We start from the raw sequence: 144,179 nt of genomic DNA on the forward strand, positions 1-144,179 counted from the left end.
GCTTGTTCAAGCAGCAATTACGACTCATCTTTACGTTGGTGGATGGGTCAAACCAGACTTTCACGCAGGAGACCGGAGTTCGTTTCCCGTTTGAAAATAAAAACGGTAAAACTTTACCGAACAAATGGAACAAACGGAACCATCCAGCATCATGTGCGTGACCGGAAGTTAAGTAAAGTCTGATTTAAACCCAAACCACCTTCTTTTTTTTCATTTAAGTAGTTTTGGTGCCTAAACCCAAACAAACTGCAACTGTTTCACAATGTTAACGACGTGTTTAAAACTTTGCCCGTTCTCTGGTTTAGATATGAGCACGGAAAATGCTCCTGTGGGTCATATTAGAGGGGAGGAACAAATGACTCATATCGCTGTATGGTTTTGGAGGACTGGTTGTCTAATTTCAAGAGACTCGTTTGAAAGATGGGTCACATTCAGCATCACGTGTGTAAGCGGAAGTGGAGTAACGACCCAAACCACCATCTTTTAAAGGTGCAGTAGGTAAGTCTTATAAAACTCCCTTTCTGTCATATCTGCTGAAACTGACCCTATGTTCCAGTAGAACTACATGAAGCAGGTCATTAAAATAAATCCAGCTCCTCTGGCTCCACCTACAGCCTGGAGTGTGATTTGCAAAAATCCACCACTCCCTGTTCAGATGCACCAATCAGGGCCGGGGGGGGGTATCTAACTGCGTGTCAATCACTGCTCATGCACACGCATTCATTCTCCCTTGTGGGGGGAGGGGCTTAGGAGACCGTTTTGGGCTTAAGCAGAAAGGGGGGGAGGGACTGAGAAGTTGTTGATGTTCAAATTATTTGGCTAAGTCTTGGATCTTCGCAATCCTACCTAAAGCACCTTTAATATTTAGTAGATGTGGTGCCTGAACATAACCAAACTGTGACCGTTTTACAACGGTAACCACATGTTTAAAAAGTTGACCGTTACGTTCTCTGGTTTAGATCCGAGGACAGTAAACAGTGTCCTGTAGGTCGTATGGGAGGGGAGGAACAAATGACCTTTGCATGGTTTAGAACTTTTCGATTTTAAAATGGTCACGACAGGGTGGCCTGCTGCTTACGCAAACCAAACTGCAACCTTATCTCGTACAACAGATGTGAGCTCAGGTTTGCTATGTTAAACGCAACCCCCATCTTGTCCCTAAGACACTTTAAAGTTTCTGCTTCAAGAACAATTACCGTATTTGTGTTTCAACAATCAGCTTTTGTAGTTACTATGTAAAATGCATTCTGTTTGCAACACTCGCTAAGTGTCAATGTGGGTACTTTTTTCTTTAGTAAATCTCAGAGGGCCATTGTTTGTACCAAATAGTTCTTTTTTTCAGTCTTCATTTTGGTGAAAGCGGCACCTACTTTCTTCTGTTCCTCGGCGGTCTGCACGTCGGGCAGAAACACGCACACCGCAACGCCAGCCACCACGTCACTTCTGTTTCATCTCAGGCTAATTGATTAGCAAGTATGTGGAGATTTTTGACAGGACTTAGCCAGTCTTGTGTGTGGCCCAAATCAGATTTTTTTTTTGGGGTCAAGTGACTAGGTCAGACTTCTTCAGAAGTAGTGTGAACACTCAAATCTTGCCCACATCTGATTTTTTCAAATCAGATTTAGACCACTTCCATATCTGGTCCTGAATCAGACCCAGGTCTGATTTTTTTTCAATGCAGCCACAGTGTGAACAACCAAGGCGGATTTGACTTTTACGTCAATCTACATTGACATTTGTCACAATTATGCGCCGGTGGAAGTTAGCCCTAGACACAGATGTAAAATTTTAAACTTGACTAGGTCTGCGTCTCTGTGAAGCTATTCACAACGCAGTCCCACCACTCCTGGCTTCGTCTCTGCATCCACTCAGACCTTTGTAGTGAATTTGCAGCCATAATCCCGCCAATTTGGCTCTCTTTCTCTTCATTCTTCTCCTCCTCAGCACCTGCGCATTAATGTTACGGCTGCCATTACACAAACATTTTGAAATAAAAGCGAGAATGCTCAATTCCTCCATAACCTCCCCAACTAGTGCGACAGCGTGCTGCGTCTGATGTCATTGGTATTGTTTTTTGTGCATGCGGGTCAGTTTGAAACCGCAAAACAGTTCACACTGATATCTGATATAGGCCACATTTTAAAATGTAATGTGAACAGCCAAAAAAAAAAATCTGATCTGAGCAAAAAATCCGAATTAATCATTAAGACTTGCGGTGTGAACGTAGCCAAAAAATTCATTTCGGACACTGTGTATGAACATGAACAAGAATCTTGAGAGTTTACCCTACTAGCATGTTTTTCCTCCTCCCTTGCTTCATTTATTTTCTTATCTATGTCTGCTCAGCCCCAACTGGATGCGAGTGCCCGTTTAGCACATCAAACACCGTGGCTCGCAGATAAAAGTTACTCCATCAAGGCATGTTCTCAGACCGCAATATATTGACATTTACAGTGCACAATCTCAGGTGGGCCGCAATCACACGGTCAGCCCTGAGCTCCCCGAATGGAGCCGGGCAGATAAGCTGGCGCAGACGCAGCGGCTGAGCGGCTCTTTATCCCCGGTCAAGAGCTGTGAAGGACTGGGCTGCGGCCATTGAGGAGCCATGCTGAATCACCCATGAGATAGCTGAACCTCAAACAGCTGAGGAAATTGCTCTCTGAAGCTGTTGAATGAAAAAGAAAAGAGAGAGCTCGATTTTTTTTTTTTTAGAGAGTGATGGTTGGAAAAAAAGCCAATATACAATTGATTTTTTTCTCTCTCTCTGCGTCCTCCATGCGATGGCAGAAATGGAGTTTCAGGGTGCATGTGTGAGGCTGAAACAGTGACAATCACGGACGTGTGTGGAGTCACACAAAATGTTCTGCCGCCTATCTGCAGCAAATGTTCTTCTCATCTCAAACAGCGCTGAGTAAACACTGTCGGTAAATATTACGGCGAGCTGCACACAGTATGTTGGCCAAACACTAATCAAATGTCGAGATCAGATGTGGAGGGTTGTGTGAATGTTACTTCAGGCGGTTTAAACCGACTGTGAGCCACGTTTGAGTGTTTTATCCCGTAGAGAAATCTGATTTAGGGATGCAGTCATATACCACCTTATATGTATCATTCTTTATCTTATAAAAAAAAAATATTTTTTAATTAAAAAGTATTTAAAAAAAAAAAAAGAAAAAAATAGGTGGGGGTTTTTTATTAATGAAAAATAAAAAAAAAGAAAAAAAAAGAAAAAAAAAACAAAAACAAAAACAGAAACAAACCCACAAAATCAAAAAAAAAAAAAAATAAAAAGCCATAAAAATTTTTTTTTTATTTTTTTTTTTTTTTTTTGTTGTGTTTTTTTTTTTTTTATTTTTTTTTTTTTAATATTATAAAATTTAAAAAAAACACAAAAAAAAAAAAAAAAGAAAATATGGGTATAGTTTTTTTTTTTTTTTTTTTTTTTTTTTTTTTTTAAAAAAAAAAAAAAAACTATAAATTAATAAAAAAAAAAAAAACAGCGGGGGGGGTTATTTATGTTTTTTTTTTAAAAATATTTTTTAAAAAAAAAAAAAAAAAAAAAAAAAAAAAAAAAAAAAAAAAAAAAAAAAAAAAAAAAAAAAAAAAAAAAAAAAAAAAAAAAAAAAAAAAAAAAAAAAAAAAAAAAAAAAAAAAAAAAAAAAAAAAAAAAAAAAAAAAAAAAAAAAAAAAAAAAAAAAAAAAAAAAAAAAAAAAAAAAAAAAAAAACAAAAAAAAAAAAAAAAAAAAAAAAAAAAAAAAAAAACAATTAAATTTTTTAAAAAAAAAATATTTTTTTTTTTTTTTTTTTTTTTTTTTTTTTTTTTTTTTTTTTTTTTGGGGGGGTGAAAAAAAAATTCAGATCCTTTACTTAAGTAAAAGTACTGATACTACACTGTAAACATACTCTGTTACAAATTAAAGTCCTGCATTGAAAATGTAACTAAAGTAAAAGTCTGTAAGTATCATCAGGAAAATGTAGTTAACGTATTAAAAGTAAAGTAAAATCCTCCCATTGTAGAAAGAGTAAAGGATCTAACCAGTTGTGTGTTTAATGGTCTCATCATCTCAGCTGGACTTGTAGCTGTTATACTGTCGGCTAGTTTCCTTTATAATAAAACATCAGATTTTATAAACTACATGTGTTCTGTGTGCAGGAATCTTCATGTGTAAAGTAACTAGTAACTAAAGCTGTAACAGATGAATGTAGCGGAGTAACTAAAGTAACTAGTAACTAAAGCTGTAACAGATGAATGTAGCGGAGTAACTAAAGTAACTAGTAACTAAAGCTGGAACAGATGAATGTAGCGGAGTAACTAAAGTAACTAGTAACTAAAGCTGTAACAGATGAATGTAGAGGAGTAACTAAAGTAACTAGTAACTAAAGCTGGAACAGATGAATGTAGTGGAGTAACTAAAGTAACTAGTAACTAAAGCTGGAACAGATGAATGTAGTGGAGTAACTAAAGTAACTAGTAACTAAAGCTGGAACAGATGAATGTAGCGGAGTAACTAAAGTAACTAGTAACTAAAGCTGTAACAGATGAATGTAGCGGAGTAACTAAAGTAACTAGTAACTAAAGCTGTAACAGATGAATGTAGAGGAGTAACTAAAGTAACTAGTAACTAAAGCTGGAACAGATGAATGTAGTGGAGTAACTAAAGTAACTAGTAACTAAAGCTGGAACAGATGAATGTAGTGGAGTAACTAAAGTAACTAGTAACTAAAGCTGGAACAGATGAATGTAGCGGAGTAACTAAAGTAACTAGTAACTAAAGCTGTAACAGATGAATGTAGCGGAGTAACTAAAGTAACTAGTAACTAAAGCTGGAACAGATGAATGTAGTGGAGTAACTAAAGTAACTAGTAACTAAAGCTGGAACAGATGAATGTAGTGGAGTAACTAAAGTAACTAGTAACTAAAGCTGTAACAGATGAATGTAGAGGAGTAACTAAAGTAACTAGTAACTAAAGCTGGAACAGATGAATGTAGTGGAGTAACTAAAGTAACTAGTAACTAAAGCTGGAACAGATGAATGTAGTGGAGTAACTAAAGTAACTAGTAACTAAAGCTGGAACAGATGAATGTAGCGGAGTAACTAAAGTAACTAGTAACTAAAGCTGGAAAAGATGAATGTAGTGGAGTAACTAAAGTAACTAGTAACTAAAGCTGGAACAGATGAATGTAGTGGAGTAACTAAAGTAACTAGTAACTAAAGCTGTAACAGATGAATGTAGAGGAGTAACTAAAGTAACTAGTAACTAAAGCTGGAACAGATGAATGTAGTGGAGTAACTAAAGTAACTAGTAACTAAAGCTGGAACAGATGAATGTAGTGGAGTAACTAAAGTAACTAGTAACTAAAGCTGGAACAGATGAATGTAGCGGAGTAACTAAAGTAACTAGTAACTAAAGCTGGAACAGATGAATGTAGCGGAGTAACTAAAGTAACTAGTAACTAAAGCTGGAACAGATGAATGTAGTGGAGTAAAAAGTACAATATTTCTCTCTGAGATGTAGCGGAGTAGAAGTAGAAAGTGGCATGAAAAGAAAAAACTCAAGTAAAGTACAAGTACCTCAACATTTGGACTTAAGTGCAGTACTGGAGTAAATGTACTTAGCTACATTTCACCGCTGCAATTCTGCACAGACAAACCGACTTGATTAAACCTTTATGCACATGAGAGAGTCTCTTTGATGCTCCACAGCAGACCCTTCCATCAATACTGTGCTGTAAAACCCTGTGAGAAACAAAGTGTGATTGGACCAGAGAGGGTCGGCTGGGGGACTGAAAACTGATCCATGAGACCTGAAAAAGGGTTAAGAAAGATGCTTCTGTATCCAGGGAGAGGCTGACAAGCCAGATACTCAGCGATATTTCCACATATTCTCGATACTGCTGTTCACAAAGCTGCATATATAAATACATAATACAGAAGCTGCCTGTGAGACTTGTTTAAAGGCAGTGACTAACAGCCGGGTGGAGATTGTGCCAGGGATGGAGTGATGTTAAAAAAACCTCTCCAGGGGCGGCCTCTAGCTCAACCCAGTAAGAGCGTGCGCCCCATGTAGGCTGAGTCCTTTGCAGCGGCCCGGGTTGGAATCCGACCTGCGGCCCTTTGCTGCGTGTCATCCCCCCTGGTCTCCCGGGTGAAAGTCCTGTGTTTGTTTGACCCAACACCAATGAGGAACTTGGCGCTCTGCTTTCCTCCCATCATAAATACTACCGCCACTAGAGGGCGCCACCACTATAAACGTAAAGATAAGTCATAATTGCTGCTTGAACAAATGACCTGAGCGTTTTTCAGGGGAGGACAGTCTCCTCGAATCATATATTCTGTATGTATATATGAAAACTATAACTGAACCTTTCTGAAAAACTGAAACTGAAACAGAAAGATGAGTCGTAATTGCTGCTTGATCAAACGACCCACGGTTGCGTTTTTGAGGGGAGGACAGTCTCATTTATTTAATGTTATTACGCTGCTTATGAATGCTTTATAGGGGAGCTGACGGTAAAGTGTGACCAAAAAACATTTCTCAAGACGTGTTGTCGAATGTATCTTGTTTTCAGAGGCCTTACAGTGTGGACTCACCGCAACGGCAAACACAAACATGAGTAATCCGTGATCTGCGATCCAAACCAGCACGAGTTCAGGTGTCCTTAATCGACTTCAGCCCGTTCCTCGCTCGCTTTCCGTGCCCAGATCTTTCCCAGCTGGTCCTAAATCTGATCTGGCAACATTTCAGCTCTCTCCTCTCGGAGCTCCAGGCTGCCGCTGACAACAACTTGAGCTCTGCTTTGCCAGGAGGGCTGACATGTTTTTTTCCTGAGATGAGGGTATCATTACACCCACTCGCCGCCAGGCCAGCGGTCTGTCTTTCACATCGCCTCCTCTCACTCATCAGCATAACGGCTCCTCTTCTCCCATCCAGCCGCGCTCTCGCTGCCACGAAGCAATACAGCAGAGACTGTTATGCAAACAGGTTCAGTGCTTGTTTGCCTCTGAATCATCTGCGGCTGAAGGCCCCGATTGTCCCTACTTTCCAAAACAAACATGACATTACATATCGCTGCTGTGCCTCCAAAACTAGAAAAAGTAAAAGAACGATTTGCTTCACCTTCTCAGAGCAACAAAGCCCCTCAATTCTACACCTTTAAAGCCTGTTTATGTGTTAAGATGTAATTAATATGTGCATGAAGAGAGGGACTTTAAGGGGTAAAGAAACTGAATTTGACCTAAAAAATTAAAGGCATAGTTTGACTTTTTTTATTAAATTCCTTCCTTCATTTTCTTGCTGAGAGTTAGATGAGTATAGATCAACACCACTCTCAAAGCGGCCTGTTAAATATGAAGCTGCTTAGCTTAGCATAAAGACTGGAAACAGGGGAACACAACTAGGGTAACAAAATCTACCTACCCGCCTATTTAAAGCTCTCTGGTTAACACGTTATGTCTTGTGTGTTTAATCAGGAAAAAGAAACTTAAGTGTAAAAACGAGTTTTGAACTAACCCTTTAAAACACCAAAGTCGCACAATACAACAATCAAACTAATATAACTGATGGAGGCAGCCCCAGAGCAGCAACTCTAAACTGATAAGGTTTTTTTTTTTATAGGACTATATTTATAAGGCTACATTTACATTACTACGTTTTGGTTTAAAAATGAATATCTTTTGCTACGTTTCCACATCACATTGCCCCTGCTCTGGCGTTTCCCCCTCTCATTCCCCCTGCTCTGGCGTTTCCCCCTCTCATTCCCTCTGGCGTTTCCCCCCTCTCATACCCCCTGCTCTGGCGTTCCCCTTCCTCATTCCCTCTGGCGTTTCCCCCTCTCATTCCCTCTGGCGTTTCCCCCTCTCATTCCCCCTGCTCTGGCGTTTCCCCCTGTCATTCCCCTTGCTCTGGCGTTTCCGAGCCCCTAAAGCGGACACATTTGGAAACACTTCTGACCCATTTTGGTTTGGAATCTGCGGGGTTGTGTTGTATGGGATTATTTTTGTGCCTTTAATTCCAAGCAGAACGTCTCAAGTATCAAACTAAAATCACTCACTCAAGCAAAAGAATTTCACCTCAAAGGTAAAACTTTAAAAAAAACTAACATTTGTGTTGTAAACTATTGGTCTTTTATTCTTTTGATATGTCCTTTTGTTTACAGTTCCCTCTGCTTCTTTCTCAATGGTCAGTCTTTTGCTCTCTCCATCACATTTGCAGTTGCGCTCCCAGCTTTCTCGTTTGCGCTTCCAAACTCTTTGTTTGCAATTTTGGCACAAACCTCCCGCGTGGGCGGGTCTTACAGGGGTGCGTCCCCATTGGTAAATTACTTTTTGGAGTACGTTTGAGTGACAGCTGAGTGCCTGCCTGCCCTGACGTTTCAGTGCAGCTAACGTTAGAGAGGAGGACACACAAACAACTCTACACAGCGGATTCCTACAAGATTAATAAAGTGTAAGTATTGATCATATATATTGTCTGTGATCTAAGTTGCAAGCATGGTTACTAGACTTTTTTTGTTTCGTTGTGTTAAGTTACTAGCTAGCTAGTAAAGCTGTGTAAGTTAGCATTTAATGTTAGCTAACTGCTAACATTATCTAAAACAAATGCTAGCCAAGCCAATTAACGTTGGCTTACTGTAGCTACGTTACTGAGCTAATTTGCCATGGGAATCATGAAGGCTTAGTGAGACTTTACTCAATGGAGCTGTATTAAAGGGATGGTTCGGAGTAATTTCACCCTAGGGTCCTTTGCACCATGACCTTGAGCCAAACACCCCCCCAGAAGCTTTTTTCCCTTGGTCTAACATTGGTCGAGTTAGCACTATCAGCCCGAATAGCTTAGTGCAGGTGCTAATGGATCCAAATATATATCTTGTAAATTACCCCACTAATAATGCCCGGAATGGTACCAAACTTCTACACTAGTACAAATAGGTTATGTACTCATAAAACGAGGCATTGGAAAGTCTGTAAGTACACCAGGAGTTTATTTAAATAACACTTGCCCAGCCAGCGGTGAGACGGCAGTAAGATGCGTGCTTAGGGACTGTCTACAAACTACAACATCGAAAAGAGATACAAAAAAAATGTATTAATTTAATGATTAATTAAGGTCTCCAAACGTACCTCAATTATAACTTGTCTCCTGCTAGTTGTACTACAGCTAGGGCTGGGTGATACGGAGAAAATCAAATATCACGATATTTTTGACCCAATACCTCGATATCGATATTGCGGCGATATTGTGGGGTTGACATTTGGTGCTTTCACAAAATTCACACAACATTCTGATTTTTGATATATAATCATCAGTAACGTGGATATAATGACTACTTTGGTAAAGGGAAATAATAGAACAGCTAGAACAGTCTGGTAAGTTCAAAAAATAACATAATTTTACTGTAATGCAGATTGTAAAACAAGGAAAGACAACACTTATGTCGTATCACGATATTACAATATCCAAAATCTAAGACGATATCTAGTTTCATATCACGATATCGATATAATATCGATATATTGCCCACCCCTAACTACAGCACTTAAAAAAAAAAGTTAAATTAATAAATATTTTTGTTGTATCTGTATAATGTATAATGCTGTGAATATAATGTAGGACATTGCTTTCCGTGTTGGTACTCCTGCCTGCTTCTCTGCTGGGGGTGTGCCGACCGCCATCTACTGTCTGACTATGGAGAAGATGCTCACACAAACATACTGAATAAACATCTCAACTATCCCTTTAAACGCCTTCAATTCTGCAAAAAACTGGGGAGCTCCGTCCTGATTGGTCACCGCTGTGTGTGAGTCCGGCTGCAGGAGCAGCAGGTGAAGAGATGTAAAGAATTGATCACACAGTAATTTATCATGTTCCCTCCGTGCTGTTCACGGCCCAAAGACAAAACTCATATTAAATGTAAATGTACAGTACCACCCTGTTTTTATCCCTGTGAATTATTTCCGCCCTTATTTCTGATACAAATAAATGTATACCTCAGTTTTTCTTCAATTTAACGTCAATAAAACGACAGCAGAGACAGACCTTGTAGATCCGATTGTGATCTGATTTCCTGTAACGTGCGATTTGATTTGAGTTCAACCTTCTACTCATCTCAATAAAGTCTCACCTCCAGACTTCCTAATAATTCAGATCATACACGACATGATCTGAATTATTATTTTAATCATGGCTGCACTCTGCCTTTACAACGTGTCTGCTGTAGTCGTAAGTAATGACCTACATTGGAAGGTGCTATTAAAGCTTTTTTTTTTTTAATCAGACCATTTGCATCTCTTTGTACCTTAAACGTTTCTAAAACTGCCGGATAAATATTCCCAGCCGGAGGAGGAGCGACAGTTCGGGGACATTGTGACACAGCAGTCTTACAAAGGGACATTGCTATAGGATGTTTTTGTGTGTGTGTGTGTGTGTGTGTGTGTGTGTGTGTGTGTGTGTGTGTGTGTGTGTGGGTGTGTGCGCTTTTTTTGGAAAAGCTGTCAACATTTTTCAGGCAGGGGCGCATTTTTCAGTTGGTAAAGCAGGCGCCCATATATAGAGGTTTACTCCCTAATGCAGCGGGCCCGGGTTCGACTCCGATCTGCGGCCTTTTGCTGCATGTCATTCCCTGTCTCTCTCCCCTTTCATGTCTTCAGCTGTCCTGTCAAAAATAAAAGGTCTAAAATGCCCCCCAAAAAATAATCTTTAAAAAAACATTTTTCAGGCAGTTCTCGATGGAAACTGTGTTTTATTGTTGGAGGTAGAAATGCATCATCCCCAAATCCGTGCAGTCAAGCTAACGAGAGGAGAACAAACATAGACGCCTGCAGTAAAGTGGTCATTTGTCTGCCAGGGAAGGATAAAGGCATGTAGACATTTGAAACTCTACTTTTCTTTCTATACAGTGCTGGAAGAATTACTCAGATCTCACATTCTCACTCCCAACACATCACAAAGCAACGCTTGGTCCGATGCCTTTGACGTAAAAAGTCTCCTTGGCATCACTATTTGACACTCTCTGGAGTCTGGTCTAGCCCTTTGGCGTCATATTTAGACGCTCTGGGTCGGGACAGGAAAAGATGGTGGGTGGGGTTACAAAATGAACGTTTCAGTGACACGCGGGACAAGAACGAGACATGAACCTTGATGTCCTGGGTGAAAGTCCTGTGTTGTTTGACATATCCACCACCCTAACCAAGCTTCCTACGTGGACTTTCGGTCCTACATACTACTCTCTACCGTTGTCTCTTAATACTACATCATCTTACAGCGCCGCGACCAAGCTGCTGCTCTGCCTGGTGAGTTCCGTACAGACGCTAAATGGAGCGATGAATCACAGAGAGCTCAGCTGATCCCCGAGACTCTTTAACACCTGGATGTAAAACCTTAAAAAAAAAAAATTCTGAGAAGTTAAAATACAGGACTAACTATGATCTTACTCTAAATCTAACCAAGAAGTTATTGGTCCTAAACAAACCAAAACTCGAAAGAATACCCATAAAATAAGTTGTTTGTCCATGCCCTCCAGAACGACACAGAGAAGCTGTTTCCGATCGGACGCCTCTATCAGCAGAACATCATTTTTCAGTTCCTCCTTAAAACGTTTTAAAAATAAAAATTCTAAAAAGTATTCAAAGATAACCCTAATGTTTGTTTCTCCGGTCAGTGACAGTTCCTCAACTTCGCCAGCAGACACTCCCCTCTCTTGTAACTCTTTATTACAACTTCCCCATAAACCACTGAACTGATCATGTCCGCCTGCTTTTCTCTGCATTTGGCTCCTTGTTGCCTGTTATCACCGGTTGTGACAGATATGTTTCAATGGAAATACATCAAAATCACTTCCTCTGTACACTGAGGGACAAAAGTGATGCAAAACGGCTACAGCTTCAAAAAGAACCAGTGAACCTTAAACTCACAATTGAGGAAAATTTAGATTGAAGAATAGATTTAGCTTTATTGATACTGCGTACAAGTACATGGACAACAACATGCAGTTTAAGTGCAAAAAACAGTAACCTGCAGAGTAAGTTACATTACATAATATATAGAATAAACAGTAGGGGGGACATATACGCTAAGATATATACAGTATGACTAAGTGTAAAATATATAGTGCAGGTGTAAGTACAAGTAATGCTAATATAAGACATGATATACAGAATAAACAGCTGGAGGAATTATATGAATACTGTCTATAGACTGTAGATCAGATATATGGAAGAAGTATAAATGTGTATGAGTATGTGAGAGCATTATTTAAGGAAGCTAAATAAGAAATAAATGAATATACCAAGTGATCTGTTTTGGATGAAGTTAAGGTTCAGGACTGACTCAGGGGCTTCTTAATATGAGATCAGATCAAGACTTGAGTATCTTTGTCCAGCTCAGACTAAAATAGAAACAGCTCGGCACAGAAAACACATTCAGTTATCCATCAACATTTCATTTTGGTAGCTACTCATGTAATATATGATGAGATGATGTTTAATAGCAGAAGACTCTGTGGTGAGTTGATGTTGTTGATCAGTGGAGTCAGACAAAGGCAAAATGCTCTGCATTGTTTTCATAGTTCTCCGTACATTCATCTTCATCTTCATCATCATGCTCCTGTGAAAATGGAGCACATAATTGTCTGATTCAACACTGATTTTGCGGTTATGTTATCAATGTATAAAAATGTAATCTATCTCTGTTTAAACTCACAATGTTTCCTTCCGTCCGTGTTTTGTTCCCTGAAAATACAAAAGAGAGTCAACTTCAGCTTTCACAATAAAAATCCAGGTTTATCCAACTTCTTCAAAGTAAAAGTTTAATCTGTGAATGTTTTCACCTTTAACTCTCCATATAATGACCGCAGCAACACTTATGAGTGTTGCTAAACCCAAAAACACGACGATGATCTTCCACCAGCCTGAAACAGGAAGTTAGAAGTGTTAATTACAGTCAAGTTTTATGATGACAAGCTACTTGTTGAAACAAGAAGTTAGAAGTGCTAAATATAGTCATATTTATTTTTATATTTAAATATTTATTTTTATATTTAAATATAGTAACTAGCATCTTTCTGTAGAAGAGATACACCTGTATTGTTGGGAGAGAGTGAGGTCTTTTTCGCTTGCGGATGCCTAAGTCACCTCTCTCTGTCACTTCTGACTGAGGAGCAGCAGTGAGCCAACAGGCCATGAAACCAAAACGTTTGTTTTCGCATGTTTGTGAGAATTTACACAATCCAAACCAAGCAATTGGCCAAACTGCACTCATTTAATGTAATTATCCACAAAGTGATTTCAAACAGTTCATCATATTCTCACCTGGTCCATTGGTATTGTTTTCAGATGTCGGGTTGTTTGTCTCTTCTGATGTCCGATTATTTCCTGTTGTCGTTGGTGATTTATTTGTAGTTGTTGCATCATCACCTTAACAAACACAATAACAAACTGTTCAGTTAGAAGAAACAAATTCTGCACAAAACAAATGACATTAATGGAAAAACTTCAGATCTAAACAAATATTTAGTGTAATTATACACAAAGTGATTATAAACAGCTCATCATATTCTCACCTGGGGACTGAGGAGGGCTGAAGGTGAACAGGTGCACAAATTTGGAATGTTTCACTTCACATTTCAATAACTCATAATACTCTGACTTCTGATTAAGGTGAGATGTAAATGTCGCAGTGGCTGAACAGTCAACCTGTTCTGTCTTCAAGTCACTCTTATGACCCTCATACAGCCACTTCACTGTGTGGAAACACCAATCACTTGTAGACACAGAGCAGTTCAAGGTGACCGTATCATCGTTCTTCTCTTCAGTTACTGGTGAAGATGGAGATATTAAAAGATAAAGACAATAGAGTAAATATAAAATGAACATCATCACTGTAATCATAAATATTGTAATGTTTCAGTACATGTTTCTAATAAAACAGTTTGAAAACATTATGTAAATACTCACTGGTAACAATATTCAGAAAAACCACTGTGGTTTCACCTTGTTCTAGTCCTGATCTGAACTGGATGCAGATGTAGCCACCAGCATCCTCAAGTGAGACGTTCTTTATAACCAAAGAAAAGTTCTCTGTAACACTCAGTCTGTCTGATTTAGCTTTGGCTTCCTCCTGAATCTGCCCGTGTTCAAACAGCATTGCTGTGTTTCCTGAACGAGTCAAGAACCAATCAATACTGTCATCCTGATCCTGATCATCTGTCACATTTCCACAAGACAAAGTGACTTCATCTCCAACTCTGACATTGGAGAAGGAATACGTCCCAGCTGCTGCTGTTGATAAAAAGAGAGAAATATGATAAACTGCAACATTAATATGTTTATAGTTAGTGTAACGATTATTTTAGATGCAAGTCTGCAAATGTTTCTCGTGTTTGTTTTCCAAGAGTTCAATAAACTCACCATGTTACAACAAAACTTGTATTTTCTTACCTTTAAACTGAACCAGCAGCATCAGAAATGAAGACATTATAATCCACCTGAATCGATCCATCGTGCTTCTCTCTCGGTCTCACCCTTGCAAATGTCAAAGTCTCTGATGCGCTGCATCTTAAACATGAATTTAGCATCTACTTCCTGTGATAATGATGGAGTTACTTCCTAACATTGACTTCCTCTCCTATGTCAGCTGATGAAGTGATGTGTAATATCTCTCTGTGGCAATCCACTAACTTTCATTATTATTCTTATAAACACTTCTTCTGAACGCAGCTTGAGTGATTATTTTAGATGCATTTATATGTTATATAGACAAATGTTAGAGCCCAGTGCAAACAGAGGTGTTCAACCCAACAGAGGGAAGGTTTACTACGAGAGCTGAGAGAACAAGAAGAGGTCAGCTGATTAGAGGCAATACGGAGACAGCAACTCTAAACACCTGAGGAGCCGCAAATCTGTGACTGTGATGGGGAGTGGCTTAAGTCTTTCCCATTTTTGCGGAGGATTTTGATGACCAATTTAAATACCCCATTACTTGATTTAGATGTGGCGCTATTAGAGATGTAACGTTATGAAAATTTAACCTCACGGTTATAGTGACCAAAATTATCATGGTTTTCGGTATCATCGCGTTTTTTTAAAAAGTGTGTTCAATATGTTCAGAAAGCACTGATAGGCCTACACAAGCTGAACTAGCTTCAAAAAGTGTAACAGTGTTTATTATGATACAAAAATATAGGCAATAGGCTGGGGCAGCCTTTAGCTCACCCAGTGTTCGCCCCATGTTGGCTGAGTCCTACAGCGGTGCAGGGTGCGAATCCAACCTGCTGCCCTTTGCTGTGTGTCATCCCCCATCTCTCTCCCCCTTTCACATCTATCCACTTTAAAATAAAGGGAAAAGCCCCAAAAAATATATTTTTTATTTTTATATATATATATATATATATATATATATATATATATATATATATATGCTATGCATGGCTACGGTGTGTTATACTTAGCAATAGTCTGTTATCAAGAAAATAATAGGCCGCAGAATGCCTTAGAATTCAACCAAGTTAAGTAATAATTTACTTTATTACATGTAATTTACTTTATTATTTACTTTATTACATATATTACTTGAATCAGGCTGATTCAAGACCTGATCACCCTGTATAACTATTCGTGATAACAACCGCCTCACTCTACATTATCCCTTACTTGGCGAAACCTGTTAGTTCCTCATTGAATCTTTGCACTTTTTTTTTATCTTTCTGAAAACTGAAGTGTGTTTTGCTGACATGTGGTTACCAAAAGCAGCAACAGAGCTCTGCCACTTTTAACCCATTTAAGCCTAATTTGGACATGCAAATATGCAACCCTTTTTTAATTTATTTTTAAATGTAAAAAAGTAGATGAAAAAGTGTGTTTTATTACCGGTCACAATTGTGGGATAATATGCGTATTCTCAATTAAAGGTTGCTCAAATTGTTTAGTTTTTTGTTAAAATAAGGGTATTCTGACAGCAATCACTGAAATTGAATACTTCATCAGGAACTTGGGACTTTCCACACTGATATGAACACTGAGACCAGTGGCAAAAATAAAGATCAAAATATGTTAACATTTATTTGAATACAACTTTCAACAGCATTACTTTAGCGTAACATGTATTGAAACATTTATATGTAACTAAAATAAAACATTTTAAATTGTACTTTAGTGCGATATTGTAATGTTGCCATAACATTTTAGTGCAACATTTACTAGAAAATGTACATTACAGTCATGTACTTCATTCACATTGAACATAAAAACTTCAGGAATGATGTACCCTCTCGAGTATACCACCAAGAAGAGGCCTCATTTAACAAAAATGAAATGTATTTAGATTAGTGGCAGGTATACTGTAAAGAGTAAGGCGCCAGATGTCCGAATATTTCCTGTTGTCATTGGTGATTTATTCATAGTAGTTGTTGCATCATCACATTAACAAACAACAAACTGTTCAGTTAGAAGAAAACAATTCTGCACAAAACAAATGACAGATTAATGGAAAAATGTCGATCTAAACAAATATTTAGTGTAATTATGCACAAAGTGATTATAAACAGCTCATCATATTCTCACCTGGGGACTGAGGAGGGCTGAAGGTGAACAGGTGCACACGTTTGGCATAATGTGTCACTTAACATTTCAATGACTTGTAATACTTTGACTTCTGATTAAGGTGAGATGTTGTAAATGTCACAGTGGCTGAACAGTTAAGCTCCGTTGTCTTCACGTTATTCTTATCACCCTCATACAGCCACTTCACTGTGTGTTTACAATTACTCCATCCTGACACAGAGCAGTTCAAGGTGACCGAATCATTGTTATTCTCTTCAGTCACTGGTGAAGATGAAATATTGAGAGAAGACAACAAGAGTAAAATGAACGTCATCACTGTAATCATAAATATTGTAATGTTTCAGTATATTTTTCTAACAAAACAGTTTGAAAACATTATGATGTAAATACTCACTGGTAACAACATTCAGAACAACCCCATCACCATGTTGTTGTCCTGATCTGAACAGTTTGCAGTCATAACAACCAGCATCCTCACGTGTGACCTTCTTTATAACCAGAGAACAGTTCTCTGTAACACTCAGTCTGTCTGATTTAGCTTCGGCTTCTTCCTAAATCTGCCCGTGTTTAAACAGCGTAACTGGGTTTCCTGAACCTCTGAAGATCCAGTCAGTACTGTTACACTTATCCTGATCATCCATCACATTTCTACAAGACAAAGTGACTTCATCTCCAACTCTGATAGAGGAGTAGGAAAGATACAATTTCTCACAAGCTGCTTCTGTTGATAAAAAGAGAGAAATATGATAAACTGAAACATGAACGTTATGTTTATGTGTGACAATTATTTGAGATAAGTCTGTGTCTCATGTTTGTTTTCCAAAAGTTCATTAAACTCACCATGTTACAACAAAACTTGTATTATCTTACCTGTAAACTGAACCAGCAGCATCAGAAATGAAGACATTATAATCCATCTGAACTGATCCATCGTGCTTCTCACGTCTCACACTCTCAAATGTCAAAGTCTCTGATGCGCTGCGTCTTAAACATGAATATAGCATCCACAATGACTTCATCTCCTCTGTTAGCTGTTGAAGTGATGTGTAATATTAGCTTTTATTCTCTCTGTGAAAAAATGACTTCTCGTCATTATTCCATGAACACTTCTTTTGAATGCAGCCTGAGCGATCATTTTCGATGCATTTATATGTTACACAGACAAATGTTAGAGCCCAGCGCAAACAGAGGTGTTCAACCCAACAGACGGAAGGTTTACTAAGAGAGCTGAGAGAACAAGAAGAGGTCAGCTGATTAGAGGCAATATGCAGTGTAGTCTGTGTGCTGAAAAGAGAGAGAGAACTACAAAACAAGTGTTAAAATTGAATATAAATAAACTTAGCACAAAAAGTAAGGAAATTTGTGTTTGGTAGATTATTTCTCTGTGGTAACAATGCTTTTTGGCAATAAAACTTATACCGTTGGAAAGCCTGTTTAGTTCCCTTTCAACACTGCCTCCACCAAAAGGTGTTACTATCAGTGCAGCAATCGGCATATTGTTTTTGCATCTTCTCCACACTTTGACCCTACGATCCAGCTGCCATAGGCAGAATCTTGACTCATCACTAAACATAATGCAGCTGATTGGCAGAACCTGTTGGTACCAGAAACTCAAAACAAGTGTCAATAGCAACAGCAAAATAATGGCAATGGCAGAGAAGATTTGGCAAATTCTTCATGGGCGCAACCCACATACTCAGTGCTGCTGCTCATCCCACAAATGCATGTTCCTTACAAATGGGGCACCATTTGAAAGGGAACTAAACAGGCTTTCCAACTGTATAAGATTTATTACCATAAATCATTGTTACCACTGAGAAATAATCTACCAAACACAAATGTCCTTACTTTTTTAATTTACTTTGCAAATATTTATTATTGTAATGTGAGGGTTTGGTATGTGGTGGTTGGTTCACTAAATCAGAAGTAAGCAGCGATATACTGTTCTCCACACATCATCAGCTCCACCACAACCACACTTCCTTGTTTCTCACTCACACAGAGCTCAGCCAACCATTCAGATGCATTAATACAATTACAAAGTCATTCTACTATCACCTTAAGAATACAGTATATCAAGGGTTAAAGTAGTCCTGTCTCTGAAGTTAGTGTCATAAGTAGTACTCCCGGGACACAAACCCCCGTTTCAGCCACATTTACACTTTCTCACAGCCCTTTAGCATCATTCTTTACATTTACCAACATCCTCCAACTGCCATCTGCCCTGCAATCACCTTAATTGTACTCACCTGAGCTTCCCCGTCCATCTCCCAACCTGTACCTCATTTCATCATCACAGCAGCAATGTGTGTGTATATGTGTCTTGTTCTTGCTACATAGTGGGGACCAAAACAAGTTTTTAACCAGAGTGAGGACATTTTTGTTGGTCCTCATTTCTTCAAAGGCCTGTGTGAGAGTTCAGACTTAGTTTTGAGGTTAAGGTCTGGGTTTGGGGTTAGGTGTTTAGTTGTGATGATTATGTTTAAGGTAAGGGGCATGCATGTTAGTGAGTGTTCTCACAAACACAGAAGTAGTGTGTATGAGTGTAATAAAACCCTTTTAATATTCCACCTAACTAATGTTTAATGATAGCAGTTGTGAAGCATTCTGTTTATACAAATAATAATCTTGCATTGCCAGTGAGAGCTGTGGAGTAAGGTCTGGCTAAACAACAGAACAATTCTGAAATAAGAGAAAAAAAGCTCTGGGTTGTTTGCATTGCTTTAAACCAATCACAATCGTCATGGGCGATGCTAAGCTCTGACACGGGGAGATATGAATACACTGATATATATACAGTAACAATATGTGCAGAAGTTACAGTTGGCAGCGCAGGTATAAGTATAAAATATACATTGCAGGTGTAAGTACAACTAATGCTAATATAAGACACGATATACAGAATAGACAGCTGGAGGAATAATATAAATAATATTAAATAAAAAAAAAAAAAAAAAAAAAAAAAAAAAATAAATGTGTTTGTTTTTATAAGAATATTAAAAAAAAAAAAAAAAAAAAAAAAAAAAAAAAAATAAATATTTTATTTAGAGTAAGAGATAGAAAGAAAAAAAAAAAAAAAAAAAAAAAAAAAAAAAAAAAAAAAAAAAAAAAAAAAAAAAAAAAAAAAAAAAAAAAAAAATAATTATTTTTTTTTTTATTAAAAAAAAATAAAAAGATATTTTTTAAAAGAAGAGGAGGGGGGGGGGGGTTGTTTTTGTTGATCAGTTGAGTCAGACGGAGGTAGAAGGCTGTGCAACGTCTTCGTAGATCACCGTACCTTCATCATCATAATCATCATCATGCTCCTGTGAACATGGAGCAAATAAATGTCTGATTCAACACTGATTCTGCTCTGTTATAATTGTATAAAAATTTCAATGTTCACTGTTTAAACTCACAATGTTTCCTTCCGCCTGTGTTTTGTTCCCTGAAAAGACCAAATAGAGTCAAATTCAGTTTTCACAATAAAAATCCAGGTTTATCCAACTTTTTAAAATAGAAGTTTAATCTGTAAATGTTCTCACCTTTAGCTCTTGTCCATATGTTGACCACCACAACACTTGTTATGAGTGTTGCTAATCCCAGAGGCACGACGATGATCCTCCACCAGCCTGAAACAGGAAGTTACAAGCGGTAAATATAGTCAGGTGTTATGATAACGAGCTACTTGTTGAAACAGGAAGTTAGAAGTGTTAAATATAGTTAAAAAAAAAGTAACTAGCATCTTTCTGTAGAAGAGAGACGCCTGTATTGTTGGGAGAGACTGAGGTCTTTCTCTCTTGCGGCCGCCTAAGTCACCTCTCTCTGTCACTTCTGACTGAGGAGCAGCAGTGAGCCAACAGGCCATGAAACCAAACGTTTTTTCGCATGTTTGTGAGAATTTACACAATCCAAACCAAGCAATTGGCCAAACTGCACTCATTTAATGTAATTATCCACAAAGTGATGTCAAACAGATCATCATCTTCTCACATGGTCCATCGTTGTTGTTTTCAGATGTCGGGTTGTTTGTCTCTTCTGATGTCCGATTATTTCCTGTTGTCATTGGTGATTTATTCGTAGTTGTTGCATCATCACCTTAACAAACACAATAACAAACTGTTCAGTTAGAAGAAAAAAATTCTGCACAAAACAAATGACAAATTAATGGAAAAACTTTAGATCTAAACAAATATTTAGTGTAATTATACAAGAAGTGATTATGAACAGCTCATCATATTCTCACCTGGGGACTGAGGAGGGCTGAAGGGAAACAGGTACACACGTTTGGTATAATGCGTCACTGCACATTTCAATAATTCGTAATACTCTGACTTCTGATTAAGGTGAGATGTAAATGTCACAGTGGCTGAAGAGTTAAGCTCTGTTGTCTTCACGTCATTCTTATCACCCTCATACAGCCACTTCACTGTACGGAAACACTTAAAACTTCCACCACACAACACAGAGCAGTTCAAGGTGACTGAATCATCGTTCTTCTGTTCAGTCACTGGTGAAGATCGAGATATTGAGAGAAGAAGATAACGAGTAAAATGAACGTCATAAATATAAAATTTAAAAATTTTGTAATGTTTCAGTATGTTTTTCTAACAACAAAACAGTTTGAAAACATTATGATGTAAATACTCACTGGTAACAACATTCAGAAAAACCACATGTTGTCCTGATCTGAACTGCAGGCAGACGTAACTACCAGCATCCTCAAGTGTGACCTTCTTTATAACCAGAGAACAGTTCTCTGTAACACTCAGACTGTCTGATTTAGCTTTTGCTCCTTCGTGAATCTGCCCGTGTTCAAACAGAATTATTGCGTTTTCTGAACGAGTGAAGACCCAGGTAGTACTGTTACACTTCTCCTGATCATCTGTCACATTTCCAAAAGACAAAGTGACTTCATCTCCAACTCTGACAGTGGAAGAGGAATGCGTCACAGCTGCTTCTTTTGATAAAGGGAGGAATATGATAAACTGCAACATTTATGTTTATAGTTAGTGTGACGATTATTTTAGATAAGTCTGCAAATGTGTCTCATGTTTGGATTCCAAGAGTTCATTAAACTCACCACGTTACAAAAAAACTTGAATTCTCTTACCCGTAAATTGAACCAGCAGCATCAGAAATGAAGACATTATAATCCATCTGATCTGATCCATCGTGCTTCTCTCTCGATCTCACACTCTCAAATGTCAAAGTCTCTGATGGGCTGCGTCTAAACATGAATATAGCATCTACTTCCTGTGGTCACTTCCTCACACTAACTTCATCTCTGCTCTGTTAGAAGTGTTAAATTCATGTGTGATATTAGCTTTTATTGTCTCTTGAGGATATCAAAAGAGTGAAAAACCTTTTAGCATTTAAATTTTTAAGTTTGATGCATTTTACTTTTTATTATCTACAATGATTTACAGTAAGGGTGATGGTATACAAGGTCTTCATCAGCAACAGAAAAGAGGAAGTTGACTGTTGAAGACAACTTTTCTTTTTGTATGTATATATTTTATTAGGAAACAGACAGGATTCATTGTACAGCACACATGAACACACCGGTGAATAGTCAAACTCCACGTACACAATCATTTCACTCTTTATGACCGTGTTGCAATATGGTGTTACTGTAGCAGTTGAAAGAACATAGATCGGATGATATTTTACTATGGCAAGACCTGGTAGTTCCTCATTGAATCTTTGCAGGATTTTTTGTATCTTTCTGAGAGCTGAAGAAGTGTTTTGCTTAATGGGGTTAAAAACAGCAGCAGAAGAGTTCTGCCACTTTTAACTTCTGATGAGGACCAGATAAACACCTGAAACATTAATGTTGAACACACTAATGAGTGTCTGTCTGAACTGTCTTTAATTACCTGAAGGCAGAGCATCAGTTATCTAAATCCCACTTCTAAGCACATGCAGCAGCAGGTCTGTTCATGTTGTTTTGTTTGTACGACTAAAGAATTGTTTTGTCCGATTGCGTGTGACGACACCACTCAACACATTTTCATGAATGGGTTCGTAAAATATTGTACGCAAACGTATGCACAACAATTTGTATGGTCTCCTACGAAATTACAGCACTCAACTCAGTTAAAATTTGTGTGTTTATCTCCCCTCCGTTGGTTCGATGATTCTTCAGCCTAGACACCTGACCAGCCATCTCCATGCTTAGGCACTTGTCGGTGCTTTGTTTACAGTTCATTTGTAGGCATTCAAGACACGGACATAACATTAACATTAACAACATTAACATTTCTCTACTGACCCTGTCTGCTTTACTCCTGCTTTGTAAGCTCTGTGATGCAGGTAAGGCACACCCACCTCTTTTAGCAAAGCTACCTGGACCACACACGTTACTAGAGTGCAAGATGAGAAACTTCAGTGGACATAAAAACCAGGCTCTTTATATGCCATTGTCTACATTTTAAATGGATGTCTGCCAAACATCACATATATGATTATTGTGACAGAGACTGGGACTCCAGCTTAATAAGATTCTGACTAAGTAGCAAGATATGAATTCAATTGTGATTCTGTGAGAATTCACAGATCCAGTTTCTCTTTTTTAATCGTCCCCTTAACATTTAAAGGAATCTACATGTATGTGTGTGTGCTCAAATATAGAAAGAAAATAAAGGATACAATATGAATTACTAAACATAGATTAATTAAGAAGTTCCCCATACTTTTAGAGTTACACAGCACATTGGCCAGGAGTCATACTTGATGCCTCCTAGCCTATCTCAAACATCTCTCTCAGATAAGGCCAGGGATGATTGGGAATGTCTTGCTGCTTGTCTGCCTAATCTCTGGGATCTCTGTTTTCTTCATTTTCAATCATGTCGCCGTCCATACTACTAGTGCTAACGTTACCACCATCAAGCTGCAATTATTTGCCGCAAATGAATGCAGAATATCTGTCAAACGTTTGTATGTAGTGCGTTACATGCAACGTAGCCTACAGTATATTCTCATCCAATTAGATTGAATTCGGTATTGATCACGTGAAAAATAATAACGGTAACTCCAGTGAAATTATTTGAAACTTGCTAGTGAGGACTAGATTAGGACCGTATTTAAAGCTGATGCTGGTTTCAAACCCCCTTCCCTCCCCAGGTGTGTCTGTAAAACACGGACAGAGACACTTTTTTGATGCATTACAAAAGCAACGTGAAACCTAGCTAACAGGTGAAGAACACAAACAACTAAATCACTAGCTAACCTACTTTAACTGTACATGAACTATAGACCAATACAACAACAGGCTTAAATGAACTGACAACATAAAGTATACTACTTACAGTTCTCAAAGGCCGTTACACACCATCTCAACTGATTATCCTCCGGACAGCGGTCTCTCTTTCTTTTTCTCACTTTTTTCTGTGTGGCGCCGCAGCGCGCGGCGCCGGGTGTGGTCGCGTGTCGCTATTCTCCGACATTACGACCTCTTGTACAAAACTAAAGTAACGAGCCAATTTTAAAAATGTAAGGAGTAGAAAGTACCGATATTCGTGTTAAAATGTAAGGAGTAAAAGTAAAAAGTCGCCACAAAAAAAAATAGTAAAGTAAAGTAGAAATATCCGAAAAATCTACTTAAGTACAGTAACGAAGTATTTGTACTTCGTTACTTCCCATCTCTGGTAGTAGTTCATGGGGTCGCAGGGCATAGCATGGTGCTGCAGGGCAAAGCAGGGCGCCGAGCAGGACCACGGTGGCGGCTGCAACCATGATTTAGGTGCCACCACCCTAATCTAAGGAAAACTGCAAGGCAAGAAAACATAAGGACTCCGGGGAATAAGCTCCCTGGAGTTAAGTTAGAAACAAGCATTTCTGGGACATGAATGCACACAGATTGATAGACAGAGGAGAGAGGTGCTCAGTGTGTCAAAGGAAGTCCCCCGGCAGTCTAAAACTATAACAGCATAACTAAGAGCTGGTCCAAGGCAAACCTGAGGCATCTCCATAAGGGTTGGTAGATGAATTTGACGACCATGAAGAGAAGCAGAGAAGAGAAGGGTTGCCATTTCTGTGGCTATACACCCTCCCCCGTCGGTCTAGGTCAGTTAATGAGTCCAACTGTCGTTATATTAGGCTTTTAACTGAGTGTTGTTGGAAATGATTACCTAATGTCGTGGTGAGTCTACCTTCCCCGATGTTGTAGAGGTGTTGTTTAAGTTGGGTAAGTATGGTGTGTTTAATTTCTCCTATGTAATGTTTATTGCAAATGGTGCATGTGATGCTGAGGGGTTAAGAAATTAATTCTCTATTTTTGTAGTGGCTGTTGTGTGGGTGTTAGTGTCAGGTCTATGGTTTGTCAACTTGGAACGGATTTTGTGCAGGTTCCTGTTTTTTTGTGGGCAGAGATGCTCTTGTGGTTGCTAAAAGCTGGGTGTAGTGACCGCATGTGGGTTTAGTTTTGTTTAATAAGGTGGTGTAATCTGGTTGTTTTGTGAAAGTAGGTGGATACGAATGGTAAAATCTGACTGGTGTACTGTTTGTGTGTGTGAGCCGTGAATTATTCACTCCTCCACTCAAAGATACGGCTTTCTCTCTATAATTAAACCTAACAATGATTAAAAATCGCCATATAAATGCATTTAATGTAAAGGTTAAAATTGTAATGTGATACAGGTAACAGTTAAACTAGCAATCCATTGTTTGTGATATTTTTGAACGTTTTCTGTTGTGCAGCTTTCTGCTGCTATGGAATATACTGTATTAGTGGTGTTTGTTATTGACGCAAAAAGTGTACTTTAGTGTCATATTTAAACACGCTTGGTCAGGACTCTCTGCGTCATTTTTTGCCGCTCTGGGTCGGGACGTACATTTAACTGTAATGCTACACAAGAACAGGACAGTTAGGTTTCGGAAAAGATGGTGGGTGGGGTTACAGAAGGTATGTTTCAGTGTCACACACACACAAGAACGGGACACTGGTCTTTTATAATACTTGTTACCATTGTCGCTCCTAATACTACTTCATTTAACTGCACCACGGTCGAGCTGCTGCTCTCCGCGGTGCGTTCCATACAGACGCTAAAGGGGGATTCTTGCATCGGTATCCAAGGCTGAGAGACACTGACCAAGCGTCAGTATTTTACGAGCTGGGAGTGAGAACGGGTTGAAAAAGTAGAAAAACAACAATGTAAAAATGCTCCTAAATCCTGAATTTAAACAAACACAGGACTTTCACCAAGGAGACCGGGGTTCATGCCCCCTTGAAAATAAAAGGAAACAAACTGAGCTACGTCATGTTCTGCATCACGTGAGTAACCTTCAGGAAGTGAAGTCACGTCTGATTTCAACCCAAACCTTCTTTTTGTAAACTTAATCAAGTAGTTCTTGTGAAAACACCTAACCAAACTGTGACTGTTTCACAACGTTAAGGACGTGTTTAAAACCACGACCATTACCTTCTCTGGTTTAGATATGGGGACGGAAAACGTTCCTGTGGGTCGTATTACAGGGGAGGAACAAACAACCGATATCATCGTATTGGTTTGGACGACTTGCTGTTAGACAGCCCTTTACCACGGGGAACTGAAGCCGTTATCTCTGCTCTTTTCAATGCCACCAGACTCATTTTACCCAGACAGCACTCACAAGTACAGTACTTTTCTCTGAATTGTAGTGGGGTGTAAGTATAAAGTTACATGCAACGCGAATCAAAAATTCAAGTAAAGTACAAGTTTCTCAAAATGTCATCTAAGGAAAGTACTTGAGTAAATGTTACTTTCCACCTCTGACACTTGAGTACATTTTTAATACTTTAACTGCAGTTAAACTGTGAATGCAGGACTTTATTCTGAATTCAGTGAATAATTTGAACACTTCTGTCCATGTTTGTCGCTGACACCTTTGAGTCTTTCAGCCGTGCAAAAATGATTTCACACTTCTCAAACGTCATCCGGAGGCTTCTGTAAACAGGCCTGATGTTCCGCTCGCTGTGGATGGCAGATACTGTAAGTTTCCTTTTTCAATTATTCATCACACAGTGATAGTGTTTTCACCCCGAATTTCATCGCATAACAAAACTCATGCAAAATTCAAGGAGGAGGACATATGCTGGTGGCGGCGAGGGAATGCTGATGGATGCACGGGAGGTTTGGAGGAGCTGAAGTGTGTTTCTGAATGAATACACACTCCACACCGTCTGTGTTTGGATTTATGTTAATGTCTTTATTGTTTCTTGTGTAGAAGAGATGCTTTTTTGTGTGTTTGGGAGTGGGATGTGTTTCTCTGAGCTTCATCTCGCCTACACATCTCATCACATGTTGGTGCTTTTATCCATCCATCAGAATCAGAAAAGGATTTATTGCCAACAAAGTAACACTTACAAGGAATTTGCCTTGGTGGGTACCACAGACATCTTCCCATTCAGTCTCTTCAATCTTTGAACAGATATTTTAGGGGACATAAGCATAAGAAAACATTTTTGAGTGGAAGAGGACTGAATATGATTTTTAATGCAGGACTTTACTTTTAATGGGGTATTCTGACATTCTGGTATTGGCTGGAGTACTTCTTCCGCCACTGCTGCTCTCTAATGTCTAATTCATAAAACAAATCATACAACGATATAGGTAGTTTTTTCTTCCCCTTTAATACGACCCACAGGAGTCTTTTCCGTCCTCATATCTAAACCAAAGAACGTTTAATGGTCAAGGTTTCAAACACGCCATTAATGTTGTTAAATGATCCCTGTTTGGTTAGGTTTAGACACCACAACTACTGAGTTAAGTTTAGAAAAAGATGACGTTTGGGTTCAAATCAGACGTTACTTCACTTCCTGAAGGTTACCCACGTGACACAGAATGTGGCGTAGCTCCGTTTGTTCTGTGAAGTTAATAAAAAATGCTGTTTCCTTTTCTTTTAAAACAGGACATGAACCCCGGTCTCCTGGGTGAAAGTCCTGTGTTTGTTTGACCCATCCACCCCTCAACCTTCCCATCTTACCAGGACATTTGGCGCTCTTATACTTCCTCACCTTACTTCCTGCTTTGCTCCCGTCAGAACTACTACGGCCACTAGAGAGCACAGCCACTTTAAACGTAAATATAGGTCGTAATTAATGCACTAACAAACAATTTATATGGGCGTTTTTTAGGGGAGAACAGAACATTTATGCTCAACTTGTAAACCAACTCAGAGGATTAAGTCCTAAAACCTCACATTCACACTCCCATCGCGTAAAATACGGATGCTTGGTCAGGTGCCTTTGGCGTTGTTATTGACAGTAAAAGTCTCCTTTAGCGTCAGATCGAAAGAGCTTTATCTAAACACACTTGGTCGGGACTTTTGGCATCACTTTTGACGCAGTTAGATTAAGGAAAAGATCGTGGGTGTGCTTATAAAAGGTACGTTTCTGTGACACACACGCTGAAGGGTGCTTAATGCGTCGTATCTGACGCTGACAGCCATTGACCAAGCGTCTGTATTTTACGAGTTCAGAGTGAGAACGGGTTGCCCAAAAATATGAAATTAAAATGAAACATCAACAGTTCCTGGACAACTGAGCAAACTCCATCCTCTGAAGTAAATCTAAGGTGCAGAACAAGACTTTCAGAGTAAATAAAAGACAAAAAAGGACTTGTGAGAGAGATGTTTTCCGCAGTTCCTACATTAAAACAACTAGGAAAATGTGAAACGATCCACTTTAACAACCCTTAAATTGAGCTTCATTCAGTGTAGGGCTAGTTGTCGCTGACGCTTTCAAAACCAAAACACCAGAGAGCAAAAACTGGAGAGTGTGATACCCTCGAGAGGTAATAAATCTGCAGGCAATAAGCTGTGAAAGCTGAGAGAGGGAGGCTGTTTTAAAGCATCGGAGGCTGTTTTAAAGCATCACAGGACGTTTTCTAATTCAAGGTTGATTTTTCTACTTTGAAATCTTGTCCTTGTAATCAGCTTCTTCTTCGTCTAAATCATTCATCTGAAGAGCAGACTGGAAAATGAAGATGTCACATTACATTAAGTGTGACGGGCAGATTTGTCTTTGTTGGGTTTTTTTCAAGACAGCAGGAGAGATGTTCACAGATCTGCACAGTCTGCCTGCATTTGCTTTAAAAAAAAATCATTAATTAAACATAATTTAATGTTTTTGAGAAACGGGTCTGTCGATGTAACGTCACCTCTCTGGATTCATCTATATTCCAGTCAATGTGTTTATTTGGCTTCTGCAGCATGACACATTTCCAGCAGAGCTGGCGTTGCCATGGTTTAGCCGGGCATCAAACCATGGAAACGGTAATCAGGGTGCACACAGCGGTCTGATCGATTTTAAAAGGGGGCCAAAAATATTTTTTATTTTGACACAGGGAGAGAAAGACATTGGCTCAGGGTTTGCTGTCAGAGGTTTTCTAACGGGAGGAAGATTTGATGGCCAACCATCAGGAGGAGGAGGACGTCTGAGCCGGACCGTTTAGATCTCCACCATTTGTTTTTAAAGTGTCAGCGGCATAATGTTTTTGGTGAAAGATGTAGCTGAACGACAAAGCACTTAGAGAGCTTTTACCTCTGCTGCACACTCCTCCAAATGTGTTTTTATTTAAAAGGATTGGTAATAGTCTTTGCTTCGTCGACAAACCACACAAAAAAGCCTAAAACCAACAGTGAATTGTGTGTGTATCAAAAGCCTGATATCTCTTCTTCCTCTGAGCCATAAAAACACATCAATGAGCCACACTGTAGCTCATGCTGACATGTTCCTTCATCACCATGAAAACACACACACACTGTGGTTTATTTTGAATACATCCCACCAGGCTGTTCTCATGAACCATTCGTACATATCACAAAAAAATAAATAAAGCACTGTTATTGTGTTCCACGTATTTATTACAGTATGCACCACATTGACTGCTGCTATAAGAGTGCTGTGGACTGGGGGTCAGCCCTATGTTCCCACAGCCCAATGGTCCCACAGCCCTATGTTCCCACAGCCCAATGGTCCCACAGCCCTATGGTCCCACAGCCCAGTGGTCCCACAGCCCAATGGTCCCACAGCCCTATGGTCCCACAGCCCAATGGTCCCACAGCCCTATGTTCCCACAGCCCTATGTTCCCACATTTCTAGGACATTTTCAAAAGGGTTAGGGTTAGGCACTGCAAACTATGGTTTGCGTCCAGTTACTGCGCTTTATTCAACTGATCTGACCAGAAGCTAGTCAATGCGAGGCCTCTGTGCTACTTAGTTTGGTTTGTTTATTTAAAAGGAAAATGTACACTTACATTAAGTGTTTGCAATAATCAAAGAGATGGGCGCACCAGATTTAGCTAAAAGCTACATTCCATCTGTAGTCCATTGCTACTGGATAATAGGTCGGGTGTAATTGGCTACCAAATTGGGAGAAAGCGGGATAAAATCTGATACAAATTTATGAAAAAGTAAATGTGGGAACATAGGGCCTAATTTTGGAGAAAAAAATCTTAGAAATGTGGGAACACAGGGCTGTGGGAACATAGGGCCTAATTCCCCTGAAAGGACCGTCATCTCACGGTGCTCTGTAGCCAGCTCACAGTCACCTTTTGTCGGCTAAACTCAACTAGCAACTGCTGCTGAAACAACCAACTCTGGACACAGTGTCACGTGACCAGCCAGCTGTCGCCTAGTTTCGTAGGACATCATACAAATTGGTGTGCATAAAGTTTCGTACTAAATCGTACGAACCCTGTTCATGAGAAACTCTTGCAAGATCTGGCAACACAGATAAGCTAATGTCAACTAACATTCGCCAACGCCCTAACAAAACTAATTTCCGTAATGCTAAATAAGGCTTTAAGCTGTGTAAATGTCTAATGTTAGCAAAAGAATATATAAAAAAAATTATACAAATATAACTTTTCATCCATCCACACGACTTCCACTACACTTTCAAACGAGGCCACGCCCATTTAGGATACAGGAAGTGTGTATCATTTCATCGTATTGGCGCAGCTTGTAATGTGCTATCTTTAGCTATAGAGAATCTAAAGCTGTATCCCTAATTTATCCACTAATTGTAATAGTATACTGATAGTTTTCGCAGTTAGTATACAAAACACTTCACAATTTTTTACTGCAAGGAAACAATGCATAATTTGCAGATCATTGTGGGGCAACAGCACACTCAACATTAACACAGTACACATTTAAAACCTTTATAGTATTAATGTGTAGTTTTGAATTGGGGGATTACTGTTACTTAAAACAGTGCAAATAAGGTACGCTCATTATACTGTGTGTATGCTGAGCTGTGCGTATTAAAATATAATCCCCCTCATGGAGAAGGATGCACAGATTCAGATATGCAGCAAAAGAATGCTAAGAAGGAAGTGTTTCATTTGGTATTCATAACTGACATTTTGCTTACAGTTAGATTTTTTTTCTCTCCCTGTTGGTTAATTAAGTTACAAACCGTTAATGTTGTCACGCAGCATATCCATCAGCTCCCGTCTGAAATTATTTATCATCGCCAAGCAGACCAAATACCACTGCAGACGACTTTGTCGTACGTTTTTTAAAGGAGACCTATAATATAAATATTCACAAAACACACCCTGAAAAGGCCCAGTCTGCTCTGATTGGTCAGCATTTTTACATATCTGGATCTCTCTCCGCATCTTTGTTCTGCTTCATCCGTCTAGTGTACAGCCGGAGACTGTCTGCAACAAGCTGCACTTTCGTCCGTCAAAAATCACCAATAAAGCTTCTAAACTAAATAGAAAAAAAGATTACAGTTTTCCTGGCATTAGCATGAGCTAACGTTACTTGTAGTATAGTCTGGCTTTGCCAGACCTTCCTCCATCCCGGAGCTGCAGAGGAGGGTCTGGCTAGTCCACACGGCATTCTGAGATGGGAGAAAAACGTGCTCTGGTTTATTGGCATTTCTTTAAACCAATCACAATCGTTTTGGGTTAGGGATGCTAAGTGCCAGAAGGAGCCACGGTGCCTCTGCAAAATAGCCTCGGGAAGGAACTTGTTTTGGTGGAACATGTGTACGTTCAAAAGTAGTTTTAGTCGTGCAACAGAAAACTCAGATTGGACAGATAGTCTAGCTAGCTGTCTGGATTTACCCTGCAGAGATCTGGGGTCTCATTTATAAAACTGTGCGTAGGATCCTTACTATAAGTGTACGTGCGCCCAAAAGCCCAAATTGGCGTACGCCGAGAAAAAGTCAGATTTATAAAACCGTGTGTACGCACACCTGTAAGCAATGTTCCCTTTATAAATCACAGATTACCTACAAGCGTGCGTACGTGGATCAGCCTCTTATCCCGCCCTGTACACGCCCATTTTTAACCATAAATAGTCAATGTAAAGCACCTCGTGAATGCTGATCAGTATGTTAATGACCCTGGCAGTTGTTCTTTCGTTACACCGAATCATGACGAATCATGACGACTGGCGGAGAAAAACAAACAAACAAACAAAAAACCTCTCAGACGCTCGGGAATTGCTGCCAATTGAATTATAATATCGGCCTGTTGTTGCACAGTGTAGGGAAACAGGATCTATAGACTAGCTTTATTAATAAAATCTTCCAAATCAGCAGGCATTACGGCACTCGGGGACAGCTTCGATATACCAGACGTAGGCCTATATAATAAGATTTAACAGAACTATATATTATATCCAAACAAGCCTTAGTGATGAAGTTGAAGATTATATATAATATTTATTTAAAAAAACACTTAGCTGTCTGACATTTCCCTCTGGAAACAGCCGGTTTCACCCAGAGTGGCGAGGACCTGTATTTGGACCGGGATGGCACGGTTCCGGCGCCTTGTCCTCTCCACTGGACCCAATTCAGTACATAGATCCAAGAGCGCAGCTATATTACTATTACAGCTATATTAGGGAATTTAAATCGGCATATAAACCAGTCATCGTCATGGTCCCTGAAGTCTCTTTCTCTCCTGATTCTTCCTCCTGCAGGGCCAGCAGGGCCATCATGCAGCATTACGCACGGCTTCACCACAGTATTTATATGTTTAGCCTACAACAATTTGTGATTGTTAACACCTTGCTAAAATCACAGCAACAACTAGTGGTATCCCCCACCCCGAGATACAATTTAAAATCGAAATGTAATAGGCAAACACACTTTTCTTCATGCAGGTTTTGTTATGAACAGTATTAAAGTTCGGACTGATAACGAGGACATATAGAGCGTAACGATTGCGCGATAGCTTAACGGCTGTATTTCCAGACTTTGACATTTGATGATATATGCACATGTTTTATTTAGTTATTTACACTGTGTTCTGCAGTTATATGCTAGGGTATTTGATGCTATCCTGTATTCCATGCAGTCGGGCCGTCTCATCCTCCTGCGCTCCTTAGCGGACAAAGTGATGGCGAGACAGCGCTGATTAAATATTAAGAACGAGTTTTGATTTAAGATTTGAGTTGGAGGTGTTTATGGAACAGTTATCACTCAGAACAATTATCACTCAATTATCACTCAGTACAATCTTCATGATATGGTGTGAAGAAATGTGCGTGAGGCATTAATACTTAAACATATTAAGAGTAGCCTAATCGTTATTCCCACATGTACTTTCTGCAGTCTGACTTTAGTTCACCACCTCACCATCTGCGTCGCCAATTCCTATTTTGTCTCCAAAATGTGCGTACGCATGGGTCAGAGTTTGCGTGGAGGACCGCACATTCTCCCGTCAAGTTTGTTTTTTATAAATCACAACCTTTGCGTGGGAAGTGGCGTACGCACATTTTCAGCCCTGTTTTGTGCGTACGCCACGTTTATAAATGAGACCCCTGAGGAGCAGTTAACCAGAGTCCTCACAAATCCACCGGAGGTTAGAACGCCAGCACAGAGACAGAGGAAGGGGACGGACATCTGGCCAAGAGTGAAATCCGGCGGAATTTCTGTCAGCAACGGCGCAATCTCAGAAGTGGGATGAAATGCAGATAAAGGCTTCTAAACCAAATACTACACAACCGGACTTGTTCCAGCAGGAAGGTGACCTGAAATTGGGTAGAAAATTAACAACATCTGTACTGACGGTTCCCTGGTCAGCGCGTGGCTACATGTGGCAGTGTATTTAACGTAATCACCGCAGCATGCCTGCCTGGAGCCAAGAGTAGAAAAAACTGTCAGAACAGTGAAAAATCTGAGATTGTAGCTCACAGGGATTTCTTTTAACCCTTGTGTTGTCTTCCCGTCGACCATTAACTTGTTGTCCTTGTGGGTCAAAATTAAAACATTTTTGACGCTTTTTTGCAATGCTTTTGATGCCTTTTTAAAACGTTTTTGTCACTGTTGTTTATCCATGGTCAATAAACCTAATTCAAATGACATTATGCCTAATTTTTTAGTTACTAAAAAACATAAATTATGAATTATTTTGACAAATAGTCAAGATCAGAGGATGTTGAGTGGATCACAGACTGCTGTATGTCAAAGTTTAGTCAGAATACTGTTTTAAAGCCATTTTCTTTTCTTTTTTTCGAATGCAAAAAAATGTAATTAAACACCCAAAATTCAATGAAAATAATCATTAATTTTACCTGAGAAGAACTTTGTTTACGTTCATCCATGCATCCATGTTAATTTGGGGCAATTTGTTTGAGAGAAACCCATATTTCTGATATAATAACTTTGAAAACGGGTCAAATTTTACCTGAGGACAACACAAGGGTTAAATATGTTTACCTCATTATTTGACACTTTGGCCACATTTAGCATAACATGTCTCATTTAAAGGATGTGTGCCTCAGAATCACATTAAAACAAATGTTTCATCAGAAAAATGAGAATGTGGGCAAACTTATCATCAACCTCATGATGCCATAGACCTTTTTTATTGATATTTTTTTCAGTTTTCACAACAGCAGCAGTGCTTTTTTGTGCTCCACGTGGGTTGGTATTTCACCCTCCAGAGCAGAGCAGTTACAATGCATGGCCTATGTGTGCAGAAGCGTTGTACAGCAGAAGCTAACCTGGATGAAATGCGACTTCCATTGGACTGACACAGCCACCAGATGAGTTTCACACCGAGCCGATCAATACTGTACACAAAGAGGCTTTTCATCACAGAGCGGCAGGAGAGCAGGCATGTCCACACCACACTGCAATTTAGCTCAAACATCCAACACGGCTGCGGGAAAAAAGTCACTGCATGACACAATGGAGAGCCATGATTCTTTTGCAGCCATCGTTGATGTTGTGGGTGAAACTACAGTCATTCAGCAGGACTTTCTGTCATGTATAATTCAGTTATTTTCTCTGTTTTATGGACTCTTCTAGCTTCTACTGGTGCAACAAACTCCCTGCAGCTGTTTGGTAGCAGCTTTCTGAATTATCCATGGTTAGTTAGTCACTTTGTGCTCTTTAATTTTTTGCAACAAATGCATGTTTTAATTTTTTTAAATGTATTTTGGTAAATAAGCTATGTAGCTGGCTTGCTAAAACTTAGATGAACTGATTGACACCACTCTCAGGCCTGTATGTTAAGAATAGAGCTAGAGCCAGCAGCTATTTAGCTTAGCTTAGCATAAAGACTGGAAACAGGGGGAAACAGCTAGCCTGGCTCTGTCCAAATTTTAAAACGCACCTATCAACATCTTTAAAGCTCAGTAACTAAAACATATCACATCGGTTTCATTCCTACACAAACTAAGATGCAAAAACAACAATTTGTGGTTTGACAGGGAGTTAGCTGCGTGATAAAACAGATGCCGTTCAACGCATTGATATTGTATGAAAACGTATCCACAACAATTCGTATGATACCATACCAAATTACGGCGAGCGACGGCTGGTCACGTAACGACCGGTCACAAAGTTACAGTTGACAATTAAATTTAGCGGCCTTTACAGTTTAATTTAGCCAACAAAAGGTGACTGTCATGCTGCGACGACAGTAACAGTAACGAAAACTTTCATAGCGATGTGTATGAATGCTTCATGAGAACAGGCTGGTTAGCTACGGAGCTTTAGAGATGTTGGAAGATGTGTTTTAAACTTTGGACAGAGCCAGGCTAGCTGTTTCCCTCTGATTCCAGTCTTTATGCTAAGCTAGGATAACCATCTCCTGGCTCAACCCCGTTCTCACTCCGAACTCGTAAAATACGGACGTTCGGGCAGTGGCTGTCAGCGTCAGATACGAGACAAAAATCACTTTTCCTAAAGCCAACTGTCCCGTTCTTCTTTTCCTAAACCTAACTGTCCCGTTCTTGTCCAGTGTGTCACGGAAACCTACCTTTTATAAGCCCACCCACCATCTTTTCCTCAACATAACTGCGTCAAAAGTGACGCCAATAGAGCGTGTTTATATATAACGCTAAAGGAGACTTTTAGCGTCAATAACAATGACAAAGGCACCTGACCAAGCGTCCATATTTTACGCCATGGGAGTGAGAATGTGTTGTCTGGCTCTAGCTACATATTTAAATTGGAACATCAGTGTGTTTCCAGGTGTTGGGGGGTTCTATTATTATGTCTCCAGAGGGCTCAGTGTGACATCCGATAAATATCCTCAAGTGGTGTGTGTGGTATCAATAGTTGCATCAAACTCTCAGCAAGAAAGCAAATAAACTACTTTCCCAAAACTATTCCTTGAAATGAACAGGACAGGGTTCCTACGGTAAACAATCTGAGATTTTCTGAATTATTGCATGACGTGTTCACAACAGGGCCGTAGCTAGGAGGGCAGTTTCCCTCACGCAACCCGCATACTCCCACCAGTTCTCTGTTTTTAATATTTATTCAACTTTTGAATTTAATGTAACTTTATCTCCTTACAAAAATGGCCAAAATGCTTTCTCAACAATGCCAAGAATCCCTAGTAGAGCACTAAACTACTACTGTTTATTGCTTTCAACAGCTGTGTCTTTTCTAATCTTTTTTCTAATCTTTTTGTGTTTTCTAATCTCTGCTTTGTGCTTTGTTTTGTTGCTAATCTCTTTGCTTCTGTGCTGTGTCTTGTTTTGTGCTAAGATCTGCTCTGCTTTTAATTTTAAAAAGCCTTTTTTTTTTTTTTTACATTGATGCCAGCCGATTACTGATGAAAAATAACCTTTTGGCTAATTCTGGCATTTTTAACTGATGTTTAATCATGCGCTTTATTAATTTGCATTGTACCCTTCTTTAAAAAAATTAATTGAATACTTTTAAACTCTTTAGATGAATTAATCATTCGGCTTAAAAACAATCAGATTTAAGAACTTTGATGCTAAGAAATTGCAGAATGGGTCTTTAGAAACTCACCGTGTGTAATTTGTGTGTCATTTTAGGTTGTTAAAACGCCCACATTTCCAGAACTAATGCCAGGAACATGACCTCAGTGATAGCTACAGCCCTGGACGTGTAGAGCACAACTTCCATCACTAGTTCTTTGTTGCTGTTTTTGCATCTTTTTCTGAAAACCTGCAAGCAAACAGAATTATTTTAGTTAGATTTTCCCCCCCAAACATTTTCCTATGAAGGTTGAGCAGTAGGTAAAGCTTGACATTTAGCATGTGTCAGTTTGTTTTGGGGGGTGGCGGGGGGGCGAAGCACGATTATGATCAGAATACCATGACATTTTCCAGCATTTTTAAAAACTTATCTTTCACACCGTCTTTAGGTGTAGAAGATGTAAATGCCAAATTCCAGGAGGTGACTGTAGGAACCCTGCTTTACCAACGCTGTTCAAATCAATTTGTGTTTGTTTAGCCTGACATGAAATGAAACATCAAAGCTCATATTAACGATTAATTAAGAATGGGTCCTTAACAACTCTTAATTCCCTCAGAGTCGGTCCCTTTGCACTATTTTACAGTATGATACCCATTCGACGGAACATCCAGCTTCTTCAGATAATGAATGTAAAAATCACACCGATGCATACAGAACATTTGTACATTTACACTCAGTTTGGAGTCTTGTTTAAAGTGAACATCAGTCACAGCAAGAACAAAAAAGAAGAAAAGGAAATACGTACACTGGCCACGAGAATAAACCAAAATCTGCATCTTTTTCTCAAACTAACATGCTTTTATCTCCATCTGGGCCAGGCACGTCTGAGGAACCGAACTAAACTTGTTGTAGGCACCAGTATTTCCCCGTATTGAGTCAGGAAAATGAAACACACACGTTATTTTTTGCCCGTGGGGCTCATTGTAGCTTAGTCCTAAGCTGTTTGTGCTTACAAGCCAACTGACGTTGACTGTCAAACTCATATGGCAAAGTGAGTCTGTAGACTGCAGTCCAGAGCAGTGCGTACAAGCGGGCCCATGGCCCCGGAGCCGGGCCATGGGCTTTCTCCAAGTCGTTATAACAAAACTATCATCTGCAAAGAGCTTCCACATCATGCAACACAGTCTAACTCCCAGCGTGTCAAAAACCTACGCTTGGTCAGGGGCCTTAGGCGTTAGTTACTGACACAAAAAATCTTATGTAGTCAGTAGAGTAGTGTAGTCAGTCAGACGCACGTTTTTTTTAAACTAATTGCAATGTCCTATCCATGGCAGTATTTGCCACTTTGGCATTTTTTGACACCCTGCGTCAGGACCGTTTTAGTGTAGTTTTTCAACGTGCAGATCTGGTTTGGCGTCATTTTTCAACTTGCAGAGTAAAACCAATTAGTTAAGGTTAGGGAAAGATATGTAGTCTCCTTAAGACAGGGTTTAAAACAAATCTAATGCAATCCCATACGCAGCAATATTTGATGCTCTGGGTTGCCCTTTAGGGTCATTTTTCAACACGCTTGGTTGGGACACTTTGCGTCACTTTTTAACGCTCTGGGTCCGGATTCCTTGCGACGTTTTTCAATGTGCAGGGTAAAACCTTAGTTAGGGTTAGGTTAGTCTCGCTTTGCCAGTACATCCACACGCTGCGGAGCGGAGGAAGGTCTGACCAGTTCACACAGCATTCCGGGCTCTGGTTTATTGGCATTTCTTTAAACCAATCATAATTGTCTTGGGCGGCGCAAATAGTCATGCAACAGAAAACTCAGATTGGACAGATAGTCTAGCTAGCTGTCTGGATTTACCCTGCAGAGATCCTCATAAATCCACCGGAAGAAAGTGGAATAAAAAGGGACATCGGCGAAAATGCATGCATCCGGTGGAATTTCCTGTGGCATCGGAGCAATCCTGGAAGTTTTTGCTTGATTCCGATTCTTATCGATTTTCGATTTCGAAACGGGTCACATGAAAATTTTTAGTATTACCAGTTGTTTTTTTCAACATAAAATGAAGCCACACTTTAGAGCGCCGCTTTATGTGCTCCGCGGCTGCAACGCAACAAGCGCCTGGATGCTACGGAAATCCAAACTTGGGCGTGTTGAATTTGGAACCGATACGGGTTTGAAACCAAATCTTCCAAACGATTCCAATAAAGAAACGATTCAACTGGAATCGTAATTGTTTTTAAACGATTCCAAGTTGGAACCGGTTCTCGATGCCCAATCCTAGCCATTGTGGGATCCAGTTCCCAGTTAAATAGAATACATCCGGGAGTGCCTCATACAACGCTAAAGTGAGCTTTGTGAGTCGTTCTCTGACGCTGAGAGCCACTGACCGACTGAGAGTCAGTATTTGACGAGTTGGGAGTGAGTATGGGTTGCATCATAACATACACTGACATTTCTCATCTGCGCCAACAGCAGCCGGCTATATATATATATATATTTAAAAAAAATGTAACCCTTGTGTTGTCTTCCATTCGGCCATGCATCGTCCTCCCGGGCCAAAACATTCACTTTTTCTCATTTTTTTCAACATTTGTGGCCCTTTTTTCTATGTTTTTGTCGCTTTTTTTGGACGTTTAACGATTCTTTTCACTTCCGTGTATGACACCACTAACACCAACTTATTACTAGTTTTAGTTTTCGTTGGAATTCATGGTCAATAAATCTAATTTTTAGGAAATTATACCTAATTCTTGAGTTAAAAAAAGCAGAAATTATGAATTGTTTAGACTAATATTGAAGGAAGGATAATCACAGAAGAGTCAACGTTGGTATACTGTTTTTTCAAATGCAAAAAAATTTAATAAAACACCCAAAATTCAATGAAAGTAGAGATCCGATCTTTTGTTGTACTTGCGAAGCGCGTTGTATGGATCCATCCATGTTATTTTTGGGTAATCAAAACTAGGTAGTTAAAAAGGTATAGAAAACGGGTCAAATTTGACCCGATTACAACACAAGGGTTAATTCAGTGGTAGAGAAATGGCAGCCATTCATTACACAGTGAAGCCATCAGATAACACAATGCAGACTGGATGGCAGGTCAATGCATTTTCACAGTCCTCATTCTGCAGCCACATTATCATAAACGATCCTGATGTTGGTGATGTCCTCAGGGGAAACCTGCGGAGTGAAATATGTGTGTGATGGTGATTTGATTCTGGCATTATACAGATGATTAGAGGCAGGATTTAAAGGTGGGGGGGGAGGGAGATGAGCAGGGGCGGAGCCATACGGTGAAAAACATTCGAGGCTCAGCACAAACCTAGAAGGGGGTTGGGGGAGATTTTTCTTTTCCCATTTACAGCAGCTCGGTTACAAACCTTCGTCATTTTTATTTTGGTTCAAAAAAGCAACGCTATTGGTCGCCCTTCACGTCTGTCGGGGTTGTTTTTGTTTCACAAATATTTAAGCAGTGACGAGGCGATTTCATCTGACTTTGTCTGAGGTCAACGGCTCAATGAAATGTTTCCAAATTTACCCTTTTTTTCATTTCCTGAAAAACAACCGTCTGGGACATTTCACCCGACAGCGACGATATGCACTCTTTTTCAACAGTCACTTGAGAACAGAATGCCTACAAATCAATACATCTTTTGGGGAAAAGACATCATAGCTGCCAAGGAAAAGAATCATCTTGGAGAGCCAACATCCTGTTTTATATCGAATTGTTCTCAAGCTGTCTTCATCATTCTGAAACCAGAACCAGACTTATTTTCACTCTTGGCACCTAAAAAGAGGCAAAAATAGTCTGATTTTATTTATTGTTAGGCTACATAGGTAAGGTAGGAATTCATTGTAAACAGCGTTAAAAATCTTGGAACCTATTTTTGTTCAACTCTGCTGGAGTAGAGTTCACGGCGTGAACATTTAGATGACAAATCTGCTACATTTCAATTCATGTCATAATAATCTGAGCTGCTCTGATTGTAAATTAAAGATCTCCAGAAGAACATTTGCTCAATTATATTAGATTTCTTAAGGTAATAGCTAGTAGTAGTATTTAGGGCTGGGTTAAAATAATCAATTCTTTGTTTGAGTGATCTGATATTGATTAATAAAATCCTAGCATATCTGCCTTTTCACCATTGATGTATAAATGAATGCATTATGAAAAACAATATTTGAGGGTCGCTTCTTGCTTGTGTAATTCACAGCAGAACTTCTCTGAGAATCTCTTTTATATCCAAGCTATATCCTAGCTTTATATCCTGAACTAATTGACATTGAATTGAATTGGATAGGTAATCAAACCGGGACCTTGTGAATCGGAATCGTATCGCTTTGGGAAATCATTGGTGATACCCTAGTCTCACTTTGCCAGACCTTCCTTCACAGCGCTGCGGAGGAGGGTCTCGCTACACGAAGCACTCTGGGATGGGAGAGAAACGTGCTCTGGTTTATTGGCATTTCTTTAAACCAATTACAATCGTCGTGGGCGGGGCTAAGCTCCAAACGGAGCCACGGTGCCTATGGTAAATAGTCTCAGGAAGGAACTTGTTTTGGTGGAACATGTGAACGTTCAAAAGTAGTTTTAGTCGTGGAACAGAAAACTCAGATTGGACAGATAGTCTAGCTAGCTGTCTGGATTTACCCTGCAGAGATCTGAGGAGCAGTTAACCATAGTCCTCACAAATCCACCGGAGGTTAGAACGCCAACACAAAGACAGAGGAAGGGGACGGACATCCGGCCGAAAAGAGGGACAACTGGTGGAATTTCCGACGGCAAAGGAGCGCTCCCGGAAATGGAACATCGTTGATATAGACTAGCGATACCCAGACCTAAAAGTTATAGCATAGAACAAACCAATAAGGGTTGCCCGATGGCCCGGGGCAATTAAAACGCCATGTCGGGCAAGTAAATTTCATTTCAACCCACTTCATCATTTGTTGGATGATTTGATTTGAATGTGCCGTTAGCCAATCAAGAAATGAGTTGGTGCTTAACACTTAAAAAAAAATTATTTTTACACTTTTGATGCTTTCAACATTTTTCTTCTCACATTTTTTTTGACGTTTTTGACTCTTTTTTTCGACATGTGACGCTTTTTTTTAAATGCATTTTTCTGTGTTCTTTTTCGATGCTTTTGATGTTTTTTTCTACGTTTTTTTTCTCCAGAAATACAAAAACAAAATTGTATAGGGGCCTGTAAAAATGTATTTTAGGCAAATAGAATTTTTTTTTCACTTGCCAGACCGGACAAGTGAAAAGAAAACCTTAACGTTGAACCCTGCCTAAATCATTCTGGGCTGGCTCTTTTTTCGACCTTTTTTTAACCTTTTTTTTTACATTTTTGCAGCCTTTTGACGTTCTCTGCCCTTTTTTCAACATTTTACATTTTTTCAAATTTTTACTTATTATTATTATTATTACTTTTTTCGGTGTGTTCTTTTTGACGCTTTTGACGTTTTTTGAAACCTTTTTTCCCCCCCAAAACATTATATAGGGTGCCTGTAAAAATTGTCTTCGGGCAAGACACATTTTTAGGCAGGCTAGTGAAAATAAACCTTAACGTTTAACCCTGCCTAAACGATTTGGGGCTTTTGAGAAAACATTGGGGTCTGTAGCCCCAGAAGCCCCCCCCCGGCTCCGCCCCTGTGAGAGGACATAACTATGTCTACTAATTGTCCTTCACGCCCTGCAGCATCTAAACCGTATCAGTTTGTGGAAAGCCTGCTTGAAGTCCTCGTTGGACATGGTGTAAATGATGGGGTTGATTAAAGAGTTGAGGTAACCCAGCCACGTGAAAATGTCAAATAGCTCCGGGTGGAAGCAGGCCTCGCACACAGGCACGAGGAGAGTGTAAATGAAAAACGGCAGCCAGCATATGATGTACGCTCCCAGGATTATTCCCAAAGTTTTGGTCGCCTTCCTCTCCCTGGCGGCGGAGATGCGCTTCTTCTCCAGCAGCGCGTCGGACACGGTCACTTTGACTTGGTTCGCGTGCGCGTGGCACGACGCGGCGTCGCACGAGGAGGAGGCGTCGTTCGTGCCGTAGTTGAGCGAGGTCGTGGACGCCACGGAGCCGGGGGAGTCGGTGATGAGATGCGCGGAGGTGAGCCTCTTCCCCGGCTTCCTGTGCGCCTGCTTCAGGATGCGTTTGCGCGCCTCCACGTAGATCCGCCCGTACAGCGCGATGAGCAGCAGCGTGGGGATGTAGAACGCGCCGAACGTGGAGTAGATGGTGTAGAAAATGTGGTCCGTGTTCACGTTGCAGCTCGTCATCTCCTCCGCCTTCACCTGGCGCCAGAAGAACGGCGGCAGCGAGATGGAGATGGCGATCACCCAGGCGGTGGCGATCATCCCGGCGGCGCGCCCCATCGTGCGCTTCTTGGAGTACTCCACGGCGTCCGTGATGGCCCAGTAGCGGTCCAGCGCGATTACGCACAGGTGCAGGATGGACGCGGTGCAGCAGGTTATATCCGAGGACAGCCAGATGTCGCACATCACCTGCCCCAAAGTCCACGTTTGGCTGACCGTGTACAGCGCGCTGATGGGCATCACCAAAATGGACACCAGGAGGTCCGTGACAGCCAGGGAGGCGATCAGAAAGTTCGCCGGGGTGTGCAGTTTTCGGGATTGGTAAATGGTAGCGATGACGAACGCGTTTGAAAGCGTCGTGGCCAAAGTTATGAGCGCCAAAGTCGCGCCTAGACCCGCCTGGAAAGCCACGTTACTGTCCTCCTCTTCCTCTTTCGACGTGAAATTGTCCCGGGTGTAGTTGGTGGAGATGTTCAACAGCTCTCCGTAACTGACAGGCGTTGGTTTGAGCGCACCGGCATTCTCCATCCCTCCCATACCTCCCCCCCCGTCAGATCCCCCTGTCATTGAGCCCGAAGGGAAGCCTGGAGATCAGCCTCAAGTCCCTCAAATATTCATCCATCACGCGCGCTCCTCGTCCTTTTTTGTAAGCCCCCCCAAAATAAAAGCGGCTCCATCTCCAGCAGCAGTCAGACGACAGGTGTTTCCACAGAGACACATGTCTGCCTCCTCCTCTTCATCTTATTCACTTCGCCCGCAGCATTTTTCAGACTTATTTCATCCACAGAAACATCCAGGAAATGAAAATGAAATGGCTCTCCATCATCCACGGATCTTCTTCTGAGGTATTGAAATAATTTCCCACATCATCCGGTGTTTACAGGGACGCTTTATGAACACTTTATGTCTCTGCTTTTTAATCCGTTCAGTGTCTGCTCACAAGTTCAGAGCTGCTCAAGTCTGACTGCTGATTTTATACTGCCTCTCTCCCCCTCCCTCTCTCTCTCTCTCGCTCTCCATCTGTCTGTCTCTCTCTCTCTCTCTCCATCTGTCTCTCTCTCCCTCTCTCTCTCTCTCCCCTCCCTCTCTCTCTATCTGTCTCTCTCTCCCTCTCTCTCTCTCTTACTCTCTCTCTTTTTCTCACCCTCTCTCTTACTGTCTCTCTTTCTCTCTCCATCTGTCTCTCTCTCCCTCGCTCTCTTTCTCTCTCTCTTTCTCTCTCCCTCTATCTCTCTCTCTCCCTCTCTCACCCAGTCTCTCCCTCTATCCATCTCTCTTTCTCTCTCTCTCTCCCTCTCTCTCTCCATCTCTCTCTCCCTCTCTCTCCCTCCCTCTCTCCATGTCTCACCCTCTTTCTCCTTCTCTCCCCCTCTCTCCATCTGTCTCTCTCTCTCTCTCTCTCTCTCTCTCTCTCTCTCTCTCCTTCAATTCAAATTGCTTTATTGGCATGAATGTCAGAAATAACAATATTGCCAAAGCTTCAAGGATAATAATGTGAGAGGAAATACATGCATACAATTCATTGAGTAAACTAAAATATATACATTTAAAAGAAAAGAAAAACATGACAGCATATCAATATACAGTAAAAGCGCTAGTGTCAAATGTAAGAAAGAAAACCAAGACAAAAGCTGTGTTTTTAACCCAAACCAAAGTCCTTTTGGTGTCTAAACTTAACTGTTGTCACTAGGGTTGGGTATCGTTTGGGTTTTTTCTGATACCGGTGCTAAAGTGATACTTTTAAAACGGTGCCTGTACCGATACTTTTTAAGAAAGTAAAAAAAAAAGAAGTGTAGGGGAGAGCCAGGATGATTGAAATTCCAGTTTTCTCCGAGTGCAATGATGATAGACAGACTTCCTTAGGTCAAAACATAGGGCATGTTAACCTCCTTCTATCGGCCAAATATCGTCCTGTTATTTCCTTTCATCACGGAGTTACAGGCCATAAACGAGTTTTGATTGTTGGAAACTTCATTAGCGGTTACATTTTTTCGATTATTAATGAGGGTTTTTCATTTAAAGGTTCGACTACATGCTTATTCAGTAGACCATTTAGTGTTCTCCACAATCCCAGACATTCATATTGCATGCTTGTTGACATGGAAAGCAAAACAGGTTATAATGGCATATGTCTATGCCGGGACGGTTGAAACAGCTGTTTCAACTGTCCCCGACCTGGCTGTAACTCCATATATTTTAAGTAAATGCACAAATATCTGTGTTTATACAATAATTCATGGAGGGTCCCATGTTATCCTATGGAGACTGACGGGCTGTGGGGTCGTTAAGGGCACTTATTTGGATGTGCAGTGGCCTAACCCACGTAAAAACCTAATGAAACGACATTTTCCACAATAGAAATATGATATATCGCTTTGTAAATTACGTTTGATTAAAAAGTGTTTCAACTGTCCCGGCTCTCCCCTACTAAACGACAGTCGGCAACATTAAAGAACAGCTTGTTTACTGCTAAGGCCATATGGTCAAAATTCAATAATAATAATGCAATAACTATAACTTACAACAATAACTTATTTCACCAGTACGTTGCTGGTAAACGACAAAAAACAACCACCAGATGGGAAAAGGGTATTTTACAATAACTTTGAATGCACCGCGAGGCTACCTGTTTCAAGTGAACGCACCGTCTGTGTTGTTTAATTCTGACAACGGCAGCTGTTACATCCCGGTTGGAATCCTCTCCAGTGAAATACAGTCACACTTTACACTGTTTAACGTTAGCTGTCAGCATTTTAACCATTTAGTTTAATCCCGCTGCTAGCTAAAGGTAGGCTAACGTTATCTGCTGTCGAGTGTAGTGTAAAGTCAGGCACCGAAATGAGGTCTCGTTACTACCGTTTACGTCGGCACCGGTGCCCTATTGGCACCACGTTTTGGTACCCGACCCTAGTTGTCACCCCATGACGGTCCCCTTTTGTCTGCTAAACTCAACTGTAATGTCCACTGAAAGGACCGCCACCTCGGGCAACAGTCTAATTTTTTTTTGAAAAAGGCAACGAAAACTCACAAATAAGCAACAAAAAGGTAATTTTTGTTTTTTTTAAATCAGCATTTAAAATCCCCATTTTGTTTTAAATTGAGAATGTCAAACTGCCCCCAGGTTCCAGCAGGAAAAACAGAGGACGTGACCTCGCCTGTCCTCCATCTTATCTGAGATATAATCAGCTGATCATATCAGCCGAGCCTCTGTATCAATCAGTCTCCACTCAGCGGGGGCTCGTATCTTTTGTAGCTGTGTCCTTCAGATGAGTCTAATAAAGAGCTCTTTAAAATTCCTCTCTGACTCACTCTCTCTCTCTCTCTCTCTCTCTTTTGCTAATGATAAAAGTCCGGGCTGCAACTACTGGTTATTTTGATGATTTCTTACAAAACCAAAAAATATATTAAATTTATCAGCATAAAAGGTGATGTTCCTGTGTGTGCGTGCGAGCAGATGTTTGTTTATGTTTGTATTTTTAATGTTATCTGTTGATTGTTGGAGTAGATGAAAAAATGATATATATATATATATATATATATATATATATATATATATACATACATATCATATACATTTAGAACTTTTTAAAATCAACAATTACAAGGTGCAACGAAAGACAACCTAAATATACTATACACGACAAAAACATCAAATAGAGCACAAATTAGTCCTCCAAACCATTCGACAATAGTGGTTGTTTATTTCCACCCTCTGATACGACCCACAGGAGCGTAGCGGTGGCCACATTTGGCAAAATTTGATCTAAATCTATCTTCATCAACTCTTGCAATTTTAAACACATCGATAACTTAGTGAAACGGTCGCAGTTTGGTTAGGTTTAGGCACATTCAGTTACTTTTAGAAGAAAGTGGTGGTTCGAGTTACAGTCACACGTTACTTCACTTCCGATTACGCACTGATTACGCTGAACGTGTAGTTCGCAAAGTAAAAAAAACAACTCGCTGTTTAATTTTATTTTTAGCCTAACGCTAACCACGTTCTCCTGGGGGAAAGTCCTGTGTTTGTTTGCATCCTTACGTTAAAATTTGTTTTGTCACATTACTTCCTTCTTTGCTCCCGTCATAACTACTATGGCCACTAGAAACATAAAGATGAGTCAGCTTGAACAAACAACCTCTGGGAGAGTTTTTTGGGGGCGAGGATGGTCTCCGTAACTTTGCACACACTGGGTTTGGTGGTTCCTTTAAAGTGCTCATATTATGCTCATTTTCAGGTTCATAATTGTATTTAGAGGTTATATCAGAATAGGTTTACATGGTTACATTTTCAAAAAACACCATATTTGTGTTGTACTGCACATTGCTGCAGCTCCTCTTTTCACCCTGTGTGTTGAGCTCTCTGTTTTAGCTACAGAGTGAGACATCTCACTTCTGTTCCATGTGTGTTGGGAGTCGCACATGCTCAGTAGCTAGATAAGGACTACTAGCCAGTCAGAAGCAGAGTATGAGGGCGTGCCCTGACAGTAGCTAGGTAAGGACTACTAGCCAGTCAGAAGCAGAGTATGAGGGCGTGCCCTGACAGTACCTAGGTAAGGACTACTAGCCAGTCAGAAGCAGAGTATGAGGGCGTGCCACGCTAGCAGCTAGGCGAGCATTATAACATTTGTCTCTGAAGTAAAGGCTGGACTACAATAGAGCTGTTTGGAGCAGTTGGTGAACAGTGTTTTCTGTTGGAGATGGTAAGTCCCTTTGGGGGGGACCTATTACGATACATAAAACAATAAAGGAAAGAGAAAAAGCCAAAAAGCATAATATGAGCACTTCAATTAAAAACTGAAGCATTTTAGCGGTGTATTAATTCTGACGCAAAGCTGATTGAAAAATCTGTTGGAGATGACTTTTCTCTCGGCAAACAATATTCGATACTTGCACAATCGAAGGGAGATTGTATGCATAAATCATTTGTCACACTTCATTTCACCCTCTCAGCGTCCACTCTGTAGATTACATCCATACTGTGCAGCAGATTCATCATGTTGCTGAGTAACAAAGCAAAGCTCCCCATCGTCCCACAGAGCTTCTCCCGACCTTCCCCTCTATGCCTGCAGGCTCTGCACTGACTGAGGGAATCACATTATATGGACACTCTCGGCCTAAAATGAGATTCCTTGGGAAAGTGGCTGGGCTCGAACTCTGAGGTTCAGTGATCCGGCAGGACCTCTGTATCGAGCTGCTGCTTCTCCAAATTAAGAATAGTTGGTCAGGGACGCCTGGAAAGAGATATTTCTCCAGACAGAAGCCTGGCTCCATCTCCTCCTCCACCCAATATGCTAGTTTAGCTATCGACTCTTAAAGTAGCCTCCACAGCAGAGTTGTTTATACTGCAAGTTTATATCCACAACATTCCACTTGTGAGATTGCTCCGGTATCGCCGGAAATTCGGCCGGATGTCCGTCCCCTTCCTCCTTCTTTGTGTTAGCGTTCTAACCTCCGGTGGATTTGTGAGGACTATGGTTAACTGCTCCTCAGATCTCTGCAGGGTAAATCCAGACAGCTAGCTAGACCATCTGTCCAATCTGAGTTTTCTGTTGCATGACTAAAACTACTTTTGATCGTGCTCCGTCCAGCACTTAGCGCCGCCCATGACGATTGTGATTGGTTTAAAGAAATAAACCAGAGCACATTTTTCTCCCATCCCGGAATGCTGTGTGGAGTAGCCAGACCTTTTTCCGCAGCGCTGTGGAGGAAGGTCTGGCAATAAGTAGCCTATCATCAGGAACATGTAGTTAAATTATAAAAAAAAAAAATGAAAGGATCCAACAAGTTGTGTGTTTAATGGTCTAATCATCTCAGCTGGACTTGTAGTCCGTTATATTGTCGGCTAGTTTACTTTAGAATCAAACATCAGATCTTATAAACTACATGTGTTTTGTGTGCAGGAATCTTAATGTGTAAAGTAACTAGTAACTAAAGTAACTAGTAACTAAAGCTGTAACAGATGAATGTAGCGGAGTAACTAAAGTAACTAGTAACTAAAGCTGTAACAGATGAATGTAGCGGAGTAACTAAAGTAACTAGTAACTAAAGCTGTAACAGATGAATGTAGCGGAGTAACTAAAGTAACTAGTAACTAAAGCTGGAACAGATGAATGTAGTGGAGTAACTAAAGTAACTAGTAACTAAAGCTGTAACAGATGAATGTAGCGGAGTAACTAAAGTAACTAGTAACTAAAGCTGGAACAGATGAATGTAGTGGAGTAACTAAAGTAACTAGTAACTAAAGCTGTAACAGATGAATGTAGCGGAGTAACTAAAGTAACTAGTGACTAAAGCTGTAACAGATGAATGTAGTGGAGTAACTAAAGTAACTAGTAACTAAAGCTGGAACAGATGAATGTAGTGGAGTAACTAAAGTAACTAGTAACTAAAGCTGGAACAGATGAATGTAGCGGATTAACTAAAGTAACTAGTAACTAAAGCTGGAACAGATGAATGTAGCGGAGTAACTAAAGTAACTAGTAACTAAAGCTGGAACAGATGAATGTGCAGGAGTAACTAAAGTAACTAGTAACTAAAGCTAGAACAGATGAATGTAGCGAGTTAACTAAAGTAACTAGTAACTAAAGCTGGAACAGATGAATGTGCGGAGTAACTAAAGTAACTAGTAACTAAAGCTGTAACAGATGAATGTAGTGGAGTAACTAAAGTAACTAGTAACTAAAGCTGTAACAGATGAATGTAGTGGAGTAACTAAAGTAACTAGTAACTAAAGCTGTAACAGATGAATGTAGTGGAGTAAAAAGTATAATATTTCTCTCTGAAATGTAGCGGAGTAGAAGTAGAAAGTGGCATGAAAAGAAAAGACTTATGCAAAGTACAAGTACCTCAACATTTGGACTTAAGTACATTACTGGAGTAAATCGGCCACTGCTGAGATCAGATTCATAGGAGGGCTGCCTGTTGCTGCTGATAATGAGTTGTGTTGTAATGTTTCGACAACGCTCTTACATATATATCGAGGATACTTGAAAATATCATTCAGGAAACTTCCTAAAGGTTAACAATTTGCAGTGATTGTAACCCAGGGAGAGAAAAACAAGTGGCTTTTTTAAATTGCCTATCAGCTAAAACCCGCCGGAGAAAAAATCCTAATATTCTTATGATGCTCCAGCCGGAACTCTTCTCTATAGTGAGTTTAGTACGAACTGGTTTTATGTTTATCTTAGGATATATAAATGGCTATGGCAGTGGTTTGTCAGGCTCAAAAAAGTCCTCCTTCTATGGAGACGGCTCATAGTCCAAGCAAAATGTCGCTAAAATGGAAAATGGTGGCTTCACATCACACTTTTAAAGATGGGGAGGAATATATCTGTTATAAAAAGATGCTCTGCTTTTCTAACACCACACTTTGACCAAACAAGTCCTGCAGACTCGAGTTTTATCACAGCTAGACTATTGCCCGATGATATGGTCAGGTGCTGCAAAGAGGGATCTAGGAAAACTGCAGACGTTGGCTCAGAACAGAGCAGCTCTCCTGGTTGAAAGTTGAGGAGAGACTCAAAGCATCACTCCTGGCTTTTATTAGAAACATTAATGAATTGAAAATTCCTAATTGTTTATATTGTCAACTTACATTTAGCTCTAACACACATAAATACCACACCAGACATGCCACCAGAGGACTTTTCACAGTTCCTAGATCCCGAACACAATCAATGCGACGTACAGTATTGTATCGCGGTATGGTTGCATGGAACTCACTTCCGGCTGAGATTGCTAAAGCGCACAATAAATCAAGCTTTAAAAAACAAGTAAAGCAACATCTAAGGGCCCTGTGCCTGTATCCATATTTTGTAACTTTTGTGTGCTTTTGTACTTTTTATGTAAAGGAATATTTATATGTATACAAAGATGTTCTATATTCAGTGCTTATGTATTTAGTGTAATATTTATAAGAGTATATGAAGAGGAATATGTATAGTTATATTTGCAAGAAAGAATAATGCTAGTTATACTGCTATTATTTTTTATATCATGTGATGTGTGTGTTTTGTCTGAAAAGGTCTTATCTGTTGTAATGTTTGGAGGGTGGGGGTGTGGCCTTGACCAACTGCCACTTTGCTCATTTGAAAGCCATGATGTCTCTCTCTCATGGGGGGGCCAAATTCTCTGGGTGGGCAAAGCAGAGAAAGGGGAGGTAACCTTACTCCTTATGACCTCATAAGGAGAAGATTCCTGATTGGCCCATCTGAGCTTTCATTTTCTCAAAGGCAGAGCAGGATACCCAGGGCTCGGTTTACACCTATCACCATTTCTAGCCACTGGGGGACCATAGGCAGGCTGGGGGAACGCTTATTAATGTTAAAAAAAACTCATGAAGTGAAATTTTCATGGCATGGGACCTTTAATTGCTAATGTTAACTAGCATTTTAGTTAGCAATAATTAGCCTGGGCCTATGTTATCTCCTTACATATACCTACGCTCTCCGTCTCTGTAAGATTGGGAATGATTGAGATTTCTCTTGGCACAGCTACCAGAAGACTTCACACTTTCAGACAGGTTGCTCACGTCACATCTACGTCTTCAAGCTCAGCTGGAGGCTGCTCAGTAACGCTCAGCCAGCACCGGGAAAGAGACTTCTGAAATCCTTCACTGGTCTCCGTCCAGAGACACGGGATCTGGTGGTCCACTTTATATACAGTGCCTTGCGAAAGTATTCGGCCCCCTTGAACGTTTCGACCTTTTGCCACATTTCAGGCCTCAAACATAAAGATATAAAACTGTAATTTTTTGTGAAGAATCAACAACAAGTGGGTCCCAATTATGAAGTGGAACGAAATTCATTGGCTATTTCAAACTTTTTTAACAAATAAAAAACTGAAAAAGTGGGCGTGCAAAATTATTCAGCCCCTTTACTTTCAGTGCAGCAAACTCTCTCCAGAAGTTCAGTGAGGATCTCTGAATGATCCAATGTTGACCTAAATGACTAATGATGATAAATAGAATCCAGCTGTGTGTAATCAAGTCTCCGTATAAATGCACCTGCTCTGTGATAGTCTCAGAGGTCTGTGTAAAGCGCAGAGAGCATCATGAAGAACAAGGAACACACCAGGCAGGTCCGAGATACTGTTGTGGAGAAGTTTAAAGCCGGATTTGGATACAAAAGGTTTCCCAAGCTTTAAACATCCCAAGTCGCACTGTGCAAGCGATAATTTGAAATGGAAGGAGTATCAGACCACTACAAATCTACAGGCCGTCCCCTCTAAAAATTTCAGCTCATACAATGAGAAGACTGATCAGAGATGCAGCCAAGAGGCCCATGATCACTCTGGATGAACTGCAGAGATCTACAGCTGAGGTGGGAGACTCTGTCCATAGGACAACAATCAGTCGTATACTGCACAAATCTGGCCTTTATGGAAGAGTGGCAAGAAGAAAGCCATTTCTTAAAGATATCCATAAAAAGTGTCGTTTAAAGTTTGCCAAAAGCCACCTGGGAGACACACCAAACATGTGGAAGAAGGTGCTGTGGTCAGATGAAAACAAAAATCGAACTTTTTGGCAACAATGCAAAACGCTATGTTTGGCGAAAAAGCAACACAGCTCATCACCCTGAACACACCATCCCCACTGTCAAACATGGTGGTGGCAGCATCATGGTTTGGGCCTGCTTTTCTTCAGCAGGGACAGGGAAGATGGTTAAAATTGATGGGAAGATGGATGGAGCCAAATACAGGACCATTCTGGAAGAAAACCTGATGGAGTCTGCAAAAGACCTGAGACTGGGACGGAGATTTGTCTTCCAACAAGACAATGATCCAAAACATAAAGCAAAATCTACAATGGAATGGTTCACAAATAAACATATCCAGGTGTTAGAATGGCCAAGTCAAAGTCCAGACCTGAATCCAATCGAGAATCTGTGGAAAGAACTGAAAACTGCTGTTCACAAACGCTCTCCATCCAACCTCACTGAGCTCGAGCTGTTTTGCAAGGAGGAATGGGCAAAAATGTCAGTCTCCGATGTGCAAAACTGATAGAGACATACCCCAAGCGACTTACAGCTGTAATCGCAGCAAAAGGTGGCGCTACAAAGTATTAACTTAAGGGGGCTGAATAATTTTGCACGCCCAATATTTCAGTTTTTTATTTGTTTAAAAGGTTTGAAATATCCAATTAATTTCGTTCCACTTCATGATTGTGTCCCACTTGTTGTTGATTCTTCACAAAAAATTACAGTTTTATATCTTTATGTTTGAGGCGTGAAATGTGGCAAAAGGTCGAAAAGTTCAAGGGGGCCGAATACTTTCGCAAGGCACTGTATGTCAGTGGTGTGGAGCCCAGGAAAAGTTGCTGATGTTCTGCATCAGCTGATGGGGATCTTAATCAAATGAAATCAAAAACACAACAAAAAAAGAGGATGTTAAGTACTACAAAAAGTAGTAATTGTAATACAATAATTATAAATAATATAAAAATATTTTAATACAATTAAACTGTCAGTGTTTAGGTCAGTTTTTATTCCTGCTGCTAACACTTGTGAGTGGCCGTTTATCCATGTAACTGTTTGAGAGCTGTGACCAGGGGAACATTTGATCAGTAGTGTCATGGCCGCCATGGTGTGACAGAATTCTACGGGTCACAGATTTCGTTATAACACCTGTCCAGCCGGCCAGGTCCGGTGTAGCTGAAGTAGCAACGTTGTTGTAACGATTGCACACTTTTAACAGGGTGTTTAAGGACAAGAGGCGCCACGCAATGGATAGTAAAGAGAATCATTCAAAAGGTAATTAATTAAAAGGGTAACGAAATAGTTTGACAGTTGACGTTAACCGTTTGAAGCGTCAATGTCACGTTAACTCCTTGATGTTGTAGCTAGCTAGTTCATGAGCTAGCTAACGGTTAGCATCGCGGTGAGTTCAGCTAGCGAGCTACAGCCTTATTGCCCTAGTTTAGGGTCATGTAAAGGCGGGTTTGTCATTGTTTTCTGCAGCAATGGTTTCTCTCAACATTGTCTGTTTGTCGACAGATACACAACAAACACAACATTTGTATTTTACCTAACGTTATGGTGCTAGTTTGTGCACGCGTGTTTGGATAACTTAGCACAGAGCAAGCTAAGTCAGTTACGAATTGTATCGTTACAACATTACAGTCACTTTTTTTAAATTTTTTTTTTAATCACTGCGTGTCTTTCGTGATTCGTTCATTACACAAGTTGCATTATTTTGAGGGCTTACTTTTAAAACATAACATTGTTTCATACAACTATGAACGTGGCTGGATTTCGAGTTTCCCTGGCCAGTGGTGGAATGTAACTTTTACTCAAGTACTGTAGGTAAATGTTGAGGTACTTGTATTTTACTTGAGTCTTTTTCTTTTCATGCCACTTTCTACTTTGCTACATTTCAGAGAGAAATATTGGACTTTTTACTCCACTACATTCATCTGTTACAGCTTTAGTTACTAGTTACTTTAGTTACTCCACTACATTCATCTGTTCCAGCTTTAGTTACTAGTTACTTTAGTTACTCCGCTACATTCATCTGTTACATCTTTAGTTACTAGTTACTTTAGTTACTCCGCTACATTCATCTGTTACAGCTTTAGTTACTAGTTACTTTAGTTACTCCACTACATTCATCTGTTTGACAGCTTTAGTTACTTTACACATTAACCCATATGTTGTCTTTCCGTCCACCATAAATGTGGAGAGGGAGTTAGATTTTTAAGTTTACTAACTTTTTAAGTTATATTTTAGATTTTACGGTGAAGAACTAAGTTATATTTTAACATAAGTTATATTTTACATTTAACGGTGAAGAACTAAGTTATATTTTTACATCATAATTTATATTTTACGTCTTACGGTGAAAAACACGCCTACTAACTCCTACTGTGAATATGTTGTCCTTCCGGGTAAAAATTGACATGTTTTTGTCACTTTTCTCAATGCTTTTTAAAATTCATGGTCATTAAACCTAATTTAAATGACATTATACCTAATTTTTGAGTTAAAAAAAAGAAATTATTCTTTTTTTTTTAACTAATAGTTAAGATCAGAGGATGTTGAGGGAATAACAGACTGTTTTATGTCAAACTTTAGTCTTGACACTGTGTTGAAATGCAATAAAATTGAATAAAACACCCCAAATTCAATGAAAGTACTCATTAATTGTACCTGCGAAGTTTGTTGTATGGCTTCCATACAACATACCTCATGCATCCATGTTATTTTGGGGCAATTTGGTTGTAAGAAACCCATATTTCTGATATAAAAAAACTTTGAAAACAGGTCAAATTTGACCCGAGGACAACACAAGGGTTAAGATTTCTGCACACAAAATACATGTAGTTTATAAAATCTGATAGCCAACAATATAACGGCCTACAAGTCCAGCTGACGTGATTGGACCATTAAACACACAACTGGTTGGATCCTTTACTCTTTCTACAATGGGAGGATTTTCTGCATCGAGTACTTTTACATTTTCCTGATGATACTCACATAGTTTTACTTAAGTAACATTTTAAACGCAGGACTTTTCCTTTTAACAGTGTTTTTTTTTACTGTGTGGTATTACTACTTTTACTTTAGTAAACGATCAGAATACTTCCACCGCTGTCTCTGGCCACTGTGGATGTTTTTTTGGTTGTCTTCCCTGAAAGTCTGCCCTCCTCACTTTTTATACACATTTTCTTAGGAGCGAGTAAAGAGGAGTGGTTTTTCAAGAAGGCCAAAGCCGCCCTGGCAGTGGCTATAATAAAGAACAGGCCCTCGGGTGTGAGTAGCAGGGAGTACGCCGAGGCTTGGGCCTGCAAGCTGATGAGCCAGGATAGAAGCTGGAGGGGGAAAGCCCAGGGGCTGCAGCAGGAGGTGCTGAAGCTGCGGCAGGAGTTACTGCTCACCAGAGTGACGAACACAAAGAGCACCACAGAGGCAGCAGGTAGGCCTCCCTAGCTGCGTCCCAGGTCCTTAGGTCTCCTGCACACTGCCTGCGTGTCCGTTTTTATTTCGGCTCCCATGTTAACAGGTTAGAGCGTGCACACTGCCTGCGTAACACGCACGTCTCAGACGCGAGCCGCGCTGAAAACGCGTGCATGCGAGAAATAGAAGCGACGCCTATTTTTCACGCAACACGAAAGCATGTTGGAAGAGTTTCCAGGCAAAATAGAATACGTAAAGATGTTTATATGTCATTTTGACACAAATGGATTTAATAAATGACATGTTGATGTTTGAAAGTCTCGAGGTTTTGACATAGATGCAGATACACATGTAAAAATAATTATTGATTTTCAAATATTCCACCTGTCAATACAGAAGGAAATATTCTGGAGCCTATTTTGCCGTCAATACTGCCGATGTTGTATTTGCTGTAATCAAATCAGTATATATTAATGTTTTATGGGAAACATCCATGTGTCCAGACAAGGCTAGCAGCAGCAGCGCCGCCTCAGACACGTTTCTGGTGTGTAAAGACATAGAAAACGCCACGCAGCCGCCACGCAGGCAGTGTGCAGGAGCCCTCTAACTGCATCCACGTTTCCTTCACTTGCTTCCCTTCCTCGCATCATAGTTTGCTTTTCAGTTCTCTTATTTGATATCTCCTCTCTCCTCGCTTAAACTGGAAGTTGTTCTGGCCCTCCTTCTTGAAGACTTTCTCAAAGCTCTTATTACAGCCCTGAGGAGCTAGGAAGGAGGAGGGATCTCCGAGGAGCTATGAGCGAGGATACAGAGAGCAGCCTTCCCAGAAGCCATGCAGCTGAAAGCCGTTGCTAACTCCGCCAATACAGCTGACGAACTCACGTGACGCTTCAGAGAAAAGAACGCCCCATCCCTCTAAAAGCACATTTCCTTGTTTCCTCTCTATTAACTTTTTCTTTTTTATACGCAGTGGTGTGTTGTTTCAAAATGACGTACCACCTATTTGTTTTTGAGAAAGAAACAATCGGTGCACTTATCTGTTCAAGAGCCAATTGATAGAATTTGTCCCTTTGTCTCTAGCATTTTCCCAATGTTCTTTTCCTAAACCCAACCTTTATTTATTTTTTTTAACGTTGTTCTCGTGATAGCACGGCACGTTGTCGCGATAATGTATGTTTACATCTGCTGTATACAGCGTAGACATACACGCAGATAGCTCAAAATGCGTACAGATAACACGCCATTTGTCTGGCGTGTATGTTTTACGCAAAGTCATGATGCCACGTTGGTTGTTGGGTTTTTGTATAATGAAAAATTGTTGCGATTGAAAATCATCACACCCCTACTTTATAGCTGTCTGGTGAGAAGAAAATGCGAGTCTCCTGTTGGTAAAGTATACAAACTGACCGGGTCAAAAGCAGCTGTAACCCTGACAACTCAACATTCATGAGCATTATGTTAGGTGATCATTAGCAGCCTGCTGAGATAACCTCAGGGCCGTGCGCTCAGTGTCAGGATGCATCTGTCCTCGAGATATCTTCTCCTCCAGACTTACAGCATCTGCAGAGACACTCTCTGTGCTTGGATATCTTCATAACATTCTCTGCACTTTTTTTTTTTGTTGTTGTTGCCACAAGCTCCCCTTTTCAGCAGAAAAAAACAGCCTCTCTGCAAGAATGAATTATTCTGAAATGTTTACTTTTCAACAGCGGTGGGGAAGTATTCAGATGCTCTACTGCAGTACAATATTTACCTCCGAGATATAGTGGAGTACAAAGAAGTATAAAAAAGGTGCAGAGATGGAAATACTCCAGTAAAGTAAAAGTACATTGAATTTGTCGATAAGTACAGTACTTGAGTAAATGTCTTAGTGCCATTCCACCACTGCCTAATGTTGCATACATTGGGTGGATCCCAAGTCTCTTATTTGATATCTCTCCCCTTCTTGCTTGAACCGGAAGTCGTTCTGGCCAAACTTTGCTTCCGAGAAGGCTGCTGTCTGTATCCTCGCTCATGGCTCCCCCAGAGATCCCTCCTCCATCTTCGCTCCTCGGGCCAGGAATAGGAGCTTCGAGACGGCCTTCATGAAGGAGAGCCAGAACAACTTCCGGTTTAAACTGAGGAGCGAGGACAGTGTTTCCTTAAAGTTAAACTGGACTTGCCCAACTGGACGTTAAACTGGACGGGCCCAATAACCTCTGAATAGTTGTACTTGTTAAATTGCAATGTGAGTGGCAGCCAACAGGGGGTGCATTATGTCGGCAGGATCATTTAAAAGGCAACAGCGACTACATTTTTTGTACAGCCCAATTTGTGATACCATGGTGGCAGAAATTTTGCCATTGTGGGCCACCACTACAAAATCGACATAGAGGAAACACTGGAGGAGATATCAAATAAGACAACTGAGATTCAGCCATGGTCTGCCTCAAAACATGGAAAACAAATACTTGTTTACCTTTTTATAGGCTTGTCTGAAGCCCCTTGATACTGACTTTCTGTGTAAAATCTTCCAGGCCAGGACAACACGATGTACAACGCTTCGCAGGATCTGTTTGGTCCAGGAAGCGAGGCGTACAGCGCCGAGCCTCAACCAGCAAGCGACTCTGAGACTCCTGAACTCCTACAGCTGGAGCCCCAGCCTGCCGCCGCGTTCCCTCCGCCGCCAGTTCCCTCCGGTCATCGCGGGACGGCGGCGCTCCCTCACGAGCAGTTCCTGCAGTCGCTGTGCGCCCTGCACCGAGTGGAAGAAAACAACCGAGGCCTGGAGTCGCTGTGGTTCAGCCCCGACGGCGGCGCGGGGTCGGTGTTGGTGGACTCCGTGTGCCAGCTGTTGGACTCTGTGGTGATGGCGTGCAGGGACCCCCCGCTGCTGGGACCGCGCGACCTGATCCTGACGGCCTGCCAGGTGGCGGCCCGAGCGATGGACCTCTTCTGCTCCCAGCGGCTGCCGTCGGCGGAGTTCACGAGACGCGTGGAGGAGTCGCTGAGCGAGCTGACCGGGCTGCTGCTGCACAGCAACCAGCTCAGCAGGGTGAGTAGAGCGAACAATTACTCCCACGCAACATTTCAATTTGGTCACAGCTGGAAATTTACCCCCGCTGTTATCCATCCATCCATCTTCGTCTGCTTATCCGGGGTCGGGTCGCTGTTAGAGCGTATTAATTAAAGCGAGAAATAGACCTGGCCTTTTTGATACGATTATATAAACATTCAAAGTAGGGCTGCAACTAATTATTCTTTTCGGTGATTCTGAAAATGATTTCCTCACCTAGTTGATTCATTGTTTGATCTATAAAATGTCAGAAAATAGTGTAAAAATCTCAAAGTGACAGTCTAAAACCCAAAGATGTTCAGTTTAATATCCTATCGGACAAGAGACTTTTGATGCTTCTTTGTCACTTTTCATGCTGCTTTTTATATTGCTTTTCCTGGATGAATGGATGAGTTGCTCGGTCTCTAAAATGTCAGAAAATGGTGAAAAATGTGGATCAGTGTTTCCCAAAAAGCCCAAGAAGACGTCACAAATGTCTTGTTCTGCCCACAACTCAAAGATATTTAGTTTCCTGTCCCAGAGGAAAGAAGACACTAGAACATATTCACATTTCACAAGCTGACATTACACAAGTTTTACTTTTTTTTTTTTATAAAAATGACTCAAACTGATTAATCGGTTATTAAAATAGTTGGCCAATAATTTTATAGTTGACAACTTATCGATTAATCTTTGCAGCTCTAATGCAAATACTGCACGCTATTTGAGAAAACTGACATTGCAATATTTTTCGTCTCTGCAATATGAAATAATAGCCTCTCTAGGATGGTCCAGGGACATGTTCTGCAAAGTTGTGCTAACTTATTGTGCTTATAATCTTTCATACAAGTAATAGAAATCTCATATCAAGCGTCTCAGTCGGCTCCTGTAAACTTCAAGGCGTTATTCAAAGTTTTAATCTCTTCTACCGCATGATAATTAAAATTGTACTCCAGTGGTGACGGTAGAAAGCAATTTAAAACATTAAAACAAAACTTCCACTTTCTTTGGCACAGCAAGTGAAAACATCAGGTGGAAAATATAATGATAAACAGAAAAGTGAGCTAGTATACAATGTAAAACTTGAAGAATAAAAAACTAAAAGAAAGAAAGCATGGGCAGGCCAAGTTAGGGTGATCTAAAGATGCTGTCGGTGCAGGGACACAGATTAAACATTCAAATAAACATGACATGAGTAGAAAGAGGAACATCCGTCTTCAGCAGGTTTTACTGTACGGATTAAAGATGCAGCAGATTAAATTCCCACATTGTTAACTGTATTTTCTCACTACTGAACCTCCCTTGGGTAATTAGTCCTTCGCAAGTAGGCTTAAGGTCCTTACATGACAGTTGCAGGAGTTGGAATCCATTAACATTACCCAAAGCAAGTTTTAACACTACCAAATTTCCCTTGAGCATCATTAAAGATTCATAGTATTTGATTTTATCAAAGCAAGACAGGAATATTGGTGTTTGTGTAGAGCTGTGTGTGGAGTCCGCTTAATGTATTCAGTCAGCTGAGAGTGTGTAGGCAAATGTAGGAATTGATTATTAATGCAACTTTTGATTATCCCCCTGATTAATCCTTTTTGTTCTACATAGTGTCAGAATATAGTTAAAATTATTACAAGATGACTTTAAATTGCTTGTTACGTCCAACCAGCAGGACCAAAGACAGTCAGTTCGCAAATCTTCACATCGGAGAAGCTGGAACCGGTTAAAGAGAGCGGTGTGACGCAGGGCCTGTGAGCGGAGCGCGGGCGAGCGGGAAGCATGAGTCATAGGATTTTGGATGGAGCGCAGAGCGGATTTTTAAAATGTTGGCGCGTCGCCTTACCTCCCTCTCCAGTTTCCTCCGGTACCGCTCACAGCATGAGTTCGAAGCGGTAACCAGCCTAAGTTAAAATGAATAGAACTTTTAAGGCGAGGAACATGAAGCAAATTGCCTGTATGTGTGAAAACAGCAATCCATTTTTTTTGTGTGTGGAATATATAGCATATAGCACAGAGGAGTCAAGGAGCTATCAAATAAGGGCAATGGGATGCAGCCTATAACGCGAAGAAGGTAAGGCAACGTGGATGCAATTTAAGGGTGATGGGATGTACCCATGTCTACCAATATCTGATAATTCTGGGTAGTGTATGGTTTACTTTTAAAGAACCAGCAGCTTGTCGTTATTTTTGCTGCGAGACGCCACATTCAACAGCATTCTTTTCCCTTTGTAATATCTCCGCTTAAGCCTTTATTACCCTTGGAAAAGCATTGCGAATATCTCCACCACATCCTGTATTGTTGCCTTAACCTTCATTCAGAGCTCACAGAGTCCATAAAGGGTAAAATTGCCTTTACAGCTGCTCGTAAAAGTCACTCGCACATGCTCCTGTTATGACGGGGCTCAGCAGCTGGGAAATGGAGATGAAAGAGAGCCGGAGTTGACATAAATGAAGTTATCTCATCTGGCTCTTACCAAACGCTCAGACAACGGCTTAGCAAACTAAAATGGCTGCAGGAAGTTTCCACTTTACAGCAAATTCCCTCCATTTGTCCTAGTGTAAAATAAATTAGGTTCTCTTCTGAAGTGATGAATTACTGGAATTGTTGGGTCTTTGTAAATTATAGAGTGTGGTCTAGACCTACTCTATCTGTAAAGTGTTTTGAGATAACTCTTGTTGTGAATTGATACTATAAATTGAATTGAAGTGATGCTAAATGGTTGTCAGTTAAAGTGATAACTGTAAGGAGGGCGTTCAACAATGTAAATTTGATAGGATTGGGCATCGAGAGCCGATTCCTACTTGTAATCGTTTCAAAAATTACGATTCCTGTAGAATCGTTTCTTTATTGGACTCGTTTAGAGGATTTGGTTTAAAATCCGATCATCACTTCCCAATTTAACATGCGCAAGTTTTGGTTTCCGTAGCGGCCAGGCGCTTGTTGTGTTGCAGCCTTGGAGCACGGTAAGCAGCGCTCTAGTCTGGCTTTATTTTACATTGAAAAATAAAACTTTCCTCTTATTTGTGAAAATAGGCATGTGACCCGTTTCAACTCAACCCCTCAAAGAATCGGAATCGAGAATCAATAAGAACCGGAATCGAAAGGAAGCATTGGAATTTGAATCAGAATTGTTAAAATCCAAACGATGCCCAACCCTAAAATTCAATGAGGGCTTTGATTAACACTGCACCGATCTGTCTCTGAGAAACCTTAACGCCCCCGCAGATGCAAGTAGTCCTGCAGCTTGATAGGACAGCTTATTTATAGAGTGAGAGCTGCAAAGATGAATCGATTAGTTGTCAACTATTAAAGGGATACTTCACCGATTTAGCATTCAGCTTTGTATCAGTAGAAACCCGATAGTATTTCTGAATGACCGTGCCTCCCTCCCTCATGTCCCCCTGAGACGAGAGATTTCTGCATTTGGGGCCTGGAAAAAATCTTCCGATGACGTAAAATGACGATTTTTGCGTCATTGGAAGATTTTTGGGCCAGAGGCAAGGACTACAGCCAGTAGTAGGAACTACTTCCGTATGTTTTCAACACGCCCACAAGGGGTTGGACTGCCGAGTCTGGCCGAGGTATTCCGAATGAAAACGACTGTCAGCCATCTTGAAGCTTCGCTAAACAGGCTTTCGGTTTTCAGCAGAAAACATTTACAACAATTATCTGCATTCAAACTACCGGACGTGTGTACCACCGGGATACATCGGTACAGATCGGAGAATATGGAGGAAACGTTATTACAGACGCAATACTCGGCACACTACGTGAGCTCCGCCTGCACGGAGACCAGCAGTGTCGCTCAATGCCGCTAGCCGGCTAGGGGACATCCTCATCGGCTAGGTGGAAAGCTAACGCTAGCTGTCCACCTGTCCCAGCCATCCTGCTTGCAAGTGTCTGCTCATTAAACAACAAGCTGGACTACATCCTCCTTCAACGAAAATCCCAACGTGAGTTCAGTGACTGCTGTGTTTTTGTTGTTGTGGAAACATGCCTGAACAACAGTGTACCGGAACCGGGACTATCCAGCTACCAGGCTGCTCTCGCCGGCCCGTGGAGGTGGACTGGTGTAGAAATAAAATCCAACTAGCTACTGCTAACTGCTGGTGGAGCTTGTAACTGTTAAATGCCGACCATTCGACATTCCACGCTAATTCACGCCTGTGTTTATATTCCGTGTTTAGCTACACCAATGCTAGTATGCGTTAGCTGAACTTTATGGATCCTGCTTGCAAGCGTCCGCTCATTTAGACCACAAACTGGACTACATCCAACTTCAACGACACTCCCAACGTGAGTTCAGAGACTGCCGTGTTTTTGTTGTGGAAACATGCCTGAATAGTGTACCGGACTGTCCAGCTACAAGGCCTGCTAGCCCTCCGAGCTAGAGATGCTCTGTCGCCAGGTAAAAGAGGTGGGCTGTGTTAACACCGAGTGGTGCAGAAATGTGGTGATTTGTATCCATTTAACTGCTAACTGCTGGTGGAGTTTGTGACTGTTAAATGCCGACCATTCTACATTACACACTAATTCACGGCTGTGTTTATGCTCGGTGTTTACAGCCCACCAAGCGCTAATGCTAGTATGCGTTAGCTGAACTTTTACGGAGCCTATAAAGTGTGTGTACTAAATGTAGCCTGTTTCGGTATGTCGTTTTTTATATAATGTCGTTTTTATATATGTTAAATGTGTAACACCACTTGAGTCACGATGAAACGTTGTTTCGTGTATATGGTTGAAATGACAATAAAACACGCTTTGAGTTGAGTTGAATGCCTCTGTCGGTCTGTCAAGCGTGTAGTGGCTTGGGAGTGGACTCAAAGCAACGAAGCAAGTGCATTCTGGGATTTGGTGTTTTTCATCCATATAAGACCAAAACACATTTTCTGGCTTTTCTCGGCCTAGAAGGCACCAATTTCAATTTTTTTTCACATTTCTACTACATAAGTGACCCAATTTAAAGATATATTCAGCTTTCCAGCGGTGAAATATGCCTTTAAATTAATCGCCTACTGTTTTGATAATCGATCAATTGGTTTAAGTCAGTAAATCTTCTCTGATGTCAGCTTGTTAAATGTGAATATGTTTCTAGTCTCTTCTCTCCTCTGTGACAGTAAACTGAATATACTTGAGTTGTGGACAAAACAAGACGTGAGGAGGTCCTCTTGGGCTTTTTGGGAAACTCTGATCCACATTTTTCACCATTTTAAAGATGACTTTTTTGCGCATTTTAAGCCTTTATTTTGACAGGCCCGCTGAAGACATGAAAGGGAAAAGAGAGGGGGAATGACATGCAGCAAAGGGCCGCAAGTCAGAGTCAAACCGCTGCGTTGAGAAGTAAACCTCTATATATATATATATATATATATATATATATATATATATATATGGGCGCCCGCTCTACCAACTGAGCTATCCGGGCGCCCCATTTTCTGACATTTTAGAGACCAAACAACTAACCGGAAATGAAAAAAATCGTTAGTTGCAGCGCTGCTTAGAGTTGGACAACCAAGCACAATAATGTGGAGTCAATTAAAAGAACAGGAATGCCATTAGTTTGACTGCATGGGATTATAATGGATGGACAGCTTAGTTATTCTGATGGAATCAGTTCATTATCATTTTAAAGGGGACCTGTAAAAGTCACGTATCCAGATGTGATGAATAAAACATTGGAGTTGTTTAAGCTATACTCCGTTCGGACTCCATCTGACTTAATGTTACATCGGCAGCTTCTCATAAAGCCAACCCTTATTATAGGGGGGTTGCTTCAGGGATTCTGTGTTGAAATATTTAGTAATGTGCGGATATAAAAGATTTAGAAACTTATTTTGACTGTAATACAAAACAACACTTGTTTTTGCGATGAGACCATGGCATCTGTAGCATTTGAGAAGCTGGAACAGGACAATATTTTGCCTTGTTGGCTTGAAATTTCTCTGAAACAATTTATCAATTGTCAAAAAAAAAGCTGGTGATTGTTTTTCTGTCGATCGACAAACGACTAATTGACTTATCGTTTCAGCTCTCTATTTGACTTTGTGCTAAATAATATGAAAGTATAAATGGTGTTCAAAGGTAGTAAGACAGCGGAGTAAAAAGCAGAAGCAGAATAAGACTCTGTCGCCATCTTGAGTTGTAAACATGGGAATCTTCCCAATCTAGGGCTGCAACTAACAGTTATTTTCATCGTCGATTAATCTGTGGATTATTTTCTGGATGAATGGATGAGTTGTTTAGTCTCTAAAATGTGGATCACTGTTTCCCAAAAAGCCCAAGATGACGTCCTCAAATGTCTTAACTCAAAGATATTCAGTTTACTGTCCCAGAGGAGAGAAGACACTAGAACATATCCACATTTAACAAACTGGAATTATAATTTTTTTTTTGTCATAAAAAATGACTCAAACCGATTTTCAAAATAGTCTGCGATTAATTTAATATTTGACAACTAGTCTCGCATTGCCAGACCTTCCTCCACAGTGCTGCTGAGGAAGGTCTGGCTAGTCCACACAGCTTTCCTGGATGGGAGAAAAACGTGCTCTGGTTCATTGACATTTCTTTAAACCAATCACAATCATCTTGAGGCGGGGCTAAGCTCCGGACGGAGCCACGGTGCCTCTGCTAAATATTCTCAGGAAGGAACTTAGTCGTGCAACAGAAAACTCAGATTGGACAGATAGTCTAGCTAGCTGTCTGGATTTACCCTGCAGAGATCTGAGGAGCAGTTAACCATAGTCCTCACAAATCCACCGGAGATTAGAACGCCAACACAAAGGAAGAGGAAGGGGACGGACATCTGGCCGAAAATGAGGGACAGCTGGCAGAATTTCCGGCGGCACCGGCGCAATCCCGGAAATGGAACGTCGTGGATATAGACTAGTTAACAATGGATTAATCTTTGCAGCTTTATCCTAATGGATACCTTCAATCCCACTTGATATAAACACTGCATTTCAACAGGTATCTGCAGAGTGAGCGACAGTGGTCCTGTATTTCTAAAATACCTTTAAAACATCTTTTGGCCTTTTGTGATAAACTGTGAGACTTCCAGGATATTTGGCACTACATTTTTGCAAACTCTCGCCTTTTCATCATAGCGCCTGTGAGCTCTCTGTTACCGTTTAAAGTAAAAACTTTTCTTTGATACCACAGCGGTTTGATATCATCAATCTGTGATGCTCAATGCATGTGTAAATATTGCTTTTGAAGTGCTCACTCTCTTTTTAAGTTTTAATTCATTTATTCCCCAGAAAGCATTTTGACAAGGCTTCAGTGAAGGGGTGTGAACTTGTTACTCGGAGTGAAACGTGGGCATCCGCAGGCAGAGAAATAGATTTTTAAAATGTGATCATTCAACTTTGGGTGTCGTGGGTCACTGATCTCAACTGTGCCTGTTGCTCAAAATGCAACACACTGTGGCTGCATCGCATGTTGGTCTATTGCCAGTACCGCGCATGGAGAGATTGGTTTGGATGCCCCTCGTATGGAGGGTGAACTACAGTTAAAAAAAAATAGCAGCTTTAGTAAAAGCTTTTGCACATTGATTCTGAGGAGCTGCCACTGGAAACTGTTTGTCGTATGTTTTGTAACGTTTGGAACCAAACTGATGAGTTTCTGATACACATACATATACCATACATATATAGAGCTCAAGAATGTGGTTCCGGAAGTAAATATCCCGTTCGTTCACACATGAATACAATTGCTCTCATTGAATCCCCAAGAGTCTCAGCTTTCCAGTCAGACCCAATTTATGCAACACCAAGACCCCAGTATGCAGAAATATTCAAATACACCATTCATACAGTACTGCATTAGGAAAACTGCATGCTTATTGGCCGAACTGCATGTTGTTATCATGAAGTGGGAATGTCTGTTAAGGGGAGACTCGTGGGTACACGTAGAGCCCATTTTCATGCAGATATCTTTAGGTGAAAGGTCAAGGGACCCTTCTGAAAATGGCCATGCTAGTTTTTGCTTCGGCTAAATTTAGCCCAACTTTGGAGCATTATTTAGCCACTTCGCCAACTAGCATGACATGGTTGGTACCATTGTATTCCTTTCGATTGTCTGTCTAGTTTCATATGATACCAATATCTTCACTTTATTCAATCTAATCTGAGCCATGCTGCAGCCTCTGAAGGACAACGTCGCCCGGGCAGGCTGGCGCAATAGCAAGAGAAATTCTCCTCAAAACGCTGCATTCTCTTAAACTTTCTCAATAAGGACATCGCAAACGACTTTGAGGCTACCCATTTATAAACTCTTTATATTTCTGACGTTTGGTGAACACTCTCATAGCTCTGCCAGTCAAGCTGATTGTTCAAGACAATCCAGAAATAGAAGAGGGAGGTCAGAGATGAAGGGCGGGGGTAATATTAATACCGGAAAGACTCCTGACAAGATCAAGGAGTGTCAGCAGAGAAAGAAACGACCGCTGGGACACAAATCTAAAACCTTCTGACACAAGACTAATCTGTCAAACACGCTGTTCAAAAACAATTTTTATACTGTCTGTGAAAGTGTCTTCATGAACCACTGAAAAAGTGTTTGTTTATGGCAGCAACTAAGAAACAGTTTTTAATTTGGCCAGCACCAGATTCATTTAACAAGGTCTACAAAACTGACTGCAACTAGCTTAGTTCATTCTGAACCGATTTCCATAAAATGCCTGAATGGAAGTGTCTGTATTTGTTATGTTTCATTATTTAGAGTTTTTGCATCCCACATAACGGTGGGAAAAAAAACAATATTGAATGATGGCACACACACACACACACAGACACACTCCCTCACGTGTAGCTGAAAAACAATCAACCCTCCCTGCACTTTGGCATCGCTGCTGGTGTGATACCATCACAAGATGGTCTCTAGTTTCATTTTCAGCTACAACACCAGGGACATATCTTATCTGTATGGACTTGCTTCTCGTGTTTGTTTCCCTCCCCTGTCATGGTTGTCAATCCGATGAAGTGACTCCCAGCGACATTTGCAGTGAATTGTTGTGTTCTATCAACCGTGAGTATTCTGATCAGAGGCAGGGGTGTCCATGCGATTACACTGTAACTCTCTTTTATGTGACATGCCTTTTTTTTTTCTTTTTTTTTCTGGTAAAGAAAAAAAAGGAAAGCCAGTCAGTCCATGATGGTCTGTATCCATAAATCACACGCTCAGGAAATTAAGGTTGCAGCAGGTTTGAGTTTAAGATGCGTCTTCCACAGCCTCCTGTAGATGTGCTTTGTTGTCATGGAGAGAGGGATTTTCAAACATCTTACTCTACATACTAGCCTGATTCATCTTTTGGCTTTGGCCTTTCCTTAAAAGGAAGGCGTTCAGGTGCTCATCCAGGTGCTTGTAATCTCTCTACTTCATAAAAGCGTCGCTGCATCTCATGTTGCTTCAGTTGCCTCCTTGAGTCCTCCACTTGCCTCCCTTTCTCCCGGCGGAGATTTTGAGCTGCACGGCTTCCGGAAAGGCTGCTCTCGTGTTTCCTCGCCTATAGTTCCTCGTTAACCCTCCTTGATGCTCACTCCTCGGTCCTCGGGGTAGAAATAAGAGCTTTGAGACAGAACAACTTCCGGTTAAGAAGAGGAGTCAAGGAGATATCAAATAAGGGTCATGAGATTCAACCAACGTGATATTTAAAGACATCACTTTGCACTTTGAGAAATTGGGATGGGCATTTTAAACTCACTTAAAATTTATAGTCAAAACAATTATTCGATTCATCTCAACTAATCATGGCTCGGGCATACTTTCTGCCAGTGTGGACAGCGGTGGACTTGAAACGGTCACGCAGCTGCGATGTTCCGTCACACTTTTTGCTTGCGACTAAACGGTTAATTGATTATCTACAAAAAAAAAGTCTGCTTCATGCTTGACTGCCAAGGTCACTAAGCAGAGTATTTAAACCTGCTAATGGACCCAAACATCCCTTATAGTTTGGGGTAACACGATGGGAAACCGAGACGCTCAGTATTGGTTACAGATGGAGAGTTTCTCTTCTAGACGTTCTGGTTCAAGTCAAGTCAAGCTTATTTCATCCATAAAAATGGAAATTACAGTGCTCATACCTGCCTTAATGCCCATAAAAAGATAGAGCATAAATACAATACAAATAGACCATAAATACAGTACAGAAATTATAAAAATGTACGATTAAAGTGCTTGTTGTGCTGTCTGGTAGCCTGAGTTATAAAGGAGAGAGCATACCGCTTAGTTGGTGTCACAGGAGGCCTTAGCCTACCGCTACGTTCCATAACCCTACCAGTCAAATTACCATGAAGAGGGTGACCCGGGTCCCTTGTTATTTTCTGTGTCATTTTTGCTAGGCGGTTATGATCTACTTTATCCACTGTATTTAACTCTCCTACCATTTGTCCAGCCCTTTTAGTCACCCTTATCAATCCTGGCCTTCTCAGTTGCCCCAGCATTCCCACCCCAACCCACCACACAGACGGGGGTAGCGTGGTCTGCCACAGGAGCAGCGACCGGAAGCTAATAACCCAGCGTAATTTTTCAGAAGTCAAAGAAAGAAAATTGTTGAATAAGAGTCCTCTGGAAGTGTCCGCACGGTGCTTACAGTGTTAAGGGTCTTCCATCTGGAGGAGTGATTCTGCGAGCAGCTGCAATTTACCCAGCAGCGGGTCGTGCCTTCACAGCCGCTTACGTCCACGAGTGGGCTTTTCTTATTTATTTTTCTGGCTCCGTTTCTCAGACACACCTGGAGGAGGAGTTGCGGCGGTATAAGAGAGAAGATTAAACAAGATGAAAAGCCCAGACGATGAAATTGCAGATCCTGAATCCCAAATGGCGTCATTCAAATGTCACTCTCCCACCGTGTTGGACTGCAGGCATTTTTTGTGACCGTAATAACCTTTCAGAGAGGAGAGCAGTTTAGTGTCTGGCTGGCTTCATATAGCCTCACATCTCATCATAGAGCATGTCTTCTGTTTTTCTGCTGGAAGAACTTTCAGAACTTTACCAATACCGTGACTTCGATACCGGTTCCTAAACGAGACTTTTTTTCAATACCAATTCTATAAAACTAAAATAAATTCCAACATTACACATTACAGCACAAATCCTTTCATGTATCATTCAGCTCCTACTACGTAATCCCCGTCCTGCGTGGCTCTACGACGTGTAATGTTAAACAGCCAATCGCTGACATTATTAGAGCTTGGTAGAAGCATGCTGCGTGCTGATTGGCTCTCTGATGAATGGTGACTGTGAATGACGAGGCATTTTTCGAAACTCGATACTTTAGAGGCAATGCGGTCGGTGCCTAAAAAGTATTGACTCAGCTCTAGAAAAAAGCTGCAGTGAGAAAACTGACCTCTATCGCAAAATCATACCACTTAAAACACAGCAGCTCTTCAAGCACTTCAATCTTATTTTTTTAAGATCTGTATCTCCAAGTAAACGACCAGAATAGCTGGTCTGATCAGGCTCTTGCACCAAAATGCAAAAAAGGTCGAGAGAAGGAAGCATCTACAGCCTGAGAAAAAAACTGAATAACAATCTCCTCCCTTCAATTGTTCCAAATTATGAATTAATCTCTTGATGGCATAATCATGCAGACAATTTCACACATTGTTCTCGCATCATTCGGCAGCCAGGGGCAATCAGCAGCAGCGGCAAATTGAATTTCAGCTTCTTCTTTTCTTTTTTTTGGGGGGGGGGGGTGTGCTGTCCGTTCCTCTTTCAGTTTCTCACACTCTGTTTGAAGAAGAGGACCGAACACGCCTATCTGATCAGCTGTAAGCGTCTAACGCTTTCAGCTCTTCACTTCAGAGTGGGCCAAAGTCACCAGTTGAATTCCCCTAACCAAATAGTAAAAAGCAACAATGATCACGACGCCCTTGAGCCAAACAATTTATCCCCAGCTGCCGTGGTGGAGCTGCCTACTGGCACGACAACAGAGGACAGTTTGAATGTGTTGAAAATATGAAAAAGAGTGAGTGAATATAGATTAGGCTGTTGCTGAATGTGAGCATGAATACTAAGCATATCCCCTCCAGGGTCAGAAAAAAAAAAAACACCCTGCAGCAGCAGTTAACCGTGCGCTGCATGTGTCTGATGATATTCTATATTTTTGTTCTTGTCAACAAATTTCATGTTCACACTGAAACCAAAAGCAATGTGTGTGTGTGTGTGTGTGTGTGTGTGTGTGTGTGTGTGTGTGTGTGTGTGTGTGTGTGTGTGTGTGTGTGTGTGTGTGTGTGTGTGTGTGTGTGTGTGTGTGTGTGTGTCAAAGCCGATCTATCTTCTTCCTCTGGGCCATAGAGCTCCGTGGTTGTCCACGTACAAAAATCAATGATTGATTAAAGGCAAGGTTGGTAACTATTTACAATATACTGTACACTTTTCTATGTATTGTTTGAAATGGTCTTTACACCTTGACTGCAATAAATAACTTAGGGGCTCTGAAAAAGGAGGGTGTGTTATGTGGTGAATGTGAAAATGAACTGCTACCTCCTCTGTCAGCTCTAGCCACTGGACAGAAATAAGCGGAGAAATCAGACCAATCACAAAAGCTGGTCAGTCTGACATCATGTTGCCTGAGCTCATTACTATTCATGCGCTCGCCCAGTTGGGCTGGGTAAAGGATTCTGACAGCCAGGCTCTCATTGGCTAGCTGTTAGCCAATCAGATTCAAACAGCTTAGCTTGTTGAATATTAATGAGAACTGGCAGAAATCGAGCTGAGTCTTCCTGCAGGCTTTCTATACCACGCTAGAATGGCTTGAAACAAGGTAACCAAGGCATTTTTTCCACAAAAAATGTTGCAGAGTCCATGGTAGAACTTCACAAAGTAATGAAATACGTGTGGCAGGGCACCTTTAAAAACGGCTACCAATCTCTGAAGTATTGAGTTTCACAAAACTGCCACCTCATTCAATCCCCAATTTCAATACCTAAGGAGTAAATCTCATTAGCGTCAGTGAGCCAATAAGCATGCAGCATGCTTCTACCAAGATCTAATAATGTCTGTGACTGGCTGTCTAATGTTAAACGTCGTAGAGACACGCAGGAAAAAGTCTACGTTACACAGAGAGACGGGGCTCACGTAGTAGGAGCTGAAACATACATAAAAAGATGTGTGCCGTAATGTTGTAATTTCTAATTTAACCGGTATCGAAGTCACGGTATTGGTATCGACATTTTTTGAACAATACCCAGCCCTACCAGTTTGCGATTGGTCGAATTTAAAATCAATCGATTTTACAGATTTTGCAGTCTTGATGTTATTTAAGTTCTGACGGTTAGTAAAATAAGAAAGTTCTCCCTCGGTGAAATCTGGTTTTTGTCCATCCCTCAGCTCCAGCCTGCAGATAAGCTTATGGAGTACCTGATCACACTGGGGAGCTGCAGCATGTCACAGTCCTTTCTCATCCGTCACATCCTGGCTCAGATCAGCGCCCTGGCCGACCAGCTGTGGCAGGCCTTCCAGGTAAACGCCACACTGCTCCTCCCGCATTCCCATTATTCGCTTTTTCTTCTTCTGCTTCTGTCTCTTTCTGCTCGGTGACAGCGTTGATCTCTTCCAGGTATGTCCGAACAACAACCCCCACACACACACACACACACACACACACACACACAGCCCCGCCGCCAAATGTTTTACATATGAAATGGATCTGACACTTGGCTGCAACACAAACAAATAGATTTATTCACCTCTATTCACACACAATGAGGCATATTTTCACTTGTGATTGAACTGTATTTTTTGAGGATCTACACAGGGCACTTAACATCTACAACAGGCAAAAAAGTTAATTTCCCACCCTGGTTGGCGTTCTGACCTCCAGTGGATTTCTTAGGACTATGGTTAACTGCTCCTCAGATCTCTGCAGGGTAAATCCAGAGGCACCGTGGCTCCGTCCGGAGCTTAGCACCGCCCATGACGACTGTGATTGGTTTAAAGAAATGCCAATAAACCAGAGCACGTTTTTCTCCCATCCAGGAATGCTGCGTGGACTAGCCAGACCTTCCTCCGCAGCGCTGTGGAGGAAGGTCTGGCAATGCAAGACTATTCCCTTTTTAAGCAATGTAACATTTTTTTATTTTTTTATTAACTGAGTCCGGCGCAGTGGACACTCCACATAGAGTGCTACATTACAATACTTCCAGCAAACTTTACGGCGAACAATGAGGTTTTAACTGAATATTCTCTGGTCCAGCTCGGCTAAAAACACACAAACGCAGAATCCGTCAGCACGTTCATTACCGAGCCTGTTTGTAACTGTTAGGTTACCAACAACTTTGTCTTCGCTTAACCTGTTCACCTTGTAGAGCAATGTGACAGTTATCGAGGCATAGTATCACTTTTTCTTTTAAAGCCAACCCCTTTGCTCCCCCTCGATAACCCTCGCCCACTATGCCCTCTTCTGCCGTACAGCCATTACAGATAATGTCAGCGGTGTGGATGGTTAAGCCTATATTAAAGGAGTTATTTCAGATACTTTCCTATAGTTTAGATTATTTTTAGAGAGACACACACACACACACACGCGTTAACGGGTCCTCGCTACGGAGGAAACTCGATGACGAGACAAGAGGCTTTTGATTGACAACCTAGATGTCCCCCGTATGTGAAATACACAGTACACAGGCGATCTTTACATCCAAACAATCACAATTGATTACTCACACTCGGACAGCCACTTCTGCCTTGGTCACAGAAGCTTCCGTTCAGCTGGAGGATCAAAGGTCTGCTTGTCAGATCGGTCCCCGGGGTTGCTGCAAACCGCACGGTTAAAGAGGAGCCCCCACTTCCCCTTTCAGGGTGTTCCCCGCTCACACGGGTGAAGTGGAGGACAAGGAGGAAAAAAGGAAAAAAGTCTTCTAAAAAGGCAAAAAACGACTCACAAGGTTTTTTGGGTCCCCTTGTTCAAGATGAACACAGGTGGTTTTATTTTATTTGAAGCAAAAAGTTTACAAGAAAAAACAAATAAGCAAAAAAATTAATAAATGGAAAAATGAACTAAGTTCAATCACTCAAAATGCTCTAAGACACAGGATGCCCCAAAAAGCAAGGGTGAAGGTCAAGAGAGCCAAGAGCCGCACCCTGCTGGCGAAGCACCAATATTTATATACACATTTCATGGGGTTCAACCCCCCATCACAGTGAGGTGTGTTTTACCATCTTATTTTACCTTACATGGCAATACAATCTTAATTCAGCTATCAGGCTGGACATACGTAAAAACATCTCATATGACAATATTTCCTATATGCATATGCATTTACTATCTAACATACAATCTAACGGAACAGTTCATCACCAAGTCAATGTAGCCACCTTTCTCTCCCCTTTGTGCACTCAGGGCCTCAACCCCACTTCCTCTTTCCAGCTGCAGGTTCAAGCAGACAGTTACACAATGCAATTTATCCATCTAAGGCCTCTTGCAGACACTTCCTTTCTACAGCTGCAGGTTCAAGCAGACAGTTTACACACAGTAATTCACACTAAGATGTCTCTAAGCATGTTTATAATAATATCAGTAACACAACGTTTAGCATGATTATATTTCTGAGCAATCATATAATTCTTAAAAGCAAATCAAAAATCAAAAACCAAGATCAAAAGCAAGATTCTAATTGCATGAAGCAGTAATATAGTTTTAGCTGTTTTTGGGTTAACATATTTCAAAAGCAGAAGTATAGTTTTAGCTGTTTTTTGGATTAATACAAATACATTTCAAAAAGCAGGAGTTTTTGGATTTTCAAATATCCTCGTTCAACAAACTGACTTCATCATTTTAGATAACATGCTTAACTGTCCTGCCGACCAACAGACCCTGAACTAACCACAAAAATGTGGCGTTATTTTTCGCATTTTAAAAGAGTTTTTTGCAAACCATATTGAGATCAACAATCTCTCTCGTGCTCTCACTAGCTTTGTCTCGGTTTATTCCTCCCCCGCGGCTCTCTTTCATACACTTATTTTATTTCACCCTTTTGCCCTTAGACTGCAAGGCTTCAGATGCAAAGCGTTTGCCCTATTGACTGGTTGCCACGGCCACTTCTGTACCACCACAATCAATACTGCGTCCCACCGGTTTCCCGTCTGCCATGTATCGAAACGTCTCTCCGTAGCTTTGGCAACCGCCTGAGTCAGAGGCCAGGCGAGAGCTGCGTTTTGGCCGGCCTGCTGAGCGCAGTGTCAAGCCGCTGGGGGCCCTTGGAAATGGAAATTTGTGAAATAGTAAAGAGGATACAGATGATTTTCCCCCCTTCAACCCTCCTGCTGAGCGTCCCTCCCCCGCTCAGCGGGGTCCGTCATGCTCGCTTGCGCCTGTTTTCCTCCTCCTTCTCAAGAGAGCCTCTGGAGGCCGGCGATGCCAAAATATAAATTTTATCAACACTGCATATTTGAAGGCCAAGTTAAAGAGAAAGAAACCGCTGAACCCACTGTTCCACAGGAGATATGACATTGCAAAACGGCCTTGTGCTGCGTTGGAGCCATTGTCACTAACAAACCAGCAGTGATGGGTATTTGTGAGCAAGAAACTGATGTGTCAGTCCTCCACACTCCAACTCGCCCAGCTCACACTGGTCTGCGTCTTTCAGGCTGTCCATGCAGGCATCGTGCACTGTGTTCTGACGTAGGGCTGTGCAATTAAACGAAATTTAATCATGATTATGATTTCGTCTCCCAATGATCACAAAAACAGAATAATCAAGAAAAACAATTAGTTGTAAGTAAGCTCTTCTTTTGTTGTGTTCTGAATGAAAAAATAAAGTATCAAGGCAAATTTCAGTTTTTTATTTTTGAATTTAAATGGTACACATTCCTACTTGTCTGTACGGTGTGTGTTCATTTTTACTGACAATTCAACATGTAGCTACTGGTCAAAGAGTTGATAGAGAAAAAATATAGACAGTTACTGAGTGTTTGATCACTTTTTACAGAATTGACCAGGTTGGTCACACCCCAAAGTGTGACTGATGATTTCCCCCTCGCAGCCATTAGTGTGCCCATGGAAATGTCTCCATCTCCACCGCTCATCTTTATTCTCTTAAGGCTAAAGAAGGGCCCACGGGACTGCTTTTGAAGCCTCGGTGTGTTTGAAGATCTGATTGGCTTGTAGCTCCACGCCTGCAGCTCTCTGAGCTTCATTCTCTCAGGGCGAGAGGTCTCGGGGGGGAAGTGCTGCGTGCCTCTCATTATGGAAAAAAAACTGTGGAGGACAGGAGGCTACATCTTCATTTCCATTAACATTTCACGCACTTCGCTTATGCTGTTATCCAGAGGGAATGACAACTCAGTTTTCAAAATTGCCATCATCGCAAGCAAACTGTTAATTTTTATCAGAGTTTGTAGTTACAGAGGCCAGAGGTTATAAATTATAATAATTATAAATTACGGTAGGGTAGAGATGTGGTAAATGTGGCAATAAGATGGAGGGAGGGCATTGAAAAGTTGGGTTGAAGTAATTAAAGCTGTGGTAGGCGCTCTATTTTGGCAAAAAAAAATCCATAAGAATATTTCAGCGTATTGTCATTCAAGTGGTCTGAGAGAGAACTAGACTTCTGCTCCTCCTCTTTGCTCTATTTTCAGGCTTTAAAAAAATATAGCTGTGACGTGACACTTTGGCCAATCACAGGTCATTTGAGAAAGAGAGAGAGAGAGAGAGAGAGAGAGAGAGAGAGAGAGAGAAAAAAAAACCGGTTGTGGTGTGTTGTTTTTTTTTTTTTGGGCGCAAAAAGAGAGAGAGAGAGAGAGAGAGAGAGATGCTGGAAGAGGTCTCACTACTTCAATTTCTTAGTTTTTTGCTTTCCACCCACTGCAGCTTTAAAGCTGCTATAATGTGTGTATAATGTGTTGTATCAAAAAACAAACCCTGAATGAAGTTCCAAGCTATGATAAACCCCCCCTTTTTTGTATGTTGTATTTTTGGGCAAGGCAAATTTATTTGTATAGCCAGTGTTGTGGAGTAACGGAATACATGTACCGGCGTTACGTATCCAGAATACAAATTATGAGTCACTGTTTTCCATTTCAGTTACAATTTAAATAGTTGGTATTTAGAAAACAGTTACACTGTTGAAATCAATGGATTACATGACGATTCTTCTCTGTTTCACGAGTTTATTCACTCTCTAAATAAATTAAGGCAACTCCATGCATTTCCCAGAACCCCCCAATATGAAAACGAAAAAATTAGCCATTTGCGTGATCAGTCACAACGGAATCGTAACCGACACAACCGAGCCAGGGCAGGAATAAGTTTCTATCTTGGAAATTCAAACAGCATTTCACATTAAAGAAAGAACACGGAGAACGAAATATTACTATGCAGTGCAACCTTTGCTTACCAGCAACCAACCTCCTTACAGCATCCAAATTACTCCACCTCCAACCTGAAGAAGCATCTTAAAGTAAGTTATTTTTTTTAAATTAGCCTAGGGTAGTCGTCTGCTGTAGTTGTACTGGTCACCTTGCTATTTTATAGTTGACGTGCGACTACATTCTCCTACGTGCTGATTTACTAGCTCTAGAGCCGTTGAAAGACTGACTAGCCCCGTTTGACATTAACGTTAGCTAAAATTAGCTTGTGGTAGCTTAGACTGCGGTTAGATTTGTGTAGTATGCAGTTCTGGACTACAAATACAACAATCTATCTGCTTGTTCAGGTACACATTCAGCCAGTTGGAACAGAAGAACACACCATTATAGGCCTGTTTAGTTAGTACACTTATAAAATGCGATTCAATGTGGAAGTAATCCAAGTATTCAGAATACGTTAACAGAATACGTTACAAATTACATTTGTGGGCATGTATTCTGTATTCTGTAATAAAATACGTTTTCAAAGTATCCTTCCCAACACTGTGTATAGCGCATGTCATACACGGCAGCAATGCAATGCGCTTCACACACAAACAATGATAAAAAAATGAAAAATAATTAGATATGGAACAACATACAATTTTAGCAATAGTAGAAAAAGTAAAATGTATATATAACAACAGCAAAGAGTCCATTTAAAAATAAATGAATTGATAAAAAGACTTGTGCATTAACTGCAGAATGCATCTGAGAAAAGCTTGGTCTTTAGATTTGTTTTAAAAATGGTAATAGTTGGGGCGGGAGTTTTTTTTATGCTCTGGAAGCTGGTTCCAGAGATGGACGCTATAGTGGTTAATAAGCTGCTTCCCCCTGTTTTGTTCTGACAGTAGGTGTTGTGGTGAAAGTTTCCTTTGCAGCAGGGGGGAAGTTTAGTAAAATGAAACAAATAAGACAGTCTGAGACTAGAACCAAGTTGGGTTTTTGTATTTTATTAAAGATATATTTGCAAATAGGAGCAACATGATTTCACAAAAAGCTGCAGCCCAGTGTGGAGTCAGTCCCTCAAATGAGTGAACAGAACACCAGGCTTATATGCATCTTCAGAGTGACAGCACACACGCACTTGGATTATTATGACGCTACAATTCTTACAGGCAATCTGATACACATGAAGACAATCAGAGAAATACAAGAGACATCTTGGAGCCATCTCACCTCCTCCTCCCTGTACGACTTTCACCCCCCCAGTTACATCTTAACTGGCATGGGAAAACTAGAGAGTTTTAGGGTGACCTTGTAGCCCCTATCTGTTCAGACAAACAGTGCTCACATTATGTTCCAGACTGGACGTCTCAGCAGTTAGAATCAAAATCTGCATGTGGGAAATGAGATCAACTCTTTCAGCATTTGTGAGAGAATTACATATAAAAATATAAGGAATTGTGCTTAAATGTAATTTTCCCATTACAGTGTCAGCAGTAGTTGCTTATGTTGTGATCTAAGGGGTCTTGGTCGAGAATATTGTTAGAACATGTCATGCAGGTAGTTTGGTCCCATCCCCTTCAGTGACTTAAAAACTAGCAGAAGTGCCTTAAAATCAATTCTGTGTCTAATTGGGAGCCAGTGTAAGGACTTTAAGATTGGGGTGATAGGATCTGTTCTTTTTGTTTTAGTAAGGATGCTGGCTGCACTATTCTGTACCATTTGGAGTGGTTTTAAAGTCTTTTTGGGGAGTCCTGTTAAAAGCACATTGCAGTAATCAATCCTACTAGAAATAAAATAATTTTTTTTCAAGATCCTCCTTGGACATAAATCCTTTACGTTTGCTGATTTTATGACTGCTTTAATGTGACTGCTACAATTTAGATTGTTATCTATAAGGACACCTAGGTTTCTTACCACTTCCTTTGCTATTAAGCCCTTTCAAGCAAGGCAGAAATTTTTCCAAAAACTACAACCTGAGTTTTATTTTTGTTGAGCTGGAGAAAGTTCTGTAACATTCAAGTATCTATTTCTTCATTGCATTGACAGAGCGTTTTAATGGGGATATAGTCATTAGGCATCAGAGGTAGATAGATTTGTGTGTCGTCAGGGTACTACAGGGTTAAAATCAGTAATACTATAATACTATTCCCCTATGGACTGGGAAAATAGTGGGTCACTTCAGCTGGAACCTTTTAAGATGCTAGGGTAAAATCAGCTGCATAGAGGTAACTTATAGTGACATTAAACTAGATGGGACTTTGCCGGGGACCTTTTTATGACTCTACAAAGACTCTCCGGGAGTTCCTCGTCCGCGCTCCACACTCCCTGAATGAAACTGTGAGCTTTCATAAAGTCTGCAGGCTGAAGTCTGGAAGCCCTGAACAGAGCCCTGCCTCAGCTCTTTGTCAGCAGCAGGAGACTCGCAGCTCCCCGTCAATAATGCCGAGTGAAAAAGTATTTCTCAGCGTGGAGGAAACTGTCACGGCGGCGACACAAAAACTGAGTGGATGGCGTCTCCCTTTTAGTTCAGTTGCCACTTGTTTCATTTTTGTTATTAAATGTCAGGATTAAAGGTAATTTCGGGTTGTTGTTTTTTTCCAGTCTGGACCCTATTTATCTATGTTTTTGACTGTAGGGGACTGATGGGAACAACAATCTCTGAAATTAGTCCATATCGTATTAACACGTATTCACTTCGGCACGTGGATTTCATTGATCAATCAGTTAATCAAAAGCAGTTCAAACTACCGTCTGCTGTGCTTGTATCTGTGTACTTTGGCAGAATTACGTTGCATAATGTTGCTGTACAAGACGGAAGTTGTCATTTCTTTCCTCTGTCCAAACTACAGATGTTGAATATTGGTTCGATGAGTAGGTGTTTGATTTTCAATTTTGGGATTCAAATATTTTTAAACGTGCATGCAGGCTGAAATTCACTGTGTCTATGGGCTCTTAAGGCAAACATTTGGATATGTGACGAGGGCTGGGAAGGTTTTTTAATAAAAACAAATTACACTTACAATAAACTTGCCTCAAACTTCAACAAAGAAAACCTTGTTGAAAATAGGTCAAATGTGACCTGAGGACAACAGGAGGGTTAAATATTCGCTGTTGAAAAGCACCGATGCTTCAAAGCTCAGAAATTAGTATTCCATACCACCCTAAAAATTAACAAAGGCAGGTACAGCCTTTTATTAATTTAGTTATCAGCATGGGCAAGCATGCCCTGCAGCTGCCCTGCAGCACAACATCTGAGAGCGCAGGATAAAAAGCCTGAGCTGCTTTTTTCAGTTAGCCACTCCAACTCATCTCCCTACTTTTGTGATGTAAGTAAAGTGAGCAGCGTGCGTCATCAGGTATCCATCAAACGCTGCGTTGCTATGCATTCCCATCTATTCCTGTTTGCAAGCATTGATTACAGCTATCAACACAGCATTAGTCATGCAAACGGCAAGTTGAAAAAGCACACGACTTCTTCAGGGGTTTAAGTGATGAGGAGCTTTAGTTTGAAACATTTTGTTTGTGTTGCTTTTATGAATGTGAGAGTTACTGGGTCTCCCTGAGTCTGAATGAAGCTGTACTGAGGCGTTCTCGGACAGCAGATGATTTGAATCAGGGCTGCACAATTAATTGCAATTTTATCAAAATCGCAACATGGACTAGTGCAATATCCAAATCGCAGAGAGGTGCAATATTTGTTAACCCTTGTGTTGTCCTTCGGGTCCCAGTGACCCGAAGGACAACACAAGGATTATGTACTTCCCTTTACTTTGTTGAGAATTGCTCTCTAAACCCTGTTTCTTGTAAAGTAAGTAAGTAAAGTTTATTTCTAGAACACATTTAAACACAGTTTAAGCTGACCAAAATGCTGTACAAACAAGAACTAAGGTGCTGTATTAACCCTTGTTTAGAGAGCAATTCTCAACAAAGAAAGGAAATGTACATAATCCTTGTGTTGTCCTTCGGGTCACTGGGACGCAACCCGAAGGTAAAGGAAAACAAAAATATGTTTCTGAATGAAGTACTGGGGGGGGGGTTTTTTTTTTTTTTTTTTTTGTTGGGGGGGGGAGAAGGCCCGCCCTTCTTTAAAAAAATTTTTTTTTCCTCGCAGAAATCGCACTCTAATCACTTTATTTTTTTAAATATCATTTTTGGGTGAAAATGAGAATAATGATACAAAAATGATCATTCCCGGCAAGGCAGTTTTATTTATATAGCACATTTCAGCACAAGGCAACCCAAAGTGCTTTACACAAAACATCAAACATTAAAGAGCAAAGAGCAAAATAGGGATTAAAAATAAAAATATTAACGAATACAAATTGAATACCATATAAGATACATAAATAAAAATCATAGTTCAGTATAACAATTAATACAAGAATAAAAATCCAAGAATAAAATTTACAGTTCCGTATTAAAATTTAATATGCAATAAAATCCAAGAATAAATTCACTGTTCAGTATAAATTTTTTTTACGAAAAGCATCATCAAAAAGAGAGGTTTTCAGCCTTGATTTAAAAGAGCTGAGAGTTGGGGCGGAGCTGCAGTTTTCTGGGAGTTTGTTCCAGATATGTGGAGCATAAAAACTGAACGCTGCTTCTCCCTGTTTAGTTCTGACTCTGGGGACCACGAGCAGACCTGTCCCAGACCACCTGAGAGGTCTGAGTGGTTCATAATGCACTAACCGGTCATAAATATATTTTGGTCCTAAGCCATTTAGGGATTTATAAACCAGCAGAAGTATTTTTGAAATCAATTCTTTGAGGCACAGGAAGCCAATGTAAAGTCTTTAGAACTGGAGTGATGTGATCCACTTTTTTTTGTCCTAGTGAGAACTCTGGCAGCAGCGTTCTGAATCAGCTGCAGTTGTCTAATTGTTTTTTTAGGGAGACCTGTAAAGACACTGTTACAGTAGTCAAGTCTACTAAAGATAAAAGCATGGACTAGTTTTTCCAAATTCTGCTGAGACATAAGTCCTCTAATCCTAGATATATTCTTAAAATGGTAATAGGCTGTTATTGTCTTAATGTGGCTGTTAAAATTCAGGTCTGAGTCCATGACTACACCAAGATTAGAGATTAGAGATGTTCCGATACTGCCTAAAAGGTGGTATCGGTATCGGCAAGTACTGGAGTTTATGCACCCATCCGATACCAGGTAATAAAGCCCTGAAAAAAATCTATGTTAAGTAGTTAATTTATGTTCTTTTCCGTTATAACGGACTGTCAAACTGGAGAATAAAAGAAAGTTCTGGGGCATTCATTGTTTGTGATTGTTCATGTTTCACAAAGAGTTTAACCTGAGCCAGACCGACTACAAAGATAGAAATAATATCACATCCATACAGGGATAGTAGTATACGGCTGATAAAACATAATAAAATATATGAAGCACTCGTATCGGATCGGTACTCGGTATTGGCCAATACGCAAGTTCAGGAATCGGAATCGGTATCTGGAAGCAAAAACTGGTATCGGGCCATCTCTACCTCCAATATCGTGAATCATATCGCAATCGTATCGTAATATCAGTTAACGTAATCACAATTAGATATTTTCCTCATATTGTGAAGCCCTAATTTGAATACAACGTGTGTAAATTGATTAGCTATTGTTGTAAAAATGCCAACCGTAAATAGTATCCAAAACAGGATTTTAGTTTATGAATGTCTTAAGTACTGTAGCTTAAAATGACGATACAACGTACTTAAATTAAAATCTAAATTACGATTTCAATCGCCATTTTTTGTGCCTTGAAAATTGCACTGATTCAATTATTTTATACAATAATATTATTATATAATAATTCCTTCAGCTCCAAATACATCTACCTGCCACTCTAGGATGATTAAACCAAACACAGTAGCTGTGTTGGGAACCGTTCCCTATATAGTGTATTCGCCATTCTGTAGTGGTGTTTGAATTCTCCGCGGTTAATTTCATTCACTATATAGTCCACTATAAAATACCCACAATGCACTGCTAATTTGAGTGTACATACGATGTACCACAATGCAACGCAGCCGTGTTTTTTGGAGAAGAAGCAGCGAAGGAACCGCGGAAATTAAAAAGGAAAAATGGAGCGGGCTTTAGTTTCTAAACAGTGGATAGGTAACATGCAACATATATAATATATACAACCTGTTACTATCCTCCTAGGTGCTCAGTTTGTTTCAGGGATGTTTGTTTACGATCTCATTCAGAATAATCAGAAAATGCTTTATTGCCAAGTATGTTTTTTTACATATACAACGAATTTTTGGTGTTGTGGGTGCATGTCACACATTCTCTAAATATAAGAAGGTTAAGAAATTCAAGAATTAGAATATAAACAAGTGTGTATATATATATATATACACACACACACACACACACACACACACACACACAGAGTATATATTCAAAATAAAAAGAGCAGTAGAGCAGAGTAAGTACAGTGGCATGTAGAGCCAGAGGCGGGGTGTGGGGAGAATCAGGGTGGGTTCTGGGCCTTGTTGATAAGGCTAGTGGCCGAGGGAAAAAAAACTGTCCTTGTGGCGTGAGGTTTTGGTCCTGATGGACCTTAGCCTCCTGCCAGAGGGGAGTGACTCAAAGAGTTTGTGGAGGGAGGGGTCAGCCACAATCTTTCCAGTACGCTTCAGAGTCCTGGTGGCGTTCAGGTCCAGGAGCCTTCTCTGCAGACCGAATGACAGGCTGCAGTCTGCCCTTGTCCTTGGCAGCGCTAGCAGCATACCAGATGGTGATGGATGATGTGAGGATGGACTCGATGATGGCTGTGTAGAAGTGCACCATCATTGTCTCTGGCAGGTTGAATTTCTTCAGCTGCCGCAAGAAGTACATCCTCTGTTGTGCTTTCTTGGCGAGGGAGCTGATGTTTATGATGCTGGGCGCACCCGCCTCCGTCACACAAACAACGGGCGCATCTCCTGACGCAAGTCACGCAACGAGGTTTTCAGTGTAGTGTCTGAACTCTGGTTTGGTCGTTCCCTATGTAGTTCACTATTTAATATAGTTATTAACACTATATAGGGAATAGTGAGTGAGGGAATGAGGGAACGGTTTCCAACACCGCTATAGACTTACTGCAACTTCAGTTTCATCCAAAACAAACAATTCAGACCTCTGTATGAGTTTGAACTTCCATGCTGTGTCAGTCGGCCATCGTCCCATCTAACAGCCAGCTGCTGTGCATTCTGTTTCGTGTCTTTGTCAGTGATTTATGTGGGCGTTTAGAGTCAGTTAACCCTTCTGTCCTGCTGATAAGAGAACCATATGGTTGGCTGGTTGGAACCTCTGGCAAGCCATTGCTGCAGAGAGTTGACCCCCCCCCCCTCTTCAGGGTAAAACATGGCAGATTTTTTTGGCAGCAGATTCAACATATTTCTTTTTATCCTGCATCACAAAGTGCCTGCCTTAGCGTAGACACAGAATTACCCACAGAAAGTGAACAAAAGTCTGTAGGTAACAAGACCTATCAAAGGATTTTTAACTATGTGTGCTTCAGAAACAAGGCTGTGGCTGCAGGCACAAGCCCATCTATTCTATGTAAAGAAAGGGACATTTAAACTAGGGCTGAAAGATTTGGAGAAAAAATTTTTATTGCGAGTTTTGTGCCAGTTATTGCGATTACAATTCGATTTGCGATTTTTGTACGTGAGTTTAGCTAAAGTTCAATATTCACTGTGTTACAGATAAAACATATCATGGAGCATTATAACATGAGACAACAGCAAAACTGCTCTATGTTCTTATGCAGGGATAAGAAAATAGATAGAAATTGTCAGCAGTAAGTGTTTTTCTTTTAATAAGCGTGGAACATTGAACAGTCAAACAGAGCATTAATCGCGGTCTTCACAATTAGCTAACCGCATTCTTTCAAATCTTGATTTCGATTTGAAAACGATTAATCGTTCAGCCCTAATTTAAACCAAACGACCAACAAAAGTCTGCAGGTAATGAGAAAAGCGTCTGACCTCTCAGAGAGGATTTTTAACCACCTTGTAGCTAACCATGTGTGCTTCACAAACAAAGCTGTGGTTGTAGACACAAGGCCATCTATTTTATGTAAAGAAAGTGACATTTGAACCTAGTTTAATTCAGCTTATCAGTTTATAAGATACTGGGCCCTATCTTGCATCCAGCGCAGCGCAAAGCCCGCTGCAAGTGTCTTTGCTAGTTTAACATTTGCAATTCCCATATGATAAAGATTTTGTTACTTTTTATAGTGCATTACAGCCACAAACTGCTGTTATGTTGAATTGCCTCAAACCATTTTGTTCCATAACCTATAAAACCTGTTGCTAAAGAAACAGTTTATAGCTTAGGGGTAATAAATATTTGTGTACAGTTAAAGTAGTCGTACCAAGCCATAAGCCGTTTGTATCGTCACAGTTCAATTCCCAAGCAGTAGTTGTGTTATTGTTATGAAGATAGTAACATCCGATCATCAGTGTACCAGATGCCAGACATGCCTCCAAACTTCTCCAGCTGGTGGTTAAGTGAGCAGATCGTTCCCATCTGTCCAGGGACTCACACTTTATGTTCCAGAGGTTGAGAGGACAGGCGATGGTGGTTGAATGTCACATTCACACATCATCAGTAGGGATGTTCCGATCAGCTTTTTTGACCTCCGATTTTTTTAAATATTGAATATCTGTCCATCTGTCCCAATCCGATACTTGTAGTTGCTCAGTTGCTCAGATAATAGAGCTGCACAACGATTTTTTGTTTACAAGTAAACGTGACATGAAACCGCCCCGAAATCACCATCACCAAACCCACCAGACTCCATGTAAATAATCAGGACTTTTAGCGTGTATAGAGCCAGCATATTTCCACCAGACTCCATGTAAATAATCAGGACTTTTAGCGTGCATACATCCAGCATATTTCCACCAGACTCCATGTAAATAATCAGGACTTTTAGTGTGTATAGAGCCAGTATATCTCCACCAGACTCCATGTAAATAATCAGGACTTTTAGCGTGTATAGAGCCAGCATATCTCCACATGTAAATGGGTGAATTAAAGGTTTATTTCAACAAAACCAGAGTGGTGATTGTTGGAACAGTGGAAAGATGAACCAAGACGGCTTTTGATAGTTTTATTTTGGTTCTGTCGAATTTGAATGGATAAATTACTGTTTATTTAAATGTAGTCTGGCGAGTTTGGCAATACTGATTTTCGTTTCATGTTAAACAAAAAGGATCTTACTCTTTAATAAAAATGATCTGTCTCTGTAGGGATCCTTTCCATAATGTCAGACACTTAGAATAATAATGTGAGCCTGTCAGCGGCAAAAACAGCACTTTTAGTGGACTTTAATTACAGTTGTGCAATTGCCCGTTATCGTTACATTGCAGCTTGTTTCTTGCTTAATACTGGACCAATGTCAAAGATTTATTTATTTTTTGATTAGGACAATGCACATTAATTAACATTTCTGGAAATGCGCCAGTGTTAGCCAGACGGCTAATTTTCAACTGTAATCCTAATTACCTAGCATGCATGTCTTTATGGTGGGAGGAAACCCACACAAACAGGGGGCGAACATGCAAACTCCGCACAGAAAGGCCCTGCTCGCACCAGGGATCGAACTCTGCAGTGCCAACTTGCTGTGAGGCAGAAGTGCTAACCAATGAGCCACCGTGATTGTGGTTCCCATCAGTCACTTAGACACAAAGACATAGGAAAACAGGGTCTATGTAGAAATAAAACTAAGTTACTCTTTAAGTTTTAACGTCTTATTTTGTTCAACTCAAAGATATTTGTTTTTAAAGCTCATTAGAAAAGTGAAGTGAATGTATAAAGTATACATTTCTAATATAATTTAACACTGCTACATAATGGCTCACTGTGAACCTTTTGAGTTTCAAAGCTGTCATAGGGATCATCTAAAGTTTAGATGATAAAGAAAGGGTGTTCTGGATGCACTTTTTCAAGGACATAAAGTGGTGGTGAGTGGAGGCATTTGAAGTCATGAGTATCCATCCTATCAGGAGCCGGGTTGCTGAGGCCAGAGTTTCCTGTCTGACATCCACCCTCAGAGACGCTGTAGCCCGGTGCCACTGTCCTCGGAGCAGCACAGCATACAGATAAGCTGTGCCATCTGGGCGCCGCGATGTTCTGTCAGAGGGCGTGACAGTCAGTGGCATACACCAAACAGCCACAGCCCCTCAGGACAAAGCCACCATCAAACCCAGCAATAACACAAAACCACTGGGCGGTGTAAATGCCACTCTGACCGTATTACTATGCACCATCGGTTGTCACTGTGTCTGCTTTTTATGCAAACTGTGGGCGGTCTAGAAGAGTGTAGGTGCGTGGAGAGCAGATAAAGCCACAGAATCTCAGTTGGATCCTGTTCAACAAGGAGAAAAATACATGAGTAAACAGATTCATCTCTTCAATTATTTACCTGTTTACAACATCTGCAATGGCTTTGAACAATAAAATAAAATGTGTAGGGCTGAAACGTATGATTATTTTCATTATTTAGTAATCTGTTGATTCCTTGGACGAATTGATTCATTGTTTAGTCGATAAGATGTAAAAAACTAGTTATAAATGGTCATCACAGTTTCCCAGAGCACAAGGTGCTTTCATAGGTAATACGGTAAAAGAGATATCCGCACACTAAAACGTGTTTCATGCTTCTTGCATTCAGCGCAATCTGGACGGCGATATGACGCAAACGTGGCCTAGGCGACTGTGTGTGTGTAGGGCTACAAGATATGAGGAACATATGCAATATGCGATAATGTTTAATATTGTGATAACGATATTACTCGCGATACATAAACAGATATTACAGTGTGCTCAGTTCTGCATTTCTGCTGCTTTCAGTATTCTTCTCGAAAATGTTAAACAAAAGGAAATCGTTTTCAACATTCTTTTATTGAACAAATTGAACATCGAATTGAACATAAAAGGCAAAACAAAAAAAAGAATATCTTTCACAAAAAAATCTGTTTTGCATCTATCACGATAGGTTGCAGCCTTTCGCGATGTGTATACTGTGACAGTTGATATTGCGATGACGATAAAAAAAATATATATATATATATATTGTGCAGCCCTAGCAGCGGGTCTGATCACCGAGCCATGCACCTCCCAAGATTTTGTAACACAATGTCACAGCTTTACAATGATTGGCTACAGAATAGAAAAATTATTCTCTGACTGCTGCTCTGATTGGTTTGACCAAAATCAGCGTGAAAGACAAGACGGATCACTGCGACCATCCTCGCCGCAATGACCCAGCTGAACTCAAGAAGCATGAAAGCCGTTTTAGATCAATGCAGTAAGCATATGTACAGTATGCTCTGATGAAGGTCTGTTAGACCAAAAGCTTAATAGAGTGAAGCACTGCAAAGTTCTAAATGTGTGAGATATCTTTTTATCGGTTTTGACTCATTGATGCTTTTAGCACCTTGGCAAAGACTATCTGGTTAGAGCGGTGGTCATACCGCATTATTCATTTGGTAATATAAAACAATTGGGTAGTACCTAGGGGTGTTATGATTCTCCAAGTCCACGATTCGTTTTGACTTTAAATTTAGAGATCAAGATTCACAACAGTGGCAACGCTTTAATGCCATAATAAGAGCCACTAGATGGCAGAAGGGTACTTTGCAAGGACAGTTTGACTTTCTCAGAGTTTACAAGGTGCAATTAAATGCAGGCAAAATGTTGCCACACCAGTGACTTCAGGGAAGCAGGAGGATTTTTCAGTTCTGTTTCTCCATTATCTCCGACTTCGGCAGTGGTCAAGGTGTCTGGAAAAGTACAGCTGCAGCCTAATGGTAAGCTAACGTTACCCTGTGTCTTTAGCTGCAGGCTACTAGTAAGATAACGTGACCCTGTGTCTTTGGCTGCAGGCTACTGGTAAGCTAATGTGACCCTGTGTCTTTGGCTGCAGGCTACTGGTAAGCTAATGTGACCCTGTGTCTTTGGCTGCAGGCTACTGGTAAGCTAATGTGACCCTGTGTCTTTAGCTGCAGGCTACTGGTAAGCTAACAGTTACCGTGTGTCTTTAGCTGCAGGCTACTGGTAAGCTAACAGTTACCGTGTGTCTTTAGCTGCAGGCTACTGGTAAGCTAACGTGACCCTGTGTCTTTGGCTGCAGGCTACTGGTAAGCTAATGTGACCCTGTGTCTTTGGCTGCAGGGTACTTGTAAGCTAACGTGACCCTGTGTCTTTAGCTGCAGGCTACTGGTAAGCTAACATGACCCTGTGTCTTTGGCTGCAGGCTACTGGTAAGCTAACGTTACCCTGTGTCTTTAGCTGCAGGCTACTGGTAAGCTAACATGACCCTGTGTCTTTGGCTGCAGGCTACTGGTAAGCTAACGTTACCCTGTGTCTTTAGCTGCAGGCTACTGGTAAGCTAACGTGACCCTGTGTCTTTGGCTGCATGCTACCGGCCAAAAAGCTTTGTTGCCTGTTGTGGTTTTCTTCAGATGTGTGCAAGTAGGCAGGGGTGGAGAGAGAAAAAAAAAGTATGCAGATCCTGCTTTTGATTTGCGATAATCGAAATCAAAAGCTCATTTCAATTGATTTGGGATTTTAAAATCAAAACTCTAACACCCCTAGTAGCTTTAAGTAAGTTATCAAATAAAACTGCCGAACATTTTAGGCTCCAGCCTCTCAACTGTTGGGATGAGCATAACAGGCATTCGTCCTTATATTCTAACATTTAATATATGAAACTCGAAGGGCTCTCAGAGAGCGTAGACCTATAAATTACAAAGTATATGTGTGTAGAGGGTCGGGGTTGAGGTGGTCTTCCTAGTTAACCTTTATTTGTAGCTTCACTTGGCCTGAGATCCCTTGAAACTTCTGTTATTGTCTCATTAGAGTGATGTGAGGAGTTTCATAACCAGCCAGTGTTTGGGCTGATTGCTCGTAATGATATTAAGTTTGGCTTGGGGATATTAAATCTGTCTTTGGGGGGTGAGTTTTTGAGAAATGCAGGGTTCAGCGGTGGTGGCAGAGTCAGAGGAAATGAGCATCACAGCGGATGCCTCTAAAGGCCAGTGCCAGTTCAATTTGCCCTCTCTGGCTCCACAGCCCTCTGGGAATACCGTATATCACATTTCATCTTTAAGTACCAGGAGGTGGCTCATTCCAGAGTTTCAAATACTCCCAGTCCTAAATTTCGTCTTGAGAGGCAGGTCGTTTGATGTTTGATTGCAATCTCTGACTCTCTGAAAATTGTGAGTTTAACGGAAGTGCTTTGTCTGTGTGAGTGGCAGTGGTATTCGGAGGAAGAAAGTCTTCAGGAAATGTGAGATGAGCTGCAGTGCACACTGACGACATTACCAAGAAACCGGCTTTGGGTGCCTCAAAGCTTATTTGTTCTCATGCTCATGTGTGTCACCATGACAGCAGGAAGTTGAGGTAAGATCACTGTTTTCAATGCACTCAGGGACTGTGAAACTGAGGGATAGAACACTTTTAGTCGTGGTAATTTGACCCTTTTGTGAATCTGCTTTTGCAGTAGGACTGGGTATCGCCACTGATTTCCTGAATTGATTAGATTCCGATTCACAAGTCTCGACTTGATTTCCAATTGAATTAGGAATATTTCAGTTACAATACCAATTTTGCTTCGATATGAACGAGATTCTCAGAACTAATGCTTTTAAATTGAACAAGGAAGCCTCTAACCAGGTGCATTATTAAAAACATTAATATCGTTAAGAATTAACCTCAAAGCAGTTACATAGAGACAGAAGAAAGGTCCTTTCTTTAGTGCAGTGGGTGTGATGCACAGATGGTATACCTAAAGTGAAACATCTGTGAACATGCCAGTTTCTTTCCCTTTCCTCTGCAAAATTTTTATTTACCACAACATATGCCAACCTTACACCAAATGACTTTTCAAGCGAGTCTGCTGTCTCAGACAATCGTCCAATATCAGAGTGAAACCCTGAGAGTCTCCATCGTTGGGTGTAAGGTCATAAAACTCAGTCCCAGTCAGTCATTCTCCCGTCTGGACGTTCAGACAAAATCAGTCTGATACAAGTCTTGGTAGTGAACTTACATAAATCATGTAGGGCTGTCCCAAACGATTAATCTAGCAATTATTTTTTTCGATTAGTCAACTAATCTAACGATTAATAGAGCGATTAATTTTTCCATTAGCGATGATTTTCCCATTGCTCAATTATTAACAATTTACACAAAACAAATTTCAATAAGGTTCAAATCTCTATTTATTAAAATTGCTTAACACTGCACTGTTCCAAGTAAAATGAATTTGTAGTGCAACCTGAAGCCAGATGTACTGTAGGCGATCAATCCAACCACAAAATAAAGTCACTTTCAGGAGGAATACAAAAATAAAAACTTAAAGTAAACAGAGCAAGTGAAAAAATAGTAGCCTGTATTTGCTTTTTTTAACAGTAGGTAAAATTATGAATAAGCTCTTGTTTAACATCCAAGCTCTTTCCCTTTAATTTAACTTTAATTATTTGTATCTAAAGGCTGGTTAAGCACTGTAGGGAGGAGAAGTTGGACAGTTTTTTTTGTCTCGTTCCAGTGATTGGCACATCTGGGTGGTGGCGTTGGATATGCATTAGCATGTTAGATGTATTTCCACTCACATACCCAACAACCGCTGAACAACGCTGACAAACAGTCCTCGTCTTATCCACCACTCTCTCGCCTGTAGCCTACTACTGGAACTGAGCCGAAGACCGAAGTTTTCGAGGCGGGGACGGCGCAAATTATTTGTGTCGACGCATTTACGTAGTCGATGACGTTGACTACGTCGATGAATCATCCCAGCCCTAAAATCACGTGAACATTGTCAACAACCAATGGGTGTGCTCCCTCCAGCTCCAAACAGGAAGCAGCAAACTGCTAGAACCAGTGTTGTTTATGTTTGCTATGGTGCCGTGCTAAGCGCTTAAGAGGGAAAGTTGCTGATTTTAAACCTTTCTTCGGCGGATAAACTCAGACCCCCAGGTACGGCAGCGATTCATCTGCATGTACAGTAGAACAGAAAATCTGCAAACTTTCCCTCAAGTTACCAGCTAACGCTAGCGGTAGCTAGCCAGCTTGGTTAAATTTTTCTAAACAAATCTAGTTGTAGTATTGCAATGTGTGACCCTGCAGGATCCCCAGTCTTTACATATGATGATCCCCAGTCTTTAACATTAGATGTGAGATGGTGTCAGACTTTAGTTTTTTCAGTCTTCTAGTGTCTGGTAGGCATTAGATTCCTTAGATAGTCTAGTTTAATTTCGATACAAATACATTCACTCAAGTTTTAAACGGAGCCTCGTAAAAAATCAATCTCAGGATTTTATGAATCAATATCGGATCATTCAAATGAAGATCAGTTTCAATCAGAAAATCAATTTTTATTTAAACCCAGCTTCATTTTACAGACCATTATTTCATTAATCTGGTCTGCTGGATTGCGCTATGGAGTATCTTTCTCGACAAAATGTCAGTTCTTGCAGTTTGCGGTGCAGAGCAGGCATGCTGAGTGTACACAAAGAAGTCAATTCTGTAGTTAGAGCACAAGATAAATGGCAACAGAAGAAATCCAGTTTCAGCTGTGAAAAAGCTTTCATTATATGATGAATAAAGAAGAGTCCTATGATGGATGAAGATGAACATGTATTTGGCATTTCTTTATGGCTATTTCTGGTTTCTTGTCAGCCGACAAATAGTACTGTATATGTAAAATAATTTACAAGCTGATGTATCAGTCTAGCTTCATTATGCTTTATGTTTTCTATATGATAAACTATCTCGCTAAACTGCAACGCATGAAATCTGTATGAAAGATTCCAGATTCATTGAAGGCATATAGAAACTTGTTTTTTTTTTTACTGCCAACCCGATTTGTTAGTTGTGTCAGGTTCCAGTTTAGTCAGTAGAGCTTCATGATGTTCACACAAACCTACTCTGAGAATTACAAACAGCCCTGCTCTCTGCTCGAGTGGCCACAAAGAGCTTCGTCAGTACATCTCTGCTTCTCTTTCTCCTTACTCACCAGCTCCACTCCGGTCCTCAGGGTGAAAGAAAACCAATAACGAGTGATGACGACATTGCTTGAGTTTTCTTCCTGCTGTGCAGCTTTGTATGAAGCACACGGCAGGCAGGTGGGGAGAGGATGCTTGTCGTGTTGAGTCAGCCCTAAGTCGAGCTACTCGGTCCTGATACAGGAAACCATTGTGTTGTAACAATTAGTGCTGATGAAGCTGCAGAGCGAAACTCTGTGTAACGAGGAAGTTTGTAATGGTGGTCAGGTCAAACAAACACAGGACTTTCATCTGGAAAAGACCTGTGTTCTTGTCCTGTGTAAAACCAAATCAGCGTATGTATACATATTATCATATACTTTTTTAAAGTCCCGTAGGCTATGCAGGTTAGCTATCTTAGGTAAAGTTCCTTAAAGCTCTAGTGGGTAACTTTTTGATATTAACAAACGTCCGTTACATTCAAGCTGTTGCCAAATGAGTTGCTACAAAGCTAATTAAGACTATCTGCTCCACACAACCCTCTCTGGATTTCTCAGTATGACTATGTTCAGAAGATTGTGGCGTCCGGCGACTTTCCCGCGCAGAAACTTGAGTTAAGATAATGACCTCTTCTGAATATCACGGAAGGCTTGTGTCATGTGGACGCGCCGACAGTGTTGTTGTCATTACTTAGAATTCCTCATGGAGGCGACAGAAACTACACACTACAGCTTTATGCAGCTTTCTCAGCTAACACCACAAACGTTAGTATTTTAACCTAAACCCCAATCTGTTACTTAGCCTAACCCAAGTAACGTTTGTTTTGTTTGAAGTCACAACGGGACTCCCAGAGCGTTAAAAAGTGATGCCGAGGGGCTCTTGGGTAGCTCACTTGGTCGAGCGGGCGCCCATATAAAGAGGTTTACTCCTCGACATGTGCCGCGGGTTTGACTGCGACCCTTTGCTGTATGTCATTCCAGACCAAGTTAACGGCGACCGTTACTATGTCAATAGATGATAAGATAACAAATTTAAAACCGGTGGTTCCAGTCACTTCTGTAACTCAGTACAATCTGCCATTGAGCATTTCTTTCAACTGTTTTACGGCAGCACGGTGGCTCAGTGGTTAGCACTTCTGCCTCACAGCAAGTAGGCACTGCACAGTTCAATGTGAAATGCCCGGACAGGGCCTTTCTGTGTGGAGTTTGCATTTTCTCCCCACATTTGTGTGGATTTCCTCCCCGGGTCTGGTTTCGTCCCGCCATAAAGACATGCATGCTAACTAGGACTACAGTTGAAAAAAATTGCCATCTGACTAACACTGGCACATTTACAGAAATGTTGATTAATGTGCATTGTCCTAATAAATAAATGAATCTTAAATAAAATCTTAAAAGAGCCCCCTTGACGTCACCTATTGGTTTGTGGATTACGGTTTTAAAGTGCTCATATTATGCTCATTTTCAGGTTCATAATTGTATTTAGAGGTTGTACCAGAATAGGTTTACATGGTTTAATTTTTTAAAAACACCATATTTTTGTTGTACTGCACATTGCTGCAGCTCCTCTTTTCACCCTGTGTGAGACATCTCACTTCTGTTCCATCTTTGTTGGGAGTCGCATATGCGCAGTAGCTAGATAAGGACTACTAGCCAGTCAGAAGCAGAGTATGAGGGTGTGCCTTGACAGTACCTAGGTAAGGACTACTAGCCAGTCAGAAGCAGAGTATGAGGGCGTGTCCTGACAGTACCTAGGTAAGGACTACTAGCCAGTCAGAAGCAGAGTATGAGGGCGTGCCCTGACAGTACCTAGATAAGGACTACTAGCCAGTCAGAAGCAGAGTATGAGGGCGTGCCCTGACAGTACCTAGGTAAGGACTACTAGCCAGTCAGAAGCAGAGTATGGGAGGCTGTCCTGACAGTACCTAGGTTAGGACTACTAGCCAGTCAGAAGCAGAGTATGAGGGCGTGCCCTGACAGTACCTAGATAAGGACTACTAGCCAGTCAGAAGCAGAGTATGAGGGCGTGCCCTGACAGTAGCTAGGTAAGGACTACTAGCCAGTCAGAAGCAGAGTATGAGGGCGTGCCCTGACAGTACCTAGGTAAGGACTACTAGCCAGTCAGAAGCAGAGTATGAGGGCGTGCCCTGACAGTACCTTGATAAGGACTACTAGCCAGTCAGAAGCAGAGTATGAGGGCGTGCCCTGACAGTACCTTGATAAGGACTACTAGCCAGTCAGAAGCAGAGTATGAGGGCGTGCCCTGACAGTACCTTGATAAGGACTACTAGCCAGTCAGAAGCAGAGTATGAGGGCGTGCCCTGACAGTAGCTAGGTAAGGACTACTAGCCAGTCAGAAGCAGAGTATGAGGGCGTGCCCTGACAGTACCTTGATAAGGACTACTAGCCAGTCAGAAGCAGAGTATGAGGGCGTGCCCTGACAGTACCTTGATAAGGACTACTAGCCAGTCAGAAGCAGAGTATGAGGGCGTGCCATGAAATTGGATAGAATGCAGCTTTAAGGAGGTTAAGCGTTGGCTTCGCTTTTCAGACCCGGCGGTTGCCGCTTGCTTGTTTCTCAAAAAGAACATCACTCAATGAATCTTGTCAACTTTATTTGACAGCCCTAAGAGGTATTATAATTTTACAGTAATATGCCATTTGGATCCTTTTATCATGTTTTTTCTGTGTGATCTCAATTATGTTCCCATTAAAACATTGAGTAAGTTTTAAGTAGATTTCCACAAAAAAAAAGTAGGCAACATTAAATGTGAGTCAGTGAGTGTTATCCACTTCTCTTATGCTAATGTACTCGACAGATGTGACAAGATAACACAATAAATGGAGCCCCATCTCTGGTCCATCGTGACATTTCATCGCTGCTTCCCACATAAGATGGCATTTGTTATTTTAATGAATGAATTGGTCTCTTCTGACCCGCACGTATCCTGCTGTGTTTTCGTCAGTGTCTATGGCGACTGAAAGGGATGTGACAGCAACCAAGGGGTCTTAAACGTTGGAGGTTGCATGTTATTCTATTAATTCTACACCATGGAAATGATCTTTCCATCAGCCTTTTATCGCCTAACAACACACTTGCTGTACCGTCGCAGTAAAGTATGAAATCTTATTTGGGATAATGAGGCTTTTTTTCCCCCCAGAATTTCAGTTCTGTGTCAGGTTTTAAAAAATGTTTTCATTGAAAAGCATTTTAACGCACATGTTGTTTTAGCTTTTTATCTCTTTGGGACTATTTTTGTCCACTGGCCTGTCAGTGAAGATTATAAAGTACGCTTTGCAGAAAGACAGACTCATTATTATTTAAAATAATCGATTCTAAAAATTAAAATTGATCTTTGTTTGATTGATATGACATCTATTAATAAAATCAAATAAAATAAAAAATTTTAATATCTGCCTTTTCACCAAGGATGTAAAAGCCACCACAAACGTTTTGGGGGTCAGTTCTTAATGTAAACGTGCATGGGTAGGTGTGTGTGTGCATACGTGTGTGCATGCGTGCGGTCTAGCCTATATCTCCATGTTCTGTAGTAGTGGTGGCATTTTACTTGATGTACTGAGACACATGGAAGATGAGCTGTGTTGTACTCGGCCATAGTTGAGGCTTTCATATCCAGATGCCCTTTAAAATGATGAGTTGTCTCTCTCTCATGCATATCAGGTCAGGTATGTCATTTGCTTTGAAATTAGAGCTGCACCGATTACAACTTTCTAGGCCGATTCCAATTTCCGATTTTTCATTGAGTTTGACCAGCCGATACCGATTTTATCGCTATAAAATAGAACTATTTAAATTACTCCTGGTGTGGGAAATTCACACACATCAAAAGTTATGGAAGAACCATTTCCTTCTTTTCACATCCAATATCCAACAAAAAAAGTGATATATTTAGCAAACTAAACTTCTGTATTTATGAAAACAGGTAATGGCAATAAAATAATATATAAATAGCAAATAAAAATAAAATAAATATAGCCTTGCAGTTTAAAAATATTTCTCAAAACACACACAGGCCTGTTTGAATGTCAACAGTAATGTTACCTGAAAACAGCGTGTAGTTCCTTTTTCAGCAAGTTTGCTTTATGTGTCATTGGGCATAAATATGAACACTACCGTTGCTGTCAACAGGCTTATCTACTAACGTTAGCTATCGACGGTTAACTCGGAACAATCCAGCAAATAGACGGTACCCTAGTGTGCCGTTATCTGAAACAGATGATTTAACGTCACCGACATTTCATAAACCGCTGATTGAGCGGCAGTGCGCCACTGCTACATGCATATAGCGGAAATCCTGCATGTGCACGCGTGGTGCTGATGTTGTGCGATGTAAATCATGCGTCGCCCGAGTGAATTTGACTGGCATAAAATCGCCGGTCGTGGCCGGTGACATGAAAATCGGCCAATTCCGGTCACCAGCCAGTCAATCGGTGCATCTCTATTTGAAATAGTTGTAGGACTTGTAGCATCTTTCAGGAATTTTCTGGGGACTTCTTTTTGTCCCATCTTTTGGGAGGAAGCTCCAGTGGCATCTGTGATGATGGCTTAATTAATTGGCATTCTTTGGCTCACTTGTTGGCTGGTTGTCTTTTATTTTCCTCCTTAAGTGCTCGCCAGGGGGACATCGAAGGGAGGCCTTCTGGGGGCTCCATCCCCGAATGTTTATCGAATTCCCCAAATCTTTTAGATTTTTTAAATAACTTGGGCTTGGGCTGGGACTGACTGGTCAGTATGAAACTAAAAGACCTAAGGAATCCATTGGGACCAACCAAGAGAGGCTACATTTTGGCGAGGGAAAAACATTTATAAGAAGTCCTTTGGACTCTCACCTCAAGATATCTGAATGAAATGTCTCAATACTGACAGACTGTAGAGTCTGCCGTAGTGTGTTCATGTTAAATAAAAAGTTCATTGATCTATATGCTTTGGGGTCAATTGTTAATGTAACATTAACACTTTTAATAGTGTACCAGGTTAGAGGGAACCTTATACAATTGTCTTTTATATCCAATCAAATCGATACCCAGCCCTATTCAACTTTCTTTCCCCCTCACTCTCTCTGACTGGAGTGGCAAATCAATAGAGCAAAAGTTACATAATTACTGGAGAAATATCGCCATTCATTATGTGAACTCTACTGAAAATAGGTTTCAAGATTAGTAATGCTGCGCACGCCGAATTCGTACCCTACCTATCTTATGTCACTGAAAATTAGAAACATCAGACAGTTTGTGCCTCTCTTTAGGTGGCAGGATTGAAAAATGAATCATCCTCAGCATTTGTTGTGTTCTGGTTTCAGAATGGGGAAGACGGTTGGAGAACAGTTAGATACAAACGTTTTTGTCTGTTTGGGTTTATCGTTGTGTTTTGATCTGGGTTTGTTTCTCTTTTCTTCTTTTCCAACATCCTGTTAATAGGGAACACAAGTTGTATTGATTTTTATCGCCTCCCTTGTACAAGATGATTGTTTATTTCTGCAGACACAACCCCAGGCAATGGGAATTTATTCTTTCTTTCTCTTTACTGGGCCTTTAATGGGGGAAAAATGCATTATTTAATGCCAGTTAGATGTGCCCACATAAACACAAGCTATAGCATTCTTAGACAACTTGAGTAATGGCTACCAGCACTTCACAGTTATAGTCATAATGACTTTGGCATTTTAGGTTGAGCTACTATCTCACTTGCCTACAAATCTGCTACGACCTAACTTCTATCATCCTGAGCACCGTGTAGAGCAGGGATCTTCAACAGGGGGTCTGGGACGCCTAGGGGGTCCTCAGAGTCAATGCAGGGGGGCTGCCAAATTATGGTTAATTTTTGAAAGTTTTTTTGAAAATTAGAAAAGTCTTAACATGAATCCAACATATTATTAGCATATATGAATCCCCATTGCTTCCTGGCCTATAGGTAAGGTAGTCACTAAAGTAGCCATCCACAGATACAGTTCATCCTAAGGATTCACTGTGCCACATGTGTTATGTATAAAGGCTTTAGGGGTGGTAGTAGCTCAGTCCGTAGGGAGTTGGGTTGGGAACCGGAGGGTCGCTGGTGCATGAATACGTCCTGAGAATGTGAGTGTGTATTTCAGGCCTGTGTCCTGTTGAATTCTAACTGAATTTTCCCCACTGGGTATCAATAAAAAGTATATTTTTGCTGCTCCCTGCTCCGTCTCTCTTTCAGTTAAGGGGTCCTTAGCTTAAAAAACATTGAAGACCCTTGGTGTAGAGACATGTACACACTCTGTATTTATTAAGTCTGCAGAGCTGCTTAACTTAAGCAGTCATCGCTGGAGAAAATGTAAAATGAATCCAGCCACTGTTTAGAGCAGTCTGCATCATTGCCAAGTACATTTAAAGAGCAGGAATTTGGCCCAGAAGAAAATACAGTTTTTTACTAGAATCCAAACTATGAGAAACTGTCTACTAGTTTATTTCCCAAATCCACTGATTGGATTAACTTTCACAACTTCAAATACACAGCATGTTAGCAAAGGAGAACTCAAATATTTTCTGCTTTTTTTTTTCGTGATCCGTGTTGTTAAGGGGCGGCTGTTGCTTAGGTGGTAGAGCGTTTGCCTACCAATCGGAGGGTTGGTGGTTCGATCCCTGGCCCCGCAGTCCCATGTTGAAGTGTCCTTGGGCAAGACACTGAACCCAGAATTGCTCCCGATGCTGCGCCATCGGTGTGTGGCTGTTTATCTGATGATCAGGTGGCACCTAGTATAGCAGCCTCGGCCACAGTGAATGAATGTGTGCGAACGGTGAAGGGTTCCTGTACCATGTAAAAGTACAGTGAGTAGTCGTTAAGACTTTATAAAGCACTATATAAATAATCTATTTACATTTAAAAGAAATCTGTTCAATAAGAGCAAGACGGCATGAGCCACGCTACTTACAAAAAATTCCTGCGTCCCGTACATATAATTTAACAACGCTGAGCAAACGGGGCCGAGGAACAACTGCATATGCTCTCATCTCCTTCATCTAAAATGTTTGTCTGATGCTGTCATATGTCAACACTTTGACTACCGTTAGCTTGGAGAGCTAATTCATCTGTTGGGCCACAAACTAAAGAAAATGACACCACCCAAACTAAAGAAAATGAAACCACCCAAACTAGCAGTCAGCCCGACCGATCCTATCGCTAGATTTGGTTTATCAAAGATGCTAGCAAAGCAACACAGGACAGAGAGTAAGCACAGCAGAGACCACAGATTGTTCGGACCTCCATGTTTAAATATATGGCCTATCTTTAAACGTTACGTAAAGTTACGGCTGAAAATGACAGAAATAAACATGAAAAGTTTCCGCAATTCAAAACAACGGCCATTTGTCTACCCAGAAGTGATTTTTGTGTTAGCCAAATGTCACAGTGATTCAGTTTATAAACTAGAGATGGTCCGATGCCAAAGTTCAGAACTGTATCTGGAAGTCAATCCAGCAACTTGTTATCTAATTGATTGGAAGAGCGCGAGGCATTTGAGTGCCTTAAATTGGGATGTTGGTTGCTGCGATGTCCAATGAGAAGTGTGGGGGTCTATATTGTGGCTATGGGTAAAAGGACCTAATGCTGAAGGAAGGGCAGTCATTTTCTGCCGAAAAATACTCAGGGTCTTTCGATTGAATAAAGATCTTATTATTGCACCGTCCGGTCTCCCCTGAAGATTCTTTAATTCGACAAATCTGCCTAAGAAAATCCAAAACTGTACAGAAACAGGTTCTCTGTTTCTTTACGTGGTAAGTAATGAGTAACGGCTACAGTCAACTTTGCAAAAACCTGTTGACGTGTAGAAATGAGCAGCTTTGAAACCTCCCAGTGTTGATGTTTGTAGAGTCACGGACACTTTCCTCCCTGATCAAAGAGCTTGTTAGCTCGGTGGGGTGACCTGCTGTCGGTGAGGTGAGCACGGCTCGATCAGATTTAGGGAAAATGGCAGAGGAATGGATGGACAATTAGTCGAGGATCAAAGCCGTCCTCCATCCCTCCAAGTGCACCGCTCTCATTAGCCATCTAACCAGGAAGCTAAATGAGATCGGTGGATCAAAGTCGCTTTATAAAACGTCAAAATCACATGCTTATAGTCCTGCAGAAATGCACACACCGAAGACATACAAATCAGGTTCTTAAAGGGGCGCTATGCAGTTTTGGCCATTTCTTCGCTGTTTTCTTGATTTTTGCTGGCAGGTGTCTCTCTAGAGCTCCCCCTACAGCTTCAGAATAGATATTTGGCAGCTCCTATGTTTACTTGTGTCTGACTCCTCTCTCGGTCAGTCTGCCGTTTCCTCTTTCTCTGTTCCTCCGACAATGCTTTCCTAGCTTTCTGCTTCTTTTTTGCTGGCTCAGCCATGACAATAGTGTGAAAAACTCCATCGCTACCTCGTTAGCCGGTTCCTGAATGGGCGTGCGTGTGCAGTGCTGTGAAGGATTCAGAATTCAGGATGGTATTGGCTGCGTTGGCAGTTATAAATCAAAGTTTTGACAGAGCCTTGACATCTTGTCCGGGGGGATAATGTCAGTTAATTCAAGTAAAATACAGACTTAGGTTATCCTATGCGAATACGCGGTAGGAAACACCGACGTGAGGGGTCATTTTTAAATCACATAAGGACCCCTGGTAATATGTATGAGTTGGAGAATATACAAATAAACTTGCTTTTGGTAACCCATGTTTATTGCAAACAAAATATCTAGTGAGGTGAAGGTGCTTAGTTTGCATTATACATAAAGGTTCAAGTAGTCTGGCCCGACAGCGGTTCATTTACCGGATAGTTCCAGCGCCGGCGGAAGTTCCTGCCGGATGTCCCTCACCTTCGCTTTCTTTGTGTTTACGTTAAACTCCGGTCGCATCGAGGAAGAGCAACCGGAACCTCTGAGCTAGCAAGCTAACGTTGCACGCTATTGCAAATGATGTTTGAGCCATGTTTTAAGCTAATTTTAATAGCTCCCGTTACTGTATTGTGTGTCTTTTTATGAGTTTTAATACATCCGTGAACGGGAGTGGATGGCTAACAGAAACAAAGCTCCTTGAGCAAAAATGGAGAAAGACGGCAAGTCAAAGTTATTTGCATGTACTGTCGATGTGAAATGAGTTACCGCCGGAGTACGTCCAGTCTCAAATACCAAAGAACTTGAAAAAAATCCCATTTAGAACAGATAAAAAAAGGTGTGATTAATTTGCGATAAATGGTGAGGGGAGACTTAGGTTCAATTGACATCAGAGTGAAAAAAAACTATGAAACTGGCAGACTGATCTCATAAAGTGGCGTATGTATCACACACCAATGCGTATGCCATTTTGGCATGTTATCAAGATGCATAATCGCTTTTTAGCGTGTTTATCAACGCCGTTTGGCCTCCATTGACCTACATTACGTGTGAATTATCGGCGTATCGAGTAGTATGAAAGGACGGAAGTCAGCGGAGGTTGGTTGGGGTGGTGGATGGGTAAAACACAGGACTGTCACCCGGAGAGCCGGGATCGCGTCTCGCGTGTGGCTTTTATCAACCGTGTTTTTTTTTTTTTTTTTAAATAAAGCCTTCCCCAATGTTCTTTTCCTAAACCCAACCGTTTATTGTTTTCCTAAGCGTGTGACGTCGGTCACCGTTGGGTTTTTGTTGTTTTTTTGTGTTACTAAAGCCATTTTTTAACACGTGTGACATTCTCGCGATAGCACGGCACGTTCTTGGCGACGCCACGTGGTGTGTTTGTTTACATCCGCTGTATACAGCGTAGACATACACACGGATAGCTCAAAATGCGTACAGATAACAGGCAAAGTCATGATGTCATGTTGGAAACTGGGGTCACATTGCCTTACTATCCAATTAGAATCCTTATTTATGGCGTGCGTTTGCGTACCCAGCACTTGCTAGTCTGTTTTTCTGTCTCTTTCTTTCTGCCGCAACGAGAGTCAGTTGGATCACTAAAGATTAGCATACACGTAGATCGACTTTGTCTTAAATAGTCATAGCAAGATTCTCTTTATGAACCCCCTTCAATTTATATGGACAGAGGAGAACCAAGGGTAACTCGGTGAGAGAAAAGAGGAAAAGAACGACGAGTTGTCGGTCAAAGGTATAGCTTTTTTGTCAGCTTTTGGCATTTCTGCTCTATGCCGTCTCTCTAAGTGGTAAAACACTGTAAATAAATAGTGTGGTTTGGTCTTTGGGGGAACTTTGCTGTCATATCAGTCGTCTCCAGATGTGACAGAAGTGACCTCCTCTCTGTGACTGTCGCTGCTTCGTCAGACCATTTAACAAAAAGGAAAATAACCATCCACCCCAGTGGACCTCTTGGGTTGCTGATGCCGAGATAAACTTCCAGAAAACAAAAAGAAGCATCACTTTTTCCCCACCGTATGTTTGTGTGTGAACCAGACAAACCTGTGTTCTTCCTCCTCCTCAGGCAGTCGAGATGTCAAGATATGAGTGCAGAGAACGCCGACTTGGATGAGATTGGATCGATTTTCTGTCAGTTTAATCAGTGGATTGCCAGCAAACCGCCTTGAAAGAGACGGTCAGGGGAAAAAATAACACTGCAAGAGGACGCTTGTACAAGACAGAGGCTGGGGAAGAAAAAAAAAAGAGGAAAAATCAATTCCTGGGAGTTGTTGTCAGTTCTGGACTAACAGGAGGGGACGGTGGTGTGTGGTCGTTTTGTAAGTGAGCCTGAAGCACACTGTGCTCATACTCACTTCAGTGGAGGGCCGCCAGGTATCATTTGGTACACTGCACTTTAAAGGAGAGTCGCATCACAAGAGGTAACTTTACTTAACCAAAAGTAAGGACAAATACTATTAAACAAATGGCTATGTATAGAGTAGTCTCGCTTTGCCAGACCTTCCTCCACAGCGCTGCGGAGGAAGGTCTGGCTAGTCCACACAGCTTTACGTGATGGAAGAAAAACGCTCTGGTTTATTGGCATTTCTTTAAACGAATCACTTGAGTAAAGCCCCCCTCCCTCTCCTCCACGCAGCTGCTAGTAGCCAAGGAGGACACGGAGGATTAAGAAAACATGATGGACTCTTCAGAAGAGGACATTATCTTCACTCAAGTTTCTGCACGCGAACGTCGCCGGACGCCACAATCTTCTGAACATAGTCATACTGAGAGATCCAGAGAGAGTTGTGTGGAGCTGATAGTCTTAACTAGCTTTGTAGCAACTCATTTGGCAACGGCTTGAACGTAACGGATGTTCATTAATATCGAAAAGTTACACACTAAAGCTTTAACATCAAACTGGACTTTGCAGTTCTGTTGGACAGACCGAAGAGTGAAGTTGCATTCTGGGTCAACACAGGCTGAACTTCTGTGCATTCAGATGGCAACACTGTGCCTCTCTCTGACGGAGTATTGCTGTGGAGCTGAGGCTGAAGCTTCTCACTCATGCTGTGGGCTTTCTTTTCCACTCTACTGACAAATCAATCTCTGTTCTTGATCAGAAAATGACTGCCCTACACGCTCCCAGGCCGAGCACAGCTTCATTATGTACTCTTTGTCAGCTTCTCCCTCACTCTCTCCACTTGCACTGCCTCACTCTGTTTATCTCTGTCGCCCTCTCTCCCTTTTTTTTAAATCCATCTCTTACCCTGCCTTTTGCATTTTCTATTGAGCTCTGTTCTTTCATCATCTTTTTCCTTCCATTTACCTAGATGCATTTCCTTCTCTCTATATTTTACACCCTTGTATTATTATTTATTATACTTTTATACAGCTATTTAGGTACTAGAGATGTTCCGATATAGATACCAGTATCGGAAAGCGTCCGATACTGTCTAAAAGGCTGCTGTTGGTGTCGGCAAGTACACAAGTCTGTGCACCTATCTGATACCGTGTAATTTAGCCCCCAAAAAAAGGAGAAAACGGCCATCACGTGAGCTCTCTGCTAGCTCCGGTTTGTTCTGCTAATGAGCTAGAAGAGAGCTAGCAATAGTCCGAGTAAAACTACTTTAAAATTGATTGATCGGTATCGGGAAGGAAAAAATGGTTTCGGAACATCTCAAGTGGGTTCAACAGGGTAAAAATATCAAATAAATTAACACCTCCACCTGGGAAAAAAAGGTATTGAGATTTGAAGTAACTTAATCAGAGTTACAGTCGCAGAAGGTTGAGAGCTAATTAGCAGCTTTCATTAGGCGTTAAAAGAGTTCTAGCAATTAGCCCTTTGATATGTCACTTTTCAAAGCAGCACGAAGCTACTCCTAGAGCGTGAGAGATCAAATAATTTGTTCCCAAACTGCAGGAGTGTCAGTCCCTCAAAAAGGTGTCCAACAAGTTTTTATCGTTTGCAAAATCATGACAAAAACTGTTGTTTGTGTGTGTAAAGAGTTAGATGAGTGTTTTCTTTCCTTTCTTTACTCACTGGTTTGAAGTCGGTTAGGCTCAGTTGGAGAGATGAGATGCCATTTATTTGCGTGCATCTTTGCGTGATTTTCTTTTTATACATAGTGTTGAGCATTGATGAAAGGAGCCTGACAAAGAAATACTTTAATTGCCATGACTGCTTTACTGGAATTGTTGTGAATCAGACAAAGAAGGAACTTATGACATTTGTGGACAGAGTTGGTGCTTTAATGGGCAACAGTTCTGATAATCTATTCATTGTTTAGGTCAGTTATCAAGCAAAAATTGTAACTATTCAGCAGTTCAAGGCTCTTAAATGTAAGGATTTGCTGCTGTTTCTTGTCTTGACATCACTAGGGCAGTGCTCGATTGAAGAAATTCTTAGTCGACTAACACTTATTCAATTGTATCGACTAATTGATTAGTTGATTTAATCGACAGATCTGTAAATCTGAGTTTCTCCGCAAAGAGTCATGCAAAAGCACCACTTTAATTCTGCTGTTTACCAGAGATTTGCTCGTACGTTTCTTGGAAATAAGTCATTCAGCATGAAAAAAAGCATAAAACATGACTAATTGACTAAAGAAATCTAAGTTGACTAAGACCAAAACGACCGATTAGTCGACTAATCGACTAAGAGGGAGCAGCCCTACAGTAAACTAAATAACTTTGGGTTTTGGAATGTTGATCGGACATTGTTGGTCCTTTGTCTTCCTTTGTGTTGGCATTTTAAACTCTGGTGGATTTGTGAGGACTATGGTTAACTGCTTCTCAGATCTCTGCAGGGTAAATCCAGACTAAAACTACTTTTGAACGTACACGTTCCACCAATACAAGTTCCTTCCCGAGGCTATTTAGCAGCGGCTCTGCGCGGAGCTTAGCGCCGCCCATGACGATTGTGATTGGTTTAAAGAAATGCCAAGATGCCAGAGCATCTTTTTCTCCCATCCCAGAATGTTGTGTGGAGTAGTTCGGACAAAACAACATATTTCAAGACCTCACAATGTGAGAAAAGAAAATAATCGTAGAATGATCAAATGAAAATAATCCTTAGTTGCAGCCCTGTTTTTTTGTCACGAAGTGAACCCCTCGTTTCCCCCTCCTAATGTGTCTTCATTCTTGTATTTTCTCCCCTTGGAGAAACCTTCAGCCTCACTTCTCAGTCTGACACTCCCTCCATCGGCTTGCCGGTGACCCAGTCAGAACAGTAACGAGCTGCAGGTCTAATCAAACGGACGATTAAATCCCATTCAGGGTGCTTCTTTATAATCCCAAGGCAGCTGATGTTATCTGGGTCATGGTGCTTCAGGCTCCCTTGCTGCATACATATCCAGGAGTTGTCTCCTCACCACAGTCCAGCTCCTCATACACCTCCACTGCAAAAAGGCTTTTTACATTTCTAAAACCAGGGGTTATTTACAGGGGCAGGTGTGGATGGTTTGGTTCTTTTAAACATCCCTACAAGGAGCCCCCAAACTATGAAATGTCCATCTGCTTATTATTTCAACACCGTCTCGATGCTGATTAATTTCTCATTTCTTCCTTCAATCCACAGTAACTAGAGTTTAAGTAATGACTATGTAGAGCAGGGGTGTCAAACTCAACTTCACTGAGGGCCACATGGGAAAATAAGAATCACATAAAGGGCCACACATACGTTCATTAACATGCTTTTATTTAAGAGAAAAGTCAGATACCTTTGACTGTATCATTTCATGTCTTATAAAGTCTTCTCACTTAAGTTTGGTCAACATAAAGCCCTGAAAAAGTGGGCAAAAAAGTTGCTTAGCCATCATAGAAAAAAGCGCCAAAAAAGGTCAAACAAAGCTACAAAAACATTGGGGGAAAAAACGTCGGAAAAAGTGGCAAAAATTTGGAAAAAAGCATCGGCATAAGTGACAAAAACTTCAGAAAATACAACAAAACGTTGAAGAAGCGACCAAAACTATGTTGGCCTAAATTTATTGGGAACCTAAATTGATATGTGGGATGGATCAAAGTCTGCGAGGGGCCCTGTTTATTGTTCCATACGAGATGCTGTCACATGTAAGGGCATTTCAGCCTCATTTCATTCACCCAGACACTTTCATTGAACTTAATTTCAACTTATGTTCACGTATTATCTTTATTAATTCACACGTGTACAACAAGTTCTCTGATTACAGTTTATCCTGAGGGGAACATGAATGTCTGAACCAAATTTCATGGCAATCCGTCCAATTGTTGTTGAGATGTTACACAAAAAAAAAAAAAATGTGAACGTCATGGTGGTGCCAGAGGAAAACTGGGAGGATTACCAGAATCAGTATGATTCATCCTCTGGGAACCGATAATCAAATCCAAATTGAATCCTCAGAACCGCAGCTGTGATCAAGCTGTGCCATTCAAACACAGAACTTTATCTCTGGGAAGCTAATTAACACCTTTTGATGGTGTGTGCCTCTGTGTTAGAGGTGCAACCCCCTGCAGATATTCAAAACTATCTACAACATCCCTCTGACAAGCTTCAAAGCCACAACTCATCTTCATGCTCACCTAGAAAGCCTATTACGAAATAACCCTTCCTTCGACCTCAGCCTCATCCGAACCCTCGCGTCCAACCTTTGGCTAAAGTCACTCAGCGGGAGAAGTTCATTTTGACTTTGCGGTTTGGCCTGGAAGTGAAAAGCTGTCCTGTAACTGGCGTGGAGAGCGATGGTAGTTTATCAGGATTATTAAAAGGCTGCAGCAAATCCTGTCAGTGTCAGCCTGCAGCCGGCGGATCCCAGAGGAGCTCTAACGAGCCAACCGACAGCTCAATCAGTCTGTCCGGCTGTTTTCACCCTCTCATTTAGAAAGCGACTTTGGTAACGTGCAGATGGGCCCTCCGTCACTTCATCTCATGTTCTTATCGCCAAATGTTTCTGTCCTTTTTCATTGAGTTCCATTTGTCTTCTGTTCTGTTGTTCTTTGGCTACAGCCACTATAGGAATTTAAACATTGGTAGCCATTGGAGAAGCATTGGCACTGCAAGTTATTATTGGAAGTTATACACTACAACTAAATGTACATATTGAAACTCAAGACTCACATAGTAAGTCATAGATAGACAGTTTATGGCAGGGGTATTTGAATCGTAATACATTTTTAGTACTAACAGAAATGTGTCTGTTTCTGAAAATAAAAAATAAAAAAACTGTCAGGTTCCAAAAGCTAATATTGCTGTTGCCTGGTCAAATTCTCCAGTCTTGCCTATTTTACACTTTTATTTCAATTTGATTCAGTTTAGTAACTGTTTTCATCAACAGTGGTTCAGTTAAAAAGTATACATAGCTGAGCACATATCTCAATACATCTGATAGATAGGACAAAATAAATATAAAATACTCAATTATATGGAGATTTACAGTACTTTGTGCTTGTAGAATAAGTCAGCGGATAATGGGTGGCAAGGTCGGGCAATTTCATCACTTTGCTCCAGGCTGAAATATCTCAAAACTATTGGATGGATTGCCAAAAATGTATCTAGCACAAGCAGCAGGTCAAAAGTTTTACTTAACTATATGAACATATATTAAATTAAATTGCACAAAAGAAGACAGCCATGGTTCTAAATAAAGATGATGGACATGGTGAACATTATACCGGCTAAACATCAGCATGTTAGCATTGTTTTTATGATGCATTTTAACACTCACCAGCTCAAGTACTGCCTCACAGAGACATTAGCGTGGCTGTAGACTCTTCCACCACCTCAACTGGCTGTCTGTGGATTACTGTAGTCGACTAGCCTATATCCACGACCTTCCACTTCCAGGATCGCTACGGTGGCGCCGGCTCTGTCCGGGGCTTAGTGCAGCCCAAGACGATTGTGATTGGTTTAAAGAAATGCCAATAAACCAGAACACGTTTTTCTCCCATCCTGGAATTCTGTGTGGACTAGCCAGACCTTCCTCCGCAGCGCTGTGGAGGAAGGTCTGGCAATGCGAGGTTACTGTAGTCCCTTTAATGTGCTAACCTGACGAGCCCGAAGGTTTGAACCATCTGAGAAGCAGTCATTGGAAACTGTTTGGAAAAGGGTAGGCACTGAAATACCCGGCAGCTGGTTTAGTGAATCATCTGTCTTTTATGTTCGCCATTGTCGTTCTGAACGAGCAGTGGCGGCCGTCTCACGCACTTAAACCACGCCCGTATCTGCCAGTAGCTCTCCACCGGACGCTGATTGGTTCGGTCTGCTGCTGTTCAGACACAAATGCATTCAATTGAAGCCTGTTGAGATGGATTTTTGTGTGATGTGTGATCCTACGATTCACACAGGATATCGCGAGAATCCAGCTGCCTTGCAAGGAAATAATGTTCTGTTTCCAAGAGAAAGTTAAAAACTTAATTTCATTTAGGCAAATTTCATTTAGGCAGGATCTTGTGTTTGAATTTAATATTTGAGATTTTGTAGTTGCAATTAAAAGATTTGTTGAAAATCTTGTTTACATTCTCCAAATTTACTGCACCTATCGAAAGAAATGACACTACGGTGTTGTTTTGGTACTAGTATTGTTGATACCGTGTCAGAGGGTTATTGAATCAATAGTCAGCTGTTATCCGGGCTCTTTTTAATGCTCAATGTAAGGCAGTCAGACTTCCAAAAGCAGGTTGCATTTGAGGAGGCCAGCAGGTCTGCTGTGTTGTAAGAAGCGACCTTTTCTGCCAGACCCCACCGGGGGACGAGCAGTTGTTCTGTTTGTGTATATTCTTCACTGAAGCTCAGTCACGGCTCCCTGCAGATTTTCAATCCAGTTATCGATTTTTGCAGTCCATCTAGTGCCACGCCATGGCTTTATAAATTGTATAGGCATGTGGGTGTTTGACAGGTTGGAGATGAAAGTAAGAATATCTCGGGCTCCCTCTTACCAACCTAACTGACGTAAACCACCTCCATTTACTGAGTGCGGTTATATATGTTGTTGTCAAATGACACTAATGGTGTAGTGTTGTTTAGAGGGGTCACGATTGGCTGCCAGATGGATCCGGATAAAAGTAAATAAGAGTGGTTGTTTGTGCCGATTTCTGCAGCATTGCACCAGATCAGTAGCCTGGAAATCCAGACCCAAATCCGAAAGATTAAGGGTCTGGCATTGAGTAATGAAAATGGCCCAGCTCGAGGGGCGGCACCAAGCATGCATTTGAGAATCTCACTGCACACAATTGGTTAGCACTACGACCAATCACAACAATACACAGGGTGATGTATCCAGAGCCCCATACGCTTAGCTACCAGCGGAGCTAACTGGTAGATTAAACTCTTAGCTACCAGCGGAGCTAACTGGTAGATTAAACTCTTAGCTACCAGAGGAGCTAACTGGTAGATTAAACTCTTATCTACCAGCGGAGCTAACTGGTAGATTAAACTCTTAGCTACCAGCGGAGCTAACTGGTAGATTAAACTCTTAGTTACCAGCGGAGCTAACTGGTATATTAAACTCTTAGCTACCAGCAGAGCTAACTGGTGTATTAAACTCTTAGCTACCAGCGGAGCTAACTGGTAGATTAAACTCTTAGCTACCAGAGGAGCTAACTGGTAGATTAAACTGTCGTCATCTGTTTAGCTCGCCTCTGGCCCGCCTATATCAGATACACCGATGTGATTGGTGCAGCTCGGCTACAAGGGCATAGTTAATGAGCATCATTACTGAATGCCAGAGTGACTCGCTGAGCAAATTCAAATTGTGCTCTCGCGAGATCTCTGGATTTCCAGGGTACCAGATCAGAAGTATCCTTTATCATTCTGGATCATTATATTTCCATATCTGTGTCTAAAACGTTGGAAAAGTGGCTGGGATAGCTCAGTTGGTAGAGCAGGCGCACATATATAGAGGTTTTGTCCTCTACGCAGCGGACGTAACGTAATGTAACTAAAGTCTTTTAATAACATTAATTTGGCTTAGGTGCAGCTCAAAACCGCTCGGGTGCTGCACCTAGAGGCAGGGAAAACCCTGGATTAGATAAGCCGTTTGTTGTCTCAGAGGGAGTCGGACCAAATCAGTTTGATGTGCAGAAGCAAACCATTTTTGGCAATTTCTTAGACTGTATAAAGGTGTTGAAAACCTTTTTTAGGACAGCGTATTTCCTGGGGCCAGAAGCACAGTGTTTATTGGCAGTTATGTACCCTGTTCTGTGCCCCCTCATATTTTTTTTAACATGCCCTTTATGTTTTTCCAGCTCAGTGTTTTTTAAATGATGGTCGTCCTTGAATAAACAAACTTCTCTTGCATTTAAAAATGGCAGGGGCACCTTGCTGCGGTTTTGATAGTTTTGATAAACTTCTCAACTTTTGGATGTCCTGGTTGGCCACCAGTCTAAAGCCCTATTCACACGGGATTAGTATCATCTAGGGACCTCGTGTGATTTAGAAATTACCCCCCCACATCTTGAGTTTCATGTGGCGTATTCACATGGGATAAGCAAAGCCTGCTTATACTTGAATTTACTGACATATATGTACCCCGAGAGTTGGCTACCCGGAGGCCGCAGAGGACGGCCAGGGCGAGGCCGCTGCACCACACTCAGGTCGGGGTTCTGTATCTTTTTGGGCCAGGCCTGGTAGAGGTTATAGAGGTGTATATATATAGAGGCATACCCTATCACTCACGACACGGCAGCACCCACACAGCATCACGTCATCCCTCGGACGAAGCCTCAAGTAGCACGTCAACTCGGGGACGGAGGGTCTCCGGTCTGACAGTGGTTTAGACTTGGTTGGCCATGAAAGGCGGCGTCCACAGCCCCCCACCAACCCATATCCATCTTAAAAAAAATGATATACGACCCCACCAAATCAGACCTGTCGGTCACAGGACCTTGGTGTTCAGCGAAATATGGTAGGTCATTTTCGGGGGGATCTTTTCTTGATAAATTACAGACATTGCCAAATCGCACAGGATTAAGATCACAGACAACCTGCCTAATTTTTACAAATGACCAGAGGTCACCAGGTAATACTAATCCCGTGCAAATAGGCCTTTAAGACTCCCACCATATAACTTTACATTGCTGCTTGAATCCAACTTTAATGTCACTTCCGTTCAAAACATGAAAATCTGCATATTAATTAATGTTAAAGCCTGCAAACAGGATATGCACTGCTTAGCCAGTTAAACCGAAATCATGTTTTAAATAAATCATGGCATTCTCTATGTAGGAAATCCTTTAATTCCCACACTTCATTTCATCTAATATTTTTGGTTGTTCATATTAAATGGATCACCCAGCGATACCGCTAGAGCACAATAAATCATTTGCTGCTTGAATCCAACTTTAATGTCATTCCCGTCTCTCTCTGTTCCCATGTTTCCTGTCACTCTACACTCCAGGCTGACCAATTAATGATCTTGGCCCTATTCATCAGCCGATATTATCACAGATATATTGGTAACACTGTGTCGGCCAAGTAACCCATAAGTAACGTAACACAAGTAACAGTAAAAATGTCTAGAATCGACTCAGCCTATGTTGTTGAGTTAAGTACTTGCATTATCCCAAATCTTTCCAACAATGTTCAAACCCAGAGAAATAGACGTTTGGTCGCCTGTCGTTGGTGTCATTTCCCTTGTCTGCCATAATCTTTTTTTGCAGTTTTAGGCTACGTTTTTACGATACACTTTAAGATCTTCGTGGTTTTTAACTATATATTAGAACCAGATAAAGGTTTTTAGTCATCGTTCGTCTTAAGTTCTCAGAGAAACGAGCTGAGCAATCGTTAGCGGCAGCCCGGCTTGCAGGCCCTCCGCCAAACAGCCCAACAGCGTCGGAAAACAGATTTTTAAAGTGAAGCTGCTTTATTCTTTGGTTTTACCGGTTTGAGGCAGCGGGTCTGTTTGTTTTGGAGAGGAGAAGACCTCTGCGGATAAAAACCTCCTGAACGATGAACACTGAAGGAATCCTAACCTTCGGAAGCTGACTGAAATGAAGACTATAACTCCTATGATCCAACTGTGTCTTTTGTTTTTTGTTTTGATTGAATGACCCCTAGCGGCAGAAAATTAAAATTTTGTGCATTTAAGGAATCTGTATCAAAAATTATAGATGGTTCGATACCATTTTTTCCTTCCCGATACCGATTTCGATACCTTGCGTATCGGCCGATACCGAGTGCTGATTCGATAACCAGTGTGTCATATATTTTATTATGTTTTAACAGGGACAGTGTACTACTATCCCTGTATGCATGTGATAAGATTTCTATCTTTGTTTTCTGGCCTGGCTCGGGTTAAACCTTTTGTGAAACATGAAGAAACGCAAACAATGAACGCCGCAGAACTTTATTTTATTATCCAGTTTGACAGCGGGTCATGACGGAAAAAGAACATCAATAAACAACTTTAAAGTACATTTTCTTCTGGGCTGAATTGCGTCTCATCGGATCGGTTCATAAACCCCAGTACTCGCCGATACCGATACCAGCGTTATAGGCAGTATCGGAGGCTTTTCCGATACTGGTATCGGAACATCGCGATCAAAAATGTCCTAAACTAGCTAAAAATTAACCGGAAATGTTCCTAAACCCCAAGGTCACATCATCAAATGACTTGTTTAGTCTGTGACTAACGGTCCAAACACCAAAAGATAATTAATTAGTGTAATATAAAATGGAGGAAAGCATGAAAAATCCTCACTGTTTAGACGGTAACAGCAGCAACCGGAGAAATTCTTTCCCCTCTTCCAGTATGTGCTCAGCTTCAGTTGTTTGTCTGGTTCAAAACATGAAAATCTGCATATTAATTAATGTTTAAGCCTGCAAACAGGATATGCACTGCTTAGCCAGTTAAAACCGAAACCATGTTTGAAATAAATCATGATATTCTCAATGTAGGAAATCCTTTTATTCCCGCACTTGCGGCTTCATTTCATTTAATATTTTTGTCAGTTTGTTCATATTGAATGGATCACCCAGCGCTAGCGGCTGAGCACAATTAATCATTTAAATGTGCAGAGACTCTGCATGGACAGAGCTCAGATAATCGTCTTTTAAACGATGATTTGCCGAGCCACGTCAGGCTGCCGTCTTCTCACCTCTCAGTCACTCCGATGAAATATGTCCTTTCCATCTTGTTGACAGTTGCCGCAGCGGGCGGTGTGAATATCTGCGACCGCTGTGTCAAGCTGCCTGACACCATCTCTTAACACTGTAGCTTCCCAAATGCTTCACCACATATGCACACATACTGTATATACATAAAGTACAGACCTGTATTCACAATTCAAACACACATGTAACACTTAATGTGAGCCTATTACACATGCTGAAGATTTGTGTATATCAGTGATATATGAAAACACGGCAGTAAAAGATGATTTATCATCTATAACTCACATTTTAATGATAGTATATTCAGTATGTCACTATGGTTCTTAATTTATGAGGTCCTGTTCCTTACAGACGCGCCTTTGAATCAATTTACTGATATTCAAAGATGAATGACGCGCAAGATATTTAATCTTATGGCAAGCTAATAAATATTAGGCATATCTTTCCAGTGTTACTAAATCATAAAGTGTTGCCCCCGGGCCCCCAGGGAGTGAGCCGGCTTTGAAGCCAATTTGACAAAGCAGCCGAACAGTGGAATCGCATCTTCTGTGTCCGCGTCATCGTGACGCCAAAAATACTTTTTCCCAGAGACTTACATGACGAAAGAGACTATCTGTAAATCAGTGAATACATTTAGTTTAATTTATTATGATGGTTGGATGGTTAGACGTAAAGAAAATTGAGTTATATGTGCTAAGTGCTAAGTGACCCAATTCTGATGATGGTTTGTGTGTGTGTGTGTGTGTGTGTGTGTGTGTGTGTGTGTGTTGGGCTTGTTTAACTATATTTGTGGGGTCCAAAAACTGGTAGTCCAGTATACTTGTGTGGTCCCTGCAGCTTTGTGGGGCCAAAATGCTGGACCCCACAAGTTTAAAGGGCTGTTTGAGGGTTAAGACTTGGTTTTAGGATTAGGGATAGAATTAGGTTATGGTTAGGGTGAGGGTAAGGGTTAAGGTTAGGCATTTAGTTGTGATGGTTAGGGTAAGGGGCTAGGGAATGCATTATGTCAATGACCGGTCCCCACAAAGATAGTGCCACAAACGTGTGTGTGTGTGTGTGTGTGTGTGTGTGTGTGTGTGTGTGTGTGTGTGTGTGTGTGTGTGTGTGTGTGTGCGTGCATGTTTTAAGAGGTGTTGTTGTCACATTCTGTCAGCTCTTTGAAAGCTTAAGCCATCTGGTGGTTGTTTTTCTCCATGGCATCTCTCTCTCTCACACACACACACACAAACAAAGGTGCACACACGGAAACTTTCACACGCGACAACATCTGCCACACGCACATTTCCAAAGACAGTGAGATACAGGCCGGAGGAAATGCAGTAGCTTCTCTTTTGAATAATTCCCATTTGGTTTGGAGTGTTTTGAACTCGGGTGTGTTGCTCTATCAGACTAACAATCACACTACATATCTCAGTGTCTAAGTGTTTGCAGCATGTTGCAACATCATCTATCAATCCATCATCCTTCAAGGATTCCTCCAGTCTTGGTTTATTTGTGTAGTGATTCACATTTTCTGCAGGTTTCTCTCCCTTGGATTACATCGATCAGAAACCGATACGCAGTCGCGTAGTTTAAAGGACTTCTATAACCCTTTTAGAACAAAACCAACCAATGCCCGCGGAAGCTAAGGCTTCTGTTTTCTGCGTCATTACGTTATGCGCCCGAGATGATGTCATCACATTACGTGACGTCCGGTCCAAAACGGGCTCATAACTAAATTCAAAATCCTTTGTTAATCTCACAATGGGGTCATTCACACTGTTGCAGCAGCAATGGGTAAGAGGAAAAGTAGAAGACACACGTTAACACATAATAATAAATATAATTAAAGAGATCCATCCATCCATCTTCGTCCACTTATCCGGAGTCGGCTCGCAGGGGCAGCAGCTCCAGCAGGGGACCCCAAACTTCCCTTTCCCGAGCCACATTAACCAGCTCTGACTGGGCGATCCAGAGGCGTTCCCAGGCCAGGTTGGAGATATAATCCCTCCACCTAGTCCTGGGTCTTCCCCGACACAGACGAGGCCTCCTCCCAGCTGGACGTGCCTGGAAAACCTCCTTAGGTTGGCGCCCAGGGGGCATCCTTACCAGATGCCTGAACCACCTCAACTGGCTCCTTTCGACGTAAAAGAGCAGCGGCTCTAGTCCGAGCTCCTCGCGGATGACTGAGCTTCTCACCCTATCTCTAAGGGAGACGCCAGCCACCCTCCTGAGGAAACCCATTCGGCCATAATGAAAGAGAGTAAATATTAAATAGTAAAATGTATTTACAGTAATTGCACAGTCACATGTTTTATTGCATGTTTTATCAGCCCTGGTGTGTGTGTGTGTGTGTGTGTTGTTTTGTCCATGTGGTCTACTGGGAGCAGTAGACCTGGTGTGTGTGTTTTGTCCATGTGGTCTACTGGGAGCAGTGCTGATTGTAGAGTCTGACAGCAGCAGGCAGGAAAGACCTGCAGTATCTCCCCGTGACGCAGCACGGGTGCAGCAGCCTGTCACTGAAGGAGCTGTTCAGTGCTGACAGAGTTTCCTGCATGGGGTGGGAGGTGTCCTAATTTGGCCACTATCCTCCTGTCTCCCACCACCTCCACGGCGTCAAGGGGGCAACCAAGAACAGAGCTGGCCTTCTTAATGAGCCTGTCCAGCTGTCTATAAATATACATTTTAAAAAAAGTATCCGTTCAGGCACCGGCACTGTTTTAAAAGTATCATTTTAGCACAGAAAAAGAAATTCCAAACGATACCCAACCCCAGTGTTGTCTTATTAATGATACTAGCAGCCCTATCGTTGATGTTTCTTCTTGTTTTTCAGGGCCAGGAGAGCTCGGTTCTGAACCAGTTTCCTGTGGACCAGTATCATAACTCGTGCTACCTGTTCTGGATCCTGGAGGAGCTCCTGCAGAAATCGAAGGTACCATGCACGGTGGAGGTGGGGTCGGATCAGACGGGCTTCATGAAGCATTTGGAACAGCGCGTCTTTCAGTTGTCGGACGAGTTCCCGTTGTTTTTCATCTGCATGTGGAGGTTAGGAGGTCTCTTCACCCCCTCGGACAGATAAGATCCACCCGAGAGCAGGGCTCAGGTGGGCTGCATCCAGAGGGTTGCTTTCCTCTTCCTCCATAATGACTGAACAGTTTGAAACAACAGACTCAACGCTGCTGACCTGCGTCTAGAGAAACGGGCACGTTATTCTGTACAACAGCTCAGATACTGAGCACTTAAACTTAGCGGACATCATACTTCATCCACCTAAATTTCATGTGAAGCCAAGAAATGTCAGGCCAGAAAAACTGACACCCTAAAGGTGGATATCACGTTTTTTTCCCTGTGCTTTCAAAGGATTATTGTCGATGTAGAGGTAGTCATTAAATAACATAACAGAATAATATGTACCTCACGAGGATTTCAACTTTTTTTAGAGGCTTTGTGCCACCAAACAAATGTGGGGAACTGTTTGTACTTTGGGCCCATTTGGTTTTAATTTGTTCCAGTGGTGTAAAATGCATGACTGCACAAATGAGTAGGAATAATTATATTTTCTAATAGTTGTGTTCTAATGTATCTGTAATTGAGTAATAATAAGAAATGTTTTTTTAATTGCCAACAAAAAGGTTTAAACAAAGTTGTATCCCTTCAATGTGGTAAGGATTTGTTTGACATTGAAGTGCAGTTTTTTAATTGAGTAATAACACCGAAAACAATCACTGCAAGCCACAAGATGACTAATGATTCTCGTTAAGTGTACTAATACTAATCCTCTTTAAATGGCTCTCTGTAATGGATCAGTGCTTACAAAGGCCTCACGTAAAGGACTTCTGTGTTTCTCTTGGCGTTATTATTCCACTTATTGATGGTCGAAACTCGGGTGCTGAGTAAACGGTATGTTTTATATTTCCTGCAGGGGTTCAGTGCGGCTCTTTAATATACTACACAAGTGTCACTGAAATAATCTGGATCATTTCCAGCCCAAGTGTTACAGAACGTCCCAACTTTACAGAATGATGTGATTAAAGAGTTCAGATTTCTGAGTCATTTAGAAGATAGTATTTGTACGTGTTATTTTATGTGATGCAGTAAAGCGTATCCTTCATTTTGAAATTCGTTTTGATATGTTAGTAAGTACAAAAGTAGATAATAAATAAAAATGAAACAACACAATAACACAGGGGTGTCAAACTCATTTCATGGCGTTTTTCCATCACACGGTACCTGCTCGACTCGCCTCTACTCGCCTCGCAAAGTCATCCAGTGGGCCTGGCGAAAGCCAAAACTTATGACGCCTCCCATCTGATTTAAAAAAAAAAAAAAAAAAAATATTTAACAATACCCTACCTATTTATTGTCCAAAATAGGGCTGCACAAAATTGAAAAAAAATACTTATTTTTTACAAGATAACATAAATAGCTCTATTTGGAAATAATAAATCAATCTCGACTACTGGGGTGATTTTGTAGGCAATTGCATCTACATAGAAAATAAAAATGAAAAAGGAACTTTTCTTATGTGAACTATTCTTTGTTGAACTTTAATGCTTTACAAACACCAAAGCAGGCAAGCGCTGTAACTAATTCGATTAAATTTTATTCATAGTAAGAAATCATAACAAGACACTTTACAGATGGAGTAGGTCTAGACCGCACTATATTTTACAAAGACACCACACGAGCAAGCAAGCATTTGGTGCAACAGCGGTGAGGAAAAACTTCCTTTTAGGCAGAAACCTTGGACAGACCCAGGCTCTTTTTGGGCGGCCATCTGTCGCTGCCAGTTTGGACACAGAGACACTGATACAGATGTAGAGAAATATGATTCATAATTATAGCAGTTCGAATGATGAGCGTTGACAGTTATAGTAACAAAAGATAGTGGAACTATGACTAGAAAGTAGTAGGGTAGGGCATTGCAGGGCATAGCAGGGTGTTGCGGGATGTAGCAGGGCATTGCGGGGCGTATAGGGCCTAGCAGGACGTTGCTGGGCGAAGCGGCGCATAGCAGGGCGTTGTGTGGCACAGCAGGGCATTGCGGGGCGTAGTAGGGCACAGCAGAGCATGGCTGGGCGAAGCAGCGTGTTACGGGGCGTAGCAGGGCGAAGCAGGGCGTAGCAGGGCATTGCTGGGCGAAGCAGGGCATAGCAGGGCGTAGCGGGGCGTAACATAGCAGGGTGTTGTGGGGTGTAGCGGGGCGTAGCAGGGCGTTGTGGGGCATAGGAAGGCGTAGCAGGGCGTAGCATAGAAGGTCGTTGTGGGGTGTAGCAGGGCATTGAAGGGACGTAGCAGGGCGTTGTGGGGCATAGAAAGGCGTAGCAGGGCGTAGCATAGAAGGTCGTGGGGTGTAGCAGGGCATTGAAGGGACGTAGCAGGGCGTTGTGTGGCATAGCAAGGCGTAGCGTGGCGTAGCATAACAGGGCGTTGTGGGGTGTAGCAAGGCGTAGCGGGGCGTAGTATTGCAGGGCGTTGTGGGGTGTAGCGAGGTGTTGAGCAGGACCACCACCAGCTGCAACCACTACTCTTCTGATATGATTTTGAAGAGGAAAATTAGGTAGTTAAATACACTGGTTGACTCACATAACACCATTTTATTCATATAATACCAGGCTAAAGTCAATGATATTAATAATGCATGCACGTCGCTTCCTCTAAACCCTAGTCAAAAGTAACTGATTCCAGTTTGCTGTTCTGATCACACCATTCTCTCGTTAGATTAGTTTTAAACTTATTCTGCTACACGCTAGCAATTCCTCACTACAGCTGTTCCATAAATGTACCCCGTCAACTGAGATGGATATATTTGTCTACCCCTGTTGTGTTCTTAAAGCCCCCCCAACAAATCACATGTAGACTTTCCATCCATCCATCCATCCATCGTCAACCACTTATCCTGCGCACAGGGTCGTGGGGGGGCTGGAGCCAATCCCAGCATACGTCGGGCGAAAGGCGGGGTACACCCCGGACAGGTCGCCAGTCCATCGCAGGGCCACACATAGACGAACAACCACTCACTCACACATGCACACCTACGGACAATTTAGGGACACCAATAAACCTAGCCCGCATGTCTTTGGTCGGCGGGAGGAAGCCGGAGTACCCGGAGAGAACCCACACAGACACGGGGAGAACATGCAAACTCCACACAGAAAGGCCGGGCCAACCGGGGTACGAACCCACAACCTTCTTGCTGTGAGGCGACAGTGCTAACCACCGCACCACCGTGTCACATGTAGACTTTATATTTCACAATTACGGTTTTCCCATCAGACCGTTTATGGATTTCGATATTTCCGCCCGCACTTGAAGGCAGCTTTATTTCACAGTCAGCTGTTCCACAAACTCCCGGGCAGGTCAGTGCTTGTGTTTGGTGTTTTAAAACGTTCTCGTGGCAGAGATAGAGGCAGCGATGTTTCCCGTTTCCTGTACGGGACTCTCACACCGCCTCAAACAACACCCACAAGTCTGATCTCCGGTTATATGATTGGCCCCCCGCAGCGTGACACAAGGTTGCGTTCCTCCAAACCCCGGCGCAGCCTAAACGCTGTACCCCCCATTCAAAATGTTTGGAAAGACCTGCGTTTTTGTGGGACCATCGGACTGCCGACACAGGCTGTCTAAAACGCAGCCTTAAAGGTGAATTATACTAGCCGCATCCAAGGTGGTGCGCGCCATCGTGATGTCAAAATGACGTAATATCCTGCTGGCGCACCCAATTTAATGGAAGCATTGACAGCAATGCTGCTGCCAGTTCTGCCGTTGTTTAACTTTTGCTTCTTCTTCTAGTCCATAGAAAGAGCAACGTCGGCAGCCCTTGCTCATTAGCGCCACCTCTGTTCAGGAGAAGACGGCAACTAGTGTCGCGACCACCAGTATAAATAGTCACGGCGATTTCATACATATGCACGCGCCAGCCGGGCTGCGGTTACTGTAAAACACGCTTTAGTGGGCGGCCATCTGCCTCGGTTGGGGGCAGGGGGGGTTTTAGAGAAATGAGTGGAAGGATTTGAAAAGTGAGGCGAACATTTCCTCCCATCTCCAGTGAAAATGTCTCCCTGGTTGTACGAGTATGGGTTCTTGAAATGGAAAGTACAGCAGCCCTCGACTAATGGATCCCATGCCTGCATCTGTTTCCCGATGCTCTGAGCTTTTATTTTTTTTTATCATTCCCTCATCTGGTTCTCACCCTCCTCATGAAACAAGAGTGCCTCCATCTGCAGTGATGTTCTCTTCCCTGCTGCTTTTTTGGTATTTGCAATAATGGCCCAGGCATGAGCGCTCAGCTAAATAAGTTTCCTGCTACGTCACGAATTACCAGAGGCTCTGGGGCCCCGGCTGCGCCGATAGCCATCGCCGCTATTGTGTCTGCTTTGGGTTTCTGCCCGACTCTGTCTGTGATCTCCTCATCTTTCATATCCTGTTGAGAGCACAGCGGGGATAGGCTGCCTTTAAAAAAAAAAAAATGTAAAAGAACAGACTGCTCATACGTGCGCTGACGGTTAATGTGCCTCAGTGGGTTCGACGGCCGTGGAAAATGGTGGAACGCGGCATCAGCAGAGAACCCAATGAGAGTCCACAGCATATGTGGATAATCATCAGCAGAGATTTCATTAACATACGCGGTCTGTGTATTGAAAGCCCGATGTATCTTTTCCCTTCTGTGCCGTAGTATTAAGATCAGGATCTCGCTTCATGCCTGTGTGTAATCTCGTTTTTATGTGACATCAATTCCTCCGTGTTAGCATCCGTAGGACGATCCACTGCATTAAAGCTGAATGCTGATTTACACTTGTGCGGGGGGATAAAACCAGACTTTAAAGGTCTCATATCATGCTCATTTTCAGGTTCATACTTGTGTTTTGGGTTTCTACTAGAACATGTTTATATGCTTTAAAGTTCAAAAAACACGTTCTTCTTTCATCCTGTCGGTCGAAATATACCTGTATTGACCCTCTGTCTGAAATGCTCCATTTTAGCGCCTGTCTCTTTAAGCCGCCCCCCCTCCTCTGCTCTCTAAGTCCCTGCACAGTCATTGCCGCCATTACACGGCCCTGTAGCTGCACTTTCTACCTATATATATATATATATATATATTAGTATAGTTGTGACATCACAGCCATATGGACATACTGATGGCTCGTTTTAAGGCACCGTTTCTGAATACAGGCGGTGTGCATTTCTCTGTGGATTGAGCGTTTTGATACTTTTACAGCTTTCTTATATAACACCTGCTTTATAATAAAAAAAAGACATGGAAATCTCACTTTTTACAATATGGGACCTTTAAAGGTATTTGGCATTTAACAATCAAAAGCAAAACTACTCACTTTGTGTGCTTTTATTTTGTAGTAAGTGTTTTTTAGAAGAGAAGGAATGAGTGTCCAGCAGCACATTAGATTGCTTACTACACTGAAAAGCTTTAAAAAAAAAAAAGGTAGGAGAACATAAATCAGTGAGTGTAAAGGGGCTTTAGTGTGCAAATCCTGCAGAAACTGTGAGCAGATTGTGTAAATAATGCTTCAATAAGGCATATCCACACCCCTCCCGTCAGGAGTGGATGATTAATGAGCCTCTCGGATTCCTTAAATCTGGACGACCTTGATTGATATGAAAATTAATTCCCCATATGTTCAATTGCTGCTGTTAAAATAACTTCTGGTCCTGAAAGCAGCCCAGCGTTGTTAAGGTCAACGTCTGTTTTCAAGTGAGGACTTTGATCGTTTTGACGTATTGACACGTTTTTCGAATTGAAAAAGAGATTGTTTGATAAATTCAGCATGCACTTTATCCTCTGTGTGTTTATATGGATGACAGAAAATATGTTTTAACATAGGGTTTATATTATTATACTCGGGGCTTATTATTTTCATTGTCAATTATTCTGTGGATTATGCCGACCTCACACCAGACGACTTTTCAAGCGTTTCCACTGTCTTATACTAATGACCGATATGGTAATGAACCCCTGAGAGTCTTGCTAGAGTCGGGGGGGAGGGTCTCCTGTCGTCTCCTGTCGTCTCCGTTGTTTGGTGTAAGGTCAAAAAAACTCAGTCCCAGTCAGTCCTCCTGACGTGTTTTAAGTCTTGCTAGTGAAGTTAAATCACGTGAACATTGTCAACAACCAATGGGTGCTCTCCCTCCAGCATCAAACAAGAAGCTAGAACCAGTGTTGTTTATGGTTGCTATGGCGCCGCGCTAAGCTAAAAGCTAAAGAGGGAAAGTTGCTGATTTTCAACCCTTCTGAAGCGAGTCATCCAACGGCAGTTGTACTGGGGACATTCATCTGCATGTACGGCAGAACAGAAATAACCTGACTCCACCAGATGGATCGCTTCGCATTTGCTCGGCATATCCAACTTTCCGTTGGAGAACTTTTGGGAAGGGGCAAAAATCCTGGTTAGCTGATTGGATAAACCATCTGTCTATCACCACACTATCACTATGTTGGTGATAGACGGGCCAAATCAACCAATCAGATCAAACTCTTGCCGAAACCAGTCGGGAGAAGAGCAAAAACATCTTTTCCTCCGAGAAAAGCCTCCAGTGCCGTTTTTTTTTTTGCTCTTCTTTCAATGAAGGAATACTTTCTAATTCAGATAAAACTTGCTGCGATTACTACGCTCATCTCATCCTTGGAAGCCGCCACGTTGTTTAGACTAACAGTCGCTTCTCGTTGCGTCACACCTAAACCCGCCTCAAAACCAATGCTGATTGGTCGGTCGTTTGGCGAACGGCTCCAAATTATATCTATCTCGAGATGCCAGACTGATCTGAGAGAAGAAAACTGGAGCTCGCCAGATCAGGACGGTCTCACGAGGCTAGAACAGAACATCTGCAAACGTTACCTTAAAGTTACCAGCTAATGCTAGCAGTGGCTAGCTAGCTTGGTTAAATTGTTCAAAACGAATCTAGTTCTAGTCGTGCAATGTGTGACCCTGCAGGATCCCCAGTCTTTACATATGACAGTCTTTAACGTTAGATGTGAGTTGGTGTCAGACTTCTTTTCAAAGTCTTCAATTATTTTCACTGTCGATTATTTCCTGGATGAATGGATGAGTTGTTTGGTCTCTAAAATGGTCTCTTTAAAGCTCTATAGTTTCACAGTCAAAACGAGCTACAAATGTTCTTTTACTTTAGTTTCGGCTGCTTCGTGGATCATTTATGTGCCAGATTTAACAAAAGAGTCTAAAAGTGAGACGACAAAGTGGACTGCATTGACATCAACGTGATATATTCACCGGGGGGAAAATAAGATGAAAAGAGAATTCTGTTCTCTTGAACTTGATGGGGAATTAACTTAAAGAAACATTGGCCACAATCCTTTGAGCAAGAGAAGAGGATTAAACCTCTCCATGTTTGTGTATTCTGACGTCAGAGGAGGTTTAAAGAAAGTTGGAAAAGGGATATAAAGAGTTTCCTTTTTAAGCCACTTGGACTGAAAAAGATGACTTTTGGAGGCTTTTTGACCGTGATTGATACAAGGATTTATTGAACTTTTATGCTCTTCCAGTCACTCAGTGTCTAGATGTTCTAGATCAGGGATCTTCAACAGGGGGTCCGGGACCCCTAGGGGGTCCTCTGAGTCAATGCAGGAGGGCCTCCAAATTAAATTTTTTAAAGTTTTTTCAAAAATGAAAAAGTCTTAAAGGAATACTCCACCGTTTGTTGAAATAGGGCTTATCACGGTCTTCCCTGGCTGTAGATAGGTGGGCCAACGCATTTTTTGTCTCAGTGCAAGTAATTAGGTTGTTTTTTTTGTCTTTTGTTGACTCACTTTTAGTCACAACATGCTAACCAGCAACATAGGATTCCATTCACTACGCTAAGCTAACTAGCGTCGGCGCTGCCAGTGTTGCACCGGACTAAAACGATGCATGCACAAAAAATGCGTTGGCCCACCTATCTACAGCTAGGGGAGACTGTGATAAGAACTATTTCAACAAATGGTGGCGTATCCCTTTAACATAAAGCCAACATATTAGCAAATATAAATCCCCACTGCTTACTGGCCTATAGGTAAGGTAGTCACTAAGGCCATCCACAGGTACAGTTCATCTTAAGGATTCACTGTGCCAACATGTTTAACATTAAAACATGATTTATAAAATCATGGCAACAATTATTAGGCTATTTTAATAGCTTAGTATTCTATGCAAAAAAAGGTATGTATAAAGGCTTTAGGCCGCCCTGCCCGTTTTTGTAGGTCCAGTTTAATATGCAACTTCATTTTATACAATATATGTAGTAGGGGGTCCCTGATCGGTCTCTCTTTCAGTTAAGGGGTCCTTGGCTTAAAAATTGTTGAAGACCGCTGTTCTAGATCATTGGCTTTATTTGACAGCTGTTTCAGAAATCAACTGCAATGGCAGCTAATTATTTTATTGCCACATAGCGATTAGCACACTAAATTAGACCCTCCAAAAAGATATTCATAACTGGTCTGGCAAATGCTTTTTGGAATGCGAGGATGGCAGACCTCAGAAATGCCTCTCTGGTGGAGCAAAAAGCCAGATATTATATACAGGAGGGTTGTTTTCTCTCTGACAGTCATGTATTATGGATGGTGGTTCAATAACAAGTTTCATGAATTCACTCCACACATTACTCTTGTCACTTGGAGTCTAGTCTCACATAGCCAGACCTTCCTCCACAGCGATGCGGAGGAGGGTCTGGCTAGTCCACACAGCATTCTTGAAAAAGAGCTTGTCGTAAACCCCAAGCTGTTGTTTAAATGTTATTTTAATGTGTGTTCCTGTATTCCTGTATTGTTGATAAAATATAGTTTTGGCTAGAAATCTGTTTCCTTTTCAAGGAGGACCTAAACACAAGTCATTACAGAACTGTTGATGTACTTCCAGTAACAGCGTCCCCTTCTGTTAGTTCTTCAACATCCCAAACGAGCTGCCGTCATATAGTTTGAGTACAAACAGCCAGATCTCGGAGCACGCAGTCGGGCTGATGAATCTAATCTGGTCTAGCAAACTGTAAATTGTGGCCGACTTGTGCTCGTTCATCTTAATTTCACAGGTTTTTGCATCACTGGGAGACGACAGCGTTATTAACACTTCAGCCACGTTCAGTTGACACATTATTCTCGGTGTGTCGGCGCAAAATACACAGAGGAGGAAGAGAGCGTCTCTATCAATCTCAATATACAAAATGGGAGCTTTTTCTTCAAGACACACTGAGAAAAATCAGGATGGTGACAGCATTGAAACCGAAAATCAGTGACAGCTGCACACATTTCCAGTTCCTCTTGTTTATCATGATGTGACCTCATGAAGATAGAAGACATGTTTAACATTTACATCGCTACTCTTTGGTTTAGAAGCGAATATCTTCTGCTACGTTTCCCCATCTCATTCCCCCTTCTCTGGTGTTTCCCCCTCTCATTCCCCCTGCTCCGGTATTTCTGAGCCCCTAAACCGGAGACATTTGGAAAACACTTCTGACCCGTTTTGGTTGTGTTTCAGTCTCAATGGCTCCAAATGGAGACCTTTGGCAACGCCGACACGGACGCCAACGTTTCTCCTCCTGATTGGGTCTTAGCGGTCACGACGTCTCGTTCTCTGAGACCTAACGCTACTAACGTTACCATGGCAACTACCAGCAGCGGCGTCTCCACGCTGCCTCCTGTTAATGTCCAGTATACCAGGATGTTGATGAGCTATTTTGGTTTGGGCGTGTTAGTTTAAACAGAGATCAGTTCTTCTACTGGAGATAAAAACACTCGGTGCACCGAGATCACTTTGGGCTCAAAACTCAAACGCTTAAAAACCAAAACGTAGCGCTGGAGATATAGCCTAAAGGAACAGTCACCCTCATAGTTTTAAAAAAACAACACCCCCCAACCTCAATCTTCTAAATCGACTTAGTTTAGTTGTCAACGATTCAATTAAATGCCAACTTTCTTTTTGAAAATCAAAGTCAAACTTGTGTGATGTCAGCTTGTTAAATGAATATTTTTCTAGTTTCTTCTCTCCTCTGTGACAGTAAACTGAATATCTTTGAGACATTTGAGGACGTCCTCTTGGGCTTTGGGATACACTGATCAGCATTTTTCTAACATTTTCGGACATTTAAGAGACCAAACGTCTCATCCATTCATCTAGAAAAGAATCCACAGATTAATCGACAAGGAAAATAATCATTAGCAGCCCTTAAACATTGCAACCAATAAGAAAAGAAATAAATAAAAGAGGGACTTCTCATTAATGACATTCATTTGTCAAGAGCAGAAGCAGTAATGGATGCACATAGTCAATGACGCGGCCAGCAGGGAAACGGTGCTTTGAGTGCCGCGGCAGCTGAGGTTCATGTTTGTTAATTTTTTTTTATTTTTTATTTTTTTGAGATCAAAATCAGAAAAGATTGACATGTTAGATTTACAGTCACATTTACTCTGAACATGCATAGCACAAACTACAATACGACATTGAATACATAGCTCATGAGCGATAAAAGCGAGATGGTGAAGTAGATGAAAGATAGCAGTTATAATGTCAAAATTAACTACTAAGTATAAAGCATTCCCCAGAAAATAATAAAAATAAAAATATATATAAAAACAAATGTATAAAAAAACACACAAAAAAATATATGCATAAAATAAGTAAAATTAAATAAACACCCACAAATCTACATTGAGCTCAGAATTTTCTGTTTCACAAGGTGGTCTTGGATGGACGGTGTAATCTGCGACCATGCCTGGATGGTTGTTAGTTTGGCCTTGTTGAGGCGTGCAGTTGTACACTCAAGAGAAGTAATATACAGGTAGGCAGTTAGCCAATATTGTGTTAAGGGTAGATTATGGTGGAACCAAAGCCTTAAGATGGTCTTCTTTGCTGCCGTAAGCCCTGCCAGGAGAAGTCTACGTTGGTTGAGAGTAAGGGATAGCTGTGAATCATCGTTAAGAAGGCAGAGGGAGGGACTAGGTTGTATGACAATAGCCAGTAGTGATGACACTATAGAAAATACCTCCGTCCAGAAGCGTCGGATAGGGGTGCACTCCCAGAACATGTGCATTGTTGTGCCAAGTGCCTGATCCGGGCAATGAGTGCAAATAGGATTTGGGGCTAATTTCATTTTGAAGGGGTAGTATATGCCCGATGTATCAGCTTGAAGTGTATGAGTTGATGCGCAAGATTTTTTGAAGCACTACTCAGGTTTTCCAATATTTTTTCCCATAATGGAGCTGGGCCCAGTGTTATCAATTCCCTTTCCCACGCCCTTTCTACAGCTAGGTGTCCCGAATGGTGAAGGAGTATTGCATTGTAAATGACTGTTACAGTACCTCTGGAGTTTTGCATGGGTCTGACCCACTTCTCCACGGGGTGCTCCGGAATCTGCTGATCCCAGGGCACTCCGTAAGCCTTCATAGCAGATCTCAGCCTAAGATAGAGGAAATATGACGTACCTGGCAGATCAAAGTTGCTTTTTACGTCTAAAAATTGGCCGGTCTCCTCTGCCTCCAAAATAGCAATCATCTCACACACCTGTGACTGTCGAGGTTAAATCAGCACACGACCACTCCCCCCTCGTGTCACGTCAGTCTGAAGCTGCCCACTTCCTGAATGACCAATATTAATATCATAACAGGCAACGAAAACGTTTCAAGTGACTTGAGCATACACATTAGATAACACACTCGAGAGACGTAAACTGTCCACAGATGGTTGCCTCGTTCATGGACTCGCGGCGGTGCGACGCTGCAGAATGAACATAGGGGAAACACAATGGATAGGCATAAAGTTTTTGGCCTGGTGGGGGAAAAACACTGGCCTCGACCAATGATTAGATTCTTTCCAAGCATGTCAGGTAATGCTGGAGTTCAGTTTCAATTTATCCAAGGCAATTTCGGCCTTTGCTTTGTGTCTCGCCCACTGTGGGAATACCTTAATAAGCCGACGGGGGTGAATGAACAGTGAAGAGTTTGATTTTCTTGTGTTACCGGGTGGTTTGATTGAACTTCTGTCAGACTCATCTTAATTCACAAGAGAGTAAAATATGTATTACTTAAACCTCTTAAATAACCAGTGAGCTAAACTCTAGCTGTTATAGAAGCTGTGTTCTCTTCAGATTGCCTCTGATGCTTGCCTCCGTACAATCACCGTGAGCGATTCTTTATCGATCGCTTTTCACCTGAAGGCAAGGGCAGCCAAACAGAGCAGCACTTTGTAAAGCTGTGGATTCTGTTGTTTGTGGAGAAAGCTGGAGTAGGTTTATTAAATAAGAGAATCAGAATCTACACTCTACCGAATGAATACATGTACATTTTTCCAGCCTCGGTCAGGTCAGACAGTTTGTTTCATTAATGCAGGTTTCAGTCTCCACTTTGTTTGCATTTTGTTGAGAAAACAGTTTCATGCTTTTTGTCCATTACCGTGCTCAAAATACAGGATAAATTAGTCTCACTGCACATCTCACTGACCGAAAACAAAGAAGAAGTGCAAAGGAATGGCATCACTTGCAGTTTTCAATGATAAGGCCGACAATAATCTGTTAGTTTCTGTCAACAAAAAAATAATAGACACAATGTGCTGTGTGTCTCTCAATACTTTCTGACTTACTGTCTGTGGCTCTCAGCTTCAAGCCCATTGGTTCCTACTGAAGATGTAAATCTAACTTGAAAACGCAACTACATATAGTAGGCTTGAGCTGGTGCAAACATTTTCAAACCAGTTTGATATCCTGCCAAACTGGTATACCAAATTTAACCACTATGTGTCGCACTTGTCTTAGCCGCTCATGAGCGAGACTGATTAGAGAGTCCATAATGAGCGTAGCGACTCCAGACCACATGGTGGCGGTAATGCGACTCTTAGCCATGACTTCTTACCTGCAGCGAGGTTATAATAAACTCTTTGGTTAGGCGTTAACACTTTGCCTTGTCTTTTTCAGCAGGAAACATACGTTGGCTTGTGTGGACGCCAGTGTTGTAGTACTCGAGATTGGTCTTGGCCTCAAGACCAGTTTTTGAAAGTCTCGGTCTTGTCTCGGAATCAACCGCATATTTACTCGGTCTCGTCTCGGGTCTCAGATAAAGATGACTCCGAATTTTATTTCTAGACCACAACTGCAGGGATATCAATATATTGCCTCTGTATTGTCTAATTTTATGTGTTGACATCAGTACTGTGATTGCATGTAAAACTTCCTGCTTCAAATGCAACCAATAACTTAACTCATTTCCAATTTGAGATGTGTTACTGTTAACCCGCTCTACCCACTCCCTTAAACACACTCCCAAGGAAGTGAATGCGGGAGACAGGAGAAGCTCTGGCTGTCTGGCACTGGTCAGGTCTTGACTCGGTCTTAACCCCTCAAAGTCTTGGTCTTGACTTGGTCTCGATACACTCTGGTCTTGGTCAGTGGTGTAGTCTACGTGATGCGCAGGTATACGCAGTATACTCACTAAGAAAGCTCCAGGATTTCTACACACCCGCTTAAAAATACGCAATGACATACAACAACATACTTTCCATCTTATTTTTTGACATATTTTGAATTGTCATGTTTTTTTTTTCTTTGCATAGGCAAAGGTATAGGTATTTCAGCTGTGAATTGGTGCATAAAAGTGTATAAAAATGCAGGAAATGAAGTCTTTGATGCTCAAAACTTCCCTGTGGGAGGATGCCCAGACCACACACGCCCCCAAAGTCCCATTCTGGCCCTACATATACAGTACAGTATACCCACTACAATACATTACACCACTGGTCTTGGTGATGACTTGGTTTAGGTGGTCTTGACTACAACACTGGCAGACGCACTACTTGATCAATGAAAGAGCAAACTTGAGCTACTGAAAAGCTATTTGATTCAGGAAGCAGCAACATTTGAGAAGTAGTTAAACTAGGAATGCTACTGCCCAACACTTTATTTAGCGCCTTGACGGCGTCAGCACAGGTTGCTAATGTAGGCTACTTTTCAATTTACCAGAAGGTGTGACAAATGCTGGTTCAACCGGAAAGCATAAACTCAAACCGGTTTAACCTCATACAGCGGACCAGACTAGTGAAACTGAAGTTTTTTTCTCAAACAAACAGAGGAGATAGAGCATTTGTTAGGGACAATTATCAGCTACGGATTAATCCACATTTGCTGCTCTTGTAAGTATTTGTGGTTGCAGAGTCGGAATAAACTACAGTTTTCTTTGACTCAGTTGAGCATGTGTTTTTGATTAATGCCTCCAAAGACATTGGCTGCAGTGGCAACACGTTATCTTCAAGATAACATCCTAAATATCCAGTTGGTTAGCAGTGCACTAATACCTGCAGTAAGCAGGTTGTACTGGCCTACTAGTGCATTGGCACAGTAATTAAACGTTACAGCCTTTTTTAATTAAGTTCCCTTCTCCCTCTTTCCAATGCAGCATAACAAATTACTAATTATCTGCTCAGAACTATCATCACCAGCGTACGTTTTGCAGAGGCCTGATGCATGTTAATGAGCTCTTCCTGTGTTTGAATGTCTAAATCCCTTTCTAAATACAGACATCTGGCCTCGGCCTCAGTCATCTGACCACACATGGCTCTTAGAGAACGTAGCAGAGCAGAATTTAAATGTAGCTCAGAGTAGTCTTTGTGACATTTTGAAAGATCATTTGTCAAACTGTCAGAGAGCGTTTAAAAGATGCGAGAGGAACGTTCTGTCAAATGTCATTTAAGGTATTGACCCAGTCATTAGGCCTTTCTCTTGTTGTGGTATTGAGCGGCTGCAAACATGTTAAAGAGTGTCTACAACTTTTGTCTTGACAACTTTCAACAGGCTGTCAGGTCACTTTCTGAGCCTTTTTTTAAACATATTTCTGCTTTCTATTTTTCACATGGAGTCACTCGCATGCCGAAGCTTTCACTCTGGTTGTATAAGGACTGGGGGTGTCACAATTTTGATTTTGGAGGAAATTAAACAGAATAAGCTTTCAGTTTTGACTCTCGAAATCAAAAGCAAGATCTGTGATTCCCCCAGTATTTTTTTCTCTCTCCGCCCTCCGCCAACTTGTGTACATCCAAAGAAGTAAAAAACAGACGGTGTTAGTTTACTGGCCGGTAGTATGCAGCTAAAGACTCAGGGTAGGGTTAGATTACTGGCTGGTAGCATGCAGCTAAAGACACAGGGTAGGGTTAGATTACTGGCTGGTAGCATACAGCTAAAGACATAGGGTAGGGTTAGATTACCGGCTGGTAGCATGCAGCTAAAGAGACAGGGTAGGGTTAGATTACCGGCTGGTAGCATGCAGCTAAAGACACAGGGTAGGGTTAGATTACCGGCTGGTAGCATGCAGCTAAAGACACAGGGTAGGGTTAGATTACCGGCTGGTAGCATACAGCTAAAGACATAGGGTAGGGTTAGATTACCGGCTGGTAGCATGCGGCTAAAGACACAGGGTAGGGTTAGATTACCGGCTGGTAGCATGCAGCTAAAGACACAGGGTAGGGTTAGATTACTGGCTGGTAGCATACAGCTAAAGACATAGGGTAGGGTTAGATTACCGGCTGGTAGCATACAGCTAAAGACACAGGGTAGGGTTAGATTACTGGCTGGTAGCATAAAGCTAAAGACATAGGGTAGGGTTAGATTACTGGCTGGTAGCATAAAGCTAAAGACACAGGGTAGGGTTAGATTACCGGCTGGTAGCATACAGCTAAAGACATAGGGTAGGGTTAGATTACCGGCTGGTAGCATGCAGCTAAAGACACAGGGTAGGGTTAGATTACCGGCTGGTAGCATACAGCTAAAGACACAGGGTAGGGTTAGATTACTGGTTGGTAGCATGCAGCTAAAGACACAGGGTAGGGTTAGATTACTGGCTGGTAGCATGCAGCTAAAGACACAGGGTAGGGTTAGATTACCAGCTGGTAGCATGCAGCTAAAGACACAGGGTAGGGTGAGATTACCGGCTGGTAGCATGCAGCTAAAGACACAGGGTAGGATTATTTTAGCATTACGGAGATGATGGAGAAACAGAACTGGAAAATCCTGCTGCTTCCCTCAAGTCACCGTAAAATGTTGCCTTTCCTGTGAGTGAGTTATGGAAACAAACAGCAAAGGTAAAGCATGTGGGGTTCCAATGGGACTTCGTAGTGCATTCATGTGCACCTTGGTAAACTAATGGATCATACAATTGCACTCTGAGAAACTCAAAACTGAACAACAAAGGTAAAGACTGGAATCGTGACCTTAAAATCGAAAAGTCAAATCAAATCATGGATTTGGAGAATCATGACACCAAGTGTCTGAAAATGGATAGATCATTCACACACTTCCAGTTTGCTCCCACCAAAATTCCAAAAGTTCCATAGTTTAAATTGTATATTGTCTGTTCTGGTTTATTACAAAGATAACAAACGTTAGAAACTAGCAGCCTCTTGGAGCTGTAAAGCTCATTAAACACCAGAAAACTTTGCTCTTAACTAATTCGCGGTCCATGAAAATCAAAACGCATGATTTTTATTTCACAAATGCATAGTCATCAATCGCAAAATCAGTCTGTTTATTACAAAGTCAAATTTCTTTTAGAGATTCACAGGTTTCATCTGACTGCTGCTTCTTGATATTAATACCAAATGTGCTGTTATTATTCCAGTCATACTGCAGTCTGCTGGTAAAATAAATGGGATTCTGAATGTTTTTTTCATACTTTTATGTATAAGTTTCTGTTTGATTGGAGATAATTGCCAAACCTGATCCTGTAGAACCTAATTTTCTAGTCTTGTGCACATGAAGATCCTCCAGCTCCCACACTTCTCTAAGACAATATGAATGTGAAGCAGGGACATTCTGTCAAGCTCAGTTAATCACTTCATGTGGATTACTAATGAATTAGGAAATCCCCGCCATACTGAATCTGTCTCGCAGGTTTAAATTACTTGTAGCTTCCCCGCAGAATGACTCAGATGCAACGCACGGAGCTAGTTTGCTTTCCCATGTTAACAATGTTAGTCAGCATGTGAGCTTGTCAAAGTTTTTCTGCTCAGCAGGAGAAGATTAATACAAGCAGTGACTTCCAGCTCATACCTGCCTTGTGAAGGATGTAGCTGTCAATAGCAACATTGTTAGCGTTCAGATTACAGGTTTTTATGGCTTTCAGTCACTGCTTAACAGATACTGTTGGCAATAAAAGTGGATTAAATGAGCTATGACTGCAACTAATTTCTATTTCATTATAATTAATTTGATTGTTTTTTTAAATTAAAATTTCGAAGTCCTGAACGTACATAATGCTCAATAGGGTTGACCGAAACAGAAGGTGATGTCTTCAAAATGCTTGTTTTGTCCGACCAGATGTCCAAACCCCCAAAAGTATTAAATGAAAGAAAAACCGATTTGATTATCAACTAATTGCTGAACACCTAAACTTTTTGCAAGATCAACAGCTGTAAGATTGAAGGTCTACCCCAAGGGACCACTTCCGGGTCTGAAAAGTGAGGCTAATGCCGCATTCTCTCTAATTTCCAGCAGGGGGGGGCGACTCCACTGGCTCCAAAGAGAAGTCTGTTTCTATACCATAGAAGTCTATGAGAAAATGAGACTACTTCTCACTTGATTTATTACCTCAGTAAACAGTTTCATCAGTTTATGGTCTCAATCGCTAGTCTCAAGTCTTCTTCAACACAGCAAGATGTTCATTTAGTAAACGATGGTCCCGTTTATTTTAAAACAGACGATAAAGCAGGGGATTGCTTTGTCCGTGTTTTAATCTTAAACTTTGACCCTCTCACTGTGTGTTTTTACTTCAAAGTTAAAGGAATATTTCACCGTTGGAAAGATGAATATATATTTAAATTGGGTCACTTATGTAGTAGAAATGGGAATTTTTTTTAGAAATTGGTGGCTTCTAGGCCGAGAAAAGCCAGAAAATGTGTTTTTGGCTCATGTGGATGAAAGACACCAAATCCCAGAATGCACTTGCTTCGCTGCTTTAGCGTCTACTCCCAAGCCACGCCTACCCTTTACAGACAGACAGTGAGACGATCAACTCAACAAGTGTGTTTTATTGTCATTTCAACCATATACACGAAAAAACGTTTCACCGTGCTCAAGTGGTGTTACACATTTAAAACATATACTTTTTTGCCACAGCTGATACATTATCCGGACTTCTTTCAGCGGATTGATTGATAGCTGCAGAGTGAACAGAACTGTGTCCATGGCAACACTCTGCTATGCATGGCAACGGTGTGTTATCCTTAGCAGCGGTCTGTTATCAAGAAATAACAGACCGCATTCTACATTAGAATTCAACCAAGCCATGTAATAAAAGAAGGCTAACACATAGCTACTAGCATTAGCTCTTGGTGGGCTGTGGTATAAACATCGAGTATAAACACAGCCGTACATTTGCGTGGGATGTAGCTAGAATTGTCGGCATTTTACAGTCACAAACTCCACCAGCAGTTAGCAGTTAGTTGGATACAAATCACCCCATTTCTGCAACAGGCAGTCCGGGGTAACACAGCCCACCTCCACTAGCTAGTCTTACCCGGTGACAGAGCAGCAGGTTGTATTGTCCACAGCAATATTTCCACAACAACAAAAACACAGCAGTCTCTGAACTCGCGTTGGGAGTTTTGTTGAAGTTGGATGTAGTCCAGTTTGTTTAATGAGCGGACACTTGCAAGCAGGATTGGAGGAACAACACTCCCCGCTGATGAGGTCTCTTTAACGGCCAGAGGCATCGAGCACCACCGCTGGTCTCCGTGCAGGCGAAGCTGGCGTAGTGTGTGGAGTATTGCGTCTGTAATAAAGTGTCCTGCATATTCTCCGATGTGTTCCAATGTATCCCGGTGGTACACGTGTGTGGTAGTTTGAATGCACATAATTGTTGTTCTAAAATTTCCATAATTTCCATTATTTCCAACGTCCATTATTTCTACAGTCTATTGTTTACCCATCATTTTTTAATTTTTACCTTCCCATAAAAGAAGTTTGTTTAAAAAAAAAACACACAACTCACTAATTTACTGTTATTTTCTAATGGTAGTTTCAGGTGGTAGTTAATTATTTGTAAACGGTTCACTGTCTTTAAAGTGATCCTCTGTTTTCAGCATGTTTTTGCAACAGTTTTACATTTGAGTGGTTATATGGAAGCGTTAGACCTGTAAAGTGCTGACCTGAAGTTAATGTAGCGTGCAGTGGCACACAGCTGAGCTGTAAACTGCCGTTATAGCAGGAAAAGTAATTTGAGGAAACGGCTGCAGGTGAAAAGTTGTTCCAGTTTGCAGCAATAATGGCAATTTAAAAGGTTAATACCTGTCAAAAGGGGCTGACAGCGTAGATAAAGGCTGCTGGTAGATATCGACTGGGAGTATCGGCAACTTAATCTCCCCTCTCAGGTGAGAGGGGTGAGAGGGCCTCTCCTTCTGCAGTGACCAAGGGCAGCCGTAACACCGATAGTCTGAGTCAGCAGGGGATGAATGGCTGCTTGTTTAATCTTTATTTTCTCAGAGAAGATTTGCTGAGCAGGCTTGTTATTCCTCCGTGCCTCATGCCTGCAAACACAGTCCCAAAACTCTGTTGGACGCTGAGCAGTAATTCAGTTCATGATTAAGTGCCTGGCCCACTAGGTTGATTAGGTTAAATCCCTAAAAGAGACCTCATGGAAGTTTTTACCAGCAAAGGAATATTTCATGGCGGTCCTGTATTGTTTGTATGAATATAGGAACAACAATCTTTGAAATCGGTCCAGAATTAAGCAAGACGAAACAAGCTACAATGTAACGTTAAACCTTCAGTTAGCGTCCACTAAAAGTTCTGTTTTTGCCGCTGACAGACTCAGATTATTATTCTAAGTGTCTGACAACATTATGGAAAGGATTCCTACAGAGATAGACCTTTTAGTTAAAGAGTAAGATCATTTTTGTTTAACTTGAAACAGCCCTGAAATCACAATCACCAAACTCCACCAGACTCCATGTAAATAATCAGGACTTTTATCATTGTAAAACACACTTCATTCAAAGTCGACAGAAACGAGATGAAACTATCAAAAGCCGTCTTGGTTCATCTTTCCACTGTTCCAACAATCACCACTATGGTTTGGTTGAAATAAACCCTTAATTCACCCATTTACATGTGGAGATATGCTGGCTCTATACACGCTAAAAGTCCTGATTATTTACATGGAGTCTGGTGGAGATATGCTGGCTCTATACACGCTAAAAGTCCTGATTATTTACATGGAGTCTGGTGGAGATATGCTGGCTCTATACACGCTAAAAGATTTTTTAGATTATTGTTTTGGGCATTTTAGGCCTTTATTTGTATAAGACAGCTGAAGACATGAAAGAGGAGAGAGAGGGGGAATGATATGCAGCAAAGGGCCGCAGGTCGGAGTCTAACCCACTGTGTTGAGGAGTAAACCTCTATATATGGGCGCACGCTCATACAGGTGAGCTACCCAGGCACCCAGGATCTTACTCTTTAACAAAAAGGTCTATCTCTGTAGGGATCCTTTCCAAAATGTTGTCAGACACTTTGAATAATTTGAGCCTGTCAGCGGCAAAAATAGACGATGCGCATTTGGTTACATTGCAGCATGTATTGCAGCTGCCGTCTGCAGCGGTCTCGCCCAATACTGGACTAATTTCAAAAAGTGTTACCATCAGTCACTTAGTCACAAAAACATTGATTGATTTCTGAAAACGTTTGTTAACCCGTTTTATAACGTAACAGCCGCATGGCATAAAGCACCTGCAGACCTGAACACACAATCGACGAAATTCTGTTTGGTTTCAGTACGAGTGGTCCACTGTGCTCCTCATCCAACTAAAGGAGGACATGGGCTTTTCAATTAAACTATAGCTTGAGGGAAAGAGGAATAAACAATGTATAATTGAAAGGATTTGCATGCTATTGGTATTCCCTGACGTTGTTGGCAGTGACCCTGGAGGCTCAACGAGCAACAACCTTTGCAGATACATAAATTAGGCTTTCAGAACAAAAACAGCTGCTCGGAAAGGGTGAGCAGTGTGTGAGCATTGTGACACAGAGTGGGACTGTTCCTCCTGTGGGGGGGGTCAGAGGTCATGAAATCACTAAACAGGGGATGGACCAAAGCCCATTGGTTTAGTTTGGAAGAAGTGGGAACAACAATATTTATTCCATTGTTTTTCATTTTCATACTTAGGACAACACGAGAGACTCTCATAATGCTGTTTTAAAATACTTTATTTTTAATCGAGGGAACCTTTCAATGCTGCCCTGCTTTGCATTTTGTTAATATCGACAGTTAAGTATTTAGTAAGTATAGCTGTTAATGGCTATCAATTTTTCTCCCCGGATTATTCGCTAAATTGCTTACTCAGAAAAGTGTAAAAGATGCCCATCAAAGATGCTCTTCTCGTCTTTATTTGACTGGATACTTTGTAAATACTTCACTAATGATTGTATTGGCATAACCACAACCCTGGGGAAAGCTTGCTATTATAGCGACCTGTCATGGAAACTATAAAGGTCCTATGACATGATGCTCTTTGGATGCTTTTATATAGACCTTAGTGGTCCCCTAATACTGTATCTGAAGTCTCTTTTATATAGGCCTTAGTGGTCCCCTAATACTGTATCTGAAGTCTCTTTTATATAGACCTTAGTGGTCCCCTAATACTGTATCTGAAGTCTCTTTTATATAGACCTTAGTGGTCCCCTAATACTGTATCTGAAGTCTCTTTTATATAGGCCTTAGTGGTCCCCTAATACTGTATCTGAAGTCTCTTTTATATAGACCTTAGTGGTCCCCTAATACTGTATCTGAAGTCTGTTTTATATAGGCCTTAGTGGTCCCCTAATACTGTATCTGAAGTCTCTTTTATATAGACCTTAGTGGTCCCCTAATACTGTATCTGAAGTCTGTTTTATATAGACCTTAGTGGTCCCCTAATACTGTATCTGAAGTCTCTTTTATATAGACCTTAGTGGTCCCCTAATACTGTATCTGAAGTCTCTTTTATATAGGCCTTAGTGGTCCCCTAATACTGGATCTGAAGTCTCTTTTATATAGACCTTAGTGGTCCCCTAATACTGTATCTGAAGTCTCTTTTATATAGACCTTAGTGGTCCCCTAATACTGTATCTGAAGTCTCTTTTATATAGACCTTAGTGGTCCCCTACTTGACTAACTGCCACTTTGCTCGTTTGAAAGCCAGGATGTATCTCTCTCTCTCATGGGTGGGCCAAATTCTCTGGGCGGGCAAAGCAGAGAAAGGGGAGATAACCTTGCTCCTTATGACCTCATAAGGAGAAGATTCCTGATTGGTCCATCTGAGCTTTCATTTTCTCAAAGGCAGAGCAGGATACCCAGGGCTCGGTTTACACCTATCACCATTTCTAGCCACTGGGGGACTATAGGCAGGCTGGGGGAATGCATATTAATGTTAAAAACCCTCATAAAGTGACATTTTTATGCTATGGGACCTTGAACAAGGTTTGGTTTTTATTTGTGCATTTGAGGTTGCAGGAGCTACACACTAACCCGCCAGCCAGAGGTTATTGATAAGGCCTACCTTTGACGTTGACTCTGGGTGCGGATTCATCCTCCGCTCTGCGGCCTTCTCTCTCCTAATGGTGGTGTCAAACACTCGGTTGGCAGTTCATTTGTAGACATTAAAAAGATGCGGACATAACATTAACACACCTTGGTTGGGAAATACCACAGCGAATCAGAAACAGATCCTCTCCACACAAACTTTTAACAAACAAACAGAAACAAACTTTATTCCCTAATCATCACACACAGTACAATGTAGTGAAATACTATCACTGCAATTAACCCAACCTAAGTATTAGGAGCAGTGGACAGCTATACATACTGGGGGGGGGGGAAATCGATACAGCATAGTATCGCAATATTTTCCGTGGAAATACTGTATCGATACACAGAGTATCGATCTGTTATGTGTTGGTCAGTTTGTCTGCGTGACAATCCCATTTTGCCGCAACAAAATTGATGTGAGATGAACAAACAGAGAAGTTTATCTTTTTAGATAAAACAGATGTTGACAAAGTTTCCTCTTTTTTAAGTTGGAAAAAAGGTAATAAATTGCAGTATATCGCGGAATATTGTTTAAAATCGCAATGCATGCACAAAAAATGCGTTGACCCACCCATCTACAGCTAGGGCAGACAGTGATAAGTCCTATTTCAACAAACAGTGGCGTATCCCTTTAAGTATATTGCTCAGGGACACTGTGACATGTGGCCAGAGGAGCCTGGCGTTGATCCGCCAACCTTGTGGTAATGAGGCGACCATTCTACCTCCGAGCAACAAGCCACCCTGCCTCCAGTCTCCCAGTCAGTCACTCTCTTACTCTAAGCTTTACTTCACTTTCTAAGCTCCGCGACGCAGGTAAGCCCCACCCACCCATCATGGCGGCCAAAAGAAACCAATCACTGGATTTTGCATCAATTCAGAAGAAATTAGCATATATAGAATACGCTATAAACACAGGGGTTTGTTTGACTATTCATCTTTACCTTAGGAAGCCCTTTTGTAGTGGAAATGCAAAATAAAGATATTGGAGCAAGTCAGCGGTGTAGAACAAGCTTTTTCAGCAGAAACTTCTGGTATCTCATCAGGGCCGAAGAAACCACACACAGCAATTACAGTCCTGATATTTTTAAGTCTGCCAGAGGTTTCTATGTCTGTCTGTATTGATTCACACATCAGTCAGACTCAGGAGCTCGCCCAACACACACTTTCACCTCAAAGTGCTGCTGCACACAAAGTTAGTTCCTCAGTTTTAAGAGTTTTATTGTCTAAATTATTTTGATATTCCTTAAAGTAAAGTATCGGAAAAGTATTGTTCTGTTTTGGTATCAGCACTGATACTCAGCACAGACATCGAAACAAAACAAAAAACGGCACTTTTATGACAATCTGCAGATTTAGTCATCAGTCAAATCTGGCAACGCCGCCTACCTGCTGTTGTTCTAGTCAGTCTCGTAGATCTGGACCTTTAATTATCAGACCACTCTCAGATCAGGATTATGAACCTTATCAGTTTCTCATCAGTTGCCTTTCTGAAAAGGTAAAAAATATTGTTTTAAAATTCTGAAGGACAGTTTTAGGGCGGATTGGATTTAAATCTACATGCTTTCCAATCACAAACCAACAAAACTGGCCTACAGTTTAGCACTGCCTCAGTCTGTTTAAAGTGCTCATATTATGCTTTTTGGCTATTTCCTTTATTGTGTTATATATATATTTTTGTTGTGCACGTTATAGGTTTACAAAGTAAAAAAGCCCAAAGTCCACCCCAAAGGGACTTACCATCTCCAACAGAAAACACTGTTCACAAACTACTCCAAACAGCTCTATTGTAGTCCAGCCTTTACTTCTGAGACAAACGTGGGTCGCTTTGGACCTATATATATATATATATATAGAGAGAGAGAGAGAGAGAGAGAGAGAGAGAGAGAGAGAGAGAGAGAGAGAGAATTCTATATCATGATTTACAAAAAGAGACAAGATAACCAGATATCAAACCAGATTAACAGTTTAATTCTAGCCTATAACTGCAACCTGAGCTGACTATCCGATTTCTGTAGCAGTGAGCTAGTAGGCTTTGAATCAGAAAGTCATTTGCAAAGGTATGCAGCATGTTTCAGATTAAATAAGTATAAGTATATAAATATAAGGATGTCCTTTATTAAGAAGAACCTACACCGCAGACTACAAATAACCTAAGCTAATTTCCCAAAGAAGTAACATGTTCTTTTATGTGGGCTGCTGGTTGAGACACACACACACTTCTGTTAACCTACAGAGAACTGCTGCCATCTCTTGTGTATCAGAGAATGAAACGGCGACGCTATAAGGCTGTCACACGATGACTCTAGTGTGTGCCCTAATAAAACGAGTAATTGTGGCTGCAGCAGCTCATGCAGTTACCGCGAAATGTCACTACTTCCAAGTTAGCTGCCGCTGCCACAAATTTAGCTCGCCTGCTGGCTGTTTTCATCCTGGAGGAGACTCGTTAACTAGCGGCAGCGGCTAGAGGCTACTATAACAAACCAAATGTGCATCTTCAAAAGCCCACTTACCCATCGAATGGCTTGTTGATCCTGTGAGAGGATTGGTGTCCAGGATTTATGCTAAACTGATGCAAGTATTCGTAGGAGAACTCCCAATAGTAAAGAAATGAGAGCGAGAGCTGAGCCCAGAGGGCAATGTAATTAATTGGGAGACAGTTTGGGACAACATTTCCCACTGTTCCAAGAACCCAAATCACCAGCAGATCCACTTCAACATACACTCACCTTAAAGATTATTAGGAACACCTGTAAGATTTTTCGTTAATGCAATTATCTAATCAACCAATCACATGGCAACTGCTTCAATGCATTTAGGGGTGTGGTCCAGGTCTAGACAATCTCCTGAACTCCAAACTGAATGTCAGAATGGGAAAGAAAGGTGATCTAAGCAACTTTGAGCGTGGCATGGTTGTTGGTGCCAGACAGGCTAGTTTGAGTATTTCACAATCTGCTCAGTTACTGGGATTTTCACACACAACCATTTCTAGGGTTTACAAAGAATGGTCTGAAAAAGGAAAAACATCCAGTATGCTGCAGTCCTGGGGGGCCAAAATGCCTTGTTGATGCTAGAGGTCAGAGAAGAATGGGCCGACTGATTCCAGCTGATAGAAGATCAACTTTGACTCAAATAACCACTCGTTACAACCGAGGTATGCAGCAAAGCATTTGTGAAGCCACAACATGAACAAACTTGAGGCGGATGGGCTACACCAGCAGAAGACCCCACCGGGTACCACTCATCTCCACAAAAAATAGGAAAATGAGGCTACAATTTGCACGAGCTCACCAAAATTGGACAGTTGAAGACTGTAAAAATGTTGCCTGGTCTGATGAGTCTCGATTTCTGTTGAGACATTCAGATGGTAGAATTTGATGTAAACAGAATGAGAACATGGACCCGTCATGCCTTGTTACCACTGGGCAGGCTGGTGGTGGTGGGGGTGTAATGGCTTGGGTGATGTTTTCTTGGCACACTTTAGGCCCCTTAGTGCCAATTGGGCATCGTTTAAATGCCACAGCCTACCTGAGCATTGTTTCTGTCCATCCCTTTATGACCACCATGTACCCATCCTCTGATTGCTACTTCCAGCAGGATAATACACCATGTCACAAAGCTCGGATCCTTTCAAATTGGTTTCTTGAACATGACAATGAGTTCACTGTACTAAAATGGCCCCCACAGTCACCAGATCTCAACCCAATAAAACATCTTTGGGATGTGGTGGAACAGGAGCTTGGTACCCTGGATGTGCATCGCACAAATCTCCATCAACTGCAAGATGCTATCCTCTCAATATGGGCCAACATTTCTAAAGAATGCTTCCAGCACCTTGTTGAATCAATGCCACAAAGAATTAAGGCAGTTCTGAAGGCGAAAGGGGGTCAAACACGGTATTAGTAGGGTGTTCCTAATAATCCGTTAAGTGAGTGTATGTCATAGGACATATTGGACACCTCAGAAGAGATACGTCTCTAAGTCATTCCTACTTCCTATTGCACGTTCTGTCAACCTGAACAAACTAGAACTTTCCTGCACATGGTCTGGGAGTGTGAACA

The 144,179-nt window shown here is 41.3% G+C and overlaps 3 protein-coding genes across 7 annotated transcripts; 1 reads left to right on the forward strand and 2 right to left on the reverse strand.

Moving 5' to 3' along the window:
* Positions 1-12,337: 12,337 nt before the first annotated feature.
* LOC120547303 lies at positions 12,338-14,534 on the reverse strand. Of its 3 annotated transcripts, none has more exons than XM_039782850.1 (7): positions 14,437-14,534; positions 13,990-14,277; positions 13,560-13,814; positions 13,309-13,413; positions 12,828-12,908; positions 12,701-12,729; positions 12,338-12,604 (listed from the first exon to the last, which is right to left on the reverse strand). In XM_039782850.1, exons 1-7 carry the CDS (start codon positions 14,495-14,497, stop codon positions 12,530-12,532), a joined length of 894 nt encoding a protein of 297 aa, XP_039638784.1. In that variant the 5' UTR covers positions 14,498-14,534; the 3' UTR covers positions 12,338-12,529. The 3 variants fall into 3 exon arrangements, with proteins under 3 accessions (XP_039638784.1, XP_039638782.1, XP_039638783.1); XM_039782848.1 differs by having other exon boundaries at positions 13,954-14,277; XM_039782849.1 differs by having other exon boundaries at positions 13,954-14,274; positions 14,437-14,514.
* A 27,308-nt stretch (positions 14,535-41,842) lies between these two features.
* LOC120546157 (5-hydroxytryptamine receptor 1B-like) lies at positions 41,843-43,557 on the reverse strand. Its single transcript, XM_039780907.1, has one exon. The coding sequence runs from the start codon at positions 43,550-43,552 to the stop codon at positions 42,356-42,358; it is 1,197 nt and encodes a 398-aa protein (XP_039636841.1). The 5' UTR covers positions 43,553-43,557; the 3' UTR covers positions 41,843-42,355.
* A 230-nt stretch (positions 43,558-43,787) lies between these two features.
* On the forward strand, positions 43,788-118,760 carry mei4 (meiosis-specific, MEI4 homolog (S. cerevisiae)). 3 transcript variants are annotated; one of them, XM_039780909.1, is made up of 5 exons: positions 43,788-43,830; positions 55,652-55,894; positions 58,392-58,909; positions 72,234-72,365; positions 117,418-118,760. In XM_039780909.1, exons 2-5 carry the CDS (start codon positions 55,774-55,776, stop codon positions 117,661-117,663), a joined length of 1,017 nt encoding a protein of 338 aa, XP_039636843.1. In that variant the 5' UTR covers positions 43,788-43,830; positions 55,652-55,773; the 3' UTR covers positions 117,664-118,760. The 3 variants fall into 3 exon arrangements, with proteins under 3 accessions (XP_039636843.1, XP_039636842.1, XP_039636844.1); XM_039780908.1 differs by lacking the exon at positions 43,788-43,830 and adding an exon at positions 53,545-53,733; XM_039780910.1 differs by lacking the exons at positions 43,788-43,830; positions 117,418-118,760 and adding exons at positions 53,545-53,733; positions 87,200-87,362.
* Positions 118,761-144,179: the final 25,419 nt, after the last annotated feature.

The sequence above is a fragment of the Perca fluviatilis genome, chromosome 18 (assembly GCF_010015445.1).
Source record: "Perca fluviatilis chromosome 18, GENO_Pfluv_1.0, whole genome shotgun sequence".
NCBI classification, from domain to species: Eukaryota; Metazoa; Chordata; class Actinopteri; order Perciformes; family Percidae; genus Perca; species Perca fluviatilis.

Bases quoted from the DNA above. Each gene is read 5' to 3' on its own strand.
- LOC120547303 (XM_039782848.1), bottom strand. From the start codon at position 14,497: ATGGATCGATTCAGGTGGATTATAATGTCTTCATTTCTGATGCTGCTG. The intron at 14,278-14,436 runs GTAAGAAAATAC...TTTTATCAACAG, and splicing joins GCTGCTGGTTCAGTTTAAAG to CAGCAGCTGGGACGTATTCC. The intron at 13,815-13,953 runs GTGAGTATTTAC...CATCTTCACCAG, and splicing joins TTTTCTGAATATTGTTACCA to TAACTGAAGAGAAGAACGAT.
- LOC120546157 (XM_039780907.1), bottom strand. From the start codon at position 43,552: ATGACAGGGGGATCTGACGGGGGGGGAGGTATGGGAGGGATGGAGAAT.
- mei4 (XM_039780908.1), top strand. From the start codon at position 53,706: ATGGATAGTAAAGAGAATCATTCAAAAG. The intron at 53,734-55,651 runs GTAATTAATTAA...ACATTTTCTTAG, and splicing joins TAAAGAGAATCATTCAAAAG to GAGCGAGTAAAGAGGAGTGG. The intron at 72,366-117,417 runs GTAAACGCCACA...CTTGTTTTTCAG, and splicing joins AGCTGTGGCAGGCCTTCCAG to GGCCAGGAGAGCTCGGTTCT.